General features: G+C 60.5%; 5 protein-coding genes and 2 long non-coding RNA genes across 17 annotated transcripts; 4 read left to right on the plus strand and 3 right to left on the minus strand.

Annotated features, from left to right (window-relative positions):
• Window positions 1-21,618: 21,618 nt before the first annotated feature.
• LOC131424483 (uncharacterized) lies at window positions 21,619-23,469 on the minus strand. Its single transcript, XR_009227589.1, has 2 exons — window positions 22,283-23,469; window positions 21,619-21,848 (listed from the first exon to the last, which is right to left on the minus strand). It is a non-coding gene; the product is annotated as an uncharacterized LOC131424483 (long non-coding RNA).
• An 85-nt stretch (window positions 23,470-23,554) lies between these two features.
• Window positions 23,555-49,159, plus strand: Inf2 (inverted formin 2). 8 transcript variants are annotated; one of them, XM_046453230.1, is made up of 23 exons: window positions 23,555-23,648; window positions 33,612-34,011; window positions 35,022-35,137; window positions 35,204-35,363; window positions 35,894-35,927; window positions 36,898-37,039; window positions 37,634-37,775; window positions 37,956-38,726; window positions 39,261-39,406; window positions 39,481-39,542; window positions 39,918-40,020; window positions 40,186-40,271; window positions 40,680-40,780; window positions 41,699-41,769; window positions 41,843-41,950; window positions 42,329-42,399; window positions 42,613-42,733; window positions 42,913-43,077; window positions 43,268-43,370; window positions 43,476-43,634; window positions 44,102-44,743; window positions 45,234-45,293; window positions 48,369-49,159. In XM_046453230.1, exons 2-22 carry the CDS (start codon window positions 33,621-33,623, stop codon window positions 45,290-45,292), a joined length of 3,753 nt encoding a protein of 1,250 aa, XP_046309186.1. In that variant the 5' UTR covers window positions 23,555-23,648; window positions 33,612-33,620; the 3' UTR covers window position 45,293; window positions 48,369-49,159. The 8 variants fall into 8 exon arrangements, with proteins under 8 accessions (XP_046309186.1, XP_058438260.1, XP_058438259.1 ...); XM_058582277.1 differs by lacking the exon at window positions 23,555-23,648 and adding an exon at window positions 25,074-25,411; XM_058582276.1 differs by lacking the exon at window positions 23,555-23,648 and adding an exon at window positions 27,732-28,168.
• On the minus strand, window positions 37,411-53,179 carry LOC124098362 (uncharacterized). 3 transcript variants are annotated; one of them, XR_009227587.1, is made up of 4 exons: window positions 52,835-53,179; window positions 39,880-39,999; window positions 38,670-38,909; window positions 37,411-37,814 (listed from the first exon to the last, which is right to left on the minus strand). It is a non-coding gene; the product is annotated as an uncharacterized LOC124098362 (long non-coding RNA). The 3 variants fall into 3 exon arrangements; XR_009227588.1 differs by lacking the exon at window positions 52,835-53,179 and adding an exon at window positions 46,819-46,945 and having other exon boundaries at window positions 39,910-39,999; XR_009227586.1 differs by lacking the exon at window positions 52,835-53,179 and having other exon boundaries at window positions 39,910-40,032.
• On the plus strand, window positions 53,055-71,300 carry Adss1 (adenylosuccinate synthase 1). The gene is made up of 13 exons (XM_046453231.2): window positions 53,055-53,295; window positions 61,539-61,641; window positions 64,449-64,511; window positions 64,952-65,002; window positions 65,306-65,372; window positions 65,970-66,077; window positions 66,193-66,274; window positions 66,367-66,493; window positions 66,958-67,112; window positions 68,086-68,210; window positions 68,982-69,079; window positions 70,315-70,464; window positions 70,939-71,300. Exons 1-13 carry the CDS (start codon window positions 53,104-53,106, stop codon window positions 70,989-70,991), a joined length of 1,374 nt encoding a protein of 457 aa, XP_046309187.1. The 5' UTR covers window positions 53,055-53,103; the 3' UTR covers window positions 70,992-71,300.
• Window positions 71,301-76,660: 5,360 nt separating this feature from the next.
• Window positions 76,661-81,943, plus strand: Siva1 (SIVA1 apoptosis inducing factor). The gene is made up of 4 exons (XM_046453109.2): window positions 76,661-76,831; window positions 78,763-78,957; window positions 79,592-79,748; window positions 81,779-81,943. Exons 1-4 carry the CDS (start codon window positions 76,714-76,716, stop codon window positions 81,834-81,836), a joined length of 528 nt encoding a protein of 175 aa, XP_046309065.1. The 5' UTR covers window positions 76,661-76,713; the 3' UTR covers window positions 81,837-81,943.
• A 5,600-nt stretch (window positions 81,944-87,543) lies between these two features.
• Window positions 87,544-108,586, minus strand: Akt1 (AKT serine/threonine kinase 1). Of its 2 annotated transcripts, XM_046453106.2 has the most exons (14): window positions 108,486-108,586; window positions 105,994-106,134; window positions 95,160-95,288; window positions 92,858-92,969; window positions 92,369-92,516; window positions 91,934-92,065; window positions 91,793-91,858; window positions 91,075-91,143; window positions 90,717-90,842; window positions 90,521-90,649; window positions 90,200-90,414; window positions 89,822-89,909; window positions 88,659-88,761; window positions 87,544-88,431 (listed from the first exon to the last, which is right to left on the minus strand). In XM_046453106.2, the coding sequence occupies exons 2-14, from the start codon at window positions 106,037-106,039 to the stop codon at window positions 88,352-88,354; spliced, it is 1,443 nt and encodes a 480-aa protein (XP_046309062.1). In that variant the 5' UTR covers window positions 106,040-106,134; window positions 108,486-108,586; the 3' UTR covers window positions 87,544-88,351. The 2 variants fall into 2 exon arrangements, with proteins under 2 accessions (XP_046309062.1, XP_046309063.1); XM_046453107.2 differs by lacking the exons at window positions 105,994-106,134; window positions 108,486-108,586 and adding an exon at window positions 95,901-96,045.
• Window positions 108,587-113,035: 4,449 nt separating this feature from the next.
• Zbtb42 (zinc finger and BTB domain containing 42) lies at window positions 113,036-117,095 on the plus strand. The gene has a single exon (XM_058582278.1). It carries the CDS (start codon window positions 113,653-113,655, stop codon window positions 114,907-114,909), a length of 1,257 nt encoding a protein of 418 aa, XP_058438261.1. The 5' UTR covers window positions 113,036-113,652; the 3' UTR covers window positions 114,910-117,095.
• Window positions 117,096-136,126: the final 19,031 nt, after the last annotated feature.

Consider the following 136,126-nt stretch of genomic DNA (forward strand, 5'->3'; position numbering starts at 1 on the left):
AGTCAGGCCTGCGGCAGACACGCCCGAGGCACCACCTGCCACGGCCTGGGAAGGGACTCGGGAAAGAAAACCGGAGGCGGTGTGCAGGTCGCCAGCACGAAACTCCGCATCAGTAACTTGAGGGCTCTGGGGCAAGATAGGTCCAGCTGCTGGCGAGCAGCGACCCACAGGACAGAGGGCATGGCCAGCCAGCTCCCCCGCCGGCATCAGACACTGGCTATCCTCAGATTCCAAACACAAGTGACCTTGCTAAGAAAGAGCACAGAACCAACCTCCACTTCACATTTTGAGGGGAAAAAAACACTCAGACTGGTTAGAGCCAAGAAAGCACACCCAGCAGAGAGCAGCCCTGCAAAGGCCCTGGGGCCAGAGAGGCACAGTGGGCTGATGTCAGCATCCTGGGGGCAAAGGAGACTGCAAGATGCAGCTCAGGCGGCTGGCCCAGAAGGCAGGGGCAGGCTCTGGGGGCCAAGGTCCAGCTCCCCACAACCAAGAGTAACTGCAGGCTTCACCTGCAGGGAGGGGAGACAGGACGGGACTGAAGTGGAGCTGGTGGGCCAGGTGAAGGAAGGAGAGCAGACCTTCAGGCCCTTGGCACAGGGCAGGGCAGGGGAGGGAAGGTTCAGGAAGGATCACCACCCCTGGGCGCGGGGGAGGCCAGGAGCAAGGCCCGGCCGGCTGAGCTGAGCGGCAGGGTCGTCAGCTGGGGTGGAAGCCCCCCGGGGCAGGGGGTGCCACTGTCCACTGGCCTCTCCAACTGTGTGCCTCTGGTCTGGTCTCCCTTGCTCCTGCAGAACCGACGGGAGGCGAGGGCCAGGCAGACGTCCTGGAGGACCTGTGTGAGGCTGAGCTGGGGTCTGCAGCAGGCAGTGCTGCGGCCAGGGCAGGAGGACACTGCAAAGGCGGGCAGAGGCGGCGGTGGGGCCTGGGAGCTGGGTGTGCTTCCAGGGAGGTGGGGGGCATCGTGTCCCCGAAATCCACATCTGGAAGCTGCTGGGGCCTCAGAAGCAAGGTTCCTCCTGCTCTGTTCCCCCTACTGTCGCTCACCTGCCACTTCCCCGAGGCAAGCCGTGGAAACTAGAATGACTCTCCCCAAGATGGGCCCTGGAAAGCAGAACCTGCTTCCCCCAAACCAGCCACAAAACACAAAATGACTGCTCCAACTTTCCCTGCCCTTCTGTGTAGGTCACAAGAGCTGTCTCCAGAAAGGAAGCCTCCTGCCCGCCACCCAAGGGAAGAGGGGCACAGAGGACCCTGAGCACACCAGCTGGTCAGGCCCGCTGAGCCTGAGGGTGAAGTGGCCAGCCCCTGGCCTTCAGGTCCTCAGGTCCCCAGTGCTCCTGGCCTTGGCTTTCAGTGAGCCGCCTTTCGTCACAGAGGTGTTGGCGTGACCCTGTATGATGGACAGCACAGGGCCAGCTCCCTTTCTGCCCCTACAGAGCTCAAGCCCCCATGTGGCCATATTTGGGGACAGGGTCTTCAAGAGGCAATGATAGTCACAGCAGGGCACGAGGGTGGGTCCCAATCCTGCAGTACAGTAGCCTTCTCAGGACCTGTGAGGCAATGCCTGTGGTTTAGCTGCCGCCTGTCCGTGGCGGTGTCACGGCAGCGGGGCTGACTGGCAAGGGGGAACCAAGAGTGTGGGGGCCGCGGCACCCCGAGGGCAGGAAGGAACAGAACTGCAGCCTGCAGAGAACTGCGAGACAAGGGCACGGCACAAACCCGTGTATCAGCAAACAAGCATTTTCCTAATGCACACATGCACCGCCCAGACAGCTGCCCCCGGGCCTCAGAGGTGCCCACCTGTGGCTGCCACACTGCCCCCACACTTCTCCTGGACCCAAGCAGGACTTTGCATGGAAGTGGGCTGAGCGACCTGCTAGGATGGATTCTTTTTTTTTTTCCCCCGTACAGGGGATTGAACTCAGGGACACTCAACCACTGAGCCACATCCCAGCCCTATTTTATATTTTATTTAGAGACAGGGTCTCACTGAGTTGCTTAGTGCCTCACAGTTGCTGAAGCTGGCTTTGAACTCACGATCCTCCTGTCTCAGCCTCCCAAGCCGCTGGGATTACAGGTGTGTGCCTCTGCGCCCAGCTGCTGGGCTGGATTCTGAGGATGCCACACTCATTCGTCTCACGCCTCTGGACACTCACTCTGGCACCCCAGCTGCCACACTGCAGGGAAGCCAAGCAGTCCCTGGAGCCTGCAGAGACAGGAGCAAGGCCCTAACCCCAGCACAAGTGAGTGAGCCTTGCAGAGAGGCCCCGCCAGCCCCCACCTGGCTCCTCCTCGGGACCCTTCCTCTTGCAGCACTCAGGCCTGCACTGGAAGCTTCAGGCTAGGAGCTGGGGCCTTCCCACCACGCCTGGCAGACGGGGCACCCCACATACACAGCAGGAGGTCAGCCCTGGAAGCCAGGGGTCCTGCCGAGGTGGTAGGGGCCCTTTTGCAGCACTCTGAGCCGCACCACAGGAACTCCACAGCCCCAAGCTGCCTCCCCTCCAAGTCCTCCTGGCCCAGCCCACCCCCAGCCCACCCTCAGCCTCCTCCAACCCCGCCTCCCAGTCTGTTCTGGGAACAGAATCCTCTGCTGACCAGTGGAGCAGGAAAGGAGGTGGTAGAGATGGGTAAACTGAGGCAGAGGTCGTGGGCATCCTCGCGGGTCCCCAGCCTCAGTCTCTCTCTCTTTGCACCGGGCTTTACAGGCTGCTGCGAAGCCACCACTGGCTCCGTCCCTGGGCCTCAGTTTCCCGGGCAGGAAGGGCTCGCCGGGATACCACCCAGACGCCAGCCAGTCTCGCGCGACGGAAAGGCCCGCCTCGCTGCCCTCCTTCGGGCAAGACTCTGCCCGGCCCACGGCGGGTGCTGGGACTTCCTAGGGGGCAGTGACCAGTCGCCTGTGGGCTGAGTCCAGCGGGTCCCCACAGCGACTGGCCGCGGGTTCGGTTCGCAGAGATCTGGGTTCAAACCCACCCCCGCGGCGCTTGGGGAGCAGCCGCCTGGCAGATCCTCTGCTGCCCTCACCAGGAGGAAGAAGGGCCCCAGCCAGGGTCACTGGAGCGGCGGGGTCGCCAGGGGAGCACCTAGGAGTGTCCGGCTGGCGCTGAGGGGACTCCCCTGGTGGGGGAGCTGGGGAGGCCAGCGGAGGCGGAGGCCCAGCCGCTCACCCTGGGCTTGCACTGGCTCCAGCCACCCGGGGTGGAGCGCAGACCCCGCTGGCCCTGACCCCGTTCCCGCCGGGGTCCTCGCCCCCACCCCAGGCCTGCCACACCTGTGCCCAGGTCTGTGCATCCTACTATGATGGGGGGCAGCAAGCCCCTCGCCTGGGTCATTTTCCAAGTCGTCTTACATGCTTTTTGACCTGTCTTCCTGGACGTAAAATCTAGATGACATTCCTCATTTTCTTTAAAAGTGGGGGGAAAAATAGGAGCCTGAATCACATTGAGTATTCTTCCTGTCCACTCCCCTGGAATTATAGAATGGGTGCAGGGGGCCACCCTCAAATGGCATGGCTCCTCGGGATGTGCCTCTCTCCTCAGCACTCCTAGGCCTCGGGGAAACTTCTCTCCCCATCAGGGGGCCCCCGCCAGAGACAGGCACTTCCTGCACACCCTTTATAAGGAGCCCTTTTTACACTTCCTGCTGGCTCCCTGTAGATCTAAGGGGTCTTCTGAGAGTTCAGCAAATCAGTCAAGGCACATCCCATATGGATAGATCACAGGACAAAAAGTATTGTTTTTTTCAAGTGATACATTTGTGACTTTTTAAAAATCTGGCAGATAGGGGCAGATGAAGCCTCCCTCACAGGTGAATTGTTCACCAAAAACCCACCACAAAAGTACATTTGGGGGCGGTAGGTGTAGAAGTGGTGCTTGTCTAACAGGTGTGAGGTCCTGGGTTCCATCCGAGCACTGCTAAAAAAATTAAAATAAAATGAAATGAAAACAAATTGGTGATAGCCAGGGGCTTGGGGGCAGAGAGGGAGTGGGTATTAAGACAGGTGGAGCACAGGGGACTTGGGGGACAGTGAAACTGTTCCACATGTCATTGGAATGGGGACAGTGACACTATGCCTGTCAACATAGCCTTATAGCAAAAGGCTGAGCCTTACTTACAGCAAGTTTAAAGACCTAGTAAGAGGTGGGGGTCCCAGGAAGAGGGCAGGCTGTGGCCAGAGAATCTCACAAGTGCAGGGAACAGACTCCCAGGGGCACCAGGGAGGAGCTGCCCCAAGTCTTTTCAGGAACGAGTAGAAATTGAAAACTGAAAGTGAGGCATGCGGGCTAGCACTGTTGCCTCCTGCAGGGTGGGCCACCGCTGCACTGAAACTCAGCAACAGGTGGATGGAGGGCTCGGGCCCCTCCATGGAGAGGGAGATGCAGATGACCAAGGTAGGGGCCAGCAGGGTCCACGTGGGATGGACTAGAGCCCGAGACATTGGCGCCAATTCATGTTTAGTCTAAATAGACAGATGGTCACACAGAACTACATATAGACATGTGTTTACGCAGAGCTTAGTATGAACACACTGTCTTACTCCGTTTTCTGTTGCTGTAACCAAATATTCAAAGCAGGGATCTTTATAAAGAAAAGAGACTTATTTAGCTCATGGTTTTGGAGTCTGAAAGTCCAAGATTGGGCCACCATGGTGAGCCACATCAAGCACATGGGGTGGCCTTGCTTTATGACCTCTTGCTCTCATGAGAACAAACAGGGGGTCTCTAAGAACCACATCAGCACCTTGCAAAGGTGTTGCCCCTGTGACCTACTCACCTCCCACTAGAACCCACCTCTGAGGGGTGCCAGCTCTGGCCACCACCACCTCTCAGGCTCCCAGTGTGTGAGCCTGTAGGGGACACACTCAAACCACATCTGAACCCAACACACACAATTCCTCACTCGGTCGGTCCCCTGAGGTCCCAGAAGGTGCAGCACCCCGGCAACAACAACCACACCTGCACCCAGATCTGGGTGTCTAACAAGGTCCTCCAGTGCCAGGAGCCAGGGCTCCCTGGGGGGACGGCTGGGGCCAGGGTTGGGCCAGGAAGTGCACAGGATGAGCCTGCAGCTTCTTCAGAGCCAGGAAGTAAGAGCAGCTCCAGCACCAAGGGAGGGGGTGTGTCAGAGGACGCGGGTGCCAGTGAGACAGAAGCTCCCAGCGGCCAGAGCTGGCACAGATGGTACCACAAAATAAATAACAGAGTACTAGATTTAGCTCCAGTGGAGAATGGATACCCACGAGTCCACGCTAACATAAATAGATGAGCACGTGGCAGGAGGCAAGTGTCCGGGTAGAACTCCAAGTGAATCTGTGCATGCCTCCAGGAAGGGCTCCCCGGCGCAGCCCGTGAGTGTGGGCTTCCACAGAGCAGTGTGGGGAGGGCAGGGCGTGGCTTCCCAGGGGAGACACCTCTGCCAGGCCCCCAGCAGATGGCAATTGTCCTGTTGGTAGGCTGCCCCCTTGACATGGTGTGGTGAACATACCACTCTGCCCATTGCCTTCCTCCAAAGACCTGTGCCCCCGGCTCACCAGGAGAGAAGCAGGCCCATCCCAGAGGAGGGGCATCTCACAGGCCCTGACGAGGACTCCCCGAACACATGTCAAGGGGGGAACATCTGAGAAACTGTCTTCTGGGTAATCCGGAGGAGACAGGGTGACTAAGTGTCACCAATAGAAGGCAGCCCAGAGTAGACAGTCCCATTCCACAAGAATAAGGGCTTGGAAAGACGGATGGGACCAAAGGGCCACGTGGACCTGCCTTCCCTGCTGCTCAATCCATATCCAAATTCTAATCCAAATCCATGACCAAACCGTAGCCCCCAGTTTGAGTGTTAATATTTTTCAAGGAATTTATCTATTTCATCTAGGTTTGGGGGTTTATTATTTTAAATAAACACATTATTCACAGTACACCTCTATAGTTTTTAATCTTTTCTTTGTCTGTATTCATGGTACTGTGGATGGAACCCAGAGCCTCACATATGCTAGGAAAGTGCTCTTCCTTGGAGTTACATCCCTGGCCCTTTCAATTTCCATGTATTTTGTGACAGAATCTCACAAAGTTGCCACGCTGGTCTCAAACCTGCAATCCCCCTGCCTTGTTCTCATGAGTCACTGGGATAGAGGCATGTCCTTCCACCCCTGGCTGAATCTGTTGCATGTTATAACTTTCTTTCTAGCACTACTCAAGCCGGGTCTTGCGTGTCTTAGTGTTGCAGAGGGTTCTTAAAATCTCGCAGGAAGGATTGCAGATAAGTTGCACGTGGCAGCAGGATTTTGGGAAAGTGAGCATAAGAGAAATCAGCATGTAGAACAGGTGCCGACTGGCCTGGACCATCTCTGAAGGGAACGGCCCTTGGAGATTTGGGGGCTTGAAGAGATTTGGGCTTCTTTGATCTTGTTCTGTTCTCTTGGACCCCGTAAGTGGCTGATGATCCCTTGGGGTAGCCTTGAGCAAGTTTCCTATGTGAGGGCCATGATGACCCAGTCACAAGGGGTAGTTGTTGCATGATGTTGGCAATAAGGGAGGTCCTGGTGATCTGGTCACAAGAGACTGTGGTGACATGGTCTGGAGCCTGTCATTCCCTTAGGGATTATAAGGTTCAGACGCACCAGCCTTGTGTTCCTGAAGCTTGTCCACGTCTACAAGGTCCCCCATGATTTTAATGATCATTCTCCCAAGTTGGGCTCCCACTGGCCAGGGTCTCACCTGTCCAGTAAGTCTCCCTCTGACCTCAGTCAAAGGCCCAAACAGAGGTTTATTTAGGAGGTGAATACGCATTCGAGGGAGAAGCAGGCCATCTCGAGGGTGTGAGATGCATCTGTGGAACTCCCAGATTTTATTTTCTTTCTTTCTTTTTTTTTAAGGAAACCTGGTGAGGGGTGGGCAGGGAGAGACGTGGAGGGAGGATCTCGGTCTGGTGATCTCAAGATGGGATCTGGTGCTCTCGTCCCTCCTAGCATGCTTAGGCTGGGTGGTCTTCGTCACTGCATCAGTAGAAAGCACTGCGCAGTCCCCTGATTTACAGGTGTCTTCAAATACCGTATCTCTTTAACAATAAAAATTTCAGGTGTTGGTTAACCGTGCGCAGGTAGACGCACGGATTCCAGGCATTCGGGAGGAGCGGCCTGCAGAACTGCTGGGGAGCGGCAGGCCTGGACAGCACGGGGACCCCTGGGCGGGGTCTTGTTGGGCCTTGGTCTCCCTCTGGCCTCTCTCACTTCTCCCTCACTGGCTTTGCTGCAGGTTCTGTCCTGCGACTGGTCCCTTCCTGACCACGCTCCTCCTCCTTCTCCTAGGCACACCTACCACTGGGCTTTATTTTTTCCGTGCGTATTTCAAGTTCCTGGTCCATCTTCTCCAGCAGCCATGCCTCATCCAGGGGAACTTTCAGCTCCTGTCTTTCGTGGCTTGAGACCACGGGGAGGGCAAGGGGGGGGTGTGCCCCAGGATGCTGACTCCAGCCAACCCCCTCAGCGCCTCCCCTTTAGCCAGGAAGGGCTCCCCATGTACTCCCCACGCCGGGGGCTTGGGGACAGAGGAGGGAGGAAGGAGGTGCCAAACTGTATCTGCAGGTACCTTCCTGCAGGAGCGGGAAGGGGAGTGGGCACCAAGGCCTGCTTAGTGGGCAGGGTGCTCTAGGAGACCCTCCTGGACAGTGCATGGGGTCATTGCCACCATCCCACAGGATACCGAGAAGGCATGGAGAGAGACACAGAGAAGGGCTCCTGGAAGGACCTGTTAGGGTTTGGAAACGAGGTGTTCCTCCCAATCTCCTGTGTTGATTCAGGAATATTCAGAGGTGAAGTTATTGGATGACGAGAGCTGTAACTTAGTTCATCCTAGTTTGAACGGACTGACTGTGATCCCTGCAGGCAGGTGGGCCACAGCTGAAAGAGGGGGTCACTGGAGGTTTGCCCTGGTGTACCCTCCCTGAAGCCCCTTCCCCTGTCTGTCTGGTCACCATGAGGTGAGCAGTACTCACCCTTCACTGTAGGTTCTGTCTCACCTGCAGCCCAGAGCAATAGAGTTGACCACTGTGGACTTAAACCTCTGAACCCCCACGCAAAAATACTTTTCATCCTCTCAATCGGTCTTGTTGTGTACTCTGATCACAATGGTGAGAAGCCAACTAACACAGAAATGGTTCTTGTCAGGTGTTTTGGTCATAGCAACAAGAAGCTGACTAAAACAGAAGTCAGTCCTGAGAAGTGGGGTCTTTGCTGTGACTAATCTGACCATGTGGTTCAGAGCCTTGGGAACGGATTTGCCAGAAGAGTTTGAAAAGCTTAGAAATGCAAGCTGGGGAAGCGTAGAGTGTTATAAGTGGAGTCGAATGGGTGATTCTGGTGGGAGCTCCGAAGACCAGACAGTGAAGACTGTGCTCGTGAGGTGGCACAGGGGAACAAGGATCGTATTTGGAACTGGAATAGAGACCACTCTTGTTCTATTCTGGAAAAAAAAAAAGAAAGAAACTCATCTACATTTCTACATTTTGCCCATGTCCTAAGACTTGTGAGGCTACATTTCAAAGTGAAGGACTAATTAATCGGGCAGAGGAAATTTCAAGGCAGCCCAGCATTCAGTCAGCGGCTGGCAGCTTTTAGCCAGGTTTACTATGAGAACTGGGAGCAGAAAGCAGAACTGAAGGATTTTTGACAACTTGCAATTTGATCAGAAAAGTATGTGTAAACATGGGGACAAGAGGGTGTAGTTGTTAAAGAGATATAGCCCCTAAGGAGATGCTGAGTACTTTGCCCAGAGACACTAGGAAAGATGGCTTGAGGACATCTCAGGAATTTATAAGACCATATCCATTGTAGGGCCAAGGATATAACAAGGAAAAGTCCTTTGAGAAGAGATCCTGGAGGCACCCTGTGCGAGCAGAATCCTCTCACTGTGCATGGCTGTCCAGACACTCAGAGGCCCTCTAGGCATGTGACAGGGAGCCCAGCTCTGCTCAAGCTGCAGCAGACCTTGGAGTCGTCTGCTTGATGCTGCTTCTTCAGGAATGCAAAATGCTGCAGTTAAGGGCTCTTGGGAGGCTCCTACCAGGTTGCAGTGGAAGGTCTGGGAGGTCGACCAAAATGTAGTGGGTGAGAGCCCCTGCAGGCTGCCCCCGAGAGGGTGACGTGGGAAGCTGTGGAGGTGAAGCTGAAGCTGGAAGGGAGGCCCAGGAATTGAGAATTACCAGTCATGTGCCTGTCTGCCAGGAGAAGCTGCCGGCCGTGGGGAAAGCCAGGCTACAGGAAAGCCCGAGTACGCTACGACCAGCGAGGCCAAGGGGCAGGGCTGCCAAGCCCTGGGAGGGCGCACATCTGCCCAGTGTCCAGGGGCTGTGCAGGCATCCCAGGACCTGTTTGCCCAGCTGGGCTTTGGTTTGCATTGGTCCCATCCCTTCACCCTATGCCTTATTCTCCCTTTGGGATGGTATCTTTTACCCTGTGCCACTGTGTATTGAGTGTAGGTGACTAGTTTTTGCATCTTTACAGGAGATCATAGCCACAGTTTGTGTTGAGTGTCCCAGGAGATTTAGGACTCAGTCTTCCGAGGAGTACTGGAAATATTAATAGAACTCCTGAAGATGGACTAAATGTATTTTGCACTGTGAGATGGTAATGGCTTTGGGGGGACCAGAGGTGGAATGTTATAATTTGGATATGAGGCATCCTCCAAAAAGCTTAAGTTAATGCAGGAATATTCAGAGGTGAAATGATTAGATTATGAGCTGTAACGTGGTCAGTCCATCCTAGTTTGAGTGGACTGACTGGGTGATACTACAGGCAGGTGGGGTGTGGCTGGAGGCGGCTGCCCCGGGGGTGAATCTCCCCTGGCCTCTTCCCTGCTCTCCCTCTGCCTCCCATCTGCCCTGAGCTGGGTAGCCTCCTTCCTCCACATCCTTCTGCCATGAAGTTCTGCCTCACCTGGGCCCAGAGCAATGGAGTCAGCCCATGGTGGACTGAACCTCTGAAACCATGAGCCAAAGTAAACTTTTCCTCCTCTTAGTTGATCATGTCAGGTGGTCACAGCCACAAAATCCTGACGAACACAGCACCAAACACCAATATGAGCACCAGGACCATTGTCCTCCCAAAGCACACACAAAAATGCACACACAAGCACACACATACACACAAGCACACACATGTGCAAGGCCTGCACAGCCTTCTCAGGCCTCCTGGTATTTTCCCTGATCCACTGCTCACAGCAAGACCTGAGAGAGAACCCGGGCAGTGGGGAGATGCTGTCTGTCCAGCTTAAGCAAGCCCGCGTACTCATTAACTAGGTAAATGTTCACAGCGAGCTAAAGTGACAATAACAAAAGGCATCTAAATTTTCACCCTGACCAGAAACTAATTCCCTCCTGGCAGGTCCGTTTGCTCGCAGGTTCTCCCGTGGCCCGTTGCCTGCTGCCCCAGCCCAGATGGATGTCCTCCCCTATTTCCTGCCTGTGAGGAGACGCCATGGCTGTTAATGCCTGAAATGTGAGCCCTGCAGAGCCAGAGGGAGCCTGCTGGACCTGGGGAGACCTGGGGAGGGAGGAGAGGGCCACAGTAGGGAGCCTGAGAAGTAAGGGAGCCCTCCCCGGGGTGTTGCTGACGCTCCGCAGGCCATGTGCACCCAAACCCAGGGCTGGGTCCCACCTAACTGCCCAGGTGGCTGAGTCCCGGCACCTCTACGGCCCCAGACTGATGCCCTCTCCAGCCCTGGAGCAGGACTGTGCCCCACCCCCACCTGGCCAGCTGCCACTGCTGGTTAGAGGTGCTGCCCAGCAGCTTAGAGGCCCAGCATGGTCCTGAGAACTGGCCAGCATTCAGCCAGCATCTCAGAAAGAAAGGCCTTGTGTCCTTGTGAGCCAACCTCTGAATGTGGCCCACTGCCCACTCCTTGTTACAGGGCAGAGGGTGTCCTTGGAACAAAGAGGCACAAAGGGCTTTTGTGACCCTGAGCCAGGTGGAGCTGCAGGAGGGGCAGTGTCCCCAGCTCACGGAGGCCTGCAGCAGGGCCTTTGCCATCTCCCCAGCATGTGCCTGGCTCAGAGCTTGTGCTTAGAGCCACCTGGAGGGCCGAGCTGCGAAGAGAAAGTGCCTCTGGGGCTTCGGTGAGCAGGCAGAGGCACTGGGGCCTCCGGCCAGGAACAATCCACATCCGGGTTACAGAGGTCCAGACGTGCTAACACTCACACGCCTGAGGCCTGCGGGCTTTAGTGCAGGGAAACAATACCTCAAAGACGCCTGGTCACAAAGATGCAGTCGTTGATAGAAAACACCAGAAAATATAGGCCAAGCAGCCAAACCCTGAATAACCACGAGGGCAGCTTCCCTAATAGGTACCCCACATTAGAGGGTGCATAAGCCCCCCTCTTTTTCATCCAACAAACTAGTTACAGTTGGAAATTTTCTTTCTAGGGTTTTTCTTCCAACTGTCCAAACAGCAGTGCCTTAACATTCTGCCGCCTTAACATTCGAGCACCTTCTCAGCTGTCTTGAGATTGAGGCCCAGGGCTCATTTGTGGGGTTGGTGATGCAGGCTTCGTGGTGTGGGGTTCATTGTGCGGTGCAGTCCCAGGTCCCACCCAGAGACTGGCAGTGTTGGGCTGCCGGAGCTTTTCCATTCTACCTGGGCAACAAGGTGCAACTCTTGGGTGCCGACCAGCAGGCAGGTGAATGAGCCTCTACCACTAAAACCAGTGCCCAGGCTTCGGCTTCATATGGGAAAGGGCGGCTCCCCGAGGCGGCTGCTCCCCCAGCCCCAACTGGAGGAGCCAGGCCCACGGCAGAAACCTTCCCACCAAGCTAGCTTCAGAAGTGGGGAGCCACAGGGCAGGTGGAGAACTGTCCCGGAGCTGGCGGCCCACTGCCCGTCTTTTGCGGGGACGTTTGCCTCTTGGGGTGCGGGCTGAGGACTGGACTTGGCGCAGACAGGAGCTGCAGCTCCAGGGAGAGGAGATCAGCCGTGCTTCCCAAGGCGTGGAGGCAAAGAGGCAAACGTGGAGACTCCAGGGGCCTCGGTGCTGAGCGGACCCCCATCCCCCTCCAAACCAGGGTGACATCTTGACACTGCATTTTGGGAAGGTGAAGGCTCCAGTCTGAACGCCTCGGGGCTGCCCAGCTCAGACCTGCCCGGCTTCCAGACGAGCTTCGAAGAGGCCAGTCCCTGAAGTAGGCAAGCCAGAGAAGGAAGACCCGTCTCACCAAACTCTGACCCAGTCCTGCCCCCAGGCCAGCTGGGATCCAGTCCTGCCCTGTCCACCCAGCTACTTCTGAGGTTTGGGTACAGAAATGACTCCCATGAGACCATCTCCTGTGCAAATCACAGCCACAGTTGCTGACCAAACACAGGAGACGCTCGCCAAGGGGCCTGGAGGGGGCCTGAAGCCAGACCCAGACTGTGGGGACAACACTCGGGAGGAAGGATACCAGGGGCAGCTCCCTTGGTGCCAACCCCTGACAACCCATGGGATTCCTGACTGGTAGAACCAGAGGGCAGAGTTTGGGTGACCACAGCAGCCTGGAAGTGAGGGGGACATCCATAAAAAAGGTGCAGTGGCACATGCCTGTAGTCCCAGCAGCTCAGGAGGCTGAGGCAGGAGGATCGCATGTTCAAAGCCAGCTTCAGCAAGAACGAGGTGCTAAGCAACTCAGTGAGACCCTGCCTCTAAATTAAAAATACAAAATAGGGCTGGGGATGTGGCTCAGTGGTTAAGTGTCCCTGAGTTCAATCTCTAGTACCTGTCCCCTCAAAAAAAGCCACGGGGAGGGATCTCCAAATCCTGCACTGCAAACCGCTGAAACCTCCGGCTGACCCTGGAGCTGAGCTGGCCTGGGACAGAGTCCAGGCCACCCGGGTCACTGGGCCGGGATCGCACCTGCCTGCCATGTGGGCAGTGTCTACAGCTGAAGTTCATGGGGTTGATTGCTGGGTAAAATAAAATAAAAATAATGTTAGGAGGCGGATAACAGGGTCCTGATGTTACCGTAAGGTCTGGTTTTGCTGCAGGGTGGCCAGGTATTCAGGAGACCCGAGTTGGTGAGGAGCAAATTAGGTCTCACTAGGATAAGCTTCCTGATCTCAAAACCAGAAAACAGCCTCACAAATCCTGATACATCTTGTTTTGTTAGTTTGTTTTTGTTTTGTTTTCCAAAATAGGAAAGCTATTTTTCTGTGCTGCTGATCTAGCTGCCACTGACTGCATATCGTTGGGCAAGTCTATTAGCCTCTCTGAGCCTTGATATCTACAAACGTAAAATGCAGATACTAATATCAAATTCACAGGATTTTCATGAGGATTAAATTCAATTATTAAATTTCAATTTAAATTATTAGTGGGCTGGGGTTGTGGCTCAGCGGTAGAGCGCTCGCCTAGCATGCATGAGGCACTGGGTTCGATCCTCAGCACCACATAAAAATAAATAAATAAAAATAAAGGTATTTAAAAAACAAACCTTTTAAAAATAAATAAAATGAAGATATTCTCTCCACCTAAAACTAAAAAAAAATGTTTAAATAAATAAATCATCATTAGAATTCTATTCTTAGTTTCTAAGTGCCTAGAGAGGGAAGAAGGCGTGAATAGGCAGAGCTGCGCTTCCTGTGGTGGGCCTAGGTAGCAGACTTGGCCCCAGAGGAGATCACAGACCCGCAGTCAGGCCGCTCCCTGACTGCCGCTCCCGGGGCTTCAGCCTGGGGCTCCAGGGACAAGAGGCTCTGCGGCCAGGAGGGCTCTCACGACAGGGGACACCTGGGCTGCACCCAGCGCTGTGGGGTGCAGGCTGGCATCCTGAGCTGTACTGACTCAGGGAGGCCCTGGGGGTTCTTGGGCTCCTGAAGTGAGCAGGAGGGAGGCCGGCCGGGGGCTTGTCCCTAGAAGAAGTGCCTTCCTTCCTGGTCCTGAGGAGCATGGGAGGCCCCTCCCATGGTCTCATGGGGCCAAACCCAGAGCTGCTTTGAAGAAAGCCACCCCCCAGGCCCCAGGGAACTGGCCTGAGTGGGCCCCCCCTTCCCCCTGTCTCCTCCTCCTTTCCCTCCTCCCCCTTCCTGCTTTCCCAAGGAGGCAGCGGGCGGCGGAACCTGCTTCCTCCGTCTTCCTTCTTCCGGAGCATGACTCAGTCCACAGCTGCTCACCCCCGCAGGCAGTATGTCCCCCAGCAGGGGCCTGCTGGCCAGAGTCTCCTAGCTTCTGCCCACACCAGGGTCTCTCCAGATCCCCCAGCAACTCCATCTGGGGAGTGCAGGGCCGCACAGCTGAGGGTCCCCACCAGGACCTCCCCAGGCCTGGGTGGAAAAGGGAGCCTGAGCACAGCCCCCAACCCTGGTGGCTGAGCTCCTGGGGGACCCCTTAGAGCCTGTTCCCCTCATGCCCTGGAGGGCAGTGCAGAGGAGAGTGCCTTCAGGGCAGGGAGGCTCTGGACTGGGCTGCAGCTTCTTCCAAGGGGCACAGTGGACCTGCTGCTTCCACGCTCCATAGTAGGGGGAAGAGGGCTGCAGAGGAAGCCCAGGGGACAGCACCAGACAACACGGGAGGCTGGGAAGCATGGAAGTTCCTAGAGCAGGCGGCCAGCCAGGGCGGAAGGCTGTGGGAACGGGGCAGGGCAGGGCAGGGCAGCCTCCACCCCGCCCTGGAATGCCCCTGGGGACGGACAGCAGTCTCTGAGCCAGGGACGGCTCCCCTCCTGCTCAGACCCTCCCCGGGGGCCCCCACCCCAGCTACTCTGTTCTGGGACCCACCTCAGTCACCTCCTCCTCTTTCTCTTTGCTCTGCCTCATGGGGGACGGGCACCCCAGGCTGCTACTAAGCACCTTTGTGAGCTTGGGCTGTGGTCAAGGCCCCACTTCCAGTCCTAGAAGATGAGACCCCTCTGTTGTCCCCACCTCCTGCCTCTGGACTCCAGCCCTCCCACATCCCCAGACAACAGCCACTGAAACAGAATCAAGGTCAAATTCCTTCACCCAGGGCCACAGCAGCTACGTGGTGAAGTTGGGAGTGACTAGGGTCTCTGAGGCTCTCTTTCCACTTGACAGCCCCCTAGAGTCAGGCCCGTGCAGGGGTCCAGGACCCTTGGCTGCTGGCCTCCTGCCAAGTAGGCTCCATGGTTGACTGAACAAGACACCATGCCTGCAGGCCCAGGTGGACCTCTGTGCCCCACAGAGGTCCCCCAAGAGCTATGCCAAGGGCTGATGTCCAGCCATGACCAGGCTCCTCCCTGGCCTCTGACAGCAACTGCTCCAACTGTCAGCTTGGGCTTCTGCATCTGTACATGGGGACGATGAGAACCCTGCCAATTGCCCCTGGAGACCTGCAGAGTTGTGGGGAAGGGGTGGGGTGTAGGGCACCCACCTCCTCTAGGGGTTGAATTGCCACTCCAAGGTGCTGCCTTGTGCCGGCCAAAGCCCAGACCAAGTCACAACTGAGGCGCCATCTCCAGGCCTTGAGTGAAATCTTTGCAGGGCCTGGCTCTCTGCTGTCTCTTGCCCAATGCAGTTCATGGGGCTGTGAGCAGCTGGCCCCGGCCACATGGGTGAGTGTGAAGGGCAAAGTGAGGGTCTGACTGCGCTCGTAGGACCAGAGGCAAAGCTCCCAGTGACCTGTGGCTCTGGTCATTTCTGGCCTTGGCCGCGAAAGGGCAACAGAAGAGCCAGCCATCCCTGGAGGGACCCCAGCAGCTGTGGCTATTCTCCAGGGGTCATGAGCTGAATGGGGGACTGAGGCCGCAGGGGAGGGCAACAAGTGGATAAGACTGACCCCCAGGGTGCCCAACTCTTTGGAAATTGCCATCTGACTCATCCTTGCCCAAACCAGCAGCTCAGCACGGCCAGTGTCCCTGGACGTCCACTAAGCAGACTCCCTGTGCAGAGATTCCTCCGAAGCCTCATCCTACCTCCTTAGCTCAGCCCCCACCACGGCCTCCCCACCTCCCCACCCTCATCCTCTCAGCCTCTGGCCACTGCCGGTGGGCAGAGCTCCCATAGCACAGGCAGAGCTGGGCAGTGGTCAGCACCCCTCCCCAGCCCCCACAGCCAGCTCTCCCGAACTCCAGCTGCAGCTCCAGGGAGAGGGGATGAGTCAGGCCCCAGTCAGAGCCTCACAGGGAGGCAGCCCCACAAGCGGCCCCAGGAAGGCCAGGCTCCGCCTGCAGGGCCATGGGAGCCCTGGCTGGAGCCCTGGACACTCAGGGAGGTGGGTGGGGCTGGACCGACACCAGCCAGGGGAAGAGAAGCTAGAGTCAGTGAAGCAGGGTCACCACGCAAAGAGTTCGCCCCGTGGGCCCCCCACATGGCAGGCCACCCACAAACCCCCACTGGAAACTCCAGGCAGGCCAAGGACACCCAGCAGCCACTGAGTCACTCTCAGCCACCACCCGCTCCAGGCAGGCCCTGGAGCTGGGCGGGGACAGGGGTGCGGGAGGAAAGAGCCCTGGGGATAAGCGTTCCTGCCCCTGCAGACCAAAGGGTCCTCTCCACACCCCACTGAAACATGGGCGGACAGATGCCTCTGTGTCCTGCAGATAAAGACGACATAAAATGTGCAAAAAGAAATAAAGAATGTTCCGGAGACAGCCAGCCACAGGAAGCCTGGCAGCCTTCTCCCTCACCTCCCAGACACTCCACGTGGGATGTGTGGGGATGCTGTATCCCATCTGGGCTCAGAGCTGGTGGGGGCATGCAGGGAGGACTCACTGTAGAGGCTCAGTTTGGCTCAGACCCCCTCGTCAAACCCACGGGCTATGCATGGGAATCCCCAGCCACCAACAGTGCAGAGATGCCCATGGCCAGTTACTGACCAAGAGCATCACGGCAGGCTGGCCAGGCCCCTCTCGGGCCTGACTGGCATTCCATTTTGCAAATGTAGCCAAGGCTGGGGCAGCGCTGGATGAGAGGAGGTGAATGCCAGCTGGGGGGCTGCAGAGGACATGGAGCGAATGCGGAGAGCCACACGTGTGCAGGGTCTGAGGAGAGGGGCCCCAGCCCTGGACACCAGGGTGGGATGGCACCATGCAGGGCATGGAGCTGGGCCTGGGGTGGGGGGGGGGAGAGAGCCACGCAGGCTGCTGCATGAGGAGACCCTCCACCTCCTGCCTCGCCTCTGCACATGGCCTCCCCTGAGAGCGCAGGTGCAAGGGCCTTCCGCGAAGGTGAAGGAGCACAGGTGGCTGAGCACAAAGCAGGGCTCACCCTGCTGGGTGAACAGGGCAGCTGGGGGCCCGAGCTGGGTCACCGGGGACGAGCAGGGGGCTGTGGGGCCTAGGAGCCTGAGCTGGGTCACCAGGGGTCAGCAGGGGGCTGTGGGGCCTGAGCTGGGTCACCCGAGGTGAGCAGGGGGCTTTGGGGCCTGGGGACCTGAGCTGGGTTACCCGGACCAAGTGAGGCCCACCAGCTGATGGGCAGCAACCCCTGGAGTCTCAGGGTGTCCTTGAGGGCTACAGGGCCTGCCTATCCAGGTAAGGGAAGAGTGCAGATCAGGACTCAGCCGTTAAAGGAGGAGGGTCCATGGGGCCGGGAGCAAGCTGGACGAGGGCAGTCTTATCTACCCCCAATCTAGCAGTAAAGCTGAGGTTGCGTAAGAACTGTAAGAAGCAGGTGTTACTCAACCTAATTCAGGCGCCCATTGTGCAACCACCTAGTTCCTAAGGGATGGCCTAGGTGGCAGATTGACCAGCCCCCAGCCCAGGACATGGGTAGCCATCACAGAACTCCCGCTTCCCTCCTGGACAGTCTAGTGCGGATGTGGAGAGAAAGACAGCTGAGCCCGGGATTAACTCGTCCTGCGTGAACTGAGGTCACCGCGCGCACTGGCAGGTGCCCAGATCATTGACGCCTTCTCAATGCTAGAGAAACACAGTGTGTCCATGAGTGGTTCGGTGTCCCACAGCCCAGTTGGAATGGCACTCAGGGCTGGGCCAGGAGGGCCCCTGCTGCCCATGGGTCCCAGGGTGCTCCATAGGGCGGGGTCTCGGGGCCCGCCTCATGGGCTGAGAGCAGACTTCAGGGTGTTCTCCTCGGTATCAGTGCTCCTGGTCCAGCTCAGTCACAGGTAACCGAGTAATAGATTTCGTGATTTTAAGTAAAAAGAATAAACTAATTTAGCCCTCTTTGTAGGTAATATTAAGATTCTTGAAAGAACTTGAGGATCGTCATATTTAAAGGTTTGTTCCATTAATTCCACTGTCTGAAGTGTTAATGACGCAAATCACATACCTCACCCTCATGAACACACTGGAAACGGAAGAGGAGCCACACTGAAAGTCTCTCTCGGAACTTACTGGATTCACAGCAGAACAGTAAGATGGTAAAACAGACGCCAGGGCCAGTGCTGGAAGGGTGGCGTGGAAAGCGTGGCCTTAACAGACTGAGGCTGGAAACCCAGGCCCTGGCTTCTCAGAGTGCCTGGGCGTGGCCGGGCAGAGAGGGCCAGGCAGGGAGGGGGACCAGCAGACCAGGGTGGCCTGTGGGAAGGGGCACTGAGGGGGCTGAGGAGAGCTGGAGTGGGGAAACCTGGGATGGGGGGTGCCGCAGGAAAGGCCAGGACCTGCCGGGCCGTCAGGAGCCCGCTGACAGCCGCGAGCAGCAGATGCAGGAGCGTCCCTTCCCCGTCAGCACTGCCACCGCCTCCCCAGAACCCTCCGAGGCCTGGTGCCTGGCCTTGGCTGCGTCGACAAAACAGTCCAGGGGCCAAGATCACCAGCAATGAAACCGGGTCCTCCACCCCTCGCGGGGGACCTCAGGCAGGTTCCAATGCCTCAGCCCAAATGCCCTGCGGTTGTCCTGCCCAAGCCCCTCTGCTCCTGCTTCCCAGCCGACCCTGCTGAATCACCTGGCAGGGCGGTTAGGAGCAGGTCTACCTTCCTGCAGAAACCGGGCCTTGGAGCTGGGGGACTCCGGCACCTCTCTCTGCTCAATGTCCCCAAGGAGCACACATTCCACCTATGCACCCGAGCCCCACCCCCAATTCCCAGCACAGGGTGCGGGCACAGCAGCTCCCCACTCCTCACTGGCAGAAGCCCTTAGGGCAAAAGATGACAGGGACTGGCCTGGACAGTCATAGCCAAGCAGATCCTCACCCCTTCCCACCAAGCCATCAATGCAGAACCAAGACTCTCAAGGAGCCAACTGAAGCCACCACAGAAAGGGAGGGGCACCCAGGGGTCATGAGAGGTGGGTTGGGGTCAGCAGGCTGCCTCCCTGGCCAGTCACTAACTGCCTTGGACAGAGGGCCCGGAGCTTGGGACACCGCCAGCTCTGCCAGCTCCCTGCTCTCTTTGCACCTCCTCAGCAGGGAGGCCTTGCTGCCTGTCCAGCCTGCAGACCTAGGAGCCATGGGCCTAACGTGGGGAAGCAGCTAGGAGATGGTGGCCCACACCTGGCCCTGCCCAGCCCTGGAGCCCTGTTGGTTGTTTCAGAGGGAGAACCAGAGTCTCCCTGCGGGACACATCCAGATGCACAGGCCCTACCGCTGGACTGCACCCACCCACACGGCCAGCAGCAGTCCAGTGTGCTCCATGGGCAGCAGCAGCCATGGGAAAGGATGAGCTGCACACAGCGCAGCAGGATGGCTCTCGGCCCCGCATGGAGCAGAGGTCAGCCACAGGCACGCTTCCACAGCCAGGAAGGGGCCGGGCGGTGCACAGGGGAGAGGAGAAGTGACCCTGGGGTGCCAACAGTGAGGAAAACACCCGGCAGCGTGCCATGGCTCCATCTGGGGCAGTGCCACGGGTGCACAAGGAGGGAAACCTCCTGTGCTGTGCACCCAGACTCAGTTGCCCATCAATAAACACATGCCCAGCGACTCTCGTCCTCACTGCAGTTGTGGTCCCTAGAGTCCCTGACTTGGCACCGATGGAGCCATTGCTCCCAGGGTAGGCTTCTGGGAGCCTCTGATTATGAGGTTCCTCCTCCAATCAAGCACAGTCCCCTTGTTTTATGTGTCCCAGCTGCAGACGCCTAACGCACATGTGTGTCATCACCATAAAAACCGAGCTCGTGCCCCGACCTAGCCCAGCACACGCGTGTTCTCCATGAGTCACAGCACAGCCTGTCTGTGCTTGGGAACGCCAGGCAGCACCTCCGCACTGTGCCTGGGGCCACTTGAAAAGCAAAGTCACCAAGAAAAAGCACAGATATATACATATATATGTATATATATATATATGTTTGTTTGTTTTTAAAGGCACTAACTAGACCAAGAGAGGGCCCTTCATACAGGGTGAGTGCAGGGCAGAGCAGAGAGTGGCCTGGCTGGGCCCCAGGAGCACCTGCGCAGCGGGGGCTCTAGCCTCCACAGATGATGGCAAAACTCAGGTACTTGATCTTAGGGTTACAGATAAACTAGGTAGGCAAATTCACAAATACAGAACTTGCAGGTATGAGATGCTGCTCTCTGTGTGGGTGACATTCAAACGAGGAGTACAGAGGCTCCTGACTGAGCCGAGCCTTGACTGACAGCTAAGGGACTGACTGTTCCTTCTAAGAGCAGCTGCGTGGTCCAGCTTCTGCCTCCCCTTCCCCAGACCATGGATGACCCTGAGCAAGGTCCACCTGAGATCAGCCTCCTGCAGCCGGACACTCAGCTGCTCTGTGGGTCAATGGAGTACAGGAGAAAGGGGGAGGTACTGAGAAGCTGCCTTGGCTGCTGAGCCCCTGGGCAGGACGCAGAGGGAGGTGGGGTGCAGAGGGAGGTGGGGTGCAGAGGGAGGTGGGGTGCAGAGGGGAAGTATACACATGCCTGTGTATATGTGCAGGGAAGCCCAGGCAGAGCCTGCAGTCACCTCTCTGGTCCTGTCCATGCCAGCAGGCCACCAAGGTGCCGTGGGTGGATGGGGGACAAGTAGATGGGGAGGTGGGCTTGGGTGATGAGGGGTGGGTGGAGGTGTTTTTAGTGACCTCGCTGTGTACCAAACCAGAGGTCATCTCAGGGCACCGGCGCCAGGCAGAATGAGAGATTTGAAAAGGGAGACTGAGGAAAGCATCAGGGAGCCAAGCTGACAAAGGAAGCGAAACCCCCGCCAGGCTGTTGCTGGGGTCCGAGTGGTCCCGGTGGCGCTCTGGCCTGTGGACAGCCACCTGCAGCACTCGGGTCTTCCAGCTTTACACAGGTGGCACTCGGGAGGAAGGTTCCTCTCGGGGAGTGCCCACACCTGCCTGCCTCTTTCTGGTGGCTCAATCTGCAGCCCTCGGGCCTCTCCCCCTCGTCCCTGTCTCAGATTCTGCTTCCCAGTAAGAGGCGGGGGAAGCTGCCTGCAGGCGCAGTGGCAGGACCACCCCATGTCCTCTGCGTGGGCAGGCATGTGGCCTTGCTGGGGTATGGGCAGCTCCTGGGTGTGGGGCTGTGTCTACCTGCACATCTTTGGGATCTGATGTCCAGAGCTGTGGGCAGGCATGTGTATACTTCCAGCTCTGAGGACGGCCCCAGGCCCCAGGTGGGGGAGCTGCTCATAGACATGGCTTTCAGAAGGAACTTCCTGAAGTCAGGTGGAGCCCAATATGCTGGGCAGTGGCTGCAGGAGCAAATGTCTCCCTCCCTCCTCCTCCCCTCTCTCTCTCTCTCTCTCTCCCTCTCTCTCTCTTTCCTGGGGATTGGACCCAGCGTGCTCTGACACCAAGTTATAGCCCCAGCCCTTTTTTGAATTGTTTTTATTTCCATACAGGGTCTTGTTAGGGTACACAGGCCTCAAACTTGGAATCCTCCTGCCTCAGCCTCCCAAGTAGCTGGGATTATAGGCGTGCACTACCTCACCCGGGTAAAACTTCTGAGTCCATACTGGTCCTCGTGTCAACCTCAGGGATAGGGAGCAGCTCAGGATGGGGCTGGGAGGTACCCAAGGTGCAGAGGTTACAGTTGAGCCCCTGGAAGAAATGGGAAGGCCCTTGAATGTCTCAGAAAATCAGTGATCAAGGTAGGTAGAGCCCCAGAAGCTGACTCCACAGCCCTGGACATGTCAGTCCAGGCCCAAAGTCCAAGAAAAAGGATCTTCTGGTTCCACAGTCCTTACCCACACTCTGCCAAGGTCTCTGACCCCTGACCCCAGCTGCCCACTACTCACAATATACAGATACCACTCAGGGACTTCCTGCTCAGCCAACCCTAGGAACTTCCTCAGTCTCCCCTGTTGACCCCAACTCACCCTGCCTTCTTCACCCTGCTCTGGCCTAGGGGGGCCTGGCCCAACCCTGGGTCCCTGGGCCTAGCCACCCGCAGGCAGGATCAGGGAAGCAAGCCCTTGGCAGAGCTGCCCTGGGGAAGTGGGCCCAATCCTTCCCCACCAGGGTAGGGTCCTCACATTGAGCGCGCTACAGAAGATCCTGGAAAGGTGGCCAGTTTCTCTCCTGCGCCTGGACTGTGGCTAAAGGCCACATTCCTCCTCCGGGTCAACAAACACACCCACTGACAGAGCACTGCAGCCTGGCGCCAGCACTGGACATGAGTCAACTAGCCTGCCCCTCCCCCCGCTGGTCCAAGGCCAGGCCACCGCCCAGGTCCTAGCCTCCCTGCCCCCAGGTGGGACCACACCGGGACACTGCTGGGGCCCAGGAGACATGGAGGCCAGAACCCTAGCTGGGGGTTGGTGGGCAGAAGCTAAGGCCTCCGCAAGGACTCATGCATTCCAAGAATGGCTGAGTCCCTGCACAGAGATGAGCCAGTCAGTGCTGGCCCTGGTGGCTCCCCTGGGCTCACGGGGCACTCAGGGCTCTCCTTGGGCAGTGGCCGGCAGACAGGCTGCTTCTGTACTGGGGCTGAGCCAGGGAGATTTTCAGGGCTGAGGCTGCTGGGACAGGGAGTGAATCTGCTCCAGGAGTAGACATTCAGAGACCAGGAAGGATGGGGGAGTATGGGGAGCACCCAGAGGGCATGCCATTGGCTGCAAGGTTGGGAAGCCAGCTGGACCCAAGTCTGAAGAGCCTTCTCTGCCCCTGGGCTTCGCAGTCGGTTCACAGTGGAGAGTCAAGGCCAGGTGAGGGGTAACCCTCAACCACGGTCCCCATCCACCCTCATGCTACTGTGGAGGTACCACTTTACAGCTGGGAAAACTGAGGCTCAGCAGAGTCACAGCCCAGTCTGAGGTCACCTGGAGTACCCGAGGAGGTTCTCACAGAACTGGGGGGGGGGGGGGTATGCTGTCCATTCCCAGAGGGGAGCTACCTCTGGACGCAGGTTTGACAAGGCTCTCCTTTACCCAGAGGGAGAGCGCCAAGGAATCCCGTCCCTCTGCCTCCGTGGGGTGGGCTCGCCAGAGTTAGGGCTATCCGTGGGAGTGGACCTTGAGGATCCTAGGAGGGCGGGGGGGTCGCGGGGGAAGGGGCAGGCAGCTGACAGTGAGCTCCGACAGGAGGGACGAATTCCCGCGGTCTCCTACCCCGGTCTGCGCCCACCCAGGCTAGGCTGCCAGGGTGGAAAAGGGGCCCCACTAGGGCGTTCTCTTGGGCGCGCGGGGAGACCCCTGCAAGCTCCCTCCTCGGTCGCAGCGGGCGGGGCCTCCCCGGCGACCCCACCCCAGCCCGCCCCCCACGTGGCCGCTGGCGGGCGGGGCGGCGCCTCCCTTTCCTCCGTCGGGCCCCGCCCGAGCCCTCGCTAGCCGGGTCTGACTGTGCGGAGCTCCGCAGTGGGGCCGACTGCCCGCCCCCGACCCGCCGGCGCCCCCCCACCCGGTAAGTCCGCAGCCCCCGGGCCGGCCAGGACCCCAGGGTAAACTGAGTCCGGGAGGAGGCGGGGGCGCTGCACGCTTGGAAGGGGACTCCGAGCCCCCGCGGGTGCCCCCCGAGTGATGGCGCGGGCCCGCGGGGCGGCGGGGGACCAGTTCCCGGGGTGGGGACTTGGCGCCCCTGGCCTCGCTCTTCCGCGCGCCCCGCCCTGGTCTGCGGCCGGCGCAGAAGTGCGGCCAGAGCGCAAACCACCGGCGGGTGGCGGGCCACGATCCGCTGGGCCTCCCTGGGGCAAGCAGTTCCCGCCTCGCGGCTGCCACATCCTGACCGTGAATCAGCCGCAGTTGAGAGAATAAACTTTAACTCCGGTCCCCTGCCCCGGTGGCACCCCAGGCGTGGGCGGGTCTGCGGCCGCGCCCTGACTGCTAGGTTTCTAGCTGCCGGTGCTTGCGCTGGTGGGTGCTGCCCGGCCCTAGCACACCAGGGCCTGGCCTTGGGGAGTGTGCCCCCTCACAGTTGAGATTGTTGGGGGTGGGAGTGTTTTTATGCTCCTCTTCCTAGGCAGGGACCCCAGGAGTGAATGACTTTGGGAGTGAGGCCTGTGCACTGCCCCAACCCAGCCCACAGCTGACCCTGGGGAGCACAGTCCCACAGCCAGGTCTTTCTGATCCTCCAGTCACCCAGGACTCCAGGCTGCACAGTGGCAGCACCACACCCCAGCTGGTCAAACCCAGAGTCGGAGTGGCACGGGTGCCTGCACCCAGGCTGGAGTGGGGAAGTTCCCTTCTGCCATCCTTGTCCCTGGCTCTGGCAATGCCATGGGTGGGACCCTGCCTCTCCGGGTCTCAGTTCCCATCTACACTGAAGAGTGGGATCGGTAGCTGAGGCACAGATGTCCTCCCTGCTGCCCTGCAAACCTCGCTCAGGGAGCTGCCCAGGGCAGGGCCTTCAGGAAGTGAACACTGTGGCCTTTGGTGGCAGGGATGGAGTCTGAGGCTTCACCCTGCCCTTGTCCCCTCAGGTCATCAGCAACTTTCTGTTAAAAAGTCAGTTTGGCCCCCAGAGCTGCAGACACCATTGCCTGGTCTGCCATCAGAGGCCCCCTGGCAAGCAAAGGGCGAGTCTCCAGGAGGACTGGGGGCAGGAGGGGATGCCCTCCCTCCGTGAACCGGCCCAGCAGGCTGCTGTGGAGGGCTCTGCTCTCCAGGACCTGGTAACTGGTAGGGCAAAGAGTTAACCCTCGTCACCCCCCCACTTTGTGGGGGTGCTGACGCCTGTCAGCTAATTGCACAGGCTGTGTGCTCTGGGACTGAGCCTCCTACCTGAAGTAGACTCCGCCTGCCATCAAAGTGCAGTTGTTTCCAGGCTGGGAAAGTTTCAGGGTCGTGAAGGCCACAGGAGGACATGGGATCCTCCGCAGCTTGGGCAAGGTGGAGCTCACCAGCCCTGGGTGGGCAGTGGGTGCTGTCTGAAGCAGGCTCAAGCCCCAGCTTTTTGAAGTGCCTTGTCAAGGACCCCATGGTGGGAGGGATAGGGCCTGACTCTGCTGCCTGACCCCTCCCCTGCTTTGGTCTTGCATACAGCAGGAGTCGAATAGGTGGACCCAGTGGACACAGTGGACATGGCCCAGTGGACACAGTGCATTGAGGAGGGCATGCCCACTTCTGTGGACAAGGCCAGGAGAGCTGGGTGGCAGAGGCCAGCACAGCTAGTCTCTGAGGGGCTGTCCCTCAGGAATACCCAGTGTCAAGGACAAGGAGGTATCCGGGGTGAGTGCCAGTCACTGTTGGTGTGAAAGCAGGCCCAAAACATGTGGCCTCCTGCTAGAGGCCTCTACCCTGCCGGCTCACTTTAGTGAGGAGACTCCTTCCCCCAGGGACTCAGACAGCCTGAGTCCCAACCCGCTCACAGCTTCGTCTGCCCAGCACCTGCGACCTCCAGCTGACCACCAGCTGTGCATGAGCCAGGCAAGGAAAGCAGGGGCAACTTGGCCTGTCCCCCACGGGGGCTGTTGCAAGAACTTTCTTACAGCCCCTTTCTCAAGTGATTAAGTAAAGAACAGGGCTGGGTGCTGCCCAGGTCTCCCCTCTGCCTCAGCCCTGAAGAGCTGGCCCAAGCCTGGCCTGTCTTCTGACCACTCATGGTTCCTGAGCGGTGTCTGTGAGCTGAGAGAGTGGAGGGAAGTGGACCGGCCTGCCATATTCCCACTGCTCCATCTGGCCCTCGTGCCTATCCCATGAGGTGCAAGTACTTCAAATGCTGCCCATTTCACGGGTGAGAACACTGAGGCGGAACCATTGGGTTACAGACTCGGGGTCATCCTTTCTGGCAGGAGACACTTACAAAGCCCTGTGGGCATCTGCCCTTGTGCCGGCTGCCCCAGGCCCTGGAGCTGCTGCTTTATCAGGCATTGGGGTCGTGGTCTGGTGGGAAGACTGAAGCCAAGGCCCCTCTCCAGCACTATCTGAGGACAGAATGGCCATGGCCTCTTTCCTGTTCTATCTTCCCAACCCCTGTGGCTTCTCCCAGCTGCACCCTGCTACAGGAAGCAGGGGTGGGCAGGATAGCAGAGCGGGTAGAATGGGACTCGGAGAGTCTGGAGTGGACAGCCAGGCAGGGCTCTGCCAGCCTCTATGCCCTTCTTCTTGCTCCCCTGGTGTGCTGGCACCCAGGAGGCCAGGCTGGGCCCTGGCCAGTAATAGAGGCCTCTGCAGAGTCCTGGGGCAGGTATCCTGAGCAGCAGGCCTCCTGCCAGCACGTGACCACAGCTCTCTCCACTGCCCCTTCCCTGAGCCGGAGCTGCTCTGAGTACTCCAGGTCCAGCACGAGAAGGGAGGGGACGGTGGCCTGGAGAGCTGCCCCCCTCCCCTGGGGATGTGCCCTGGCCAGCCTCACAGTGGAGGCAGACATCTCCCCAGGCAGGGTGTGTGGCCTGGGCTGCCAGGAGGCCAATCTGACCAGGGCCCAACAGGGAGCCCTTGATGGACGGAAGGCAGCCAGAAGACACTTGGGGAGCCGGAGGCAGGGTCTGCTTTCCATTTTGCAGTTGGTGCCACTGAGCCCCAACATCAGAGCTAGTGTGGAGACCGGTCCCAAGCACAGTGGGTCAGAGAGCTGGCAGGTGTCCTAGCTGGACATGCCTGGTGACAGCTTCCCCCAGACAGTCTGGCATGTGCAGCAGGGGCTTCTCCATGTTGAGCTTGATCTTGGTCCTTGTCCAGTGCTGGACATGGCCTGGAAGTCAGCCTCCGGCTGCATGAGAACATCTTCATGGCCTCAGTCTCCCCATCTGTGCCTGGCCCTGGGCTGTGGCCTCCGCGTGCAGCCTGCCTCCCCCACCTTCCACGTGCCTGTTGTCCCCGTTCTGCTCCAAGTACAGCTTGGCACTGCCGCCTGCGCCCAGCAGCAGGGGGCAGGCTGCTCTTCACTGGCCCAGGCGCTGCCTGTCCCCGCCTATCTGCCTCCTGTGTGCACAGATGTGAGTGGCTTGAGAGCAAGATTCCTGGGGGACCCCAAGCTCAAAGGGCCCAGGCAGGAGAGCAGGGGCTGCTGGGGCCCAGGAGGTTGCCTCTGAGGGGTGAGGGGTGGGCACTGCGGGCAGTGCTGGCCGAGCCAGCTGAGGACAGGAGCCACAGGCCCCTGGAGAACACCCTGCCCATTTTACAGACGAGAAAACTGAGTACAGAATCGGCTGGCTTTCCTGAAGGCCCTGGCACTGATACTTCCCCAGGATGCCAACAGGCATGCCACACCCATGCCAAGGATCTCACTCACCCAGTCAGTTCCCACAGGTCCCCTGGTGCTGGCTGTGGAGGGGCAGGAGCCTGGGGGACTAAAGCACTGTCCCAGCTGACTCCTGGTTGTCGAGCTGGCCAGGTCTTTGGGTGTGGGCAGTCGGAGCACAGCCCTTTGCTGCAGCTCCAGTCCAGAAGTGGCTTTGACATGCTCCTATGTGGAAGACGGGAACGGGAGTCCAGTGGGCCGTCCAAGGCACCTGTGCCCAGCTGTAGGCCCCTTTGCGCCTGGAATCGGAGCTGAGTGCCTTCCCTGGCAGCTGCCCTCATGCTGGGGGCTGTAGGCCGGGCCCCTCCCACTCCCAGGCTGCCTTTGTTCCCCCTGCTCCTGGGGGGTGGCCTGGTTCTGGGACATCTGTGGGGGCTTGTGGAGCACAGGCTCAGGACCGGACATTGCGAGGCGCAGAGGAGCACTCAGCAGTCAGAACCCGAGTCCTGAAGCCGGCCATCCCTCCCTGGGGAGCATCAGGGAGACCGGGAGGGACAAGTGACCAGTCTTGGGAGAGGACCCGGCAGGCATCCTGGGATGAGGCGGGGGCCTTCAGGCTGCCTGACCCATCACCCATTCAGCTCCTATAGGTGGACAGGCCTGCGGCACATCAGCCCAAGGTCATCCCAGCACTGCCGCCTGCAGGGCCTGGCAAGTCCCTTGGCTTCCTCATCTGAGCCCAAGAACCACACCCCTGCACTCCACATTGCTGATGGGGCCCAGCACAGAAGGCGCTGCTGAGGGTGAGGACCTTGGACTCCAAGAGTCCCTGACTGGTGGCCACAGTCTTTGTCATTACCCCACGCCTCTCTCTGGCCCCAGACTCTATACCAAAAGCCCCAGAATGTTGGAGGGGGCCAGGCCCTAAGCAAACACCCAGTGGCCCTACTCTGTGCAGCTGGGGAGACTGAGGCCCAGAGGGACCCCTCTGGTGTCAGTGCAGGTCTAGGGCACCCTAGCCCTGCTTTATGTCAGAGCAGGTGGAAATGGAAGCCCAGCTTCCTGGCGTGGAGGCCTCCGCCCTTCCTGTCCTCCTAGGGCGAGCTTAGTGAGCTGAGCTCAGGAGGAGGGGACTCTGAGACCACCCCAGCCCCTTAATAGAGTCCCAGACACACAGTGCTCAGCACAGGCAGCCCTGTGCCAGACCCTCCTGCCCGGGCCCAGGCCAGGCATCGCCCACTGAGCCCCAGCAAGCATTTCCTGTTTACTGTTTCTGTTGGCATTCAGCAGGTGTCCCAGGGACACGTCACAGGCATGTGGGTGAAATCCTACCCAAGGCTTCTTGCTCCTGTGATTCTAGCTTTGGATTCAACACTGCCAGGAGTGCCTTCTGCCCGCCCCCTCCTCGGACCCCCTTTTCTGGGCTGCGCACCTCAGTGCTCCGCAGGGCCCTACTGCCCCAGCCTGCTCCCTGGCCACCGCCACCTCCGGCCCTATATGATCCACGGCCGTGGACATGCAGACAGTGGTGGACACTCCTCCACCCTTTCCTGAGACCTGCTGTGCACAGGACTCCCACATGGGCTGAACCCACAAGGCAGGTGACCCCACAAGTCAGCCCTGTCCCCAAGGGCCTGCAGCCTGATGGGAAGGTGCTATACTTGCTGGGTCAGGCTCAAGGGAGCCCAGATTATGGTGAAGAGGGAAGTTGTCGGGGTCGTAGCAGGACAGACTCAGCTCTGGGGGCTGCCCCTGAACTCCAGGGAGCTGCCAGGAACACGAGCAGCTATGGAGAGCTGAGGGTTGCCAGGCAGTGGAAAAATTTGGGCTTTTGGAGGAGCTAAAAATACAGTGTGGCAGCCCCTGCTGCGGTTCCGGAATCCCGCTCCTGCCATGTTCTCCGCCCACCCCTGGAAGACAGGCTCCCTCCTTCACCCTCCCCATGCCTCTGCTGGGTCTAGGCCCAGAAGCATGCCAGCCCCCACGCTGGTGCCAGCAGGCCCCCTCAGGCCTGCCACCCCACCCCAGGCCCCCCTCCAGGCCTCACGTGACCCCCTGCATTGAGGTCCCCAGAGCCCCTTGGATTGGCAGTCCTTGCAGGGATGGGCCACAGATGGCAGCACCCACCTCCCCAGTGTCCAGGCTCAAGGGCCAGCCTGCTCATGGGGAGCCTGACCAGAACTTGTCACGGATCTTCAGGCCTGGTGGGGCTGGGGACCCAGGGACCCTGCCCTGTGCCGTATGCAGCAGCCTGTGGTTGACTCCTTGGAGGCCGGGGCTGCGGTTTTCCCTCCAGCATGGGTGAGGGAGCTGAGGCCCAGAGGCTAAAGGGCTCACCAGATCCCCCAGAGAGCCAAGATCCCCACGGTGGCCTGCTGGGGGCCAGGGTAATATGCAGGCCTCCCGGCCACTGTGCAAAGCTTGGTGCCCACCTGGGCAGCCACTCCTCTCTGGCCTGTTTCTCCATCCACTCAGCAGGGGCTGGGTAAGTGGTGTCTGACCTTGGGGGCAGCATTGGTCCTGCTCTGCATGCCCCAGCTCAGCCTGACAGGTGACTACCAGGCAGGGGCAGTGGCCGCCTGGCTTCTGTGAGTAGCACAGTGGCCGGGCATGAGGGAGGCAGGCAGGCGTCTCCATTCCGGACTGGCCAGGCCTAGGCAGAGGAGGCAGACAGGAGTCATACCCGGGAGGTGGCCCAGGGGCCTCTTGGACCTCTCCTCCAGAGGGCAGGGTGGGCCCTCAAATCTGGGATGGCCCTCACAGGGAGGGAGACCAGGCCTCTGGCATCCACAGTCTGTGCTGTGCCTGGCCTATCCCAGTGGAAACCCTTGTGGGTAGAAAAAACCACAGTGACCCCAGCAATGTGGAGCTGGAGTCCCCAGGGCTTCAAGCACTGCACCTGAGGCTCTGCCCACTGCGGTTTCACTGACTGGAGGGGGACTTTGGGGGCAGAGGGGACCTTTCTCAGTGCCCTGACCTTCAGCGTCCCAAGGGGCTGAGCCTAGGTGTTCAGGCCCGCAGAGCTGGGACCCTGCGGAAGCTGTGGGAATGCAGATTCCTATGCCCCGGGGGAGGCCACGCTGCCACCCCAGGGAGTCTGAGCTGAAGATAGTCCTGGGTTCTGGCTTGTGCCAGGCCCATCTGGGACCCTGACTCTCAGCCTGAGGACATGTAGGGGTGGAGGGGAAGGGCCAGGTGTGTGCGGACTGTGTCAACATCCGTGAGCAATCCCGAGCTCTCACTTTGCCCCCACCCCAGTTCCTCTGTGCGGACCCCACTGCGTCCCACTTTGCAGATGGAGAACAGAGGGGCAGAGTCACTTGCCCAGGGTAACGTGGAACATGGCTGGTAAGCCCAAGAGGAGCTCTGGAGGCTTCCCGAGTGTTCCACATGGCCTCGTGACATCTGTAAACTGGATTCCCCTGCCCCGGTGCCCACGCGCAGCCCGTGGGGGCCTGTGAAGGCTGCTTATTTGGAACCATCTGTGGGGGGTCAGCCGCCACCTCTTGTGCCTGGCAGGGACCTGAAGGCAGGCAGGGGAGGGAGAGAGCTTTATAGATTTGTCTGTAGAAAAGAGGGACGCCTCGGGGATGCGCTGGTGGAGGCCACCTGAAGAGGGGATTCTGCAGCTTAGGGGTCTGCCTTCCTCTGGTTGGTTCTAAGTTGGAAGCAGGTGCAAAAATTATGGAAACTGTCAATCATTAATCAAGTCCCAGCTGTTGGGGCCAATTGCTGTCAGGTTTTGTTTGACATTTGGGCTGGTTGCTACAAATCGTGGGTCGGAGTTCTGTCCATCAGTCACCATGGTCCCTTTGTGTACCCAGCTGCATCCTGCAGAGCTGGGATGTTTCCAGGAGGACATCCCTGGTCAGGGCCTGACCCTATGAATGGGCCCATCCCCCATGAGATTTGGCAGCTTGGCCAGTGTCAGAGGGAGGAGTGCCCTCACCTTGCCTCTGGGTGTCTGGCTGAGTTCCCTGTCCCAGCTGACCCACACCCAGCAGACCCCTGCCCCAACCTGCTGCCCCACACAGGGCCAAGTGGGGCAGCGTGCAGCTCAGCCCCAGGACAGGGCATGGGGCCAGGACATAACCTCCTGCCCAGGTGCTGCCCCACAGGCTGAGGGCTCCTGTCAGTTGGGGTCTATAGGGAGAGAGCCTGAGGGCTCCTGTCAGTTGGGGTCTATAGAGAGAGAGAGCCTGTAGTCCTGAGGATGGTGGGTGCCCAGGGCCAGGAGGATCCCGAGCACCCTGACCTTTGGTCTGACAGCCCGGAGCCTGGTGGGTCAGTTCTAGGTGACTGCTATCTCTGAAAGATCAAGTTCCCCTGCACCAAGGGCCCCTGGGGCTACTGGCTGGAGAAGGCACCCTGGATGTCAGAGGCCTGGCCTGGGAGGGTTCACACTCTGTCCCACCCAGTCTGTGCCAAGGGGACGGCAGCTCTGGCCAATGGAGTAGAGGATGGGTGGGAAGGGAGGGTCAGTTCTGGGAGCCTCCTCAGGGTGGAGGGAGATGTGCAGAGGCCGGCAGTCTTACTCCTCCTGGCTCTGGAGCCCTGGCAACCTCGCCACCCAGAGGGATCTGGGAACCTGAGGCTGCCCCAGAGGGCCGAGGGCCGAGGCCACCTGAAGAGGGGATCCTGCAGCTTAGGGGTCTACGGTGATGAGAAGCCTGAGACAGGAATGGGTGGGCAGAGGCAGCCGCAAGGTTTTGCGCATTTGGGTAAGTGGACAGACGGAGGGAGGACGGCCTGAGGGCCAGGCGAGGGGGAGGGCGCCGGCTCCCCACTCTGAGGCCCAGCATAGGACCTAGATTGAGGAGCCGTGGGGGCTGGTATCCACCCAGACGGCCCCCTCACTGCCTGTAGGCCAGGGGTGTCCACACCCACAGCCCCCTAGGATGCTCCAGCCAGCCGATGTCCAAGACACAGATGAGGAAACTGAGGCTTTGATAAGAATGACTGAGCGGAGGCCTGCTGATGGCCCGCGCTGGGTCCACATGCATAAGACAGCCCTCTTGTCCACACCAGGTTCCCGCCAGAGGGGGCCCATGGGCCCTGCAGGGCAGGTGGATAAGCAAGAGATAGGGACTAGGCAGGCTGAGTGCTCCAAGATGCTCACCAGGGCAAAGCCCAGCAGGGCCCCAGGGTGAGGGCAGGCACTGGGACCCAGAGCCTCCCTCGGCTTACTCCTCCAGTGTGGCCACGGTCTCCTGGGTGGTCCTTCTGGCCTGGGGTCTCCCCTCTAGTTTCCTGGGTGAGGGAGTACTTGATGCGAGGTTGCACTGGACATTTAGCAGACTCCAGGGTCACCAGGTGTGGGGCCGTGGGCATGTGACCCCGCCTCCCAGGGGCTTCCTTGTTTTCCCCACCCAAACCTGTCCAGTGTAAATGCCTGCCATGGGAGTGGGGACAGCTGGGCGCAGGTGGAGGTGCGGGGAGAGCCTGGGACTTTGGAGGGGTCTGAAGCCCTGGGGCCGTGTTCCACCAAACCCTGCCTCCCACTCCCTGCACCACACTCTGGTTCTCAGGGGCTAAATATAAGATCCAGCCATACATGGTTGCATGAGGGCCTGGGATGCCCCTGACCTTTGAGGCCAGTCTCTGGGGACTACGGTGGGGACGGCATCACAGCCAGCTGGACCCAGGCAGCGCCAGGGGTGGGTGGAGGTGAGAGCATGGTGTTCTGCTTTGGGGACAGGTCTGGGCTGCAGTCAGCGTGTCGCCCCTGACCAGGTGTACCCCATGTGCCCAGCGTCCGCTCCTCACTGGTGTGCCCTCCACCCACCAGAGGCAGCCAGGCCCGGGGAGACTGGCCTGGCGGGGCTGCTGCCCGCTGGGGGCAACTGGAGCCCCGTGACCCGCCCCTCCTCCCAGCCCTGCTGCCAAAGCTGTGGGCGGCCTGGGAAGCACCCAGAAAGAAGAGGGCGCTTTGTTGTGTCAATGCCACTGCCCAGTGCTGTTCCAGCCAGCGTGGCCACTGCAGCCCATCAGGATCCAAGTTCTGCAGGGACGGCAGGTCCTCTGACCCTGCTCTGAGCCTCAGGTCCTCGTGGGAACGGGGGACTCGCTGCCTGTGCAGGCCCAGGGGAGCCCTCACTGAGGCCTTCCCAGCTCCGCAGGGCTGGAGCTGGAAGCATGAGGGGAAACTGAGGCAGCGGAAAGTGGCATCCCCATGCCATGGTGACAGCTGGGCCCTGGCCTCCCCTCTGGCTGAGCTGACGGCCCTATCCCTCTTGGACCCTGCAGTTTGGCAAGATGTCGGTGAAGGAGGGAGCACAGCGCAAGTGGGCAGCGCTGAAGGAGAAGCTGGGGCCGCAGGACTCGGACCCCACGGAGGCCAACCTGGAGAGTGCCGACCCTGAGCTCTGCATCCGGCTGCTCCAGATGCCCTCCGTGGTCAACTACTCAGGCCTGCGCAAGCGCCTGGAGAGCAGCGATGGCGGCTGGATGGTGCAGTTCCTAGAGCAGAGCGGCCTGGACCTGCTGCTGGAGGCGCTGGCCCGGCTGTCGGGCCGTGGCGTGGCTCGCATCGCGGACGCCCTGCTGCAGCTCACCTGCGTCAGCTGCGTGCGTGCCGTCATGAACTCGCAGCAGGGCATCGAGTACATCCTCAGCAACCAGGGCTACGTGCGCCAGCTGTCCCAGGGTGAGCCAGTCCTGCCCAGGTGACGTGGGCGCAGCCCCTGGCTGCCAAGCACAGGGCAGGCCTGCAGGCCGCCTCTCTCCCTCCACCACTCGCGCGGGGTTGTCCCCGTTCTCCCTCCGCCCTGTGACTCCATCAGCCCTGTGCTGGCTCCACCCCTGGCTTCAGGCCCTGGTTCTCACAATGTCCACCTGAGTGGCCCCCACATATGCTCCACCTGGCTCCAAGCCCTTGGACCTTAGCCATCGCAGCCCCATGTCTGGCCCGCTCCTGCTATTGCTGACCACCGCTCAGCACCCTCCACAGCTCTCCACCCTGCTGTCCGCCCTCCTGCCCCTAGAGGGCTTGTCCTTCCTGGCAGGCAGACCCTGGCCTTGGCCTCTTGTGCCTACTGCTTCCTGCCTTGTGGCCCCAAGGGCTTTATGTTCTGGCCCCAGGGGGTCTCCGCAGGCTGTGGCCAGAGTTCATTGCGGCCTCTGTGAGACACATGGCAGTCTCTGTGTCCTCTGTCCCCCAGCTGTGCTGCTCCAGGGTGGCTCTCAGGCTCCAGGGACAGTGGGAACAGCAGGGGCCTGTGTGGTGAGGAAGCCAGAGGCCACCCATCGCTTGTCCAACGTAGGCCCACACCAACCTCAGCCCCTTCTAGGCTGGTCCCGGCTAGCCCCTGTCAAGCCCTGTGGCCTGTTCTCAGCAGGACGGAGGAGAGACCCCTCCGGAGCTTTCCCAGCTCGGGAGATGGGGTGGAAGGCAGAGGTTCAGGGCAAGAGACATCAGGCTGTCGGGAAAACAGCCCAGAGCCAGCGGCAGGGGCCATCCTAGTCCAGCCTCATCTGACCCTGGGAGTGCTGGGGTCACCTTCCCCTTCCTCCAGGTGGTCTGGGAGGCAGGCTCAGCTTGGCAGGCAGGGCCCTGTGCCAGCACCTACTGTGGGCATGGGTGAGCACACAGCGCCCCCTGGTGTCTATGTGCCAGGGAGGGTGGATCGGGGACCCATGAGACACCCCCATCTGCAGCCCTGGACACATCCAATGTGATGGTCAAGAAGCAGGTGTTTGAGCTGCTGGCCGCCCTGTGCATCTACTCGCCCGAGGGCCACGCACTGACCCTGGATGCCCTGGACCACTACAAGGTGAGTGCCGGGCTGTGGCTGGGCGCAGGACCGCCCCAGAGCACACTGACCCCACCCTCCCTGCAGACGGTGTGCAGCCAGCAGTACCGCTTCAGTGTCATCATGAACGAGCTCTCTGACAGTGACAATGTGCCCTACGTGGTCACCCTGCTCAGCGTGGTCAACGCTGTCATCCTTGGCCCCGAGGACCTCCGTACCCGTACCCAGCTGCGGAGCGAGTTCATCGGTAACTGCCACCCAGCCTGGTACCCTCTGCTGCCCAGGGCTCCTGACTGCCCTCCTCCTAGCCAGGCACCTGGCAGTTCTTCCCAAGAGTCCCCTGGGCCAGCCCAGCCCGGGCCACCCCTTGGGGAGGTGGGATTACAGCAAGACCTGCCCCAACCCCCAGGAGCTGGGCAAGGGCACTGTTCCAGGGTAGGGGAGTCTCCTGCCACCACTGTGCCTTTAGTGGCCACAGGCCTCAGAACTGGACATCCGTCTCCGTTTAGAGGCTGGTTGGGCAGCAGAAGGAGAAGGGTAGTCTGGTCCCTAATTGCAGTCCTGCCCACTCTGGCAGTGACCACTGAAGGAGTACCATGGTGTAGCCAACATGTTACCCACCTCTGGAGCCTCAGGACCCTGATGTCCTGTGAGCCGGGTGACGTGTGCAGTGGGGTGAATGGGCAGTGATGGTAAAAGACTCAGATACGAGGCAGGAGACCCGGGGGACAGAGGCAGCCTCTGAACCCTCTGCCCCCCCCCCCCATCCCTTTCCAGGGCTGCAGCTCCTGGACGTTCTGACCCGACTGCGGTGAGTCCCTGCTGTGGCTGGTCCTGCTGGCCACCCCTCTGCTCCCCAGACCGAGCCCACCTTCCCTGGTGTCCTAGCCTGGCCCTAACAGACCTTAGATGGCAGAGGTAGCTTCCAGGAGAAGCCCCAGTGGCCTGCCCCGAGGCCGGGTCTCAGGCTGGCACCCGGTGCTTGAGTAGCCAGACACAGTGCGAGACATTCGGGTGGTTCAGACCGAGCCCAGGGATCCCCAGGAGTCACGCTGGCAGCCTTTCATCCCTCCTCTGAATCAAGTGTGTTCTAGTTGCTGACTCGGAATCCTACCCTGCCAGACCCACCTGGCCAAGAACCCCCATCTCAACCTCAGGACTATACTTAGGGTGGACTCCCACCCGGGAAGCCAGCCTGAGGGACTCAGCAGGGCCTGGTTCTGTCAAGCTAGCCTTGGGCAAAGGTCTGCTGAGTGGATGGCAGGCCAATTTGGGGGTGGGGGTAGGGGCTGGCCTTGCCTGCTGAGGGCTTTGCTCATTGGCCAGGCTGAGCTGACTGGCAATGCCTGAGCCCAATGAACACTCAGGCCCTCCTGCTGGGGCCAGAAGCCCCGCCCCCTGCTCCCAGGTAGGCCTGGTGGACCTGCCTCAGGTGTGCTCTTGACCACACCCTCCCATCCTCCGGAGGAAGTCCTGGCTCTACCCTGCACTTAGCCCTCAGGAGAACGTGAGCTTCGTTTATGAGGGGTGTGGAGATGCCCAGGTGGGCAGCCCAGCAGGTGGCGAGGCTCAAACCTGAGCCCACCTCTCAACCTGCTACCCCTGGCTGCCGTGGCCACATGTCAGACACAGGGATGTCCAGGAGACTTGCTCAGTGTCCTCGGGTCAGCAGAGCAGGAACAGATGTGCAGCGGGGCCCTGGGCCACCCTGTCTCGCGTTCCTGGGGAAGCAGGGCTGATGGGAGCAGCAGGTCAGCTGGCCCCGGTCCCTCCTGCCCCAGAGACCTGGAGGACGCTGACCTGCTGATCCAGCTGGAGGCCTTTGAGGAGGCCAAGGCAGAGGACGAGGAGGAGCTGCAGCGTGTGTGCAATGGCCTCAACATGAACAGCCACCAAGAAGTCTTTGCATCCCTGTTCCACAAGGTGTGTTTGGGCTGCGCATGGGTCAGACCCTCCTGTGACCTGGGCAGCAGAACGAGGGTCACACTCCAGGGGGCAGCAAGGGATGAGGGCGCAGAGGTGAGGCAGAGCCCAGAGCAGGCAGCCTGGGAATAGGGTTGGGGCTGCAAGATCCAGAAGGATCGGTTCCAAGGGCCAGGGCTGCCCTGAGTTGACCATGCCATCCTGGGCCCCGGCTCGCTGGTCACTGTCAGAGGACTTTAGGGAACTACAGGGCCAGTTGAGAGTCTAGGAGACTGAGTTTGAGAGCACCCAGGCCCTCCCTCTAGCTCACTGACTCTGCACCACCCAGAAACATCGGAGACATTTTGGTTTGGTCACTACTAGGCAGGGCATGCTCCTGGCATCAAATGGGTGAAAACCATGGATGCCATTTAATATCCCATAATGCACCAAACAGTCCCCAGAGTCACCAGTAACACAAAGAACCCTGTCTCTGAGTTGCTCGTCACCAGGCCTTCAGCTATGTGAAGGGGTCAGTGGGGACGGACGCCCTTGGCAGACAGGCAGAGGAGGGCACTGCCACTGACCTGCCCTTTGTCGGCCTGCCCCGCTCAGGTGAGCTGCTCTCCGGTGTCAGCCCAGCTGCTGTCAGTGCTACAAGGCCTCCTGCACCTGGAGCCCACCAGCCGCTCAGGACAGCTGCTCTGGGAGGCCCTGGAGAGCCTGGTGAACCGGGCCGTGCTCCTGGCCAGTGATGGTGAGCAGCGGGGTGAGCCAGGCAGGCAGAGGGGTCAACCTGGTGGGAAGAAGCAGGTCTTAGACCATGTGGGGAGGCCCACCCTGACCCCTAACCCATCCTCTTGTCTGAGGGAGGTGGCCTCCTTCTGTCTCTGTCCCCAGCCCTCTCTCTTAACCCTGGACATCTCCCCTGCTGCAGCCCAGGAATGCACCCTGGAGGAGGTGGCTGAGCGCCTGCTGTTCAGCAGAGGGAGGCCCCGACCCACCTCCCTGGACAAGGCCCACAAGAGCATCCAGGCCAACCTAGGCCAGAGTCCAAGGGACAGGTCCCCCCCAAACACTACTGCTCCCATGGCTGGCATGGAGGGTCAGCAGCAGGCCGCAGCTCCTGCCCACCAGCACCCAGTTGGCCTCCAGAGTCCCAGTGGGGAGACAGCCCCCCAGCAGCCAGCACACCCCCCACCCCCACCCGCACCGCCCCTCCCCAGTTCCAGCCCTGGGCCCCTTTCACCCCCACCTTCCCTGCCAAGCCTGGAAGCTGTGTCTCCCCCAGTACCCCCTCCACCTCCATTGCCAGGCCTAGGATCCATGTCTCCTCCCCCAGCACCCCCTCCACCCCCACCTCCTTTGCCTGACCTGGGGACCACTCCTTCCCCAGTACCCCCTCCACCTCCCTTGCCAGACCTGGGGACCACGCCTCCCCCAGCACCCCCTCTGCCACCTCCCCTGCCTGGCTCCTGCGGGATCTTGCCCCCACCACCTCCTCCACTCCCCCCCCCACCGCCTGGAGGGGGCTGGGGCCCCCCTCCACCTCCAACCCTGCCTGCGGGTGGCGTGGAAGAGCTCATTGTGGCCCACGTGGACCACAGCCTGGGCTCGGCCTGGGTCCCCAGCCACCGCAGGGTGAACCCACCCACACTGCGCATGAAGAAACTGAACTGGCAGAAACTTCCGTCCAACGTGGCCCGAGGTGAGGCTGCGGAGCCCGAAGGCTGGTGCCACACGAGAGGTGCTGGGGAGGGGTGGTGCACCTGCATTTGCCCACTCTTGCATGGCCAGGGCAGCCTGGGTCCTGCTCGGGCTCAGTTTCATGTGGTTTGGTGTCGGGCAGGGCCGGAGCAAAGCAGAGGCTTCCTTTGAGGTCCCTCTGGTCCTGTGGGCAATGTGCATCTCTGATACTACAGCCCCTGCCCAACCCTGTGCCTGGCACCCTGGGTCCTGGGGTGCTGATGCTCAGAGAAAGCCAAGGCCAGACAGGGCAGGTCACCTACCATGTGGATACATGAGTGCATGTCCACATACATGCACAGAGTAGAATAGCAGCCAGGGGTCTTCCTTTGCCAGGCACTTATTAAACGCCTGCTGTATGCTTGGCCTAGGGCGGCGTCCAGGCAAGGTACCCTTGACAGCCCTCAGAGGCCTGGCCCACCTGGCCCTGGCCCCCCAGACCTGGGAGGGGGTGTGAGCTTGATGGTGGTGCCCCTCTCCTGCCCCTCGCCTGCAGAGCGCAACTCCATGTGGGCGACACTCAGCAGCCCTGGCACAGACGCGGTGGAGCCTGACTTCTCCAGCATTGAGCGGCTCTTCTCCTTCCCCGTGGCCAAGCCCAAGGAGCCCACAGCTGCCCCAGCCAGGAAGGAGCCCAAGGAGGTAGGCATGGGGCAAGGATCATCAGGGTCCCCCCATGTCACCCCCTGGGACCCATTCATGTGGCGGTTTTCCAGGTCACTTTTCTTGACTCCAAGAAGAGCCTGAACCTCAACATCTTCCTGAAGCAGTTTAAGTGGTGAGCCTCTCCGGCCAGCCCGGCCGGCAGCGCCCTCTGCGGGCTACTCTGGGGCAGTGCATGCTCCTTCCCCAGGGCAGGAGACCCTAGAGGCCGCCAGTCCTAGCTCTTGAGGAAAAAGGCCCAGAGCATCCAGGACTTCCCCCCAGGTTATGGACAAGCTGTGGCCAGTCAGTCACATGGTCCCCCTCCCAGCCCAGGTTCTGCCATGCTGCAGCTCAGGCACTGGCCCCTGCAGGAGCTCACTGGGTGACCCTGAGCTGTGTCCACCCACCCCGTCTCCTAAGCAGCCCTCTGGAAGGGGGATACTGACAGGGAGTGAGCCGTTGGACCCTACCCTCATCGTCACGTGACCCCCTCCCCTCACCACTTCAGCTCCAACGAGGAGGTCACCGCCATGATCCGGGCTGGGGACACCACCAAGTTTGACGTGGAGGTTCTCAAACAGCTCCTGAAACTACTTCCAGAGAAGCACGAGGTGAGCTGGGACCCTGGCCCCCGAGCAGGCAGCAGGGAGGGTCCCAGCACCTCTCCACCCCAGGCGGTACAGCTGCAGGTGGTGTAGGCTGGGAGCAGCCCCGGAGGCCTTCCTGAGGAGGAGGGCTGGCGTGCACACCGGCCCACACGTGGTCTCCTCTGGCAGATCGAAAACCTGAGGACATTCACAGAGGAGCGAGCCAAGCTGGCCAACGCCGACCAGTTCTACGTCCTCCTGCTGGACATTCCTTGGTGAGTAGCCTGCCCAGAACCCAGGGAGGGAGAGGGCAGAGGGGCCCTGGAGCAGAGGGGCCCTGGACAGCTGTCTGGCTGCCAACATCGCTCCTGCCCCACATCCCCCACCCATTCCCTCAAAGAGGGGGCTCTGGGGCTCCCAAGAAGACCAGGGTCTTCCTGAGAAGGCCTCTCCAGCCCAGGCTGCCCTGGCTCTAGGGGAATGGGGTCTTTCCCTAGGCCCCTGCCTGGGCCCACCTCATCCTGGGGCAGACCCTAAAGAGCATGTGGAAGGGTCCAGGCTGTGGGACCCCTCCTCTGCCCTGCCCACCAACTCTGTGCCCAGTGGACTCTTAGAGCCCCTACACTGCAGAGTCAGGCAGGCTTTGGGAGCCCCCAGCCCTGACCCCTGCTCTGCCCGGACAGCTACCAGCTGCGGTTGGAGTGCATGCTGCTGTGTGAGGGCACGGCCATTGTGCTGGACATGGTGCGACCCAAGGCCCAGCTGGTGCTCGCCGCCTGTGAGAGTGAGTGGGGCTGGGGAGCCTGGGGACGGGCCTACCAGCAGGAGGGGACGGGGGCTCCTGCTCTAGGCCGAGTTGTGGTAGCTGCAGAGGGCCCATGGGGTGCCCACCCCCACCTCACCAGAGACCACCTTGTCTCCACTGCTGCCCCCGCCAGAGACACAAATGCATCAGACACACATGCGCACGCAGTGTCCTGCACACACAGGCACAAGCGAGGGCAGACTAATGCGTGCACATACCTGTCAGACGCGCGCGCACACACACACACACACACACACACACACCTCAGACACATACACATACATGCACACACCTGTCAGACCCACACATACACACACACATGCACCTGTCAGACACACACATGCACACATATGTGAGACACACACGCACACCTCAGAAACATACACACACCTCACACACGCACACGCACATACACACACCTGTCAGACACACACGCAGACACAGGTGCACATGCAGACTGCCACCTGTGAGGAATGGGCAGGGGTCTGCCAAACCACAGAACAGGGACACAGGTGGGACCCGATGACCAAGGCGCAGTGGACGTCCCCTCCCATCTCAGCCACTGAGCCAGGAGGGCTCCCTGCTGCCCAGAGGGGTGCTTAGCTGAGAAAGAGGGCATTGAGGGTTCCAGAAGGTTCCTCCCAGTACCCTGGTGGCCCTAGTGGAAAAACAGGTGGTGGTCATCTGTCCCAGGGGTTGTGAGAAGACCTCCGCCCCAGAGCCTCTGAGCTTGGTGATGAAGGGCTCATGCCCACTGAACCCCTGCCCCGTGTTCTCTCCCATGTTGGGCTGAGTTGGGGCAAGGGGCTTGAGGGTGGGGAGGGAGGAACAGACCCCACGCCAGGGCACCTGGGCCCTGGGGCCTCTGTGCCCGCCTTCAGCCCTGCCCGCCCGCAGGCCTGCTCACCAGTCACCGGCTGCCTGTCTTCTGCCAACTGATCCTGAAAATCGGGAACTTCCTCAACTATGTAAGTCAGGGACCTGCCCCTCCGCCCTCTAGGCCCCGGAGTGACAGGGAGACTCACTCCTGGTCCCTCCCAGGGCAGCCACACCGGGGACGCTGATGGCTTCAAGATGAGCACCTTGCTGAAGCTCACAGAGACCAAGTCGCAGCAGAACCGGGTGACGCTGTTGCACCACGTGCTGGAGGTGGGCCCCAGCAGGATGGGCAGGCTGGAGTGTCCCCTCTGCCCAAGCCCCCACCCCAGCCTCCCCAGGACTCCCTGCAGCCTGCTGGAGCCACGCCACGGCCCCTCCCCAGCACGCCTCCCTCCTGCAGTCCCCGTGCCATGATGGTCCTCCATCCCGCCCCAGGACACCCACCCCTGTTGGGAGTGAGGCAGCCCCAAGGCAAATCACACCTCCTCAAGATCATAGCCAGGCCACAGGGAAGGGTCCAGAGGACCCAGGAGGGCCCCAGGGCTGAGGACTTCCTGGGCCTCATTGCTCCGAGTTTGAGCCGGGGCAGGGGCATCCCCAGGTACGTGGGGGGCCAAAGTAGGGTCTCATAGATGCATCCCATTGCAGGAAGTGCAAAAGAGCCACCCTGACCTCCTGCAGCTGCCCCAGGACCTGGCACAGCCCTCCCAGGCCGCAGGGTAGGCAGCTCTCCCCAGCCCACCCCTGCAGCCCAGGCCAGACCTCAGCCCTGAGCTCTGGTCCCCACCACGAGGCACCGGCGGGCTGGGTCTCTGGCACCTGGAGTGTACGAAGCCTAAGGCCCCAGTAGGGTGTGGGCAGGGCCCCACAGTCGCAGTGTGGCTGGATCTCAGCTACCCCCTGACCAGGCCCAACCCTTTGACGCCTTTCAGAATCAACCTGGAGGTTATCCGCTCCGAAGCCAGCACCAACCTGAAGAAGCTTCTGGGGACGGAGCGGAAGGTGTCCACCTCTGACCCTGAGGTGCAGGAGCAGTATGCCCAGCGCCTCCAGGCAAGCAGCAGGGGCCCTGGGGCTGGCAGCCAGGCTGCCGGGTGGGCTCCCCCACGTCGGTCCTGGGCTGACACCTGTGCCTGGAGGCTGTGGCTGCCACCTCCTGATGCAGGGGGGTCCCACCCTACCCTTGGGCCCAGCCTGGGAGCCCTGGGTGGTGACCAAGCCCCTGCCATCAGGACAGCATCGCGGCCTCCCAGGCTTTGGACGAGGTGTTTGACACCATCGAGCAGAAGAAGCTGGAGCTGGCCGACTACCTGTGTGAGGACCCCCAGCAGCTGTCCCTGGAGGACACCTTCAGCACCATGAAGACCTTCCGGGACCTCTTCACCCGTGCCCTGAAGGTGAGCCAGGAAAGGCCCCGGGCAGAGTTGCCCCTCAGTCTAGGGGGTGTGGGTGGGTCCAGCCACGTGAGCCAGCCTGGCCTCTCCCTTGTGCCCCTGCAGCCCAGGGAGGGGGACATGCCCACCGAAGGCTCACAGGGTGACTGGGGGCTGGAGAGCTGGGCAACGGGGCTCCTGTCTGCCTGCACAGGAGAACAAGGACAGGAAGGAGCAGGTGGCAAAGGCGGAGAGGAGGAAGCAGCAGCTGGCAGAGGAGGAGGCACGGAGGCCGCGGGGCGAGGATGGGAAGCCTGGTGAGGCCTGGGGGGGCAGAGCCAGGTGGGGTGCCTCCCCCCAGACACCGCCCCAAGCCTCTCCTGCGGCTGAGAGCAGCTCTCTGCCCGTCTCTGGCTCCTCAGTCAGGAAGGGCCCTGGGAGGCAGGAGGAGGTGTGTGTCATCGATGCCCTACTGGCCGACATCAGGAAGGGCTTCCAGCTGCGCAAGACGGCCCGAGGCCGGGGGGACAGCGAGGTGGGCAGCAAGGCCTCAGCAGAACTCCCGCGGGCCACAGTGCCAGGTGAGACCCTGGCCCTCCTCCTCTCTTTGGGTTCCCTGGGGGCACTGGAGGGAGGGGACAGCAGGGGGCAGCTCTGACCGTGCGGCAAAGGGGGCTGCCCCGGGGTGGGTGCGTCTGTCCAGCCTCTGAGCAGCCAGGAGACATGGGGGATGGTGCCCACTGCGTCCCTGGGGCTCGAGGACCTGAGGTGGTGGGACAGACAGGCCTCGGGGAGAGGCCCCCATTCCCAGGTGGCCACCTCAGGATCTGGGGACAGGGGTGGCTCATGTGGCCCCTTGGGTACCCTCTATTGTCCATGTTGTGGGCAGAGTGAGGATGCAGGACCCTGTCCAGCCTGAGGGAAGCCACACATGGGGACCCCTGAAACAGTGGAGTTTAAGGAGTCAGATGAGCCTGGGGGTCGGTCAGGAGGGCTGTCCAGGGAGGGGCTGGGCTGGCCCTTCACTGACACGTCCCTCCATCTACAGCAGCCGCCAGTGACCCTGCACAGAGCCCCCGTGAGGATGCCAGCCACCCCGCCCCTGAGCTGGGCCTTAATGCTGCTGCAGCTGGGAGGCCACAGGGCTGGGACCTTGTGGATGCTGTGACTCCCAGCCCAGGGCCCCCTGGGGAGGAGGGCAGTCCGCGGCCCTTGGAGAGGCGCTCCTCCTGGTACGTGGATGCCAGTGACTTCCTGGCCCCCGAGGACATGCTGAATCCCCAGCCTCCCGAGGGGGCCTGGCCAGTGACTCTGGGAGACACCCGGGCCCTGAAGCCCCTCCAGTTCTCTGGAGACAAGCCCCCCGGGGCCGAGAGTTCAAGCCAGGACCCGGAGGAACTTGGAGGCTTGCAGGGCGTCCACCAGGCCAAGGCACACGGCACAGGCCAAGGACCAGAGGACACAGCTATCCAGGGCCAAAGTGCTGGCCTCCCTGCCACAGGCCCTGGTGGGGACGAGGATGAGGAAGACACAGCCCCTGAGTCTGCACTGGACACATCCTTGGACAAGTCCTTCTCCGAGGACGCAGTGACAGACTCCTCGGGGTCTGGCACCCTCCCCAGGTCCCGAGGCCGGGCCTCAAAGGGGACAAGCAAGCGAAGGAAGAAGCGTCCCTCAAGGAGCCAGGAAGGTAACTTGGGGCCAGGCCAGCGCAGGTAGGGCTGCCGGCCTGTGGTCAAGCTCTGCGCCCCACACGGGCCCCGGCCTCTCCCTGCTGCCAGCGGCCCCTCTCCTGTCCTCTCCAGGGGTGCTGCAGGCGCAACCCCACCCTGGAGAGGGTTGAATAGTCTTGGGCGCGCCGCCCAGGGAAGCAAGCCACACACAGGCGGGCAGCTATGGGGGCCTCCGCTGACAGGTTGCTGCTCCCCTGACCCACTGTCCCTGCCCCACTCCCACTCCCACAGGGCCTGGGGGCAGGGCGGCTGCAGCCAGAGGCTGTGCAGGGTGGACTGGCATGAGATGCATTGGGCTCAGTGGCCAGAGAACTGGGGCACTGGACCCCAGTGGCACATCGTCCTGGGGACGTTGGTGAGGCTGGCCTGGTCCTGCGGCCCCCAGGTGCCTCATTCAGGGCTTCTCCCCTGTGACAAGTGCTGAGAGTAGTTTCTCTTATTTGAAAGCAGAAGTTGCCCCTGGTTCTGACGCTAATGTAACAAAAAGACTGTGTGCCGTCCAGTGAGGTATGTACACGCTGGCGCCTGTGGACTAACGGTGGCAGCGGGCGCTGGGCCTCAGCCTGCAGGATGCTAACCCTGGCCTCCCTCCAGCCTCCTGGGCGTAAATGCCCAGGCCTTGGTGGCGGGCTCCTTCCCGCCCTCCCTGCCGGGGAGGGCCAGGCTGCCTAGCCTCGCTTTCCTGCCGCCTCCTCTGCTAGCACAGGATGCAACCTCAGAGCTGGCCCAGGCACGCGGCCTCGAGAGGGCGGGTGCACAGCACCAAGCCGGGCTCCCTTCAGGACTCTGGGCCCCCGTGGACACAGTGCCAGGTCTTTGGGGGTGGCCTAATCTCCTGGCCAGCAGGACAGGCTGAGGTTGCTCCTACCCCACGTCTAAGCCCTAACTGCTGCCCGCTAACCTGCAGCTTTGCTGAGCCCACACCTTCACTCCAAGTCGGCACCCAAGGCTGGGCCTCCCAGGTCCACTGCAGTCCTGCTGTGGCCCAGGTGCTGGCCAAGCACACTCCCAGGGAGACTCTAAGGAGACCGGGATAGTGCCAGGGGCAGATGCTGTCCTTGCTAGGGACAAGGGTGGACAGGCCCCCTCTGCGCTGTGGCCAGGTCCCTGAGACTGCAGGCTGTTTAGGTGCAGTGTGTGTCAGCTGGTCTCCAGGGCTCGCATACGGACAGGACAGCCAGGGCAGTGGATGTGCCCAAGAGGCTGAGATGCAGCTAGAGCAGCCTGGCCCCGCCGGTGCCTGGCCCATGTCTGAGGGAGGGCAGAGAGCCCGGCTAGCCACGAACTCCGTGAGCTCAGCTGAGGGGCCCAGCACCCACAGCACCGCTCGGGTGGCCACATCTGGCCACGCTGCACATGGCCAGGCCTGATGCTCGGGATGTAGGCTCTGGGTGGGGTCTGCTGTGCGGTGGCCAGACCAGTGGAGACCAGAAGGTGTGCTTCTCTTTACAGTCAGTCGGCCCTCGCTGCGTGGCCCACCTACGCTTGGCCCGAGCCTTTGCTGCCTGGGGCTACTCTCTGAGCTGGGCTCTCAGGTCACCCAGTTCCCCTCAGAGGCTAGCTTGTGTCCTCACAGCTCTTCTCCCAGCCGCTGCCCTGGCCTAGGGGACAGTGGGAACATGTAGTCTGTGGGCTTGGAGGGCTGGCAGTGACACGTGGCCCCGGTCCAGTGCCACCCTGGCTCAGTCTGCACCTGCTGCACTTCTGTCGTCCCCAGAGAACCACCACCTGGGTGACTGGGGCCCCAGGAAGAAGTCCTGCCCTTCTAGTGTCCCAGCTCTCTGGGAAAATGTGGCCCCGGCAGGACATTGACAAGATCAGGACGACAGTGCCCAGAAGTGCAGAGACGGCAACGCCTAGCCTCGCCAGCCCTGTGCTGCCCCCCGCCAGGCTGGAGGGCCATGGGAGAGTGTGGGTGGCGTGAGGCTGCCCCTCGTCACCCAGGGTGTGTTAGTCAGCTTTTTTGCTGCTGTGACTAAAGGGACTCGACCAGCACAACTATAGAGGAGGAGAAGTTGATTTGGGGACTCACGGTTTCAGAGGCCTCAGACCAGAGACAGCAGGCCCCACTCCTCGGGGCTCAAGATGAGGCAGGACATCATGGCTGAAGAGTGTGGCCCAGGGAAGCAGCTGACACGTGACCAGGAGGCAGAGACTCCTCTCTCCAGACACAAAATAGAGACCCAAGGCCACGCCCAGGGCCACCTCCCAGCCACAGCCACCACTTAGTCACCACTCAGTTAACCCCACCAGGGGGTTGACTCTCTGGCTGAGGCTCCCGCAGCCTGGTCGTGTCTCCTCTGACCTTCCTGTGTTGTCTCACGTGGACCCTTGGGGGACACCTCACTCCAAACCCTAGCACAGTGACATCTGCCAAGCACGGAGGCCCACGGTGCACCCCAGACACCAGAGCAGCTAGGCAGACACGGCCCGTGTCCCACAGCACCTCCCAGAGGGGGTGCCTGGTGTCTCTGGAGGCGAGGTTCTGTCCGGAGCCAGGGTATTTGGAGTCACTACTCAGTGCCCTCCGCTCCGCAGGTCCTGCCTCTCGTCTCCTCTGATGTTTTGGGAGATCCCATGGCTCTGGTGTGTCTGGGTGGCCTCCCCCGGTGGGGACAGGAACCCTAGCAGAGGGCGCCGGGAGGGCCTGGGCTGTGTGCTGACGTGACGCTGACTTGTGGCTGAGGCGGTGGTGGCCACAGACCTCCCAGGATGCAAGGCTACAGCTGGGGTGCCACCAGAGCCACACACCCCTTGCCATCCTGCAGCAGGGTGCCCATCGTCTCTTCTAGGTCTCCTCCCCTTCCTTTGCTGCCTCTGTCTTCAGTGCAGGGTGCTCCACCAAGCCCAGCCCTTTCCTGTGCCTCTGGGTCAGCAGCCCCCCGTTCTCTGAGCACCCCTACTCTGGGCCCAGCCTGCAGTGCCCTCCTGTCTGGTTCCCTGGGGTGGGAGGGTCCTGAAGTCCCCCTGAGTGATTTTTACCTTTGCTCCTGCTCACTGTCTCTTTTGAACATTGGGTTTTCAAACCCAGGTCCCCCTGGGGAGGCCAGGATACCGCCTGTACCCTGTACCGGGTGGCAGTAAGGGACGGCTCTTGGGACAGCTGAGTAAAGGCCGTGGACAGGAGGCCAGGGTGCTGGGGACAGGGCACCTGTGGGGTCAGCAGGGAGGCGATCCAGCTGAGGGGACTGCGGGCACTGAGCCCTGGGGCTCTCAGCATGCAATGGAGAACAGGCAGGACAGAGTCCAGCAGAGGGGCCAGGAGGGGCAGGCATGGAGGGAGCTCCGGGTAGGATCAGTGAGTGTGTCCTATCTCAGCAGAGGGTACAGCTCAGGGCACCAAGCCTTGCGGAAATGGGCCTCCACAGGTGCCTCCTGCTCACATCATGTAGGTACCTTCCACCTGGATAAATCTTGCTGCCCCAGGGAAAGACCCTGGGGTCAGAGTGCACCTGGGATACATAACTCAGTCCTGCCAATGGTTGTAGAGGAGTGCAGGGGCCTAGGACCCTGAAGAGGGCACCCAGAGTCGTCCCCAGCAAGATAGTTTCTTATGATGTCATTTTCTCTTCCTTTCCACAGGCCTCAGACCCAAGCCCAAAGCCAAGTGAGAGAGGCCTGGGCACAGCAGTGGGCAGCTGGATGTAATGTTAGAAATGAATGAAGCTTTCCAGGGCCAGGCTGGGACTGAGCCCTGAGAACCAAACCTCCGTGCCTTGCCCAGCCAGGGCCTCCGGAAGCCTCCCTGGGTCGTCCTGGCTGGAACCCCGCAGGCACCCATGCCCTGGGCCCGCCCTCCCCCCCTGGGCCTCTTGCACGCCCACCTGGTGGTCTGCTCTTCAGCCACCACCCAGCCCTGCGCCTGCATGTGCCACAGTGGGCTCCTCCCATCTGCCTGCATCGCCTCCACGGCCCTCCACGGCCCTCGGGAGCTGGGCCCCTGTAGTGGGCACAGCGCCCCTGCCCAGCCTCCCACTGCTCAGCTGCTTTTTAACTGGAATGCTGTCCCCTGAGGCCTTACTGTTCCGAGGCAGCTGGCTTGGGGACGGTGAGGGGGCTCCAGGCCTAGGGTGAGGCGGGCCCTGCTGTGGGCAGGCCCAGGTCCCCTCCGTTTCTGGCCCCTGGAGGTAGGGAGGGGTCTGCCTCCGGACACAGCCAGGCCTGCCAACCCTGCGCTGGGCTGGCCCCAAGGGATGGAGAGGGTCCACCTGCGCAGCCACATGGTGGCTCTCAGCAGCTGCTGGGGTCTCCTCAGTATCTGCCCTGTGAGGGGCAGCCCGGCCCTGCCTCCTCCCACCCCCAGGTGTGTGCTGAGGAGGCTGGAGGCCAGCAGGGACTCTTGACCAATAAACACCAAGCCTGGTCAGCTGTGACCATGTGTTCCGAGCCGTGGGCTGGGTGGAGGGGTACTTACGGTGCCTTCCCAACAGCTGGGGGGATGGCGGAGGGAAGAGAGGGGCAGGGAGTGGGTGGGATAGCAGGCGGGGCAGGGGATGGTGAGCAAGGTCTCTGCCCTGTGGAAAGGGGAGCAGGAGGTGGAGCAGAGGGGGACAGGGCTCTCCCTGGTCCAGACTGGAGTCTGCTGCCTCTCCAGAGCCTCCCTCAGGTGCCTCGCCCACTTATACCAGAGGGAATTTGGGGCCGAGGGCAGGCACCCCCTCAGCACTCTTCCTGTGGAGAGTGGGCGGAGGGACAGAGGGAGGGGTGGCAGGTTGAGACAGTGCAGGGGTTTGAAGCAAACACCTTCTAGATGAAATTTTTTAAAAAATTAGGGGCCGGGCTGTTGGTCAGTGTCAGAGCACTTACCTGGCACATGTGAATAACTGTGGTGGGCAGTCCCCGAGCACAGCACTGAGGCCCTGGGTGCGATCCTCAGCACCACATAAAAATACATAAATAAAATACAGACATTGTGTCCATCTACAGCTTAAAAATATATCAGTGCCGCAGCCAGCCATGGTGGCCCACACCTACAATCCCAGTGACTCAAGAGGCTAAGGCAGGAGGACTGCATGTTTGAGACCAGCCTGAGCAACTCAGCAAGACCCTATCTCAAAATAAAAACTAAAAGGTGTTGGGGAGGTAGCTCAGTGGTAAAGTGCCTCTGGGTTCAATTCCCAAAAAATCCAAGCAGGCCTGGCTGTGAGCTGCTGCGGTTGTCAGGTTTGCTGGGCCGGGGCCTGCAGAGCCAGCTGCGCACTTGAGCAGCCATCGGGCCCGAGCACCTGCACCCAGGCCCCTCAGATCCCCTGGTGAAGGGAGGCAGGCGGGGTGCCCTGTTGCAAGGCTCCTTCAAGCTGGGCCGCGCCCACCCAGAAGGGAACAAGGCACGGTGCCTCCCAAGCCACTGCCCGGGCCCACACTTGGAAGCCTGCTGAGCCAGACTCAGCCCTCCCTGCCTCTCACAGCAGCTGTTGTCCATCCGCCCTTTGCCCAGCCACCTGGGTTTAGCCAGTTTCTCCCAGGACTTCCCTGGGCACTGTCCAGAGAGCCCGTCCAATACGGGCAGGCCACCACGACCTTGAGATTGGTGCTAGACCTCTGCTTTCCTTGAGGGCACATGGTGGTCCTCCTCGATGGCCAGCAGCAGCCCTCTCTGCTTCATGGAAACGTGCATTGACGTGTTCACTCCAGAGCAGCTGTGAGGGCCTGGGGGCCCTGGGGAAGTGGGAAAGCAGGCCTGCCTGCTCCCCCATGGCACAAGACAAGGCCCCCAGGTGGTGGGCACTCCCTGACCACAGCATGGGCCAGGCATGACTTGCATCCTGCAAACTGTGCCCACTGTGAGCCCTGGCTGCCTGCAGGACCATGAAGCCACCACCAGCAGGCCTGGGGTGCTTCCGGAGAGCCCAGTGTTCCCATGAGCAGGCCCCACCGGCTTCCTGTGCCCATGGGTTTGCCTCTGCTGGACATTCGTGTGAGGGAGGTTGGACACGACCTTCTGTGGCTGGCCTGTTGCCTGTTTCCGAGGTTCGCTCTGCCATGTTGCGGGCTCCAGACCGCGTGCCTGGTCTCCACCCATCCGTCACTTTTGTGAAGGACGCAGCTTGGACTGTGTGCCCTGTGGGGCCCCCACCCTCCTCCTTACAGGGGTGGGCAGGCGGCCCACAGTCAGGCGCCTCCAGGGCCCTGTCCTCACTGCCCTCCCCCCACATCAGCTGAGCAGGTTACAACCAGGGCGAACACCAACCCAGCGGGAGCTGGGTCCCTGCCACAGAGCCGGTTCATGGATGCTGCGTAGGTGCAAGCATCTGTGTGTGTCCTGGCCACCATCTGTGACATCGTTCCATGGTGGCCCTTGGGCCCACAATGTGGTGTTGAGGCCACTTGTCTGAGGTGCACAGCTTCAAGGCTGGGAGTCCCCGGCTTTGGGATTGCTGTGGTGCCCACTGTGGTGACAGGCCTGCTGCAGGGGGGGTGGGGGGGTGTTCTAATTTGGGAAGGGCCATGTGACTGTCTGGGCCTCAGCTGTGGGGCCTGGACAGGGCTGTTTTTAGAAAAGCCCTGCCCCCCCATTGGGGCCCATGGCTATTTATAGTCTCAGGCCTGGGGGAATCAGTGCCCCAGGCCAGCTTTTGGCCCTGAACTGCCTGTTTAAGCCCCCATGGTAGGGCCATCAAGGTGGCTCCTGGTTCCTCCAAACCTTGACTCACACCTACTGACCCTGAGCCCAGGGTCTCCCCAGTGAGGAGAGCTAGTGCCCAGTGGGACAAGGGCAAGCACCCTTTGTCTGATGTGCGTTTAAATTGGGCATTCACAGGCCCAATTCCTCTCTCCTGGACACGAAGCCCTGGCAAGCGACCCCGGTTTCCCCTGATAAGGCCCTGTCCTTGCTGTCTGCTGCACCCCCAGCTGCACCTCAGCCTGCTCTGCCTCCCTGGAGGGGCCCTCTGCCCTGCCTCACCACTGCCCTGCAGCAAGGCCAGGTCATGCGGTCTATGTGGAAAGGCTGCAGCTCGGTCTCCCAGTTCCAGGCCCCCCGGACTGCTGCAACCCCAGGAGGCATTCTCACACCACAGCAACCCAGGGACAGGGAGTGTCCAGAGGGACCTGCCCTGGCAGGAGCAGGGCAAGGGCAGCTGGTGCAGACTACGTGGCTGGAACAGGCTGAGGGGACGGGGCTAGGTCTCCGGGGGGGAGGGGGAAGAAGAGAGCGAAGAGGCCACAGGAGGGGGAGGGCAGGGGCTGCAGCACTCTCCTATTCTGGGACAAGCCAAGGGTCCACAGCCTTCCTCATGGACACTGTCCAGTCACCCTGCACTCCTTACCATGGACCTGAGAGCCACCTCAGGAGCCCAAGGGCCCTGGCAGCTCTGTGAGCCACATCCAGAAGTGAGCCAGTCAGCTTCGGGCCCTTTTGCACAGGGAGCCCCCAGGGAGAGAAGGAAGGCAGTGTCTCCCAGGCCTGGGCCCTTTCGAGGCCCCCTCTCCAGCTCGGGGCTAGCCTCCTCCAGGCCTACAGTCACAGGCTAGCCCTCCAAGCTAGGTCCACCTGAGGGGTGTGAGCAGTGCACCCAACCGGGCGCACAGGCGCCGGCAGAACGTGGCCAACGCTCTGGGCCCTCAGTCCCTCCTCTGGGAAAGGAGGGAGGTCTGGTCTGGAGGCTCTTGGAAACCTAGGCCCTACCTTGACGTGGTGCACATCAGGTGACCCTGACAGCGTGGTCCCTCTACCCCAAATTTGGCTACTGAGGGCTGGGTGCTGCAGCCCACCTGCACGCTACAGCCAGACCCAGCGCAACAGTGCCCGGGGCCGGTACAGTGCATAGAGGAGGACACTGACCTGAGAGGGCGCCATGCGCGTCTCTCCAGGACCGCTAGGGGGCGCGCGCCCGTCGGAGGACTCCGGGGTTTACGGCGGGCAAGTGAGGCAGGGAGAGAGGACCCTCCAGGTGCGCGCGAAGACGCAGCCCCGGTTGCAAACCACACTCGCGCCCAGTCGGGGAGAGCCACCACCGCAGTTTCGAACCCTGAAGTCCTGGGCCCGGCAAGTCCGGCGGGGCGGGGACGAAGCACAGCGATCCCGGTTGCAGGCAGGACAGGCTCACCTGCGGGGGTCGCGCGCGGGACACCGGCGTCCACTGCTGTGTGTCGGTGCGCCTCCGCCATACCCACCACCCGTCGCGCTCCCGGGCAGCGGCGACCAAGGGGCGGTAGTTGCAGCCGCAGGGCCGCAGGTCACCGAGGCGCGTCACCGCGAGCGCCCGGACCCGCCCCCGGCCCGCCCCCCGCCCCGGGCCGCGGCATTTAATGGCGCGGGCACGCGGGCCGCGGCGGGCTCCCGGGCAGCCCAGCGCAGCGGACGAGCCGAGCCAGCATGTCGGGGACCCGAGCCTCCAACGACCGGCCCCCCGGCGCGGGCGGCGTCAAGCGGGGGCGGATGCAGCAGGAGGCGGCGGCGACCGGCTCCCGCGTGACCGTGGTGCTGGGCGCGCAGTGGGGGGACGAGGGCAAAGGCAAGGTGGTGGACCTGCTGGCCACGGACGCCGACATCGTCAGCCGCTGCCAGGTGCGGGCCGGGCGCCGGGTCCCTCCCCATCGCGCCCAGCGAGCCCCTCCCCCTCCCCGGGACCCAGACGGACCCTGTCCTCCCGTGCTCTGGCTGGGTCAACTTCTTGGATTCCTTCCCTCCAGGAGCACCTGCTCCAGGAGCGGCCCCCACCCAGGCACGCACGCACACACGCACCCTTGCGCACACACTCAGCCCCCTCTTCCACCTGACACCCTGCCCACTCCCCCCCCCCCAGGTGGCCAGAGCCAGAGCTATAAATACAAGTCGCTGAGTTGGACACACCTGATCCTCAGGGGGTGGGGCATACCATAGGAGTGACGGTCCCTCCCTAGAGGGGACGACCCAGCTCAGGGTGATTCCAGGGCCCCACGAAATCCAGGGTCCCTCCCTAGGACACCCCTTTCCTCATTCTGGAAGGAGCCATCACCTGGAGCCCACTGACATCTGGGACAGAGCTGGCTGACCACACAGGGTCAGTGCATGGCTAGGAGAGAGAGCTGCCTGTCTGGCAGGGAGTGACCCTGGTGACTCAGCCAGGCAGAGGCAGGACACAGACTGAGCCACTGTCCTGTGGAGTGGCCACCAGTACTGATCTGAAGGAGAGTCCTGGAGGGTCCTGCTTGCCCTGGAGGGAGGGGCCACAGCCTTCTGGCCAGGGTGACCCAGTGGCTGGTGGTGCCACAGAGGCCAGACACAGGCTTTGTCCCCTGAGGGCCTGGGCGGGGCCTCAGCCAGCTGCGGCCTGCTCTGCCTGAGTCTGTTCTGACAGTTCTGGACGCAGGGAGTGCACTCTGGGGCCACCGCCCTGGTCTCTGTGGGTCCCTGCCTGGTGCTGTGCTGGGGCTTTGGAGCCATGTTGCCTGTGGGCTGTGTCCAGCACAGAGGGGTCAGCTGTGGTGCACATGAGGGTGCTGCTGACCAGGTGGGGAGGAGGGCAGCTGCTGGAGCTCCTCCCCCGTTCTGTTGACTCCTAGCTGAGCTCCAGGCAGGCCTGAGCTGGACGGCCTCCCCAGAGCCAGTGGGCCCAGAGCTCTCTGGCCATACCTGCCTGTCAGGGGATGGGAAGCTCCTGGGAAGTCCTTCCCAGGGTCGGGGAGACCTCTACCTCTCTGCCCCAGGCCATGCCAACCAAGCCCATCCCTTCCCCGTGCAGGCCTTAGGGGCAGAGCGGCCCTCAGATCCCCACTCCCTCTGCACTGCACATTCTGCCCCTGGGCGTGTGCCACAGACCCTTGTCCCCCTGCAGCCCGGGTATAAAGTAGTCCATGGCTCCGGGGGACCCCAGTCCCAGGGCCCCGCCTGTCTTTGCTCCAGTGGTACCCAGGGCCCCTCCATATAACTCGCCAGCCCTGGTCAGCCCTGCGTGCTGCAGTGGTGCGAAGACCCTGCCAATCTCAACATAGCGTCTGTCTGCCTGGCTGCAGGCTCTGCTCTTGGCTGTGGAGACAGTTCTGAGAGCAGGTCCCTCTGCCCTGCCACCTGGGTCAGCAGACCAGGTCCTGCCCACTCCCATCACTTGACAGGATGAGCAGAGTCCAGAGCAGGCTGGACCCTATCACCTGAATTTGGGGTCAGTAGGTGCCCTCTGCCCTAGCTGGGCCTCCCCCGCTGAGGAGTCCTGGACTCTAGCTGAGTGGGAGCAAACAGTGGAGCCAGGACCCTGTCTCTTCCGGCTCCTAACAGGCCGGTGAGACAGAGCCCTCGCTCTGAGCTCCTTTACAGGTGGGGAACCGAGGCCCAGAGAAGTGAAGAGTGACAGTGACGCCTCTTTGGAGCCTCGCAGCTCTTGCCACAGGCCCTCCTGGTAACAGGGCCTGCTCTCCTGCCTCACCCCCATGGAGGAGGTATTGGACCTGGGAGTTTCACTCCAGGCCCCTCCTCTAGGCAAGGCCCGGAACCCTTTCCCATGGGGTTCTGGCACCCAGCTCGTTGCAGGTGTGCAGTGACCTGGCTTCCTGCATTTGCCTCTCCCCTTAATGGGGCTCTTTGCCTTTACCAGGCTCCCCAACGTCTCCGTGTTTCTCTGCCCCGGAGGACCACCCCTGTGGGGTCACAGGCTGGCAGAGGCCACCCTGTGCTTAGAGTGTGCAAGAGCCAGAAGGGGATGCCTGAGGCCAGACCTTGCCATGGACCCCGGGGTTATGCAGGAAGGGGCCAAGGGAACTGGGCAGTGAACGCATATGTGGTGGGCAGAGGACCAGCCTGTGTCCCTGCAGTGAGTTGGCCAGGCTGCTGGTTCCTTAGGCTCCAGGGGGTCACCTGGCCTGAAGCCCAGTTCACCCTAGGTGGCTGCTTTGTCCCCAGGGCGGCCCTGGCCTCTGGAGGGTGCTGGTGCTGGCTCGGCCTCTGCCAACACTGCCCAACAGTCCGGTCTTCAGGTCCAGCTCCCACACATTACTGTGTGCCCACCTCACCCCGAGATCTGACTCTCCGCCTGCCCAGTGGTGGCCTGGGACTGCCCCAGGCCCCACAGCTGTCCTGCTTCCCTGCTCAGTTGTTTGGGGCCTGCAGTCAGAGTGTGTCCTGGTGGACCAGGGACACCCGTGGCACCCAGCGCCTCTGGCCTTAGGTCACACCCACCATGTATCTTTGCCTTGCAGGTCCTGCTCTCTGCTGGGCTGCTGGTCCCCAACCCACTCACAGCCCCCGCATTCACCATGAGCAGCCCCACCTCTGCTGCAGGGCTCTGGGCCTCTGGGGGCCGTGGCACCCTCTGCTCGCTGCCCCTCGCTCCCTCCAGGCCAGGTCTTTCTGAGCCAGCCTGTCCTGCTCTGTCACAGCCTGGGGCACCAGCTGCCTCTGGTGCTGGGGCTCCTGCTCTCTTCCCCGGGCAGGGACATGCAGGGCGTCCCAGGAGCCCCTCGGCACCTCCACCTGCCTCCCTCTTTCCATGTCCCTGCGTTTCCTTCTCCGTCGCTTGACCAGCCTCCCAGCCCAGCTGCCCCCTCGGGCGGGCTCACTGAGAGGTCTCCTGGCTGCTCCCCAGCGCTGGCCTGCCCTTGCTCTCTGGATCCTCCCTCCATCCCACAGAGCCTTCCTGTGGGTGCGGGGGCTCCCTGCCCAGGACTGCTGCACAACGTCCCTCCTGCAGTGAGCAAAGGCACTGGGACGCTGATTGTCTGGCTGTGGGGGACAAGGACGCTGTGGGGGCTTGGTCCTGGTTAGCACTGTGAACTCAGGCCGCTTTGCCCTGGCTCCTGCTGGGGTCACTCTCCAGGTAGGGCTGGCGGGCTGGGGCAGTGTGGAGAGCTGGCTGTGTGTGTGGGCCGTGGGACCCCAGGGTCTCCCCCGTGTGTCCTGAGGTGCAGCAGTGCTGGTCAGAGCAGACATCCCAGGCACTGTCCTGTGGTTTGAGGGAGGAGCTTTTCCCAAGGGGGTTATTGGAAACAGTTTGCTTTGGTCCCCAGGCTGCTCCTGGGTGTCCTGGGAGAACAAGGGCCACAGCCTTGAGCAGGGAACACCAGGGGTTACTTTCAGAAGCAGGTCTCTCCCACCACCTGTGGTCACTGAGCTGCGGCAGAGGCCCTGGGAGCTGGCACCCCACCTCAGCACTGCCCTCAGCACACACCCACACACGCCCACCCGTACCCACAGAGCCTCCCCTGCTGCCTCCAAGGAGGAGGTGCTGGCCACAGAGGGGTGTCAGTGCTCCCAGGGTCCGCAGACGTCGGAACAGAGCGGGGGTGACCCAGAGCTGGGAAGGTAAGAGCCGGGTGGCCTAGGAGAGGGGCCCCAGAGAGGTGCCACAGGTGGTGATACAGGTATGAAGGCGGGAGGGCTTCAGGGGAAGGTCAGCACCAGGAAAGGGGGCGGCAGGAGCAAAGCTGGGGAACTTGGGCCATGTCCAGCCCCAGGCTTCGCTGGTGTGGGGTGCTGCAGGTGGCAGCCCCACGCAGCAGGAGATCATGAGTGCATGGCCCAGAGAGCACCTGGAAGGGGAGAGCACGCAGGCGCCAGGGTTGGGTCTCGGGCTGACAGAGCCTTGGGCTCCAGGGCAGCTGGCAGGGGCCGTGCAGCCCTCGGCTACAGGATGGGTAGGGGCAGAGTTGGGTGTCCATGTTGCAGGGCCACAGCCTCCACACATAGGGCCTGCAGGGCCTGGACCTAACCTCTCCACACCTCCCCAGCCCGCCAGCCCTACCTGGAGAGTGACCCCTGGCACTGCAGGAGGAGCAGCAGTCAGCAAGGCCATTCTGAAGTGGGATCAGGCCTCAGTCCCTCTATCTGTCCAGGAGGGAGAGAATCCCGTCTTAAACTCCTGACCACTAGGGACCAAGACACTTTGAGTGACTGTCCAGCTGGGCAGGGGACAGTAGGTGGACATCAGTGTTCACAGGGGCTTCAGAACTGAGGCTCCACGATAGAGGGAGAAGGCCTTGGGAAGGGTCTAGAGGGACTGACCATTCTATGATGTCCAGTCGACTCCTCAACACCCCTGACCCTGGGCCCCTGGCCTGGTCTCGAGTGTAGATCACTACAGGCAGGTGCTCTGGGCCACCATCCGCATGCTCCTGAGAGCAGGGACTGCCTCCTCACCTGGCAGACGGTGGGAGGCACATGGGGTGCTGGAGACTGCCACAGCCATGTGACAGCACCCCTGCAGTTGTGCAGTGCGCATCATATGGGGCCCTCTCTGGCCACCCACAGCATGATCCAGCCCATTGGCCATGCAAATTGCTCCTCTCCCAGGGCCAGTGGGCCTGGGCTTCTGATCTGCCCGCAGGAGATGCAGGGAGTATCTTAGGTAAACAGAGGGCTCTCCAGAGCCTCCTGGAGGACCCTGCACCTGAGATTCAGGTACCTTGGTTCCAACAGGCCACAGCTGCCTCCTGCTCCCAGCAGCAGACGGAGCAGGGCAGCCACTGGGCATGTGCAGAAAGGGACCAGCTGGCTGCATGGCAACCCAGGCTGCAGGCAGTGTTCTGAGACGCTCGGCCTGGCTCTTGTGTCCATCAGTTACTCCTGAGTAGAAGGAGGGTCCGAATGAGGGCTTGCCCCTGGGGCCCAGCACTGGGAGGGGCTAGGAGTAGAGACACATGCTCCATGCAGATGGTGCCCACAACACCATGTCCAGGGGCCTGGTGTCCACCTGACGTCAAGATCCCAGTGGACCCCCAAGGAGGGGGACTGGGCAAGGGGCCCACCCAGGGCTGGCCCTAGTGTCTCAGTCCCTTCTCAATCCCACCAACTGCCCCAGCTCCCTGGGCAGGTCAAAGCCAAGTCAGGGCTGTGAGCCGCGTTCCCTGTCCTGCACACGAGGGCCCTGACTCTGCCCAGCCCCAGCCTGACTGAGGGAGGTGTCAGCAAGACAGTCCTGCCCATCTCTGACACCCAGAGCCACCCCCAGCCAGGCCCAGTCCTCCCCCAGGGCTGGAGCGTGGGCCCCTTGAGATGGCATTCGCTCCCCTGGAGTGGGAACGCTGAGCCCAGGGCAATGCCTGCTTGGCAGCTAGGCTCACCGGGGCCACCGTGCTCATTGTCCCACCTCCTCACAGCAAACCACATGGCTGCCAAACTGGGCTGCAGCCCGGAGTGGCCTGTGCAGGGCAGGCCTGGATGCCCCGACCCGCCTCGGGACTGGTGAGCCCACTGTGCTCCACCCTCCCTGGCCCCTTAGGCCCGGCTGTCCTGGGGTGCCTTTTGTTCTGGGAAGCCCAAGCCAGAGGTGGGTCCTCTTGTTCCCAACCCCACCAAGTGCCCCAGATGAGACCCTGCCTGGTGAGGGGAGGGGACACTGTCCCACTACACTGGGCTCCACATGCTGGGAGCCCCCATGTGCAGAGGCCTGGCACTTGGTGTACTGGGCTGGCTTGTGCCCCTCAGGAGTGCCTGGGCCTCACGCCTGGGCCCTGCAGTGCGCACTGCCCTGGGTCATCTGATGCCAGCTGGCCCATGACGCCTGTGCTATTCCTGGGAACCTGTGTTTACCCCCAACACAGGCGGGCACACGTCATCTCCATGTCCTCGGACCAGCTGAAGAAGGCCAGGGAGACAGGGCACCGCCCAGGGTGTCTGGGCTCCCTGGCCTCTAGCCCTGGTGGCCTGCAGCCCTTGGCCATCTCATGTCCCTGGAAGCCTGCCAGCCCTGGGGGGAGGCCATGTGTGGCAGAACTTGCCAGTCCTGACTGCGCCACAGACTTGCCTTCTCTGGGGACCTTGGCTTCCCCAGCTGTCACAGGGACCTCCCTGCCTGCCCCCAAGTGGCAAGCACCCAAGTGTGAAGGTGGGGGACACTGTGCATGCCATTGGGGGGCAGAGAAGGTAGGCTGGCCCCGTCCTGATGGACTCGCCCCACAGGCCTGGGACAGGACACGGGCCTCCTGAGGCCCACAGGCAGAGCTGAGGTCCCCAAGCTGCAGACTCCAACTGCCCCTTCCTCCCCACCCTGCCACCCGGCCTCTCATCCCCTGCCTGCAGGCAGCCCCTCTAGGTCCCTCCCTGTGTCCTCTCTGTGGAGGCCCACGCAGACCACCTCCAGCACCCATGCCTGAGTCCCTCTTTGTCCCTCCTGCCCTTTCCCCATGGGCACCCTGGGGCCATGGTCATCTGCTCACAGAGCCCTGGTCAGGTCAGACTGCCCCCCACACATCTCCCAGTGCTCTGCTGGCCAGGGACACTGGGGAGGGCAGGTATGGTCATGTGGCCAGAGCCAGCCCTGGACTGGGGTGCCAGCAGTGCCTTGGCCAGGTCGGACGTGGCTGGGAGGCTCCTGATGGTCCTGCCCTGTGGGCATGGGCGGCAGTGCCAATGTCTGTTCATGGGCATCGGGGCAGACCTGATGGAGCCTCACACATGCATCGGAAAACCTAACTGGTGTCAGGGGACCGTGTGGGGGACTGGCTTCTGGCAGGTGGGTGTCAGACAACTGCTGAAGGTTCTGGTCCAGGTGGGGCTTCGAGGAGGCCCTGGGATGGGGAGGTGGCTTAGGTGTGTAGCTCTCCCTCAGGACCAGCTCTCACCTGGGGCCTCGGGCATCTGTCCTCTCCCTGGCCTGGGCTGGAGCTGCGGATCCGCCCGGTGCATCAGGAGGAACCGTGGCCATGGTGCTCATGGGGAGAGGTGAGGGCCACTCTCCCTGCAGGTCTCGCCTGGGAGTCTGCTCAGCTGGGTTGTGAGGGTGGAGGACCTGATGCCCCTCAGTCCCATCAGCTGGTTGCCCCCTAGCAAGGCAGAGAAGATGGGGTGCAGCTGGGAGGCAATCAGGGTCCCGCTCCTCGGGGCTGCAGTGCCACTTGGTGGCAGGAAGCAGGACGAGCTCTCAAGAGGCACCAAAAGGTTCTCAAGTGCCTGTGCAGGGGACCGGATTTGGGGGCAGCACACCATCTCAGGAGAGTATTCTGCCTGTCGGCAAATATGTCCACGCAGGGTGGGCCTCCTGCCCGGGGTTCAGACATACCCCTGTTGGACAGGGCCCTGCCAAGCCACCCAGTGTGGGTGACAGTCTGCCCAGACATGGCAGAACTTTGATAGCACCCCATCCCAATGGGGCCTCTTTGCATCTGCAGCACCAGAGGCCTACCTCATGAGGACCTGGGACATGGGGTCAGGGGCGGAGCCTGTGCTGTGCTCCAGTGGCTGGTCAGTGGCAGGACAGGGGCTGGAACCTGCTGTCTGGTCCTGCCTCCCCCCACCTGGTGCCCACCCCAGCCCATCGGCCTGACACCAGGTACTTTCCAGGACAGGGCTGCTCTGAGTTGCTTCCCTTGTATTCTCAGGTGGGAGATGCCGGCCAGGGGGAGGGCCGCTGCTGAAGGGGACAGGTTGGGCCTGTTTTGAGAGGGCTGGGCCTTGGTCCTCACCAGAGGAGGCAGCACGTGGGGTGGCCTAGAAGCTGAGGCCTGTGCTGAGCCACCTCCTGGAGCCACTGGGGCCAGCCTGGGCCAGAGCCTCTCCCACCTGGGATGGCATGCTGCCCAGCCTCTGAGGACAGGCCGGGTGGTCACTGGGAACACCTGGAGAGCGGGCTCTGTGGTCAGTGCAGAGGAAGGACGGCCCCCTGCAGAGGCTCATCCCACGAGGGGCAGACGCAAAGGCCTGACTGTCCCAGGAACAGGGCCAACCAACCCAGCCCAGGCCCCTCCCCACATGTCAGAGTGGCTGCTGTGCTAGGCTGCCCCAGTCCCACCGCCCGGGAGTCTCCTCACCCCACGGGGATGGCGCTGGCCCTGGAGTGAGGTGGGGAGCTGAGCAGCCCCCAGGGTCAGTCCTCAACTCCTGCTCAGCCGTGTCTCTATTCCCAGGGGGGCAACAATGCTGGCCACACGGTGGTGGTGGACGGCAAGGAGTACGACTTCCACCTGCTGCCCAGCGGCATCATCAACACCAAGGCCGTGTCCTTCATTGGTGAGTGTCCCCAGGACCAGCCCACACCTGCCTTTCGGAGGAGGCTGTGAGCGTGGGGCCCAGGAGCTCAGCCTGCAGGGAGGGTGGAGGCCACCTGCCCCCAGCGCAAACTGAACTGGGAGGTAGTCAATGCGGGGGGGGGCCCTGAGAGGGGCCTGGCCTGGCCTGTCCCCAGGGCCCTGCGGCCAGAATCCTGGCACAGGCTGGGCCTGCCCTGGGGCGGGGCTGCAGGGGGTCGCTGAGCAGGGACCCCTGTGAGCTCCCGTCCCTGGCACACGCGGGGCAAGTGTGGGCGCTGCCTGTGTGTATGCGGGGGCCCGCTGTGTGAGGTGTGGGCTGTGTGGACGGCTGTGCTTCACTGGCCCTGCCCGAGGGGCTGCTGCTCCCGCCGCTGACTGACCTCAGCACTGCCTCCTCCTGTTGACCTTGCTGCAGCCACCCAGGACCTTGCAGTGCCACCTCAGTCTCCACGACTTTGTGGCTCTGCCTCTCTTCCTTCCTGCCCCCTGGCCAGTCAGAGGCGCCCAGCGGCCCTGTCCTCTGCTCTCAGCCCCTTATTCTCCCTTTCCTCCCGGCTCTGCCTGGCACACTGGGGACTCAACCGACCGCCAGCCAGGTCAGGAAGTGCTGTGTCTGTGCCCAGTTGGTGGCACAGGGGCCTGCCACTGTAGACCAGCTGGGGAAGGAAGACCTGGCCAAGGTGGCCGTGAACGGTCAGAGCCCCGCCAGAGCTCAGAGGCTCGGGGCCTCTCCCCCAGTGCAGCCCTCATCTCTGTCCCTTGCCGCAGTGACGATCCACATTTCACACCAAAGAACCCAGAGCCCAGTGAGGTGACCGCCTTTCTGTGTCCCAAGCTCCTGTCCCCCGCTCCCAGGCAGCTGTGACGTGGTACCAACCTGCTGCCTGGGCAGTAGTGCAGGGGACTGGCTGCCAGCCCTGCTCTGCTGGGCCCCGGGCCGTGCCGGGCAGGAAACGAGGCCAAGGAGCCACGGCCGGCCCGGGATGGCATGCTGCCCAGCCTCTGAGGACAGGCCGGGTGGTCACTGGGAACACCTGGAGAGCAGGCTCTGTGGTCAGTGCAGAGGAAGGACGGCCCCCTGCAGAGGCTCGTCCCACCAGGGGCAGACGCAAAGGCCTGCACAAAGCCCTTCACTGGTGACACTCCTGCCTCTCACATGGCTATTTTGAGATAGTGGCATTTAGGTGACCTTCTGTGCTCCCTGTGGCCAGTCACTCCCATCTGGACTGGGGTCAGTCAGCCTCCCTTGGCCAAACCCCGTGCCGCAGTCAGCCCCATATCACCAGCAGAGGGAGGGGAGCCCCCGGGAAGGCAGCCTCGGTCTCCACTGTGCCTCCTCCGGCCTTGGAGAAGAGGGCTCCAGTTCAGCACCCCCAGCCCACACTCTACCAGTGTGCTGTGTGGCCTTGGGCAAGTCACCCTCCCTCTCTGGGCCTCTGCTTGCCTATGTGGGACATCTCTGTTTTACACGTTGGGAAGAGCATGTCTCCGGGGGAGGTGCCGCTCTGCTCCTGGGGCACGCTGGGGCTGCGTCCCTCCCAGGCTGTGCTCCCCATTTTCATGCCATTTCAGTAAAATAACAGCCAGACTGAGGAGTGATTGGCACATCATAAAGCACAGCTGTGCCACACCCCCCACCTCAACGGCAGACCACCCTCATGCCCCAGGAGCCACGGGGACAGTGCCGCCCACCGCGCAGGCAGCCTGACTGCAGTGTGCTCACCTGGCCCGGGGGCTGCTTCCACTGCGCTCAGACACGGTGGTCACTATTAGTGGTTCTGAATGACTCTGTGTCTCCGAGCCGTTGGAGGGTCACAGCAGACTTGAGAGGCGGGGACGGGTTTCCTGATGCCCTGCGCTCGTGCAGACTGGCGTGTGCCTATTGCTGGGGGTCAGGGGGAGGGGGGCGCGCTGGCTGCCTGAGGACGGCTTCTGCTGGATTCTGTGGGCTAGGATGTGTGCAGGACTTACCAGCGCAGCACCAGACAGGGCCATGGACCAAGCCCCTGTGCCCTGCTCAGCACGCCTTCGCCCAACCCTGGCTCTGCCAGTGTGCACCTCATGCCTTTGCCTTTCCTGGTGACTGAAGATGGGGTTAGTTAAGTTGAGCTTTGGGGTGTAAGTGCCTTCACCTGCCCCGGGAGCAGCACCGGGCAGTGCGGCTGGGGCTCTGCTCCTGTGCAGTCTGCATTTCAGGGTCCCCGTGCCCTCTGTGGCTTCCTGGCTCCTTTCTTTGTGGTGCTGAGTGACGTCCCGTGGCCTGAATGTGCAGTTCGTCCTCCACTCGCCCACTGAAGGACACCGAGTAACCTCCAGGCTTTGGCAGCCTGAGCACAGCTGCCGTGAGCGCCCCAGGCAGGCTCTGTGTGGGTGGGTTTCAGGTCCCAAGGAGCACGACCCTGTGAGCACCATGTCATCCACCCGCAGGGCCTCCCATAGCCCCAAACTGAAGCTCTGAGACCTGAAACCTGCCCGCCCTTTCCCCCACCCCTGGGAGACGCCCTCTGCCTCTGTCCCTGCGCTGGTCAGTGCAGGGGCCTCCTGGAATGGGAGCCTCTGGTTTCCGCGCAACAGCATCCATCCAGCTGATTGCACTGAGCATCACACCCACGGCCACCGTGCGGTGAGAGGCTTCTTTTCAGGGCTGAATTACAGTCGGTGTGGGGCTGGACCATGTGGCTCATCTGCCCATCCCTGGACAGACACCTGGGCAGCTTCGGCCCTGCCTGCTGTGGGCAGCGTGTCTCAGGGTCTGCGACGCGACCCCACCCTGTCGGTGTGTTGCAGGCAATGGCGTGGTCATCCACTTGCCCGGCTTGTTTGAAGAGGCAGAGAAGAACGAGAAGAAAGGTAAGCTGGGTCCCTGAGGCCTGCCCGCCCGCGCGCACTGGGCCAGCCGGCGGGGCAGCCTCTCCAGCTGGGCCCCGTCTCTGCCCATGCAGAAGGCAGGGTCCTCGCCCAGTGGGCAGCAGCTGGGCAGCCTAGAGGCCTGCTTCAGGCCACTGCCTCAGCGTCACAGGCAGGTGGACGCTGGAGCCTCAGGCTCAGGAAGTCCAGGAAGGGCGGCTGGAGCAGGAAGAGCCCGGGGCCTGCAGGGTTGTCCTCCCAGAGCTCAGCAGGGGAGAGGCAGGGGTCAGAGTGGTCACCTGCTGCACGGTGTAGGGGACCCTCTTGGCCTCTTGGCCACGTGCTCATCCAAGGATGGCCGGTGTGCTGGCCGACTTTGGCACTTCTCACCCGAGTACGGTGCCCCTGTGAGCACAGCCAGCCTGTGTGCCCTGTCCCCACAGGACTGAAGGACTGGGAGAAGAGGCTCATCATCTCTGACCGGGCCCACCTGGGTGAGGTTCACACTGGGGGGCTGGGGGGGCTGGGGCCCCACCCCCTCACCCCGGGAGGCCCCCTCTCCCTCCCTCGCCCCTGCCTTTCTCAAAGAGCTTGAGTGGGAGCCGGGACCAACCCATCTGCAGACAGGGGACTAGGGCACAGGCAGCCTGGGACTCAGGGACTCTGGCGTCTACTCCTGGCCAGGGTGACAGTCACACCCAAGCCCTCCCACGCCCTCCCAGTGGCCACCTGCCGCAGGCGGGCCCCGCTGAGCTCTGTCCTCTGCTGTCCCTGCCCCCGGTGCCTGCGGCCCGCAGTGTTCGACTTCCACCAGGCCGTGGACGGGCTTCAGGAGGTGCAGCGCCAGGCGCAGGAGGGCAAGAAGTGAGTACCCAGGCGCAACTGCTGCGGCCCCCATCCCCCAGCTGGCGGCCTTGGGGGGCATCCAGTCCCAGGGGCAGGATGCCAACCGACTCAAAGCCACTACAGAACAGCACCCTCCAGAACATTAGGCCACCCACCTCTCGGGCCACACCCTGCCTCCCCTCGGTGGCCTGGCCACAGGGAGCTGAAAAGAGCCGGCCATCTGCCCAGCCAGCACCACTGTGACACCAGGACCCTGTCCCTGCACACCCAATGGCCACACACTCATCCACTCAGAGATGTCCATCAGAGCCGTGGACGCGCGGGGCGACCGGGGTGAAGCACCCGCATCCTGCCCTGGGAGATGATGGTCTCACTCGTGCGCTGGCTCCTGGGGCTCCGACTGGCCTGTGTGAGGCATGGACACAGGCGGCCCATGCAGTGCCCCCCATTCAGGAAGCCAAGGTGGGGTGCAGGTGGGGTGGCCAGGGCAGAGGGCACTGCTGGGGTGAGGGGGCGAGCCTGGGCTCAGCACACTGCCCACCAGCCCCAGCTGGCTCTGCAGGCGGCAGCGAGGGTCAGCGGGGGCCTCAGAAGCATGGGATCCCCGTCTTTCAGCATCGGCACCACCAAGAAGGGAATCGGACCAACCTACTCCTCCAAAGCCGCCCGGACGGGCCTCCGCATCTGTGACCTCCTGTCGGACTTCGAGGAGTTCTCCACCAGGTGCCTGCACGTCCACGCCCCGGGCCGGCAGGGAGGTTGGGGGGCACACGGATCCAGGCAGGGGTGCGGCTCCCCGTGTGGACCGTCAGGGGTCACAGCGAGGTCACTCGTGCAGATTCAAGAACCTGGCCCAGCAGCACCAGTCCATGTTCCCCACCTTGGAAGTAGACGTGGAAGGGCAGCTCAAGAGGCTCAAGGTGACCCTGGGGCCTGGGCAAGGCGCCTGGTGGGAGGCCCCGTCCCATGCCATTGCTGCCTGGGAGGCTGGCCTTACCCTCCGCACCCGCAGGGCTTTGCTGAGCGGATCAGACCCATGGTGCGCGACGGTGTGTACTTCATGTACGAGGCGCTCCACGGCCCCCCCAAGAGGATCCTGGTGGAAGGCGCCAATGCAGCCCTCCTGGACATTGACTTCGGTTCGTCCCCCTCCGAGCCGCCACCCAGGGGCCATGCTTCCTGACAGGCCTTGTGTGCAGAAGCAGGTGGGGGGTGAAGCAGTCACACCCTCAGGCTGCATGAGTGAGATCCCTCATCCCCCGTCCTCCTAATTTCAGCTGGGAGAGGAAAGAGGGAAGGGCTGAGCTAGAGATGAAGGAATTGGCAGCCAGAGAGGCCAGGACGGGGACCAGGGGCCCAGCAAGTCTGGGTGCTTTCTGTCCCTGCTCCACGAGGCACAGTCTGCCACACTGTCGGGCAGCCAGGCCGCCTCAGTCTCACCCAGACTCCTATGTGAGCCACAAGGCCCAGCACCCAGTGCCCATGCAGGGCACTGCCCCAGGACAGCCCCTCAGACCCCTGGCCCTGTTGACCCTCTTTGTGGAGAAGGTCTTGGGCCCCAGGCCCGCAGGGTGGAGGGCAGCCCCAGTCCTCTGTCTTACAGGGACCTACCCTTTTGTGACTTCTTCCAATTGCACGGTGGGCGGCGTGTGTACGGGCCTGGGCATCCCCCCGCAGAACATAGGCGACGTGTACGGAGTGGTGAAGGCCTACACCACCCGCGTGGGCATCGGAGCCTTCCCCACCGAGCAGATCAATGTGAGTGCCAGATCCAGCACCAGGCGGTGGAACTGTGTGGGAAGCCGCAGGGACCTTGCTTGGCCATGCCCGACCCCCCAGTGGGGCCCTCCTGTGGCACAGGCAGGGCTCCTGCACCATTTCAACGGCAACAGCACTGTGGCCAGAGTGTGTGTGTGTGTGTGTGTGCGTGTGTGCACACGTGTGCGCCCACCACTACCCCGGGAAACTCGTGAGGCCCACGGGCAAGTGGGGGCACCTCAAACCCCTCAGAGCACCCTCATGTTGGTTAGCCACCCAGCTCAGAGGGACACCCATGTCCTCTGGGCCTCTCCGGGGTTTGGGTTGTCTTTGTCCTTTTCTGGGCCTCATCCAACTAGGGTGTCTGTCCACCAAGCACAGGAATCAGGGCTGAACGCACAGCCCTCTCCCCACCTCAGAGCACTTCTGGAAGCCACGGTGGCTCCGAATCTGCAGGAGCCACTGGCCTTCCTTCCCCAGTCTCACCCACCTTGGCAGGGTGGGATGACCACGGGCCTCGTCCCAGAGCAGGGGGGAGGAGCAGGTGCCAGAGTTGGGGAGCTGTGGCTCACATGCAGAGGCAAGCAGCTCCCGGGTGGGCAGGGGCATGGAGGAGGAGATAAGCACACCCCCTGCCCGCAAAGTCCAGCTGCAGGACCAGGCCCCACGCATACCTGTCCTCGCCCAAGCAGGAGGGAAGATGGCCGGCTCCTGGCCTTCTGGGGACAAGGTTCTGCCAGCCCAGAACCACACTGGGCAGCAAGGCCCGGCCACTGCGCTCCCAGGTGGGGATGTGGCTGCCAGGAACGTGGAGGTGTGGGGCGCTTCGGCTGCCTCAGAGGCGCCTTCAAGGACTGCCGGGTCAGGAGGAGGAGGAGGGCAGAGGAGGAGCCGGCGGAGAGGAGAGGACACACCGCTCCTGTCACGGTTCCCATCGTGGCTCCCGTGGACCGTCTTCTCTGTCCTCGTGCAGGAAATCGGAGACCTGCTGCAGAACCGCGGCCACGAATGGGGGGTGACCACGGGCAGGAAGCGGCGCTGCGGCTGGCTGGACCTGATGATCCTCAGATACGCCCACATGGTCAACGGGTTCACGGCGTAAGCAGCCCCTCCTCAGCTCGCCAGAGCTGACTCCTAGGAAGGGCGCAAACCCCTGATCCATGGGAAGGCCACCTGGGAAGCGCCAGATACCTCTCCCCCACGTGGGTGGATCCCACAGAGGGGACCTGAGTGGGACCTGAGGTTAGGACCCAGAGCGCTGCAGCCCCAGCCGCACAGCCCTTGGGAAAAGCCTCTCTGGCCCTGGGGGAGAAGCCCGAGGGGCCCCTGCTGCCAGCTGGAACGGCTGCGGGCATTTTCCCAGGGGTGCAGCAGTCGGGGCAGGGCAGCCTCCAGTGGTTCTCTGTAAGGACCCTGAGGTCCAGTTGCTCAGGACCGTCTCCTGGGAACAGAGGCTTGCTGGACCAAGGGTTCACTGCTTCATCTCCAGTTTGGCAACACAGGCCAGGGTCGTGAGCTACCTCCAACCAGGTGGAAAGGTCCCTGTTGGGTTCAAGACTTAACCAGAGTCGTCCTGGGTGGGGACTGTGCTCACAGGGCTGGGACCCCACACAAGCCATGCTGCGGGCCCCACGGGGCAGGAGGCACAGGCAGAGGGAGCTCTGACAGCCAGAGAAAGCTGAGATGAGGGGAAAGGGGCTCCCCGTGGGGACACTCAAGGAAGGGGAGCATCCTTGAACGGTCAAGGCAGGGTACAGCCCTGAGGTGGGCTTCCTGCCCCCTGGCCTGTTCATCAATCACATTTCTTTGGGGATCACCCGTCTTTATTCTCAGTTGACAGTCTGCTGATGTCTCTTGGTTTTTGGACAGGCTAGCCTTGACCAAGCTGGACATCCTGGACGTCCTGGGTGAGATCAAAGTCGGCGTCTCGTACAAGCTCAATGGAAAGAGGATCCCCTACTTCCCAGGTACTGGAATGAGCCACTGTTTTTCTGTCCACTGGGACATCTGTTTGGCTTTGATGGAGGCGACCCGAGGTTCCTGAGACCGAGGGGTTTCCCGGCTCAGCGGGCAGAGGGCGGGCTGCTGCTCCCCAAAGACCCACGTCCTTCCTGGCTTTGGTCTTTCACGGGTTCTTGGGGAAGCCTGACCAGGTCTCAGAGCCAGGAAGGAGGTGGGTCTTGACTGCAGTGCCTTCTGGTGGCCTGAGAATAGCTCAGGGGACAGGACTGTTTCTGACTACCTACAGTCATTGCCTGGGGACCCTGGGGACCCTCAGTCACTTCGGCAGAGGAGGACCTCCTCCAGGAAGGGCAATGCCCCATGAGTTAGTGGACGTGAACTGCTCTGGAAAACTGGGACATGGAGCTGGCCCTCCCCTCAGCGAGCATGCCTTGTGGCTAGCTGTACTGACCTTGCATTTCGGTGCTGGGGGAACCCAGGCTGGGGGAACGCGCTCCACCACCAGGCCCCTGGTCCTGGCTGGAGTCTGAAGATCTCCTGGGCTCTGGCCACTGGGCATCCCTTCCTTTGGAAAGCATAAGGGGTGCTGCTTTCCTGGGTTCCAGTGCCCATGGTCTAGAAGGCTCCCCTCAGCCTCACACCCAGGGTCATGCTGACCTGCTCTTCCTTAGCCTCCTCTGCAGTGGCCGGGGTAACTGCCCCTGGCTTACAACCTCTGAGCAGACCTGGGTATGCATGGAAGTGCCCCTTGGTTACAGGAGCCACGTGTGTCCTCAGGGCCCTCCTGGCCATGTTGACCCCTGACCTTTGAGAGCATGTGGCTGGGAGGCTGAGTCTCCTCCTGGTGCTCAGGGCTCTGTGCACAGTGAGCACCAGGACCCAGGAACCCTTGGTGGGCACTCATTCCAGTATCTTCCCCGAGTCAGGGATGGCACCACCTTGGGCCATGGTGTCCCAGCACAGAGCAGGTGTCTCTGTGCCTGAGGCTTGATGCTCCTGGGCAGGGGCACATGTCCCTCAGGGTGCCTCCTGCCTCAGAATTCAGATTTCCAGGTGGGGCCTCATTGAAGAGCAGTGCTGTGTGCGTGTCCCCAGTGGGTGTGCCCTGGCCTGGAGGGCACAGCCAGTGTCTGCCCCCTGCTCTTCCCATGCTGGGAAAGCCACAGGGCCGCCTGCCCTCACTGACATTGCCCTGCAGTCGTCAGTGTCCGAGGGACCACTCTGCCCGTGTGTCCCCCAGCTAACCAGGAAATACTTCAGAAGGTTGAGGTGGAGTACGAAACACTGCCCGGCTGGAAAGCAGACACCACGGGTGCCAGGAAGTGGGAGGACCTGCCCCCCCAGGCCCAGAGCTACGTGCGGTTTGTGGAGAATCACGTGGGTGTGGCAGGTGGGTGCCTGAGCCCCCATGGCCACCCCTCCCTGCACCCTGGACCTCAGGTGCCCCAGGGGCCTGTGTCCCAGTGCAGGGCCTGGAGGCTATAAGACTCCTGCCAGGTGCAGTGACCAGGAGGGTGTATCAGATGGCAAGAGGGGAGGGGCCGGAGCTGGGGTGGCTCCTGGGACAGCTCACTTCAGCAGCAGTGGCCAGGGGCAGCCCTCGTGACCCTGCCAGGAACAGCTGCCCCAGATGCAGATGGCCACTAGGCATGTGTTACCCCTGTCCAGGGGGTTCTCGCCACGTGGCAAGCCCTGGGAACAGGCGCAGGCTGACCAAACCTCCCACTGTGTGCTACCATTGACGCTTTCAGTCAAACATTTCCACTTAAATTTCCAACTTTGGAATATCTCCATTTGGAGAAAAATCACCCCACTGTCAGATGACTGACATGTGTGTGTTGTGACCATTCTGCTGTCCTTCCAGTCAAATGGGTTGGCGTTGGCAAGTCCAGAGAGTCCATGATCCAGCTGTTTTAGATGAGCCGACCTGGGCAGGCCACAGCAGCCCCTGTCCCCGTGTGAGCCGCTGTAGGTGTCACAGCTACACCATCCACGGAAATAGGAAAATGGGTTTCTGCACTTTGATTTTTCTATTTAAGCCTTCAGCTCAACCCACTGAATTCTGCGATGGTCTTAATCATCTGCAAGTGAGCTCCATGGACAGTTTTTAAGATTCTGCTGTTTAAAATGAGCCTAAGTGCTTCAAACAGGGCCCCCGGCACACTGATGTCACATGGTGTGTCCAGCTGGAGCCGTGTTGCAATAAACACATCCCAGAGCCACTGAGCAGTGGTCACTGTGTGCTTGCCTTGACCTTGTCCTTGTTGCTTTTCAACACTGAAAGGCACCTACTCCCCATGACCAGCGTCCAGATGATGCAGCCTCCTAAGAGAAAGGCTCAGTCAGTAGCTGAGAATGGCTGCCACTACCAGCAGGCGCTCTGAGACCCCAGGAAGAGGCAAATGGGCCCAGGGTTACACAACACACAATTCACTGGGGACTTAGAGACTCTGGCAGCAAGTCAGGGAAATCCCACATCCTAAGGCAACAAGCTGGAGTTTACTTGCTAAGCTAGACCATGCCAGGCCATGGTCACCTGAAATGTAGCTTTTCTCAAAACCTGTTAACATGTCCAGCATCAGTTAACAGTGTGGATGTCAGGGGCCCACATGTCACACTGGGCTGGCTATCTGAAGGACGTCATCCCACAGGGTTTGGGGTGGGGCCAGGGTAACTGGTGGGCAAAATGGAACCCTGCAGTCGGGTATCAAAAAGCTAAGCCAGGTATATGCTCAGAAAACAAAATGGAGCAAGCTCATGTAGGATGGACCAAGTGTATTAAATATGTTTTTCAAAACTAACCAACTACGCTGGGGATGAAGTTCAGGGGTAGAGCATTTGCCCAGAGTGCACAAGGCCTAGGTTCCTTCCTCAGCACTGCAAAAAAAAAAAAAAAAAAAAAAAGACAAAATTTCAAAACTAAATACCTAAATGAATTACACTCTAGGGCTGCTACCCAGCTAGGACCCACTGGATAATCCAAGAAAGATAATCACACCCGCCCAAGAGGGCAGTGGAGCCCAGGGGCAGCCCCTCTCCATTCCAGCTGGGCAAGCTTGGGCACAGTTCTTCCAAGCTGCATCCAATGGCTCAAACACTTCTTGACTGGTCTGAGCCTTCCAGTGCTGACCATGGTCTCTACCCACAGGGGCACCAAGTGGCCTCCTTCGATAACGTTTCAGAGTTTGGGGTACATTTAGAAAAATAACTGCCCTCTGATATCCTTCCCGAGGCCAAGGATTACATGGAGGGACCCAGAGTCTCCCAGGTGACTCCAGACTAGTTGGCACCAAGTCAGATGGTCCCCCTGCTGAAGGCCACCTGGGTTTGCTTTCCAACAGACTTCAACGGTCCAAGAAGTCCTACAGGCTTGGCCTGTCTGGCTCACTCCCAGAAGATACCAACTCACATGACAGTGGGCTCAGGGCAAAACCCCCTATGACCCCAGGCTCACCAGCAAACTCCCAAATGGTACCAAGAAGGACCTTCAGGGTTTGAAAGGAAATGGGAAATGCCAGTGTGGCTACCTCCCCACCTCTTGGCCACTTGGTGGCCTTCCTGTGCCTTCCTGGTGCTCAGCACACAGCCACGGGAGAAGACAGAAGCAAACACAGTTCCTTGGGTTTTCTGGGAATTTTTTTCCTTCCACAATACAGCAGGAAAGGCAAAAGGAAAGAGTTTTCCAGCAGCAGATATTTGGAGGGTTTGGGATTTTTGAACTTTATATAGACAACACAGCCCTAGGGCAGACAGTGTAGGCTAGGTCTCTGTTCAACGCAGGGGTAAAAGAAAAATCAGTGACTCGATGGCCACGCGAAGCTTGCAATTTCCTGTTGCCTGGGCACCCACCTTGAGTGCAAGCTGCACCTCACACCAGAGGCAGGGCTCAGGCACCCTGAGTCTGTGGGTCCCTACCTCCTCCCAGGGTGGTCCTCAGGGTGTCCGTCCACAGAGCTTTCCCTGAAAATGCCTCCCTGACACCCCCCCGCCCTGGTGGAACAGTGGAGAAAAACAGCCTGGCCCACCCACTGACCCACACTGCTGTGGTGCCCACCTTCAGTCCCAGCAGGTGCCTGGGACCTGGCGCCTGCCAGTTCCTCTACTTAGAGCTCCCTGAGAGACCCTGCTTAGGTAACACCCTGGACCCCAGTAGACTCCCCCACAGGTCTTGCTCTCAGGCTCTTGCCCATGTGCTGCCTGGGCATGTGCTGGACAGCTCCCATGGGTGCTCGCCAGGCACCCTGCTCTCCTCTCTTGGATCTGGGAGGACTGAGCTCTTCTATCCTTCTCTCTGTTTTGTTGAGCTGCCTCCCCTGTGTTCCTCCCAAAGCTGACCTCCCGTCAGGGCTGTCCCAGAGAGGGCCACCTTGGCAAGCATAAACTGGACACAGGTCAGAGACAGAGCTACAAGGACACTGAACAAGTTTCCTGTGAGAGGGACACAGTCATGGGTTGGAGACTCTGGCATCTGGTGTCACCAGGACAAGGAAATACCCTATGAAAGGCTCCCAATAAATGTTCATGCCCAGGTCAGGAGCCTGGTCAAGGAAGGGCTAGAGATCATGGCCACTGTCCAGATGCCCCCTCAGAACCAAACCAGGGGAAACTCGTGACGGCCATGTTCTTTAATAAGCGCATTCCCTAGCACTTCTGAAAGCTGCCGGCTGGTTTAGAAGTTAAACTATATCTACCGACACCTGGGCATCCGTCCCTCATCCTGGTCCATGATAGGTGAATCTGGGTGTCCAGAAAAGGCCTTCCATGTACAGGCCGTCCAGAGCAGCTCAGCCATTACAGCCAAAGCCTGGCATCAGCCCAGGGCCCAGTGGGGTGGGCAAGCAAACCAAGGTTCTGCTAGACAGTGGGACACTTGGTGCCAAAAGGAACCAGCTGCCCACAGGTGCAAGAAGGTGGGGGCAAAGTTGGAGTGCTGAGAAGCAGCCGGACACAGAGCTTCAGAGCAGCAGTGCCACCCTTAGGGATGGGACACAGAGCAGAATCACTGCTCAGGGTGAGGAAGGAGGGTGCTGGCCACTCAGGCTCCACCTGCACACTTCCTTGCCACTTCTGTGCTGAATCCTATTCATGTTGAAGCCTTAACCCACAGGACTCAGATGGAACTACTTGAAGACAGTCTTTAAAGTGGTGATTAAGTTAAAATGGGTCCTTAGGGGAGACCCTAACCAACGTGATTGGTGTCCTTCTAAGAGGAGGACATCAGGAAACATAGGGATGACCCTGTGATGACACAAGGAGAAGATGTCCATTACAAACCAAGGAGAGGGACCTCAGGAGAAACCCATACTGCTGGCACCTTGGTTTTAGACTTCCAGCCTCAACCTGTGAGGGAATGAACATCTCTTATTTTAGCCACCCTGTGGTATTTGCTATTGAATAAGATAGGATAGTTACGGGATTCCAGTTCTTTTATTTTAATGTAAAGGCCACTCCATAAAGTTAACCTGTAGAAACATTCCAGCCAACTCCTTCATCCTGGGGAGATGGGAATAGGAGGCAGGTCAGACCTGAGTTAAGGCTACAGCCTCAAGAGCTAACCGACAGCCTTTTCCAATGTCTGTGTAGCATGGATTTTGACCATTGCCTCTACCCAGAAGCCATAGAAGCCCCTAGACTAGTACATGAAAGTGGCAATCTGCTGAGGTCCTCTCTCAGCTTGTGGGAATTCTGTGTCTTTTGTTCTCACTTAAATAAATCCTATTCTTTTATGCTCACTCCTCTTCATCTGTGAATTTCATTCTTTGAATTCAAAAGACAAGGACCAAGAAAGAAATTGGCAGTGAGCTTCTAGGGTTTGCCATTAAGAGCTGCAACATACCACTCCACAGTAGTGGAGAAGAATCTGGTTTTGCCAGCTGAGACCCTTGAAGCATCCCCTGCTGTATTAGCTCTAAGGCTAAAATGGACTTTCTCAACTGCAGAGGACTGCAGTTTATGCAGACCTCACCCCCCAGCAGAAGCAGAGAAGTGAGTTTTGTCCCAAACTCAGGTTGAGCAGATACATCCAACACTTAATGCACCCTCAATGAGTGGTTCTTGAATCCAGACTCGACTGAAATGGAAGAGCTAAGAAGATTCTCTGTCACTGCTTTGCGTGTATTTACTATGTTTAAAGATTCTATGGCAGTTTTGCAGTGGAGCATTCCTATAGCCCCAGAATCTGGAGGTTGAGGCAAGAAGATTGCAAGTTTGAGGCTAGCCTGGGAAACCGTCACATCCACAGCCCAGCTGTGCCAGTGAAAAGTTTTGGGAAAGCCGAATAAAGTACCCAGAGACGGCCCGGGAGCCGTGATCGCTGGGGAAAGCTGACAGGAGACCAGTCTGCTCCAGGGAGAGTCCATGGCCACAGGCTAGGTCAGCAGCTCCTCCACCCATCACTGCACCTTCTCCCCAGGGCATTTAGTCCAGTGGTGTCAGCCTGGATGAGGGACACGAGCTTTTCCCCAGTGCCCCCTTCTGCACCCATGGCCACTCAGAGAGGGTCTCACGTTCGGCTGCAGAAGCAGTGACATCATCAGCACGAGCTTGCTGAGCTTGCTAGGACGTCGAGGAGCAGCGCCCTGGCCTCCATGCAGGAAAGTGGCTTTCTACAGATAACCCCCTCTGCCCTGGCGCCCAGGGTGCAGGAGAGAAAGCCAGCGTCCTCCAGTGCATCTGAACTCACCAGCCCAGGTGTTTTACTGTCCCCCTTTGCTTTAGGGATGATAAAGAACAACTTAGCAAGATCCTATCTCAAAATAAAGAGGCTGGTTGTGGTGGCATATGCCTGTAACCCCAGTGGCTCAGGAGGCTGAGGCAGGAGGATCACGAGTTCAAAGCCAGCCTCTGCAAAAGCGAGACGCTAAGCAACTCAGTGACACCCTGTCTCTAAATAAAATACAAAATAGGACTGGGGATGTGGCTCAGTGGTCAGTGTCCCGAGTTCAATCCCAGGTACCCAAAATAAAATAAAATAAAGGGATGTTCCTTGGTGATGAAGACTTGCCTAGAACGAGCGAGGTCCTGGGTTCAACCCCGGACAACAATTTAAAAAAATTTTTTTCAAAGAAGAAAATAAATAAGTCCTAAGGCAGTTTCAAGCGCCCTTCCCGGCGGCCGGCCTGCGGAGCCTTTATCCTTCCGATGGAGAACTCGGAGCAGGCACTACGCCCTCACACTCGGGGCTGGAAACAGAACTGCCACCTGCCTCCCCAGGGCTTCCGGGGCCAGCTCGCCGCGCCCGCCGCTACCGCCCCCGACCTTCCCACGCAGCGCCACGCCGGAGCCACGCCCCCGAGCGAGTGTCGGCCTATCCGCGCCCTATCGCCCAGGAGCCCCGCCCTGCCTCGCCTCTGACTTAACACAACCCACGGGCCTCCCAAGTTCCGCCCCTGAGATCCCGGAGTACCCTCGGCCTCCACCTTGGCCTTTCCCGCGCCGCCGAGCTCCGCCCCCGGCTCGGCCCTCGACCTATCCCGCTCAGTGCCTCTCACGAGCCCCGCCCCCAATCCCTTACTAGCCTATCCCGCGCCGCGCCGTGCCCTAGCCACGCCACGCCCTCGCCCGGCGGTTGGCGCGCGGCTGTGACGTCGGGGTCAGCGCGTGGCGCGCGCGGCGGTCGGCGTCCTGTGGCCCCGCGGCCATGCCCAAGCGGGGCTGCCCCTTCGCGGACGCCGCCCCGCTGCAGCTCAAAGTCCGCGTGGGCCGAAAGGAGCTGAGCCACGGCGTGTGCGCCGAGCGCTACTCTCGGGAGATTTTCGGTGAGTGCGGGCGGCCGCGGCTTCCCATTGGCCTGGCCCGGGCAGCGGTCCCGGGACCCTCCCGCCCAGAGCAGAGGGAGCCGGAGCGGGCGGGCAGCGCCGGTAGGGGGCAGCGGACACGCGAGTGACCCAGTGCACGCCCTCCTTCCCCCAGCCTGCCCCCGCCCCGTTCAGCGCCAAGCCAAGCCGGGACATGTCTGTCCCTCGAGGACGCGAGGGCCGGGAGGGATGGAGGTGGCACCGATGCACGAGCACGGGCACGGGGAGCAGGGATGGTCTCGGGAGGCTCAGAGTCGAGGCCGAGTCCTGGAGGGTGAGCTAGCCAGGAGGGGAAGAGGCCAGGGCCCTGGAAACAGCGCGGCAGGCGTTCTGGGTATGTGAGGGCAGTGGAGGCGTGAGAGGCCGCCTCCTGCAGAATGCCAGGCAGGTTCGTGTTACTGAGCATCACTTTGGCGAGCCTGACTTCTGGGGCAGATGCAGAGTGGAATTTACTTTACCCTGGTGGTTGTAGACACAAAGTTTATACTCACATTGGCAGTCAGAAAACATCTTGGCGTGAGTTTGAGGGTTGCTGCTTGTGCCTTTAGGGTGTGCAGAAGAAGCCTGTGTTTGGAAAAAAAACAAAGATCCCTTTCAAGGCCCTGGTTCTCCTCCTATGTGTGCAGTTCTGTGCCCTCTCCCTGGTCAGGGCTGCCACCTGAAATGCTTTCGAGGCCACACAGGTGATGAAACCAGTGAAGCCAGAGACTGGCTGGACTTGAAGCATGTGCCCTTAACAACTAGAAACAGAAGAATTAAGTAGAATTGGAAGCCAAGTCATCTCCCTCTCTACATCCTCTCTTGAGATTCCTATTTTGGCCTGTTGGCAGGAGCTTGTTCCTCCTCGCTGGGTCAGGAGGGGTGCTGTGCTCTGTAGTGTGGGCAGGACTGACATGCAGATCGAAGTCACATGGGATGAGTTCCAGGCCACATCAAGCACCTTAACCTCCACTTCAGATGGACCAGGAACCCTGTCCTCAGCATGTGACCCCCCCCACCCCTTCCCACATTCTCACACAAATATAGGCGGAAGCACCCAGTTGGGCTGGCATTAGCCACTCCATTTGAGTTCCCACAGCCATTATTTGCATCTGGCATCTCCACCGGGGCCACGCTGGGCAAATTTTTCTGGGGACTGGCAGGTTGGCATTTGATTTGTAAGGCTGCCTGGATACCTTTGTGTAGCAGTGGAAAGCCACTGCCCTGTGCACTGAGAAGTCACTCCAGCTCTTAGGCGTGAGTAGGTATTCAAGACCTGTAGAAGGTTCTGGGGTCCCTTGATCAGGAGTTGTCTGCTGTCCTGTCTTTTTTAGTTGTAGATGGATATATATTTTTATTTATTTATTTTTATGTGGTGCTGCGGATCAAACCCATGGCCTTGACATGGGAGACAAGCACTCCACCACTGAGCCACAACCCCAGCCCATGGTGCCCTGTTTTGCTGGCCTCTCTGGAGGTGATGGGGATGTGCCCAGGCTTGCAGGCTCAGCTGAGCCTCTGGTTTCCCCCTACCTCCTTGGGGGCACCTTTTTGAAGAGTAGTGTTCAAGGGTGCAGAACTTCTGCATGAAACAGGCCACCTTGAGGATGGGAGTACAGGGGAGGAGAGAGGAAAGGGACACAAGCCCCATGAAGGAGGCCAGCTGTGGTTGCTGAGAATGAGCAGACCAATAGGAGGAGGACCTGTGTGGGACACAGGTGGGACTGTAGTGATGCTGGCTGCCGAGCCAGGGGAGACAGAGGAGGCCTTGCCTTTCCAGGGAGCAGCGTGAGCCAGGGTAACAGGGGACAGGCACAAAGAACTCCCTGTGCCATCCTGATAGGTCATAAGATGGCTGTTGAGGGCTTCATGGCTGCACAGTGTAAATTTGAGGAATGGTCTGTCTTCCCCAGAGAAGACCAAGCAACTCCTTTTCCACGGGGCCCAGGCCTGCAGGAACTATGTGTGGGGTGAAGGCTGTGCCATCGTCCACCTGCCAGAGTCCCCAAAGCCCGGCCCTACAGGTGCACCTCGAGCTGTAAGGGGGCAGATGCTGATTGGACCAGATGGCCGACTGATCAGGAGCCGAGCCCAGGCCCCTGAGGCTGGTGAGTGGCTGCCAGTGGCACTTCCTGTCTGTGGTGCTGCAGGTGGGCAGTGCAAGATAGTCAGCTCAGATGCTTTTCCTGCCTCACAAGCAGGAGTCCGACCCAGAGTCTGATACACAGGGCAAGTGGCAGAAGTTCGGAAGGATTCTGCAGGGAGATCTGATTATCAGGCCAGGAAAGGAGTAGGACTCACCTGGCCTCCTGCCTGCTTGGCAATGCCCTTCTCTGTTCTGTGGAGGTGGGAATGTCTGGGGTGCAGTGCTCAGACAGAGTCCCAGGCCCACCTGGAGTCTGTTCAGGGGGTCAGAGAGGGGTCCAGGACCCTTGGTTAAGTAGCGGGCCACACCTTGCAACACAGGAACACACCAGGTTCTGATAAAGCAGTCAGCAAGAAGTCCTGTGCTCAGTAGCAGGTGATGCAGCAGTAGGCGGACCTGCAGTCTCGTGCAGGGAGCACTGTGGATCTTTAGTAGAATGGGATCTGGGCACTGGGCTCAGCTGGAGGGTTTCTAAGGGATCCAGTGCCAGAGTGGGGCAGACTGGGTCAGTTGCAGGGAAGAGAGGTGAGCCCACAGCCCCTGCGCTCTTCCACTCCCCTTCCAGGCTGACAGCATGCTGTTTCTTTTCCTCACAGACCTGTCGGGGGCCACAGCCATCGCCTGTTCCTCATGTGTGCGAGCTGCTGATGGGAAGGTGGTCTGCAGCCAGTGCGAGCGGGCCCTGTGTGGGCAGTGTGTGCGCACTTGCTGGGGCTGTGGTGCAGTGGCCTGTGCCCTGTGTGGCCTTGTGGAGTAAGTGCTTTGGTCCATGGTGCTGCTAGAACCATGGTCACCATGCTCAGGGTGTGCCCACAGGGTAGTGGACAGGTCCTCTGTAGGTGCCATCTACCATCACCTAGCAGGACAGGACATGATGACAATAAATGCCTTGTATAGCTTTATTTTTTTTTTCTGAACACTTAGTAGTTCTTTCTCAAGGAAATCCAGATTCACCAGTGGTCAGTTCTCTCTGTGGCCTCCTTTCTTCAACAGCTTTGTGTCTTGGTCTTCTCAGCTCCACACTTCCTCATAGATTTGCTTCCTGCGTTGTGTGCTGATGTTTGAGGAACACCTGATGCATGGCAGCAGGTGCATGCTGCATGTGTGTTTGCCAGGTTATTAGCTCTTTAAGCAGGAAATGGGAAGTTGGCTTAGTCCGCTGTGTGTGAGTGCATGCTGCTGCAGCTGGCTGGCTCTGGTATCCACAAGGTGCCAGGAGGCTGTTCCCACCCCAGCAGCTATGCCTATCCACTTGTCCTGCCCCTTCAAAAGACAAGTTCCCCCAGACATGCAAGTAGCTCTGAAGATCCAAACAAGCTCAGGTCCAGCGGTTTAAGGCTGTGTAAAACTGAAAACCACATGTCAGAGGGCATCTTTCCCTTGAGGTGCTCTTCAGTTGGGGAGACCTGGATGGCCCTGGAGGGGTGCTCTAGGGAGAAGTCCCAGGCCCCATGGCCAGGTGGGAGTCCAGAGACATGCAGCATTCAGTTTGGGAACTAGTGTTAGGCTAGTCCTGAAGCGGGTGCTCCTCCTGTGGTTTCCCAGCCTGATTTGGGTCTTTTTCCTACTGACAGTAAACTGAAAGGGCAGTGTCTTTGTAGCCCTTCCCTGCGGGTCCGCAGGAGTCTCCACCCTGTTACCAGTGAATGACCTGCCCCAGGTCACTACCTGGAAGTCATGTCCCCAGGCTTGGATGCCAGGCCTACCCCACCCCTTGCTGCTTCTGCCAAACATGGCCCTGGATTCCCATTCAGGACAAGCAGCTGCAAGAGTGGCAGAAAACAAGGGCTTCTCTAATGTGGTTCTGATGTAACTGAAATGCAGCTCAGCTGGCCGTCACCCACCTACCCGGTGGCCCTGCTTGGCCCCTACCTGCTCCGTTGCCTCAGGCTTACAGGCTGGCTGCTGGCGCTGTGTTGACTGCTGGCCTCTGGCGCCACTGGCAGATGGTCTGAGCACCAGGTAGCCGTCAGCGCTGGCTTTGCTGACGCGTTTTAGACGGCATGTCCTTACTTGCATCTTGGTTAGCACATTGTTCCTGTGTGTCCTTTGCGTGTTCCTCCCAATCAGTGTCTCCTATGACTGACTGGCTCCCCTTAAAAGTCTCGTTCATTAGGAGAGAGCGCTGTTCCATGTGCTTCTGATGGGAGCCGTTGTGTTTTGTGAATTCTGACAGGATGTCGGCGGAGTTCTGGGGAGAGCGTGTCCTGTGTGAAACCCAGCTGGGCTTCTCAGCCTGTGTCACTCCAGCTGGCGCTGGGTTGTGGCTTAGGCAGACTTACCCTCATATTCTAGAGGCTGGAAGTCCAAGATCAGGGTGCCTGCAAGGTGGGCTCCTTCCGAGGCTGTCGGGAGAATCCATTGCAGGCCCCTTGGGGCATCTGGTGGCCGTGGCCGTGGCCGCACTGGGCTTTCCTTATGGATGCCTATCTCCATGTGCCTTGATGTCCTCCTCTTCTGTGTCTTTCTCCTTGTGTTACATTCTCTGAAGGCCCCCATTGCTCTCCTATGGGGGGACCTCATTTTGACTGATTGCATCTGCTCTGCAGCTGGGAACAGGGGAAGGATGTGAGCCAGTTCCTGAAGACAGTGTGCCTGCATGCTGGGCCACCCCTGGGTGGGGGGTGTCCCAAACAGGCGCTGCAATGTCACTGCCACATGAGCCTGTTCCAAAGGTCTTATGCTTCTGTCCTGGGTTAGGACGGCAGGGGACAGGGAGGCATAGCCCAGGCCCTAACACAGCTCTCCTCTCTCCCCTACCCCCCGCCCCGGTGGCGGTGCAGCTGCAGTGGCGTCTGGGAGAAGGCCCTGTGCACCAGCTGCGCCATGTTTGAAGCCTGAGGCTCCTGTGGACGGCACACACATCCGTGCTGAAGAGGGCAGGAGTGGCTTGTGTGTTGCATTTTGTACCCTGATGACAGAATCAAATAAACCCCTTTATATTTGCATGTGAGGACTCCTGTCATAGCCATCTGAGGGTGAAGCATGGGGTCTGCCCAGGCTGGGGGCATAACAGGTGGGCAGCAGCTGCCTCCTACAGCCTTGCATCAGAAGCTCCTACTCATCACCAACCTGGCGCAGGGACCCAGAGCCCAGAGTCTGATTGAGTGGTTTCCAGTGTACAGTGTCACCTCATGCTGGTGTCCCTCCCAAACTGGCCCCTGAAATACCTTGTCACATGCATGGCCAGGGCCCCAGGCGGTGTGACAGGCCCTGCCCTCCAGGAGCTCTCTCCAGCAGAGGAGGCATCCCTAGCAGTGCTGGGGGTGGCAGTCCTTGCCCCGTTTTGAGCAGGCATAGTTGCACAGGGCCAGGTGGGGCTGGGCGTGGAGGGTGGGGCTGGGCATGGAGGATGGAGCAGGGCTAGAGTCGTACAGGAAGGCCATGGGTGCTGGTCCTTGTGAATCCAAGGACCTGAGTTGGTAAGGTGGATCACAGTGACACTGTGAAGCCCTGGGCTGGGCTGAGGCAGGGTGGGACTGTGCTGGGAGACCCTTCACTTCTATGGGCACTGGGATGTGCTGGCCAGGGTTCAGGGGCAAGTGACACTGAGGAAGGCTGGTGGTGAGCAGGTGACAGCTAGAGCCTGGAATGGGACTTGGGGCTGGAGCAGCAAGCGGGCTGCTGTGGCAGTGCCAGGTGGCAGAGGGGCCCACAGAGGGTTGGCAGCCTCTCCCTGGACATGGAACACGCTGAGGCTGTTAGCCAGGTGCTGGCTGTCCGTGTTGAGGGTGACCTCCTGCCACAGAGGCCCAGGGCCTCGCTGCCATGGCTTCTGTTGCTGCCTCGCCCCACGGCCCAGCTCTTTGCAGGCCTTGTTGGTTCTCCCTTCTGCATCCTCCAGCCTGTCTACCCGGGCCCCAAGGCATGCCATGGCAGCCATTCTGCCTCCCTCTCCACTCAGGATGGCCGCACAGCCCCGCCACTGCAGGCCGTCCCAGGACTGCAGCTGGCCCATCGCTCCTCCGCCCAGCCCCTGGAGTGGGCCTCGGATGTTCCCCCTTGGAACCCTCACTTCCTCTGCTTGGGCTCTTCCTGTGGGCACCTGTAAGGCTTGCTCTCATTTCTCTCAGGTTTGGGCTCAGAGAAGCCTCCAGTGTCTAGTTCACAGCTCCCTTCCATCATTCCCTCAGCCCCCCAGCTCTCCCCGCTGGACATGACATGTGTACACCTATCAACTCTTCCTGCTGCAAGGGGTAGGACCTGCATGAAATGGCACCTGGCAGCTTGGTAGTGAGTGTCTGTCTGGTGTCCAGCTATGGTGGAGCCACAGGGATTGGCCTTCTGACAACTCACAGAGAAGACAAAATGCCAGATGTGGCACAGCAGCCAACACAGGAGAGTGACCCCAAAGAGCAGGGAACAAATGTACAGAGCCGGCCGCCACCTGGGATGGCACATGGAGAACTCAGCGGCCTGAATCGAGACAGCTGAGGGTCGGCCAGGGCCTCTGGAGTTTGCACACTTAAGTGGAGATCACCTGGAGCATCCTCTCAAGGCCCTTTTCATACATGAGAGAGTCAGGAAGAGAGAGAAGCCTCGTCCTCGTGGGGCACCAACTCAAGGTTGGAAGGCCATGTTCACCTGGAGCAACTGCCCTGTGGAACCCATCTCACCAGGCCAGACCTGGGTGATACTCCACTGCGTCCAGAACAGAACTCCAGAGTGAAGAGGCTTTGTTTCAGTCCAACTTCCAGTGGAATGAAGTCTAGTACCTGGTGTCCATGGAAGAAAACATGCCCAGAAGCAGGACAGCAGTACCCATAGGTCCATCGCCAGCCAGGGGGACACTGGACTCCACCCCAGACAAGGGTGCTGGCTGCTCATTGCGCCCTCCTATTCAGAAAGCAGAGGAAGTTGGGGCTCGCGGAGGCGGGTGAGGGCAGCGCAGCCCAGGTGCCTCACTAGGCGACAGGTGGGGAGCAGGGTGGACACCGCAGAAGAGACTGCGAGCCTGTAGGGCGCTGCAGAGCCTCAGAAGAGCAGGGTTTGGCTGAGTGGAGTCCTGGGGCAGCCTGGGGGCTGGAATTGGGGTGGGAGTGGACAGCTGCTAGAAGAAAAAGTGGCTATAAAATGTCCCCATTTGACAGAATCATAAACCCACTGATGCAAGAAGCCTGACGTGGCCCCGAGGAAAATGCTACACACGTCATGAGCCAATTCCCTGAAACCAACAGAAAAGGAAACTCTTCAGCAGCCAGAGAAAAAAGACACTCTATGCTGGGAGGATAAAGATGAGAACAGCAGCAGAGGATCGTCGGAGACCAAGCAGGCACAGTGGGACAACACAGTAGGATAGCACCGTGACCGCGCTTCAGGCAGCCTCAAGTCCCCTGTGCTGTGCCCCAGGAGCAGACCATGGGGACCTGGAGAGCCAGTCTGCACTGAAGACACCTTGGGTGGGTCGGTCCCAGGCTTCCCTGTGCCACCCCACAGAGCTGCCTGACGAGGACCAGAACCACCAGCCCAGTGAACCTCTTTCTTTTGTGACTTACCCATACTGTGGTTTTGTCCCTAGCAACAAAATGGACAAACTCATTGAAAATTTTTGACAAAAATGAAAGAGAAATGCTTTTCAGACAGGCAGGGGCTGTAGAAGAATGACAGGAATGTCAAAGAAGCTTTCAGACAGGAGGAAATTGTACCAGGGGGAAAGCAGGCCTATGTGAAGAGCCTGGCGGTCAGGGTGGTGGACACGGTAGGCTTCCAGGCTGTTTTAAGATCTCTGGGAAGGACAACCAGCCATGTGGCGAGAATGCCAAAGACCCAGCGCAAAGGCCACACGAGAACATGGGCAAAGGAGTTGAGTAGACCCTTCTCTGTAGAAGAGTCACCAGTGGCTGTCAGCAGAGGGTCCAGCCCTACTGACCCCAGGAAATGCCACACCTGTACTGCACACCTTCAGTATGGCCTTCATCCAGTGAGGAGCCCGTGCCCTGATGAGGGAGTTCTGATATCGCTGCCACACATGAACCTGAAAAATTCTGCTGCGTCTAGTAAAGCCAGCCAGACAGAAACTGCACGACCCGCCTTGAGGCCCTGAGCAGTGGGACTAGCAGCAGCAGAAAGCAGACGCCACGGACAGGGCAGTGGGAGGTGCTGCTTGAGGGCCCAGTGTCGATTGGTGGAGACAGAAGCTTCCAGAGGAGACAGCAGTTTCTGCTCAACAGCTTCCTGTACTTGATGCCATTAACTGCAGGTTATAATGTAAAATTTGTATCTTTAGCACAACAAAAATAATTTTTCAAAAAGCATTTGTTCAAACAAAAATGTATTTGGGATTTTATGGTAAATGCACACAACATTTATGATGACAATACTAAGGCACTAAGGCCAAGAAAGAAGTGGGAGTGCCCTGTTGGAGGTTCCCAGGGGCTGTGCGTGAGGGCCCAGGCACAGGCAGACACCTTGAACAGCAGGCCCGGCCTCGCCCACAGCCTGCAGCTGCGCTTTCTTGGTGTTGGGCAGACCCGTGTTCTACGGCAGCACGGTGTCCTGGAGTGAGATGCTGTTGCTGAGAAAGCCCAGAGAAGTAGGCCGGTAAAGACCAGAAAATGGGGTGATAAGGAAGTCATCCCAAAGGCAGAAAAGGAGAGAAGGGACCGAGAACAGACGGTGCAGGAGTAGCAGGGTGGCATGTTTGAGCTCACCATCACCCACGTTAAATGTGAAAGTCCAAATGAGAACCTCAGCTACACAGGGCAGAGGCCATTGGGCCTGTTTTTTGTTGTGTTGTTTTTTAACAAAAAAGAAAAACCTAAGCTGGGAGCAGTGGCACACACCTGTAATCCCAAATACTCAAGAGGCTGAGGGAGGAGGACCATGGTTGAGGCCAGCCTGGGTCTTTTAACAAAACCCTGTCTCAAAACTAAAAGGGCTGGGGATGTAGACAAGGGGTGGAGTGCTCTCCCCGCCTATGTGAGGCCTGGGCTCAACCCACAGAGCTGTCTTGATGGTCTAGAAGAAAACCGCTTGAGTGTCAAAGAACCAAGTTGGAAGCCAGAGGGTGGGATGAGCATCTGCCGTTGGGCAGATTTCATGGTGGTGGCATCCCAGGGAAGTACAGGCCCAGCCCTTAGCACACCCAGCACATCCTGTCACCAGGGCAGGCCCAGCCTTTAGCCACACCTGCTGACACATGGAAGTTCCAGGTGCTAAGACCACTCCTGTTATCTTCCTGTCCCTCTGAGCCTGCCTTGTGCTGGGCACAGGGAACCCAGCAAGGACAGCTGCTTCCTCCTGGCAGAATCTGAGTCTCCCTGGCTGGACCCTGCTGTGCAGCAGCCTCCTGTGTGGCCACATAACCCTGCCCCTCTCATCTGCCTTGCACTCTAGGTCTGCGCTGCCCCTTGTGAGGCCACCTGTGCCTTCTAGGAATTTCCCAAAACGTTCAGCTCCTTGCAACCCCCCCACACTGCTTCCCCCATTCCTCTGCCACAGACGGCAAGGAAGGTCAGGTGGGCTCTGGGCTCTATCCCTGCCTTTGTTCCTTTAGGGCTTTGCCTGCCTGTGACAGGGACACAAAACAGGCCTATTCTGAGTAGCAGTGTCCCCAGGGGCTCTTGTGGAAGGAGCAGCCCTGGCTGCAGCTGCCCCCTTTCCATATCACATGAGCCATGGTGGTTGGGTTTTGCACAGTGTGAGGGTGGCACGTGGCTGCTGTGCTTTGGTTTCATTGCTGCTCATGTGCAGATGTGCAACCCGGCCCTCCAGATGCAGTGTCCTCCCGCAGAGTAGCTGAGTTCTTACTGGTGTGGCTTGAAACTCAGCCTGGTGGAACCAGACCCTGGACCACCCAGAGAACTTGGGCTGCTCCAGACATGGCTCTGTTTGGCTACCAGAGGTCCGCACTGTCACCCCCATCCCACCCCCAGTGAAGGTGGAACAGCCAGCCCTTCTCAGAGAGGGGCCAGCTGCCATCCCTGCACACCCACCAGCCTTGGGCTCTGCTTGTGCACATCTGCAGGGAGTCCAGGCCATTAGCCATGAAAAAGCTGAGGCTGCAGGGCCCTGTGGGCCCCTGCCTGTCCCTAAGAGCCACTCCTGGCCTTGTTGAGGGTGCAGTTCTGCCAGGTGTCCACCAGGTGGCACCAACAGCATATCGGTCCAGCTGCTTGGACTCCATTGGTTCTTGGTGCTCTAGCTGTGCCCCTCCCCCTGCAGCCTTTCCTGGCTCTGTCCTCTATCAGGCTGCTCCTAGGGGCTTCCTGGAGCCTTCTCGCACTGTGGCCCAGGTCATCACTGCAACCTGCTCCATCCTCTCTGGGAGTCCTGCTCTTTCTAGCTGCTCTGCCTGACAAACAGCAGCAGGAGCTGGCAGGCAGCCTGGACAGCCTTTGGGGGAGAGGGTTGGGTACAGGGGAGCAGGAACAGTGCTGGTGCCCAGCAGCATCTTCCCTTGGAGTCTCAGGACAGTCGCTGGGCCTCTAGCCAAGTCCTTGCACCCCTGGACTCACTGGGCTGTGAGGAAAGGGCTCCTGCTGAGCCTGGAGTGCCAGCTTCCCTAGGCCACGAGCCCCACCCAGCCCCAGCAGAGCCAGCCACAAACTTGAAAAGCAATTTTTATTGAAGAGTTTGGAGGGAAAGTATCATAATAGTAAAAATGCTAAAGTTGACTGTTGTAAAAAACGGCGTGGTACAGCAGCGGGCGCCGTCTGGCCAGGGGCAGGAGGGCCAGGACACGGCCTGGAGTAAAGCATCTGGAAGGACAAGTGCTAAGAGACCATCTGAGTGGAGGCCATGACCCGAGGGGAGGGGGCTTTCCTGTCACTAAGATGAACCCCCGAGGGCCTCCACACAGCAGAATAGACAGCAACAATTGAAACTCGCTCCCCTGCCCTGTCAGGCCCACCCCCCAGCCCCATGTGGGGCCAGCTCCAAGGACCTCCTCAGAGGCACAGTCCTTGAGCTAGGGGCTGCCATGTGCCTTCCTGAGGGAATGAAGGTGCTCCTGGTGCCCCCAGACCGGGGCAGGGGCCTGGTCCTTAAAGGCAGGTGATAGCCGAGAGGGATGGCGGCAGACAGGGCAGTGGCCAGACCCACAGGCCCACACTGCAGGGGGCTGCAGAAGTCCTTAACGTTCTCCTAGGGAATTTAATGTTCTGAGGGCCAAGGCCATATCTGGAGAACAAATCGGATGAAATAAATTAAGAAAAACTGCAGAAGAGTTTTCCTTTTGACCTGGCGGGGAGGCAGGATGCCATCCACAGCAGGAATATCCTCCCACCCGTGGAGGCTGGCATAGCTCCTCCCCAATGCGTCTGAAAATGAGACCATCAGATACAGATCGTCCACATGAGGCTCCTGGGTCCAGGACATCTCGCAGCACAGGGCTGCCAAGGCCCTCCTGGCGGCCCTCAGGCTGTGCCGCTGGCCGAGTAGGAGAACTGGGGGAAGTGTGGCCTGCGCTCGCTGTCCACGCACTCCATGTTGTCATCTGCGGGGCCACAAAGATGGCTCAGATCCAATGCTACCCATCATGCAGCAGGGCCCCCACCCACAAGCCATGAGCCTGGCCCTCAGAATGCCAATTCCCTGCCCTGGTCACTACCAGCCTTCAAGAGGAACTGGATCTTAAAGCATCTGAAGCCAATAAAGCCAGACACTGCTGCCCCAGGCAGAGGCAGTGCCCAGTCTGCCCTGGAGAGAGCGGCTCTCCCTCACCTTGGTCAGGCGGTGTGATGGTGATCATCTGCGCCGTGAACTCCTCATCAAAATACCTGGTGTCCGTCTCTGATGTGACCTGGGGCTTGAAGGGTGGGCTGAGCTGCAGTGGGGGACAGGAAAGACAGGTTAGAGGCCTCCCTCCATTCCCCAGCAAACCCCACCTCAGGAGGAGCTGGGCCCTCCCAGCGCCTGAGCTCCCCCAGGCAGCACTGCCATCCTGAGAAGGGCACAGCTCTGGGAGGGGTGCTTCCGGGAACCCCGACAGTAAGGGGAGGGACACTCCTGTTCCCTCCCTGGCTGTCATTTACTCAGGTTTTCTTAAGAATGGGGACGGAAAGGGTCAAAAGCAGACTGGGCCAGGGCACCGGGTGAGCCTGCCTGCCTCTTTCTGCCCAGGGAGCACACAGCATTCAGCTGGGCAAGAACACAGCTGGGAGAGGACCTCCAGTGGCCCCAGGGTCACAGGCAGGCACTGTCCTTAGTCACCTTAGGACAGGACTACCCCTAGAGGACTCGTGTGGTTTTGGGTCAGGGCTGGGCAGAAGGTGTCCGGAAGCTGGGCCAGAGCAAGGGAGGACTGAGGCATGGGCCCAACCCATCAGCCACATGTGGACTGTGATGGGCGTTCAACAAGGGTGTGCTCAGTGACAGGACCCATGTAGTACAGCCCTTCTGCCTGCTGGTGGACTCCACACTGCTGCTAGAGCCGGTGCTGTTCCCCACACTCAAGGGGGCATAGCTCTCCTAGCAGCAGCAGGGCCTGAGGTCGAACCCTGGAGGAACCGGTAGCGAGCAGGGGGTGCCACCTCAGCCAGCCCCCACCCGTGCAGCGCTGGGGAGGGGCCCTGGTACTGGCACCAGACGCAGTGCAGGCGAGGCACAGGGTTGTGCAGCTCCTCTGGGGGAGGAGGAAGGGCTGGACCAGCTTCCAGGAGGGCGGCTGCTGTGTCAGACCCTCTGAGTGCAGGCCACAGAGGGGCATGGACAAAGCTCCTGGTCGCCGGGCCTCGGCAGGCCCAGTGGCGAGTGTGCCAATCAGCCACGCACTACCCTGTGCGTGAGGGAAGGGTGTGCGCCCAAGCGGCTGTGCGCATGTGCAGAAGTGAGCATGCTCGCAGCGGAGGAGCCAGTCGTGACTGGGTGCATGGGGAGCTTGGCACCTTCTTCTCATACACATCCTGCCACACGATGCTGGCAAAGAAGCGGTGCTGCATGATCTCCTTGGCATCCTCGGAGCCCCCGCCGAGCCTGCAGGGAGACAAGCAAGAGGCTCAGGCCACGCTCAGCTGGGCAGCACCTCTGTGGTGGGACCCAGCATGCCCCTCTGAACATCTGTAGGAAGCCCCGCAGTTAGAGCTGCAGCAGGTTGAGGACCGCCCCCCAACCCGGGCCTGCCCGGCCCCTCTGCCCGGGCCTGCCCCCCCTGAGGACGCTGAGCGCAGGCCACAGATGAGCACTGTCCCACACTGTTGGGCACAGCTCTAGGCACACCTGGGGCGGGGCCAGAAGCAAAGCTGTAGCCAGGCTGGCGCCCTCACCTCTGCTTGGGGTCCTTCTTCAGCAGTCCGGAGAGCAGGGACTTGGCCTCTGGGCCCAGCGTGCGAGGGAAGCGGATCTCCTCCATCAGTATGAGCTCAAACAACTTCTCGTGGTCCTGGTTGTAGAAGGGCAGGCGGCCGCACAGCATCTCGTACATGACCACACCCAGCCCCCACCAGTCCACGGCCCGGCCATAGTCATTGTCCTCCAGCACCTGAACAGGGGCTCAGTGTCACAGCGTGCCAGGACACCGGAGAGGAGGGGCAAGAGGGTGGGGTGCTCAGTGCCATAGTACACGCATGACGTGTGGGGACACCCACCTCAGGGGCCAGGTACTCGGGTGTCCCACAGAAGGTCTTCATGGTGGCGCCGTCCTTAATGCCCTCCTTGCACAGCCCGAAGTCCGTGATCTTAATGTGCCCGTCCTTGTCCAGCATGAGGTTCTCCAGCTGTGCAGGGAGGCCCTGGTCATTGACGCCAAGCCCCACCCCTGGCTCCCGCCAGCCCGTGGCGCACCTTGAGGTCGCGGTACACGACGTTCTTCTCGGAGTGCAGGTAGTCCAGGGCCGACACGATCTCTGCGCCGTAGAAACGAGCCCGGTCCTCGGAGAACACACGCTCGCGGGACAGGTGGAAGAAGAGCTGCGGGAGGGGAGCCTAAGGGGCGGCAGGAGGCTCCGCCCCACCCCGGCAGGGGAGGGGTCACCTCAGCAGGCAGCTACTACCCCCAAACACCACACCGCTGGAGCAGGATGTCTGAGGCCCCCAGAGGGGCAAGCGCCACCCACGAAGCTGTCCCACTGTGAAGCTGGCACCTCAGGCAGCAAAGCCATCCGTCCACCCACCCTTTGCCCAGCACTTCACCCAGCCCTACCTCTCCCCCATTGGCGTACTCCATGACGAAGCAGAGGCGGTCGTGGGTCTGGAAGGAATACTTCAAGGCCTGAAATGGAGCACAGCTAGAGCCAGGGCCTGACACCGGCCACCAGGCTGGGCCCAGGCAGCCAAGAGGCACAGGGCCTGTTTTAAAGACGAGCAATATGGGGTCTGGGTTCAAGTCCAAGGGAAAAGTAGGGTCTCAAGTGGATAGTGAGCCAGGCTCTGGGGCCATCAGAATCAGGTACGAAGCTGAGCGTTGGCTTGGGGCTTCTGGCCCTAGGCTCCCAGCTGCCAGGGCTGCCTTCCCATCTGTGCCCAGAGCAGCCTTGTCCAAAGGGAAGGCCCACTAATGACCAATGCTGAGCCTCCCTCAGAAACATTACAGGCCCCTGGTCATGTGCCACTCCTGGGCCAGCTCCCCAGGGCAGGGGTACACCCAGCCTGCACCTCAACAGAGGCCTGCAGAGAGGCAGGGTGTGGGGTGCTCGGGGCCCAGGGCCTTAGCAGGGTGCAAGACCAAAGTCACCTGCTTTGCCTTCCGTGGACACTGAGCCAGCAAGCAGTGCCCAGGCCCATACCAGGTGCCCTCTCACCCAACCTTCCGCTGGCCACATGTGAAGCCCTTGGGTGTGCCTGGAAGACAGGACAGCAGCCCCGTGCCAGTGTCTTCCTGCCCTGCCCCTCCCTGCCTAGGCAGGACGGCGCCCACTCACTGTGAGGAAGGGGTGCCTGGAGTTCTGCAGGACGCGGTTCTCAGTGAGTGTGTGGGCCACCTCGTCCTGAAAGGCAAGGCCAGGTGAGCACCCAGGCCACCCTGTCCCCTGTCCCTGCCCCATATGCTGCCCACCCCATACCTTGGCCACGATGACCTCCTTCTTCAGGATCTTCATAGCGTAGTAGCGGCCTGTGGCCTTCTCCTTCACCAGGATCACCTTCCCAAAGGTGCCCTTGCCCAGTAGCTTCAGGTACTCAAACTCATTCATGGTCTGTGGCAGTGGGCAGAGCCTGCTCAGCACCCTGCTCAGCACCACCAGCCCCGGGGGCAGAACCATCTGCTGGACAGTGTACAAGGTGGTGGGGTCTGTATCACCTCTGGCAGGCTAGGTGTGGATTGGGGCCCCACCCTCACACCTGTGGGCCTGTGGGACAAGTGGAAGGCCAGTGCTCACAGGAGAACTGGGCAACACCCCAGGCCCTCTGGCCACTGTCCTGACTTCACTTCCAACACAAGGGGGTGTCCAGGGAGGGAGCAAGGCCTCCTGTCAGCAGAGGCAGGAGCTGGGCCTCACCACGCGGTGCTTGGGCTTGACCAGGGACACCTCCATCTCCTCTGCTCCCGAGTTATCACTGGGTGAGCCCGAACGGAAGTCCATCATCTCTTCCTCTTGCCTCTTGAGTCCATCAGCCACGGTCTGGATGGCTGTTGTCCACTCCTCCCTGCAGGGGCTCAAGTGAGGCTCTGGGCACCAGCAGGGACTCCACCATGCATCACCCACAGCCAGCTGGCAGTTCCAGCTCAGGCGGCTGTCTGACCCCAGGCAGAGCCCTGAGGGGCCACCTGGCCTAGACTGCACACATTCCAGGACACTGAGGTCCAACCCCAGCAGGATAGCATCCCCTCCCACCCTGTGTTCATTTCCAGCCTCAGTTTCCCCACCCATATCCTACAGGCCTGGGCTAGTTTGCAAAATGGCCTCTGAGGAGGGCCAACCCAGGCATCCATCTCCAACCCTGGAGGCCACCTTCTGCAGCCAGGCCCTTGCCCTCACCCTACATACCGCTCCTCAGGCGTCTCCACATGGAAGGTGCGTTCGATGACCGTAGTCCACTGCAGGCAGCGGATGATGAAGGTGTTGGGCCTGGGCCGCTCTGTCTTCATCAACTGGCATTCTGGGTGGGCAGGGAGCATCTGTCTGCACTTGACCTCCCTACAGTGCTGCCACAGGAACTAGGGCCCTATTCCAGCTGGGACACTCTACTCTGGAGCTGCAAGGCACCCCGAGAGGGTGTCCGGGGCTATGAAGTCAGCCCCACACCATCGCCCCTCCCCAGTGCTTCCTGTGGTCTCTGAGCCCCAACTAGTGCCAGAGCCCTGAGGAGGGCAATGGAGGTGCATGGAGATGGGGGCCACAGCCGCCCTTCCTACCCGGTGCAGGGATCTCTTGCTGTTTTCCCAGCCACAGCTAGAGCACCTGCAGAATATGCTCATCTGCAGCACACACACCTGGAGCAGTTCACACCTGGTGCGCACACACCTGGAGCATGCACACCTGCCATGGCTGGATTGTGGGGGACACACCAGGCCCTGAGGGGTATGAGTGCTATGAGCAGAGAGGGCGTCTCAGCAGGACTCTGCAGGCAGGAGGGGCTGAGGGGCCAGCCCAGGGGCCTCCCGCATTCCATCGTCTGGGCCCTGGCAACACAAGGGGCTGGCTGGCTCCACTGAGTGAGCAAGGGGCCGCCTGCCAGGCCTGGGAGCCGGGAAGGGGCTTGGGGCCCAGCCTTGGGGAAGGACCTGATCAGCCCGGTGGGAAACCTGCCTGGGCCCTGTCATCTGGGCACATGGTCTCCCGCTCATTCCCAGAAAGCCTGTCAGTGGGAGGCAGTGCCCAGAGCTGGGGTCTCGCCCCATCACACCAGATCCCATCCTCAGAGAAGCTCCTGGACGGGGGCTACAGCACAGCTGCCCACTCCATGCTCTGCTGCTTAGCAGGCCCCAGAGGCTGGCACCGTCCTCTGTGTGCCACCTCCAGAGCCCCTCTCCTCTTCCCTGCCCTCAGCCAGGGCTGCCTCCCGACAGCAAGGCCCTGCTTTGGGTGCTTTGGGAACCCAGGGAATATGGCCTCCTCCCCACCGCACAGAGGGGAACCAGGGAGAGCTTGCGGGGACCCTACTAGGGGATGGGGGGTCTGCTTCCTGGGTCTCTTCCCATATGGATGTCCCCCACCACTGCAGGGCCAGCAGCTCGAGGAACCAGGAAAAAGGAAATCAGGGCTCAGAGAAATCTGATCCTGAAAAGGCCCCCACAGGAGGCCCCTCGACCAGGAACCCCATAGGGCAAGGCCTCTGCTCCCTGATAAGGAGCCTCATCTGATGGTTGGGCTGCTGACGTCCTCCCCCTCAGCCCAGCGCCAGGCACAAGGAGGGGCTGGTGAGGAGCAGGTGGGGGTCCTTCCCCATCCAGCCTGGGGATGGCAACCTGTACATCTCCTCCTCCAAGGCCCCAGAACCCCGGGGACAAGCAAGGTGGAGGGGTTAGAGGACCCAGGATCCCAGGAGGGTGAGCGGAGCCACCTGGTGTGAAGGGTGACATGAGCAAGGGACCAGGGGTAGAACCCAGGTCTGGGGCATCGCACTGCACATCCAGATGCAGCCCGAGACAGATCCCAGAGGCCTGCCTTGAGCCCACTGCTCCAGATGTCCCACAGCTGATCCCTCACCACCCACACAGTCACACCTGCATGCCTGGCCAGCACCCTGGGCCAGCCCCTGGGAAGACTGGGCCACAGGGTGGCCCCATGGGAAGCAGACCAGACCTGGAGGTACACCTGCCCCAGCATCTCAAATCACTCTGGCTCATGTGGGCTGGAACCTGCAGATGCCTTCAGCAGACAGCCTGGAACAGCCTTGCCACCTTCACCCATCAGGAGGGTGGGACACAAGCTAGGAAGGCACAACAGGCCCCACAGGCCAGAGCTCGGGGGGTAAGGGAGGTGGTGCTCTCTCTCTGTGCCCTCCCCACCAGGGGGTATCCCACTGGGTGCCCCTGGCTGCTCTGTTAAGCCCCAACCAGAGGAAGGCCCAGTCTCCCCAGAGGCCAGGCTCTGTCCACAGGTGAGACCCCTCGTCCTTCCAAGCAAGAGCACCAGGGCTGGGAAGTAGTTTGGATGGCCCGGGCCCAGTCAGCATTGGCCGTTCAGCAGTCCTACAGAGGTGACAGGAGCCAGCTCTGCTAGGCCGCTTCCCAGGGACGACACAGAGGCCAAAAGAGGGCCTTGGCAGAGAGTTTGGTGGGCACAGAAAGCTCTAGCCCTGCTCAGCCACCTCATTCCAACCCAAGGTGGCCAGGGGGACACTTACGTGCCACAGAGAAGTTATTGAGGGGGGACTCCCTCTGGTCAACATCCTGGGGCCGCTCCTTGTAGCCGATGAAGGTTCCGTCATTCTTGAGGAGGAAGTATCGTGGCCGCCAAGTCTTGATGTACTCCCCTGTGGGACAGGGCTGTGAGGGGCTATGTCAACCCCCTCCTGGCCCCACCCCACGGGACATGTGCATGGGCAGCAGGCTGGGGTGGGCTGCTGGTGACAGTGCTGGGTCCATGGGGAGGCAGGCTTGCTGGCGTTTCAGGGCCAGGGCACCCAGACTCGGGGAGTAGCACTGATGGGGAAATGGGGAGGGGCCAGAGGGCACGCAGGGTCTGGCAGATGGCAGCCACAGGTGACAATGGCATGTGTGGCTGCCTACCACAGCCAGAACCTGGTGTCTGGAGGGGAGAGGACCAGTACCACACTCCTGGCAGAAGTTGATCTCTGTGCCAGAGTCAGCCAGAGGGACAGAGCTGCCGACTGGGGGCATGGAGTGCACCTCGGCACCGTCCATTGAACCAGACCCAGGAGGCACCCAGAGCTGGACACCGTGGGCATCAGGACCCAGGCTGGGACTGCCCTGGGTCAACCAGGTGCACAGGAACATCCACCTCAAGTTTTGCAACATCAGCCGTAAGCAGGCGTTCACACGTAGGAACCAGAGCAGATGTCCTCTGTGAGCTCACAGTGACTGTCATTTTTCATACTGACACCCGGAAAAAATGTTTCATTTACATTTTGCCGAGCAAGGAGTCTGAAGAGCAACGGGGAGCTCACTAATGAGGCGACTTCTTCATCTGCAGGGACACTGGGCAGAGGGCAGAGGAGCCGGCCCATGGGGCAGGGTCCTCCTGCCACACTGAGCTCTGGACGAGGGCACCTGGAGGGACGTGGGGGACAAGCAATGGCTCTGTCACCAGGCCATCTACCACTGGGTCCAGCAGGGTGAGGCCTAGGTGCTTAGGCCCCCGATGCACGGCATAGTTGCTATGGCCAGGCACCCAGGGGACCAGGCTCCAGCCCATGGAGATCATCTCCTGGGGTGTATGGGTCACAGAGGGCCAGGCAAAGGTGCTGCCCCTCTCCCCACATCCCTGAGGGTCCTGGCCAGCCTGCCTTCTCTATCCAAGGCACACTGCATCCTGGTGTTCCAGGTGGGAGCACTGTCCTCCTGGTGCTGTAGGTTGGGACCCTCTGAGAGCCACTTCCTTCCTGCATAGAAGCCTGTACCCCCTTGAGGCCACCCACCTGCCAGGTGCAGGCTGAAGGAACTCTGGGTACAGTGCACCCCCTGGGCTCCCCCTCCCTCTGGCTCCCACTACCCAGACACTGCAGCCAGACGCTCCACAAGCAATGCAGAGGCCTGGCCTCATTCTGCATGGCCTGAAGTGGGAGTGCCTGTCATGGGAGTGGCCCCCCGCCAGCCCCGGAGTGGCCAGAGCCCACTCTCAGGCCACACCCCCAGCCCAAGGAACCTGTCCTCAGCACTTAGGAAGGGGCAGGGAGGAGCTCTCTGAGATGCTGTGCAGAGCTCACGTGTGGGAAGGTACCTCCAAGGGAAGGAAAGATGTCACCCGCTTTTTGCTGGCCTACAGCTCATGTGGCCGCAGGGCAACTGCCAACCCAGCTCCAACACCCCTGGCCCTGGATCCCGTGGCCACTTGGGGCCTTGCCTAATAGCCAATGCCAACGCTGGAGAATGGGGTCTGAAACCCCAGCAACTGGCCTCCCCCAGCACAAACCCCGGGCCAGCTCTGCCTAGGTCAGCGCACCCCACCTGCAGCTCCTCCAGGAGACCGTCCCTGTGGCCTCAGGGCCTAGGAGGTGCAGCAGGCAGCAGAGACTCCAGAGATCAGACAGAGCTGGCTGGGGGGCTGCATGCCCACCCCATCCTGCCCCCTCACCCCCCACGTGTGCCCACCCGCCAGCGCCAGTCTGGAGCTGTCGGCCCCTGATGGAGTGCCTTCCATCTCACCAGCTGCCGCTCCCCAGGACGCTAACTGAGCAGAGAGGCTGATGAGCACCGCACCCGCTCGCCCCGGAAATCCATCTTGATCCCACCACCACGGCCCCCCTGTGTGCCCCGCACGGCCCCCAGCACCACCCGGCACTCAGTGCGCCCGCCTGGCTCCCAGCCCTGACCCAGATCTGTCTCCTCCCAGCTCGTGCTCTACAGTCCCAGCCCCCCATGGCCCCTGAGCACCCTAGGACGGGAGGTTCTAGGAGCCAGAGATCTCAGGAGGGACTCGGTATCCTCCCCTTCCCAGCTTTCAAGGCCCTGGGCCCAGGAGACCCAGGTGAGCAGAGGGACTAGGACAGGACCTAAGCAGGCCTTTGCCTGCAGCAGACTGGCACGCAGGAAAACCCTCCGGAGGGGAGCAGGGCCCTGGGGCCAAGGCTCCAGGACACACACATCTCTTTCTTCACCCCACCTCATGTCCAGCCGGGCCGTCACTCAGGGTGTCCACCAAGCCAGCTGCAGCATGGGCCACGGCCTGCATGTTAATGTGTTCAGCCCAGACAGAAGGCTAGGCCAGCAGCCGGCTCAGACAACAGCACTCACTCCAGGGCTGAGTGACACAAGATGGACAGGTGGAGGACATGGCTGCCCTGTCCCTTGTGGTCACAGGATGCCTGTGGGGCAGCACTTGCCCACCCCTGGGTCTCTAGTGCCAGATCCAGGCCTCTCTCCACCAGTCTCACCAAGCTCCACACACCAACAGGAAGAGACTGACTCAAAGGGGCCACCCTTCCTCTTTAGTGTCACCAGAGGTACGGGCACTCACCCTGGCTGCCAGGCTCCATACCCCATCACAGCTGCTGAATGTCTTGCACTTGGGTGGGAGTCCAGCCTGGAGGGACTGTGCCAGCCAGTGTCCTCCTCTCCCTGAACAGCCCACAGGGCAGCAGAAGGACAAGGTCCCCCAGCGAGCCCATGTTCCAGACAGATGTAAGGCAGTGATAAGCTGCAAGGCCAAGACTGCCCCTCAGGCTGTCACCCCTAGACAGGGTCCCTACTGCTCTGCACAACCAGGGCCTTCTCCTGCTCTCCACATGGTGGACGGCAAATCACAGCAAACCCCCAGGCCCCGGGGCACCCCCAACAACACCCCGGAGCTCAGCTGGGACCCACAGTCCATGCTGGGTGCAGCCCAGCCTGGGCCTCAGCCCGGCACTGCAGCAGTTCCACTTCCCGTGGGCAGTCAGTCAGGACCCTATGCCTGCTGTGAGGACATGGTGGCCCATGCCCATCCCCGCTCCAATGCTAGGACTCCTGGGCAGGGCAGAGGCAAGACCTCAACCAGCCTCCAGGGTTCCCTAGAGCCTTCCCTGGAGGCAGAAGAGCCAAGGAGGGGAGGGGACCCCTGCTGTGCCCACCCCCAAGACCAGGTCCTGTCAGGCCCAGAGAAACAATACACATAGCCAGCAGAAGTCCATACCCGCCATGGCCCGTGTACAACTTGGGGATCCAGGCGCAAGGAGTTGGATACAGGGCAGGCAGTGTCCCCCATCCTCTTGCAGCCCCTAGATCCCTCAGTATCCCTAAGGGTCAGCCCCTTCTATGCTGAAGGCTGAGGTTCTGGCAGGCCAGCCTCTCCAGGAAGTCTCCTCACCCAACCTCCCACAACCCAAGTGCTACCATCAGGGCCACAAGGCCAGTGCTTGGGGAGAAGACAGGCCAAGGCCTGCCCTCTCCACGCTGGGCCACGGGTCCTGGGGCACCCACAGCCCAGGCCCCACCTGGGCCCTCCTGAGTTGCTGTGACTCTTGACCCTCCAAGCCACGCCACCAGGCCGCCAGGTCCTGAGCTCCATGAACATCCTCTGAAAGTCCCCAGTTCTCGGGAAACTGCTGGATAAACACTTTGCCACAGCGGCGGTGACAGGCGGCAGCTGGCAGGGGGCCAGGCGGCACCGAGCTGTTTCTCCACAGCAAAGTGAGCCCCAGCAGGCCTGGGGAGCAGGCGCCAGCTGACAGCGGGACCGCATGGTCCCCTGCCGCAGACACATCCATCGCCCACCGACAGCTGCCGGGCGCCCATTTACCTTCTCCAGCACACTGAGCAGACGGCCCTGCCGACAGCAGCCCACGGGCTATGTGTCCAGCCCTCGCTGCCTGCTGGGTGGGCAGTGGGCAGCACGGGTCATCTCCAAGGCCCAATGTACCAGGCCCCTGCCTGGGTCAGAGTCCCACTGCTCCTTATCCCAGCAGGGTCCACAGGCAGGTGGACCCTGTGACCACGAGCCAGAGAAGGAAGGGAAGAGGCCACGTGATCAAGGCCACAGACTCGGCCTGGTACAGCCCAGCCAAGGGCACACGAGCTGCTTCCTGGATGAGCCCTTCTAAAGACGGCACTTGGGGTCTGAATAGGGATGGGGCACAAGCATCCTTGGTCAAAGAGGTGTCCAGCCCCTGCCCAGCAGAGGCTGATGCTACACAGATCCTGGCTGCACCTTTCTCCAGCCGGAGATCCTGCCCCACTCTCCCAGAAAGCCCAGCTGGGTGGCAGGGGTCATTGTGTCCACTAGCTCTCTACAGAAACCAAGACTCAGAGGGACCTCAATGTCACAGACATGAGCCAGGTGCAGTGGTGCACGCCTGCAATCCCAGCAGCTCAGGAGGATGAGGCAGGAAGATCACGTGTTCAAAGCCAGTGCCAGCAACTTAGCAAGGCCCCAAGCAACTCAGGGAGTCCCCGTCTCCAAATAAAATATAAAACAAGAGCTGGGGATGGGGCTCAGTGGTTAAGTGCCTCTGGGTTCAATCCCTAGTACCAAAAAAAAAGGCAGATATAACCAAAGCCCCAGGTCCTGCTGGGACACACCCTGAGCTCCTCACAGGTCTCTGGTCTTCACGCAGGCTGGCAACAGTGCACACACAGGTGGGAGAGGGGAGGGCGGGTCTGGCACCATCACCCACTCTTGCCAAGGTATGGCTGAAGCACGGGGCCTCTCAGCTCCTCTGGCCACTCCAGGGCAGCACTGCTGGGCCTGTCCTCCAGGCCCTATCCCCCAAACTGCGGCCCCCAAACCTCCGGCTGAGCTGCAGCAGAGTGCACACCAGGTCCCACCCACCCAGCCCTTCTCCCACAGACCCCACATCCTCCAGGACACTGCACAACACCCACCCCTTGGCAGAAAGGGGCCATACTGGACCCCTATAGGACACAGCTGGTTCTCGTCCCCCAGATCATCCCACTCAGCAGTGTCCACGGCCTCTGCACTCAGCAGGCAGCCCTGCCCCATGCCCACCACCTGGCTTCAGGTCACCCCCACCTGGCAGCCCAACACCTGCCTGTCTCTGGCTACCCTACTTACTCAGCTGCAGCCCACTGACCAGGTGCCACCCACTCTGCTCTGGCCAAGCCATCCCTGCCTGCAGTCTGTGTCAGAACCCACACACTGGGGCCTCCTGCCACCCATTCTACCTGCCTCCCCACCTAAGGGTGGCACAGCAGGGGCAGTTCACTCAGCCCACGCGAAGGGGCCCGTGAAGGAATATGCTCTGGAGGGGCGGGGAGGACAGGGGACTGCTCCTGTCCTGCTCCAGGAGGGGGCTCCTGCCCCAGCCAGTCCCGGCCTGGACCCCCACACAGCACCAGGCCCAGGGGCTCCGGTCCAGGGCCTGCAGGCCCCGCACGTAGCCCAGATGGGCCCAAGCAAGAGAGGTAATGAGGTTCCCAGTAGGACAGAGGACAAGGAGCCAGGATGGGGTGAGCAAGCAGAGCCACCCTGTGGGGGACAGGGAGCTCAGGAGGAGGAGTACCCTGACAAAGCTATGGGAGGCCCGAGCAGGGGCTGAGCCTGCAGGGGAGGCAAGGGGAGGGGACGTGACCCTAGAGCTCTTCGCCAGCAGGTCACCCCCAAGCCCCACCCCCCTCAATGACAATGTCTCTAAGACACAGACTTATTATTACTTCCCAGGGTTAAAGTTCCCCAAGGCAGGGAGACAGAGGGGCCACACAAGCCTGAGTGGGGACAAGTGCTCCAGTAGGCAGGGTCATCCTGGCCGGGGCCTGGGGCCAGCTCTAGGCTGGGGGAGCCTCTGGGTGGGGTGTGCCAAGTGGGCACAGCAGTGGCCTTATGGCTGTGGGGCAGTCCTGGGCAGCGGGCAGCAGTCCCACTCCTGTTGCAGGAGGGCCCAAAGCTGGGCACTGGCCCTGGGCCTCGCCTGGTGTTCCGGGGAGGGGTGAGTGCCCTGCCAAGCCCCTCCCTGCGGCGTTTCTAAGAGCCCCCACTGAGGCCTTGATGAGAGGGGGTGGCCAGTCACCTGGGGGCTGTCCCACCACACTTCTGCCCCTGTGCAGGCCTAGTGTCCCTCCTGCCAGTGCTCTCCATGCCGCCCTACAGGGTGGACAGCAGAGCAGGTCAGGAGGTGGCCCCAGGGCCCTGCTCCTACTCACACCATCCTTCCCTGTGACCCCCACCATAGAGTCTGGCCCCCTACAGGACACCCATGCCCAAAGAGGACAGGCAACCGGGCAGCAGAAGCAAGAGCACTCCCCACTCAGAGCCACCAGGCTCATCGGCCCCAGGGCCAGGCTGGGCCATTGGTGAGTGACCCCACGCCCCCAGCGTGAGGCTGCCGAGCTTCCTCTTTTGTTGTTTGTGTTGAAGGGTGAGCGCAACACATTCACCAAGCAGGAAACGGCCCCCCACCAGCCAAGCCAAGGCTACCGCCATCGGCCAAGCACCAGGTCACCAGGCCCATCCCCTGGGCTCAAGGGCTGGCACACGTTGCCCGCCCTCTCCCTGCACACCTACACATCTCTCCCAGGCTGTCCCCATGGCCAGCACATGTCCTCCTTAAGGGGGACACTTGGTGCTCACTGGTCAGGCCAAGGGCATAGCAGGGCCCCCAGGGAGCACCTATGGCCAACCCATACCTGACCCCAGGGAAACGGAGGCCCAGGGAAGCTGGCAGCACTGCTCACAGGTTCAGGGGCCTCTGGGGGGCTCCCCTCAGTGGTTCTGCAGAGCAACTCCCACCTTTGCACTCAAGCAGTTGACCTGCAACCCTTGCTGTGCACGCTGACACGGGTCAACTGGCCCCACAGACTACCTTCCGCTCATGTCCGCTCAGCAAAGCTGCGGCCTCCCAGGAGAAAGAGAGCTGGGCTGTACCCTCAGGGTGCAGACCCCTGCCCACACAAGGACCCTGGAACTAGCTGACAGCATGGCCGGGGCCACAGCTGGGTATGCACGGGGGTCTGTGTCACTGAAGTGGACCACTCTGCACCCCAGAGCCCCCCACAGGGACAGCCTGTGCCAGGACCTCAAGACTGAACCAGAGTGGGTAGGAGGGAGACAATACCCAGGAGGCCCTCAGGGCCAGAGCCAGGCCTCAGTATCCCCACTATGCCTGAAGGGGTCTGGGTCAGGGGGAAGGTCCATTCCAGGATGGGGCAGCCTGGCCCCAGGCAGAGGCCCAGCTTCCAGGTGTTAAGTTAAACAGAGGCCAGGTACATGCCTGCAGTCCAGCTACGCAGGAGGCTGAGGCAGGAGGATGGCAAGTCCCAGGCCAGCCTGGGCAACTTAGCAGCAAGACCCTGTCTCAAAACAAAAATCAAAAAGGGTTGCGAGGGGCTGGGGATGTGGCTCAAGCGGTAGCGCACTCGGCTGGCAGGCGTGCGGCCCGGGTTCCATCCTCAGCACCACATACACACAAAGATGTTGTGTCTGCCGAAAACTAAAAAATAAATATTAAAAAAAATTCTCTCTCTCTCTCAAAAAAAAAAAAAAGGGTTGCGAACGTAGCTGAGCGGTAGGTGAAGCACTGCTGGGCTCAGGCTCAGGACCACACACACAAGAGGAAAACCCAGAAAGTCCAAATGAGGTCGCAACAGGCCTCCTGCACACACCCAGGCACACACACCTTGAGGACCCACTCAGGCGACCACGTCTGGGAGAGGGGACAGGCTGGTTCCCTCCACCTCCACTCCATGGCCTCAGGCTGCTTCCTCTACTGGGCCCTGCTGGCCCCTGGGAGACTGGGAGGTGCCCACTGGTCAGCACACACTTCTACTTCCAGAGTTCATCCTGACCCAGCCTCCTGGCCACCCTCCCCTCCCTCTCCTCATCCAGCCACCTGCCGTGAGTCAGGGACACTGAAGACAAGCATGGCCAGGAGGACGACACTGGGGTCTTTGGCTGGAGGCTTGACCAGAGCGGCTGTCCACAGGGCAGGGTGGAGTGGGACCTGTCAGCACTGGGGCAAGGGGACAAAGGTGGCCCAGGCCTTGAGGGGACCACACTCCAAAAGCAGTGGCGCAGCCGGCCTGTTGCACAGCACAGAGCTCTCCACTTGGAGGCTGAAAACTGGGTGCCCTGGGCCAAGCCCAGCCACCTGCAACCTGCCCCAGGGTGGCTCCTAAATGCCTGCTCCCAGGAGCTCACCTGAGGCAGACCTCTGGAAACGGGAAGCGGGCAGCACTGATCGGCCTGGCCACCCACAGGGTGGTACTGCAGCCTCCTCCACAACCCACCTGGGGCTGCCTGGTTGGGCCACCTCCCCACGAGCTCTGGCCCTCAGCAGCTTGCATCCATGATCCCGGGATGGCTCCCTGTTAGACACATGGGGACGTGGAGGCCCAGGGGTGCCTGGACAGCTACAAGCCTGTCAGCAGCTCTGGCTCTGGTGTGGGTGATTCCGGCAGGCATGTTCTGAAAGCCGCCTGGGGCCACTCCACAGAGAGAGGTGCCCACCACCCCAGTGGCAAGAGAAAGAGCCTGGGCCTGGTCTGCAGACATGGCCGTCTGGCCCCTCATTTGTGGTAGGACACGCATCCACTCTCATCCCCACACCTACACAGCCCCAGCAGGCACGGTCACCCCACATGGGGCCAGCCCAGGTGGCCATGGTGGGCTGTGCCTTGGGACTTGGGCTGAGAACCAGTGTATTCCAGGTCCCCGATGCAGGGGAGGCCAGCAGAGAGGCAGGCCCAGGCCCACCCTGGACAGGTCACTCCCAGGTGGCAAAGACAAGTGGCCAGGGCATCAGAGGCTGGAGGGCCTGGAGGACATCTGTGTCGCCCCCCCTCCCACTGGGAGGTCCAGGGCATTGCAGGGCAGTCCAAGCAAGGGCCCTGGGCCAGAGCAGAACTCAGAGGGACCATGCAGGAAGGTGTGCAGTCCACCTCCCATGCCCGGCCACCCTGCTAGAGCCCATGCCCCTGGGCTGGGGCTAGAGGAAGACGAGTGGGGCTGGGGACAGGACCCTCTCCCCTGGTGTGGCTGGCACCAGGCAGCAGGGCCTGGAGGCAACCCCCACTTAAAAGGTCCCCCCTCCATCCCACCAGGGCAGGGCGTCACAAGCAGGGGGACCCCCACAGACCACGAGCCCCCTGCACCAGGTCTCTACCCCACCCATTCCCACTGTGTAAATGGGGAAGCCAAGGCCCGAGGTGCTGGAAGTGCACAGAGCAGCCCCATGGGGTCTCTCAGATGCCCCCTGGGGCCCGCTTGCCCCCCCCCCAGGCCCCTTCCGAAGGTATAACCAGAGTGGTAACTTGGTCACCAGGAGCCCAGGCCTCAGAAGTGCTTCTACCCAAGTCTGACTGGCTGCCACAGGCCCTGTGTGACTGGGGCCAGGCACCTCCTGGGTTGGCCCTAAATCTAACAGTCACTCAACAAGCATTCACCAAGGAAGCAGACTGTTTGGGGCACAGAAAAGGGTCAGGGGTCAGGGCTATGAGATGAGACAAAGGGTGAGATGTGGCTGAAGGGCCTGGGAGAGTAGGCAATGGCTCCATGGACCCAGGCCCAGCAACACTGACCAACCGAGCTCCAGCACACAGCTGACCACACCCTCAATCCCCACCTCAAGCCCTGGGCCCTGGCACCTCCCAGCCACCCTGCAGCCTCCTCCAGTAGCTCCCAGACCTGCCCTGCTGGGGAGCTCCCGTACGTCCCCCAGAACCCTGCCTCACGATCCCCACTTCCACCACGACTCCCTGTCTGGGGGGCCTGGGGCTGCCTCCTCCCCTCAAGACACGGGGTTCATCTGCTGGAGGTGGAGTGTGAGGAGTGGTGAGCTGCTGGCACGGATCGCCAGAACTTCCCGGGGAGCAGGTTTGCAGGAAGAGGAAGTCAGAAGGGGGCAGGCTAATGCCCGCCCTGGTACAATAGGGAGTGGCTTGCCCAGGACCCCTGGATGTGAAGCCCACCCCCAGCAGGACAGAGGGGAGAACAGCGGGAAGGCGAGGGCTGCACTCAGGTCCTGTTCCCCTGCTCCTTGCTGGGCCCCTTGGGCAGCGCCCTTCCCCTGGGCTGCAGGGCCGCAGGAGTGGGAAGGCGGGGGGCGGCCAGCTCTGCAGCTCCAACACAAACAGGCCCCAGTCGGCCAGGGCCCTGGGTGGAGCAGAACCCCCTCCCCGGAGTCCAGGCCTCAGGTGGGCAACAGGCCAAGCCCAGCAGCCTGCCCTGCCCTGCCCTCAGGAGCCCTTGGGCAGTGCCTCAGGCTGCCAGCGTGCCAGGCCTGGAACTGCTGGGTCCTCGCTGCCTTCCAGGAAAGCCAGGAGGAAGGCTGGAGCGGCCTGGCGTGCCCCGCCCACCAGGCCCTGCCAGGCAGGGGCCCCGAACAGCAGGCCCTGCACAGGGCCTCCCCTCCCACTCAGGAGGCCCACAAGGCTGTGACCTCCACACTGTGGAGGGGTGCTGGGCCCAGGAGCCTCAGGAAAGCGGCCCCTCCTCCCAGCTGGCCTGGCACAAGCACCCACACCTGAAGGAAGCCCACAGGCCGGCGGCCCCACTGGCTCCAGGACCCCAGGTGGACCAGGGCTCACTCCCTGGCCCTGCCCCCCAGGGCCAGCCTGAGGGCAGGCACTGACCTCGTTTGTGTAGCCACCCCTCTTTCACGATGGCCACGTCGTTCATGGTGTCCGTGGCCCCCGCTGGCCGGGGCGGCCCAAGGGTGCAGACACGCTCCTCCAGCAGGCTCCCTCTGGGCTCTGGCGGCCTAGCTGCAGCCTCTGGAAGAAGCCAACAGAGAGTGTGTGAGGGCCGTCTGCTGGGGGCGCCCCCCAAGCTCTCAGAGAGCCCCGTGGCCACGCTCCTCGCCATCTCAGCCAGGGTCTGCCTTCCCTGTGGCCCCTCCCGGCTCCCAGCCCCCATCCTCACCCACCCTCCTCTGCCAGCCTGCCTAAACCCCACAACACCAGGCCAGGCAGAAGCCCACGCCACTGGACACTGCTCCCCAAACCCATGTGCTCAGAGCAGCTGCCACGCTCACCTCCCAGGTCTAGGTGCAAACCACTTCCACCCCAGAAAGCCCTCTGGGGTATCCCAGCCTCCTCCACCTGCTGCACCAGCTGAGAGAACACCTCCTCCAGGCAGCCCTCTGAGCCTTTCACCAACCCTGAAGAAAGGGTGACCCTCTCTGCTCTCCCTGTCCAGGTCATTTCCAGTCACAGGTTGAGATCCCCAGGGCAGGGCCCCGGGGCTCCTCCCTCCTGCTCCCACCACTGGGAAAGCAGAAATTCAAACAAGAAGGCAGGGCCAGGAGAGCAGCGGCCGAGCCCTCCAGGGTGAGACTGAAAACCTCCCCAGGCCCCTCCTAAACCACAGAGCCCCTGCCGCTCTGAATCTGGTTCATTCATTCAGCCAACATGTACCAGGCATCTCTGGTTTTGCCAGGCCCCGCACTGGGGCTTGGGGACAAAGAGATGTTCAGATGGTCCTGTTAGTAAGGAGCACCCAGAGCAGGGTGGTTTCAGACCCATAATTACAGCATTCAGGAGGCCAGGGACCGGGAGGAGGGGCATTGAACAAGCCCCTGCCCTGCAGTGGCCTACCAGCCAGCCATCACCAAAGTACACTTTGCCCATTGATCCCACAGGGCCCTCTCCACAGCTCCCAAGCTGGAAGAACTCCTAGGCATCCCTCAAAGCCCAGTTCCCACGTCACCAACTCTGGGCATCCTGGAAGAGTGCTCGGACACTCTGCCTGCCAGCAGCCTTCCAGGAGGGCACTCTAAAGACAGGCTCAGGAGAGACCCCTGAGGACCACTGTGCGATGGATCCCAACACAGCAGCCCAGACACTGCCACAGGCCACCTCTCTGGCCTCCTGAGGTACAGGATAGGCACCCCCTGAGAGTCACTTTGCCTTAATTGTCTTAAACTAACTTGACACAGCAGGAAGGCCCTGCTGCCTGTGTCAAATGTCCCAACAGGGAAGACCACGCCTGGCCCTGAGGAACTCTGAGGAACTCCAGGTGCTCAGCAGGTCCTGCGGGAGTGTCAGGAAGCAGGACTAGAGGGCTAGGCCCAGCAAGGGCCCACAGGGGGATCTCTGGGCGTGGCCTGCAGGCAGAGCTGGACTGGAAAACTCCCATGTCCCCCGCCCCATGCGCCAGGCCTGAGGCCTGCTACTGACAGTCAGACAGCTGTCCAGAGATGTATGTAAAAATATATCCATGCACACAGCAGTGTCCACACCAAATCAGAGGCACGGCCTCCGCAGGGACCCTGCCTCTGGGCTCTGTGGCACGCGCCTCACCATGAGGGCATATTGTTGCTATTATTACTGAAGTCACAGCATTTATAGAAACACAAGGCTCTGAAGAGCTCCCTCCCAGGACAGGTCTGTGAGTGGCATGTTAGGCTGGGGCCCCATCAACATGCCCCGCCCTTCACTTGGGTGAGGGGCTCTGCAGGCAAGACTGGCCCTCTGCAACCAGGCCATGGGGGCCCAGGAATGGACAGGGGGTGGGGATCTGGCCACAGAGCACAGGCCTTAGTCCACCCAGCTTACCATGGCCCAAATCAGGAATCAGTCCCACGGGACAAGTCCACCAGCTGGCCCAGGAGCCCAAATCCCCGGGGGCAAGCCCCAGTGGCTCCAGGCCTCCAGAACCCACCCGGGGCAGGAAGCAGTTCCGGGCCCAGAGGGCCAGCAGTCCTTTGTGGGCTAACCTGGGCACCCTGCCCCCACAGACAACTTTTTGTCCACGGGGAACGAGGTCTCCCTCCCAGGTCCTCCCCAGGCTTGCAGGCCGCCCGGGCGAGCCTTCTCCCGGCCCCCAACCACCCTTTCTGCCGCCGCCTCCTGGGCCCCCGCGCCCCGAAGCGCTCCTCTCCCGGCGCGGGCCCCTCGCGGCGGCGCGGCTGCCAAGGTCAAGGGGCGGCCTGGCGGGCGGACGGCACCCCGCGCCCCGCGCAGGCCTCCAGCGCGGCCGGCCTGCGCCCCGCGCCTCGCGCCCCACGCCCAGGCCGCCGCTCGGCCACTTCCTGCTCGGCCGCCGCGGCCCGCCCGCGCCGCGGCCCTGCCGGGAACAAAGCGGCCCCGCCGCGGGGCAGATGGGGCGCGGCGCGGGCACTCACCGGGCCGCCGCGTGCGGGCGAGCGGGGCCTAGCCGGGCCGCGGCCTCCGGCGCCCGCCGCTCCGCATCCCGCGGGCCGGCGCTGGGCGGGGCCGGCTGGGGCCGCGGCGGGGCGGGCGCTGCTGGCCGGGCCTCGCGAGGCGCCGCGGTGCCGCCGGTGCGCGCTGCTCGCTCGCGGCCGCCTGCTCCCGTTCTCCGGGCGCGCTGGCTGCGCTGGGCCGGCCGCCCGCCGCCTAGGTCCTGAGCCACCGCCGCCGCCGCCGCCGCCGCCGGCCCGCCCTCTCCCCGCCCCGCGCCCGCCCCGCGCCCGAGCCGCCGCCCACATCCGCCTCCGCCGCCCCGGGCGCCCCCAGCGCGCGGCCGTCGGCCAGGGCGGAGCGCGCCCGGCGAGCGCGGCGGGCGGACGGGCGCGGCCCTCGGGTGGCCTGCGGCCAAAGCTGGGCAGTAACCGAGGCCCGCCGCCGGAGTGGGCCGGCCACCGTCGGCCTGTCCTGGGGCCACATCCTTTTGGGCCTCAGTTTCCTCGTTTATAAAGTAACCCGGCTCTCCTCGGTCCAGCTCCCACGCGCCCCTATCCAGACCTGGGTGGGGTGGGGGAGGTTAATTTGACTTTCACAATGTGCCCCAAGTGTGCACGTCCCTATACTGGGGGCAGGGAGGGAGTGGCCACTAGTGTCCTAAAGGGAGGAAGGGGCGACTCAGTCATTTCTCTCTGCGCTGACAGCCACTAAAACAGATGGAGGACTTTGCAGGTGACAGAGGGAGAAGGGGGTCCACCTGGCCTGGGTCCCAAGCAAGCTGGAGTCAGATGCCTGGGTGAGGAGCTGTGTGCTGCCGGGTTGTGGGGCCAGAGACAGCCCCGGATCTTTCTCAGAAGGGCCCAGCACCCAGTCAGCAGAAGGGTTCCATCCGGTTTCCTGAGGGAGTTACAGAACCTACTCCTGGCCAGGGGGTCCACCACCCTGCTCCTGCCTGAGGCCCAAGGAGATAATGACCCTTGGCAGAGGACCCAGTGAGCTAGTCCTTGAGTGGTGTCTTTGGGGAGATGTCATTTTCACTTTTCATTCAAAGGTCAGAATTCAGCTGGAGGAGGCAGATTCAGCCCACTTTGCCACTAACACTCGTGGGTGCTGTCCCTGCCTCCTAGGGCTGCACAAGAGGACCCTCCCCAGGGAAGGACTCCCCCTGCACACCAGGGAGTGGCTCCTCCCTGAGGCTGTTCTGCTCCCTCTCCAATGCAGCTGACCCAGTGACTGCCTAACCCCAGACGTGGACTTGCCTGGAGGGAGCCTAGTGAGAGGCCCAGTCTGCTGCTCAGACTGGATGCCCCCAGAACCTGGGCCTTAGATATCTGTCCATTACTCAATATATGTTGACCCTGGCCACAAGGTCCCCCAGGGCTGATTGTCTAGGCTGACCTCCAAATGGCCACTAGGAGCCATCAGGGCGCCCTCTTGTGGAAGCCTGTGATTCCCTCTGCTCTCTGGGGCTGGTCTCCAGAAGGCCTCCCTGTCTTCTCTAGCCCCTTGGTCTGGCGTGGGCAGTTAGCCCATGCCTGCTGTGAGCTGTGCACCCATGCAGCAACCAATCCTACCTCTGTCTCTGAGTCCACCCTCCTCCCAATCCTGGATCTCCCGGTGGCAGGGCCACCCTTCTTCTCTGACCTCCCAGAAAGAAAGCAAAGCCCTCTCTTTGGAATATCCCTCTCTCCTCCATCAACACAAATGCTGAGGAGAGGACCCAGCCCCATGGCTCAGCCTGGCTGCTGCTCTGACTGAAGTGCACTACAGCCAGCTGTTTCCAACAAAAACTGTGCCACTGGCCCCTGGAGAGCGCAGCCACCTGCCACTCCTGGAGCACGGACCTCCAGTCCTGTCACCTTCTGCAGCTGCAGGCTGGGCTGGCCATTGGGCAGGACACAGGCTGCAAGGTCTCAGCAGCAGCTGCAGGGCGGGGCCCTGAGGCAGCTCCCAGACCAGATGGTTGGCCTGAGTCTGGAGAGGTACTGCCCACACCACTGTCACCCCAACTAGGGCTCTGTGGTGGCATCCTGTCATCTCTGTACCTGAGACCCAGCATGGTCCCCAGCACCAACTCAGTGCTGCCTAGACCAGCCTGTCTTTCAGCACAGGGAGAGCAGGGGGAACTTGAAGTTAGATCTTCTGACCTAAGGGGTGCAGGGCCTTCTTGCCACTGTCCCCTCCTCTTCTCTGGCCTATCCCTAGTTGGGCAGGCCATCCTGGTATTGCAAGCCTCCTTTTGACCATCTCTGCATTGCTATCTCTTGGTCCTGGAGGCAGAGCAGAGCAGTGTCCAGTCTGAGGAGATACTGCTAGATAGCGGCCATGGAGGAGCTGGGCACGGCTACTTGACACTGAACACCCCTCTGTGCCCATCCATGCACCCGGCAGTGGACACAGCAACCTGGGCTCTGACACGGGAAGGGATGCACCTGACCACACTGCCCAGGGAGCACACTGGAGAAGGCCAAGCAGGAGTGGAAAGTGGCCTCAGAGTCGGGAGGGTCAGGGAAGACCACGCTAAGGAGGTGATCTCTGAGCAGAGACAGGAATGAAGAGGAGCCAGTAAAGGGCTCTTTGGGGGAGAACATTCCAGAACCTGAGTGACCAGCACTGCAGAGGCTCCGAGACCTTGCTGTGGCCAGGATCTGCAGTTAGCTTTTGCGAAGTCCCCTGCATGTGTTCTGTTTCCTGCTTTGCAGATGAGGATCTTCAATGTCATGCAGTTAAGGCCTGTGCCAGGCTGGGGGAGCTTTGACTTAGGTGGTCCTGCAGAAGGTCAGACCTGGGCTCACCCCAAGCTCAGCTGCTCCTGCTGGGCAGGGTGGTGGTAGAAATACTCAAGCAAATGGAGGGAGAGAGTGGCTGTCTTCAGGAAGGGGTCTTCTGAGAGGGCAGGGCTCTCTTGCCCCTAAACTGGTCTTGGTGGCTTGGTGCAGTGTGATACCAGGGTTCCAAGCTGCAGTTGCAGATTTAGGAAATAAAAATGCAGGACATCTGGTCAAATTTGAAGTTCAAATAAACAAGGAATAATTTTCTAGTATAACAGTAGGACTTTCCTTCTCTTATGCTCTAGATCCTGGCTTCAGTGGACTCCAGCGCCTCTGGCATCCCCTCAAGCCCCCAATCTTCCAGATTTGAACAAGACTCTGGGGCTCCCGCCCACCCCCGCCGGCCAGGAGTTCTCCCATCTCACACTCCATCACTATGCCCTCCCCCCATGCCTGAGGAGAAAAGTTGGGGGCACCCCACTTCCCCTATCCCACAGATAGCCTCTGTCCATCCTGCTTGGATAACTGGCGGAGACCCTGACCTTTGTACTCCAGGCCCTCTCCCAGTGCCACCTCATCCCCACTGAAGGCACCCTTCCACATCCAACCTCCACCAGCCCTGGCTGTGCCCACTTTGCTCCATGCCCTCCACCCCTGGGCTGCCTGGGCATTACAGGCTGGGAATTCCAAATGAGTCTGCTTGGATTGGACTCTGGTTCAGCGGCAGCACCTGCTGTGTGTCCCTAGGCACAGCTCCTGCCCTCCCTCACCTAAAAGAAGGACAAATAAGAGCATCTGATTAATGGGGCCCTGAAGCTGAACTAGGCACTGCCCAGAGTCCCTTTAGACCATGTCCCGGAGAGAAACTGAACAGCCAGAAGTACAGCCCTCTGCAGGAGAGGGACTCAAGCCCCCCCCACACACACACACACACAACTCCATTGCTGCCGGCTGTACCTTCTCCAACAAGAACCAGGTGCCTCCTCTCACCCTCCCACTCTGCTTTCCCTAGAACACCCTCTCCAAGTCTCTCCTCTTTGAGCACTTTCCTGCCTACCCTGGCTCTGCTTGTCGTTGTGGCCTGTGTGTCCCACCCTGTCTCCCCAGAGGTACCCGGTTCTATGCATCCAACACATAGCTGAGCTCGCCCGGCCTCCAGTCTAGGGTAAGGGCAAGGAATCCCCTGAGCTGGGTTCCAGTGGGATCGAGATCCCGCTCAGCGCCTGGAAGTGGGGGAAATTAACTTAAAGGGAAGCTTCCAAGGAAGAAGGGGATGTCATCTTTTCAGGATTTATGATCTTCCTCCTGCACCCCTCGCCCGCTCCAAAGCCAGTGCCTCCTCTAGGTGGCCTGAGGCCCGGGTCCCGGCTGTGCCCTCAGTGCCCAAGCGCGGGCCAAGAGAAAAAGTGGGCACCCCGAAAGGGTCCCTTTGCAGAGTGGTGCAGTGGGGACCCCAGGGGGAACGCGGAGACCAAGGCTGCAAGTATCGCGAGAGAGCCCCCCATTCTCCCTCCCACACGCCCCGCGGTGTCCCGCACCCCCTCCCACAGCAGCGCCCTAGCTGGCTGCGCGCGGGACCCGCCCGGTGGGGCCGACAGGGAAGGGTGGCGAGGTGACCTCAGCGGTTCCTCCGCTCCGGGAAGTCGCCTCGGCCCGCCCCCTCCAGCCCCCGCCCAGAGTTTCGCTCTCGGGGCGGGGCGAGCGGCGGGCGGTGCCGGGCCGGCCAAGTTGGAGAGCGCCCCGCCCGGCGCCCTCCCGGTCCCCGCGCCCTCCCCGCCGAGGCACGCTGTCCGTAGCTCCTTGCGCGTCGGGCCGCACCGGGAGGGCGCGCAGCGCGGGCGGCGACCGGAGAGCAGCGCGGGCGGTGGAGGTGAGCTCGGGGACGGGCTCCCGGCTCCGCCTGCCCTGCCACCGGCCCGCTTCCCGCGGCCGCGCTGCCATAAATGGGGCCGGCGGCGGTGGCAGCAGCTGGAGGACTGGGCGGCAGCTGGAAGCTGCGCGGAGGCGCGGGACGGAGGGGGCGGCCCGGCGACTCCGGCGTCGAGGGACCCGGCGGACGGGCGGGCGCCCCAGAGTGAAGTTCAGGGCCGGGGACTAACGCCGGTTCGCGCCGGGGCCCCTCAGAGCGCGCCCTGGGCCCCGCCCCCGCGGCGGTGTGGCTTCTATTTACTTTCGATCGAGTTTTTCCTGCTCGAGGCAGGTGCCCAGAGACGCTCCGGGCTGGCGGTTGCGCGCGTCACTCCCGCGCGGCTCTTTCCGCGCCGCTTGCACCGGGAAAGAAGATCTTGACGGGCTGCCCGGGAGCGACCGGTGGCTGCGGTGTCGCCAGGCGCGCTGACAGGCGTCCCGTTTGTGCCCAGGTGATGACGGCTGCAGCATGGAGTTCCCAGAGCACGGCGGCCGGCTGCTGGGCCGCCTGAGGCAGCAGCGCGAACTGGGCTTCCTGTGCGACTGCACCGTGCTGGTGGGCGACGCGCGCTTCCCTGCCCACCGCGCGGTGCTGGCAGCTTGCAGCGTCTACTTCCATCTTTTCTACAGGGACCTGCCGGCAGGCAGCCGCGACACGGTGCGGCTCAACGGCGACATCGTGACGGCGCCCGCCTTTGGCCGTCTGCTGGACTTCATGTACGAAGGCCGCCTAGACCTGTGCAGCCTGCCTGTGGAAGACGTGCTGGCCGCAGCCAGCTACCTGCACATGTATGACATTGTAAAGGTCTGCAAGGGCAGGCTCAAGGGCAAGGACCGGGAGCTGGACCTGCAGACCCCTGCGCCTGGGGCAGAGCTTCCAGGCAGGCCACCATGTCCCCTGTCTGCATGGACCCCTGATGTCTGCCCAGCTGCCCAGAAGGCCAAGCTTCCTAGAGTAGGGATCAAAGCTGCAACTGGGCCTCCTCCTTGGCAGGCCCTAGGACAGTCAGAGGGGGCCCTGGACCTGTCCTTGAAGCCTGGCCCAAGACAGGAGCCAGTCCATCCACCCTGCATCCTACAGACACCCCTCCGCAGCCGGATGCAGCAAGGGGCCCAACCACTGGTGAAGGAGGAGCAGAATTCACTGCCTGAACAGGAAGATAGAAGTGTCCTTCAGAACCCCCGCATCCTGCCACAGCCAGCCAGCGTTCCTGCAGCCCGGGATCTGGCGGTGGACTTGGAGCCGCTGCCCATCCTTGGGGCAGGCAGCCAGGAGCTCGAGCAGGATGCTGAGCGGGTGGTGGGCATGGAGGAGCTGGGCCCTGGGGGGCATCTGTGCATCTGCCCACTGTGCTGCAAGCTGTTCCCCAGTGCCCATGCACTCCAGCTGCATCTCAGTGCTCACTTCCGTGAGCGGGATAGTGCCCGGGCCCGGTTCTCACCCGACAGCGCTGTGCCCACGTGCACGCTCTGCAGCAAGACCTTCTCATGCACGTACACCCTGAAGAGGCATGAGCGGACACACTCCGGGGAGAAGCCCTACACGTGTGTGCAGTGCGGCAAGAGCTTCCAGTACTCCCACAACCTGAGCCGGCATGCCGTGGTCCACACCCGCGAGAAGCCACACGCCTGCCGCTGGTGTGAGCGCCGTTTCACGCAGTCTGGGGACCTATACCGCCACGTCCGCAAGTTCCACTGTGGCCTTGTCAAGTCCCTGCTGGTGTGATGCATCCCCTGGGGCCCTGAGGTCAGTGGGAGAAAAGGGGCAGGGCCCTTCCAGGTGGGACGGGGATGGAGTCAGAGTCTGGACAGATGAGGCCCAAGGCTGCCGGCTCTGGATCAGGCGGGTGGCTCATAGCCTTCCTCCTTCCAGGCGCCCACCGCCTCCACTCCCCTGCCCCTGTGGTTGTTCCCTGCAGTTGTGCCCCCACCAGACCCCTCCAGCCACGTCCCAGAGGTGTCGACTGGCACATGCTTGGGCCTGGGCTCCTTGGTGTGAGGCGGCTCAGGGGTCCTGTGTCTTAGTACTTTGAGACATCCCTGTGGCATGCTCAGGGGTGTCCTCGTGAGCCTGGTGCCATGGTAGGGGAATAACTTGTGTATCAGAAAGGTCAGTGGGTCCACAGTAGGGCGTTCAGAGGACAGGTCACTCCTGGGGAGTGCCAGCAGGGACTGCCTGGGTAGAGCTGGTAACCCTGGTGGTGAGCCCCACAGGGACCCTGGGGCAGCCAGAGAGCCTACTAAAGCTGAGTGTTATTGTCAGTTATTGGAGTTATTGTCACAGAGTGAATTTCAGAGCGTGTGGCGCTGACCACACCGTGACTTTGGACAGAGAAAGTAGGAATTTTGAAATGGATCCTCTTTGGATCCAGAGAGAGCCTCCTACGGCTACCAGATGTCTGCCAGAGGCAAGGAGGCCTGAGAACCACACAGGGTGCCTCCTTGCAGCCCTAGGGTGACGAGGGAGCTGACAGTGGCAGTCACTACAGGAGCCAAGCTCTGTGTTGGAGGCGCTGCTGGGATAAGGCTGGCCTGACTGCAAGGGTCGCTTTCCTCCGAGGGAAGGGTCTCCCCGGAGCTGTGGTTACTGAGCACATGGTCGACGGCTGCGCTGCTTCAGCAGGAACAGTGTTTGCAGAGCCCCCTTTCCCCGTGGGGCATGGCAGGAACGGCCGACACATGGAAGGGGAGGCAGGCATCTTGTGGGCTGGAGCCGTAGCACCCCCCAAGGCTGCTGGCCTTGAATGTGAAGGGCCACCCCTGCCCTACTCCCTGCCCTACCCCTGCATTTGCAGTTGTTCAGGGTCGAGCTGCTTCACCCACCTACTCACCAAGCGAATCTTGTTGCCAGAACCTCAAGGGTTGCAACAAGTGGGTGGGGCAGTGCCACAGTGACTCTGGCCTCAGGCCAGCAGGTGGCAGAGCTGCCGGACATCTGGCTTTCCCCAGACCACTGGGCTGCTTCTGCTGGGATTGGAAGTGGCACGGAGTCTAGCTGAGTCTAAGTTATTGTTTCTTCTCCTGATAACACTTGATGTTGTATTTATTCGTCTGCCTGCTCTACAGTGAAATGACAGCTGGCCTTCTCAGAGGGTGGACAGATCATAGATCACCTCCCTGCAGGGTCTGGCCTCTCCTGGTGTGTCCGCTGCTGGCCTGGAGGCCAGTGCCTCTCAGTCATGCCATAGACTCCACACTGTGGGCTGGCTGCAGTCTGGAGAGAACTGGGGGACGAGGAACCAGCTTCTGATGATCTTGGCTCCCACCACCAACCTCTAGAAGGGCTGGGGGACTTTGTGCTGTGCTGTGCCCATGACCTGGAGTTGCTGTGTGCATGGGCATGTGTGTGCATGCACATGTGTGTGCATTTGGTAAGTCCAGTACCTGGCAGGGCTAGGTCTAGCCAGCAGCCCTGCCAATAACCAGCTGCTCCTCCACCAGAGCAGGGAAACGGCTGCCTTGCTGGTTTCCCTGAGAGCTCTCCTGGGGCAGGGAAGCCTGCCCCGAGTCACCGACACTGGAGCCCTTGTCCTCTGTGCAGTTACTGTGAAGCTGGTGTAAAGAGAAGGGGTGGGTTTGGTCTGCAGCCAGCAGTCAGGTGATGTGCACGTGTGCATACCCACATCTGAACCCTACTCATGTGCTACAGTGTGGACCAGGCACATGGAGCACTGGGTGAGGGGCCCGGGGCCAGCCCAGCCACCTGCCATGGGCTCCCTGCTGCTCTGCCCCAGAGGGATGGGAGGGCACCCCTGCAGGACGGCTCTTCCTGCTGGGCGCTTGGCTGGGAGGTTTTGTTTCCAGGTCCCTGCTGTGGCCAGCGTGTGTCTGTCGTGGAGATGAGTGCTGTTTTCCGTTTTCATGACATCATGGTGTCACAGTGACAGTGGAATAAAACCCAATGCAGGTGAACATGGCCATGATCATTTCTGGGGATGAGAAGGGCAGGAGGGATGGGCACTGGTGAGCTGGGCTGGGTGCCAATGGGTGGTGGGCACTCTGGGGGCTCTGTCCCAGATGCCACCGTGTGCTCCTATCTGGTGGGACATGGGTCCTGCTGTCTTTCCCCAGGTTTGCTCCCGACTGAGGACGGAAGGCGGAGCTGGGCAGGGAGGGACTGGGATGGTGGCATCAGGTGGGAAGCCAGCCCCCCCCCCCCCCGAGGAAACCTGCAAACGCTGGCAGGTGGCTACAGACAGGCCTCAGCCTTGGATCTGAGACCTCCTGCTTCTGGGCTCCAGGTCCTTCTCCCAACTCCCTGACCCCCTCTTTCCCCAACCAGCCTTTGCTCTCCTGCCTCCCGCCTCATGACTCATTTGCACCTCCTCAGGGTGGGACTGCCTCAGAGGACAGGCCCCCAGGGGTGGCTGGGCTGCTTGGCCCCTTGGGAGGCACCAAGCTATGTGGAGCCTCGAGCCAGGCTGGCTCTGGGCTGGTGACCCCGATAGGCAGTCCCAGCACCTCCCACCCCCCCAGGCGTTAAGCTGCCTACAAGAGTCCCTGAGTCTTCCCCATGGGCTTTGCCTCCCTTACTAAGCCCAGGGGGAGGTGGAGCAGGGCGGCCTCCATATGTACTAGCTGTGGCCTGGCCAGACACTGGCTCTGCAGAGCAGCCCACTCTGTTTGGGAAAAGCCAGAATGGAGCCCAAGCTCTGGGCGGGGTGGGGGTCATGGCTTGTTAAAGGATCCCCAGAGGGCCAGCTGAGCTGGCACGAGAAGGGCCCACCAGCTCTTGGGCCCACTCCCATGGCGTTCCCAGTTCTGACCCCAGATGCAAATCTTGCTCCTGGGAGGTGGCCTGCCCTGCTCTCTGCACCCCCCGACACCCCCCAGTCTGGACCCAAGCCACTGTCCTGCAGGGAGGCCCTCGTGTTCCCAGTTGGGCCGTGACTCAGCCCAGGCCTTCCCAGTGGGGGTGGAGGAGGCATTTGCCATGAAACTGGGCAGGGAGGAGGCAGCCTCTGTCCCCTGGGGTGGGGGCTTCCTAGGGCCCCTCTGGCCTGCTCAGCTCTGCTAAGCTGAGCTCACACCCAGCTCACCACTGGAGCCTCCTCCATAGCTGCTGTCCACTTCAGGGCAGTGCGGGCCTCCTAGCCCCTCCCTGGAGGCCATGCAGCCTGACCCGTTGGCTGGATGTAAACTGAGGCAATGAAAGGGCCTAGCAGTGACCTGGTGGCAAATTCAGGACTTCCCTTTCTTCCAGAAACGTCAGAATCCTGAGCCGTTTGTGGGGGGTACAGGGACACAAAGCTGTCAAAGGCCTGGGGCCTCCACTGAGACACTGGCTCTGCAGGGCAGCAGGAACAAGGCCAGAGGAATGCAGAGGTGGCCTGTCAGGAGCCTCTGTGGGGATCACATAGAGACAGGCACCAGGCTGGGGCCGGACCAGAGCCAAGGTGCATCAGAGTAAGGAGTCACTGAACAGACGCAGCTTTGGGGCGAACCAGGGTGGCACATGGCACAGCAATGGCTGCAGCCCTGGGAAGCCTGGCAGGTGTGAGGCAGGGAGCTCTGGGGGCCAACCCTTCCTTCTCCGCTTCCTCAGCCCCCGGCCCTGGGATGGAGCTAAAGGGTGCTCCAAGTACATCTGGTCTCTGCCTTTTCCAACTCGTAAACGGCACCAAATCCTTCCCTGGCACAGGGTGGTTCCACAGACACCCAAGGAGCCTAGAGCAAATACACAGGGTGCAGATATGGTTCCACACCTGACCCTCGGAAGCACTGTGCAGTGGACACCAAGCCCTCTGGACCTCTGCCCTGGTCTTCCATAGCGTCTCTCCTCCCCACTCAGTCCCACCTTCTCGTCACCAGTATGACCATCACCTCCACTTCCATGTCCTCTACCCCTGCCACCATCAGCTCCGCCAGCATCATCAATACCTTCATCACATCCATCACCACCACCACCACCTCCATCCTATCACCTCCACCCCCATCACCTCCGTCATGCATACCTTCACCTCCGTAACCACCACCACCACCTCTACCTTCACTTCCATCTTCACTACCACCATCACTTCCACCTTCTCCACTTCAACCTCCACCTCCATCGCCTTTACCACTACCACCATCATCTCCATCACTACCAATACCTCCATCACCTCCACCTCCACAACCCCAACCTCCATCATCTTCACTACCACCACCATCACTACCTTCACTCACATTTCTACCACCACCATCTCCACCACTACTTCCAACACCTCCACCACCACCACCACCTCAACCTTCACTTCCATAACTTTCACCACCATCACTTCTTCCTCCTCCATCACCTCCACCATCAATACCACCATCACCTCCACCCCGATCACCATCACTGTACCTTCACCACCACCACCTCCACCACTTCCATCACCTCTGCCAGCTCCATTACTACTTCCATCACTGCCAGTACATCTGCCGTCATCTCCACCCCCAGCACCACCCACCTCTTCATCACCGTACCTCCATCACCACCACCACCATGGCTGCCACCACCACCCATCATTACCACCACTGCCATCATCACCACCACGACCAACATTATCACCACCACTACCTCCACCTCAGGCCATAGCCCCCAGCTCTGTGGATGAGTCCCCGACTCTGGGCCAGCCTGCAGGCTAAGGAAGTTGTTTTGTGTATCTTCAAACTGGGGAGCGGCTGAAGAGAGGAGTGACCTCCACCCTCCTCACCTTGTGGGGCCAACAGGATTTGCACTCCCTCTGCCTTCAAGTTCCAGGAGTCTGTTCAGCAGCTCTGCACCTGCCCCTCGCACCCCACCACCCCGTACTGAGCAAAGAAGGTCCTCAGCCCCGTGAAGCAGGCCTGTGCCTCCCCTCGTGGATAGCCACTGTCACCTCCTGGCACACACCTGGCAGGGGCCTGCTGATTGTGGCAGCTCCCGTGGCATGCAGGGCCACCTGTGTGTCCAGCCACCATGCTACTTCCTGTTTCCCGCCTCAGTGTCCTCACCTATAAGCGGGGTCAAGTGGAGGGGGAATGCCTGTGAGCTCACAGGGCATGAAGGATGGCCCCTGCCCAGTGCCCTGCAGGCCCTCACAGGTCAGAGCGGGGCCCAGGCTGAGGAGATGAGCAGCAAGACCCTCCCAGGGCGGTGGTCTCCCGGGTCTGCTCCGCAGGGCTTGTGGAGGCTACTGTTGGAGGACTGTTGCTGCTGGCCTGCCTGGATAGACCCACCCCTTAGGGAGTCCGCTCGCTCACGTCTCCCACGCCCTCTCTCCTGCAGCTGTGGCAATGGGGGGTGGCCTGCGGCAGCAGCCGGCTGGGCAGCTGAGGCTGTCCCAGGCTCCAGGCTGGCAGTGGCAGAACGCACTCCTGTGGAGCTGCCAGGGGCTGCTGGCTGGGGTGAGAAGAGGTGGTCCAGGGGCCCAGGGCCACCTGCGACCCCAGGTCATGGTGACGGGGCATCAAGGCAGGCCCACGCACCCAGCTCTGGCCCAGGCCCCAAGTGACCCCTGAGAGACTCTGTGGACCTAGGCATCCAGGACTTGCCTTTCTGAACTAGACCCTAGAGCGAGGGAAATATGTGCCCACTTCTCACCTGACAAGGGGCCACAGGCAGGGTGACCTGGACAGCCCCATGGTCCTGGAGGCTGGAGTCCGTCCAAGTGTTGGCAGGAGGGCTCCCACCGAGGCCTTGCCCGGCTTGCCAGGCTTGTTCCTTGGCATCCTGGCCTCCTGTTCTGACAAGGACCCCCATGACATTGGATCAGTGCAGCCCATTTTACCTTGATCACCTCTCCAGGTCCCACCTCCAAACACAGCAGGGCGAGGTCGGCCACAGAAGGCCAGCTCCAGCTCCCAGCAAGAGCCAGGCAGGAGAGGGCTCTGCCCTGCCACGGGAGCAGGGCCAGTGGGGTGCAGGTGTGTGGCTCGGGTCCCACAGACACCTCCCGGAGGAATGTACAGGTGGCTGATGAGCACTCGGGGAACCAGTCACTGTCCCTGGTCACCAGGAAATGCAAATTAGGACCCCAAGGAGCGACCACTGCATGCAGCCCCCGGGGGGGGGGAAAGATGACAGCAGGGAACAGCGCAGTATAGAGCTGGGGCGCCCCCTGCTCTGGGGGTCTCCAGGTGGCTCAGCCACATTGGAAAGGGACCAGAAGTTGTTTCTAGGCGGGGGATTTGACCTCGAGCCTCACCCTTGCTAGGCAGGTGCTCCACCACTGAGCCACGGCCCAACCCTTTGTCTCCTGGCCCTGGCACCACCTCCACCCCCTCTGCGCCCCTGCCTTCAGGGGGGCACTGTGATTGGTTTTCTGTGGAGACTTTGATGTTTCTTTTCGCGAATAAAAGCAAATATCATCCCCCATCGTCACCCCTAAAAGGTAGTGTGCTGACGCGTCTCCAAACCTCGCCGGTCTCCCTTAGAGCAGCTGCGCCCCCGGCCCGCAGACCCTCCTCAGCCCTCCCTCTCTGTACCCCTGCACGGCGTGCTTCAGGGTGAGCGGTGCCATGTGTGCTTCCAGGTCACATGGTGACGGACACCCCACTGCCACCGTACTGTGCACAGCTGTGGAGAGCGGCCCTGCAGGTGCGCTGCATGGGGCGACTCCCGGAGCAGGACTGCCAGACCACAGGGCACTTCTAATTCCCCGGAGGGCACGGGCTGCCTCCGTCCAGGTCCCCCTCTCTCCACTCCCCCGGCACCTGCTCCCCTGCAACTTGCCAATGTTACCAAACTTACAGCTTTTTCAAAACCCGTTAGGCAAGAAACAGTAGCTGAGCGTCATTTTGATTGACACTTCTCTGATGATGAGACTCGATGTCTTCTCCTCAGTGACTCCGCAGGGCCCTCTGCCCACTCTCCTGCTGGGTTTTCCTCTCCGACTTTACAGATCCACCGACTTCTGTGACACTTTGTGGTTTTCCTTATTTGGCATGCTCATCTTTGATCCTTTGGTCAACAGCGGCAGAGGGTCCAGTGTGGCTCTGAGGTGGTGTCACTTGGATGAGCACGTCACCTCTACCGGCTGACCAGAGCCAGTCCCTCCACGCCCTCCATGCACTCCCGCAGCCAGGCCTGGCTGGGCGCGGAGCTGGGCCGGGCTGGCGGCTGGCGTGCTTGCCCTGCTTTCTCCGTTTTCTTGGCTCCTTTCTTGCTGGGTTCTTAGTGACTCTAGAACCAGCTCCCCTGATCTGAAGGGAGGCGGCTCTCCTCTGAACCCAGTCAGGGATCCAGCCACACCTGCAGCGGCTCCTGGTCTCACAGGAGCACGACGGGAAGTCTGGATGCTCCCCCCAGCTGGTTCCCTGCAAGTGAAGCCACAGGTGTGCTCGGCTTCTGGCTGAGCACCTGGACGACACCAAGGTTCTTGCTTAGCCCCCGACCCAGTGGCTCCTCCTTGGGTGAAGGATGTCCAGTCTCCTCCTTCCCGTGGGATCCAGTCCCTGCATACCCTCTGTCCTCATCTCCTGGCTCAGGAGCTTGCCTAAGCCATCCCTCTCAAAGACCCAGAACATGCCCAGCCCCAGGGCCTTTGCACCTACTCACCCTTGGTATCAGGAGTAAGGAAGTTCCCTCCCAGCTCTTTCTGCCAGGGCCTGGGGCCCTGGGGTTGGGGGTCTAGGGAACTAAGGGTTGTGGGACTGAGTGGGGCAGGAGTTTGGGGAGAAGGGGCCCTTGTCAGAGCTATGAGTTCCACTTTCTGTGCAGAGGCTCCAGATGGAAGGGCTTCTGCTCCTAGTACCAGGCGATTGTGCATAAGAACCCTTTCCTGGCAACCTCCTAGCTTGATTAACCTTCTTTTTTTTTTTAATATTTATTTTTTAGTTTTCGGCAGACACAACATCTTTGTTTGTATGTGGTGCTGAGGATCGAACCCGGGCCGCACGCATGTCAGGCGAGCGTGCTACCGCTTGAGCCACATCCCCAGCCCTTGATTAACCTTCTGGTAGGGCTGACACAAGTGACTCCCTTGGATTTGGACAATTTCCCTCCTTGTCCTTGAGTATCCCACATCCATCCCATGGGTGGGTTGGGGTGGGCTGGTCCTGGTTGCTGGTCTGATTGGATCCTGCACCAAAGGGGAAGTGACACTCACTTGAAGTCAATGTGAGAATGCTTTTTGCCACAGCAGCAAAGAGTCGGGGGGAGGGGGTCTCCGGCCACACTTACCTGGAGCCACTGTTAAGTGGCTCTGTAGATGACAGTGTCTCAGAACACCAAGCCAGACCATTCTGTCTGGAGCTGTACTTCTGCAGAGTTTCGACAGGAAGCAGTTACAGTTTTACAACAGCCAACAAGAATGAAGCAAGCTGGGTTGGCAAAGTAGATTTGAACCAAGAAACAGTTTCTAAACTTTATTATCAATTTTTACCAAAGAGCTTTAAAGAGAGGCCCATTTGTTTGCAAAATGAGTATAGTTTTATCAGAAAACTGTCTTAAGAGAGAGAGGGTAAAAAAAGACACCTGTGGGTGGCAGGAGATGTAAAGTAACCAAGTCAAAGCCCTGAGGGCTGTTCTCAGCTCCCAAGGAGCTGGGATCTTTGTAGCAGACAGTAATGAAATGTCAGAATTAGGGCTGGTAGCATGTGAAACAACGAATATCTAAGGACTTCAACTGTGGAACATATATTAATAATGTGCTTATGTAAATATAGATCTAATACACGTCTTTTGAATTTGAAATCTCAAAATTGAGTCTAGACCAAAAAGACTTCATTTTAGAGTTTATCAAGCATATCAAAGGACTGGGGGTGTGGCTCAGTGGTAGAGCACTTGCCTAGTGTGTGCAAGGCCCTGGGTATGACCACCATTGTGGGGGAAAATATATATGTATATTCTACATATCTCAAAGCTCTAAAACATTTAGCTAAATAGGATCATTATGAAATAAGAGCAAGGTGATAAAACAAGATATTTTAAGACAGATGATAGAATCTTTACTTTTTAGGCAAGTCACCCAAACAGTGAAACAGGGAAACCCACAGTCCCCTGCTAAAAGCAGATGGGCGTCCAGAGCCATCCTGACTAGTGGTGGGGCCGGTTCTCCCTGGCCTCTGTGGCTGTGTGCAGGCGCTGGCCTCAGGGCCCCTGCTGAGTGGCAGGGTCTGGCTTGCCTCTGGCACCCCAGCGGGGCCATGTGTCAGTGGTACCTGAGCTCCTCCAGCGTCTCCTTGCTCTGGACGGGGCTCCCTACCCAGGCTGGCTTCACCAACCCCCAGTCATACAGAGCTTTATAGGGAAGCACACTGCTGCTGTTTCAAACACGCCTCTCTGGTGTATTTGAAGCTAGCCTCGACCCTTCCCTCAATATGGCCTATTCAGGGGTCGAGGAGAACCAGGTTCTCAGGCGCTGCCTCCTGAGTCCATCTGAAGACGGACTCTTAGGTGGAGAAGAAAGTGTGCTCCCAGGAAACGTGGCCTGGCTTCTCCTGCACCCCCAGACAGCTCTGGTCGGGTGCAGCCAGCACCACCCAGCAACTTCTGATCAGGAGTAGGGGGGCCGAGAGCTCAGACCTTCCTTTCTTTGTGGAAAAGCTGGCAAAATGTCTCCGTGTTCCTAAACTGTCAACTCTTAAATCAGTCAGACTCTCCTGCCACCTGCCACCCTGTACACCCTGTAGCACATCCCCCATGTTTAACCTTTCCTCAGTTACTTTTATCCAGTTACAAAGCATTAAATGACACCAATACAGCCCTGACTGTGCTGTTTTTATGTCTTCCTGTCCCATCCTTTAAAAATCAAACAGTGCTGGCGTGGAGGACACGGGCTTGGTAAAGCACCTGCCCAGGCATCTGCATCTTAGAATACTTGGATACCTGGGGACACAAGCACACCTCCCGCAAAGAGTGGCAGGTTACAGCCAGCGGCACCTCAGCTGCATGGACATCCTTGGCTGCATCCACTTGGCTTCAACTTTTAAAACAAAACAGAATCCACAGCCCCGGACACCCCTGACCGTGCTGCTGTGCTTCTCAGCAGGTCTGCAAGGTCGAGGGCCCTGACCAAGACTGAAGCGTGCCTTCAGAGCCCTTCTGATTTGGGGAGAAGTGTCAGTGGCCACAGACACACGTCCTCTGACAGACAAGCCCAGCTTGGGCACACAGTAGCAAAGCACCTACTTCGTCAAAGCAAGCAGATGGGGGCGGAGATGCAATGGCAGTGCCACTCAAGTGGTAGGGTTTTCACCTCTATGGCACCAAATGCAAAGGGCAGAGCGGGCAGAGGTTTTGTTGGCCGTTTTATGTATTTAAGTCCAGATCCAAGGCGTCGGCTCGGGAGAGAGCGGTTGTTGGTCACCGGGCAGGAACCCGGCCGTGCCTCCAGCCCTCCACAGCCAGACAGCCCCCACAGCCTGAGTCACAGCCCTCGGGGGACTGCAGACGGCGCTGGATCACCTCCACACCGTGCTGTAACAACCTCTGCGCCAGGTTTGAGATTTGGTGACAAATGGGAATGAGAAAAACTAGAAATCTCATCTTACACGTTTTAAAATCTCTCTTTTTGTACTAAAGTTAAACGTTAGCTCAACATGAAAAGAGCTAGCATTCAGCAATATTGTAATGTTGGCCACTTTGTGAACACTTCTAATACCAACAAATTCAGATGTCTTAGCTCTTCAGTACGTATATAAACCTTTGTCCCATTTAGGTCTACCTTTTTTTCTTTTTCTTTCTTGTGTGTGTGCGTGTGTGTGTGCGTGTGTGTGTTTGGTATAGGGGATTGAACTCAGCCATATGCCCAGCCTTATTTGTTTATTTATTTATTTGCTTACTTACTTACTTACTTTTTAAAATTGAAATAGTCTTCATTATTTTTGGAAATTTTCTTTTTCTTTGTGAGACAGGCTCTCACTAAGCTGCTTAGGGTCTTGCTAAGTTGCTGAGGCTGGCCTTGAACTTGCCATCCTCCTGCCTCAGCCTCCTGAGTTGCTGAGAATGCAATACCACACCCAGCTGATGTTTACAATTTTGTTCTTGGACCTCAACCATCTAACAGAGATAAATGTAATCCCAACTGGCAAGCAACGGAGGCAAACACATATGCTCAAAATTCAGAAGACACCTTTATTTACATTTTACAAAAAAAAAAAAATAAATGCATTCATTTATCTGTAAGTCAGTTCAATTGGAATTCCTCAGGAGATGTATTCTATCACAGAGACACCAGTTGCTAAGAAGACAGTTGAGGGCAACCCCAGTTGAACCCCTGCAGGAGACTCTGTTTCTATTACAGTTGAAAAAACCCTGCTCCTTTCACTCTTGGGGGGAAAAAACAGTTGACCAGAACTTTTAAGTAAAGTGGTTTACATAAAAACCTGGGCTGGGGCTGGGGCTCAGTGGCAGAGGTGTGAGGCCCTGGGTTCCATCCTCAGCACCACATAACAGGAAGGAAGGAAGGAAGGAAGGAAGGAAGGAAGGAAGGAGGGAAGGAAGGAAGGAAGGAGGGAAGGAAGGAAGGAGGGAGGGAAGGAAGGAAGGAGGGAAGGAAGGAAGGAGGGAAGGAAGGAAGGAGGGAAGGAAGGAAGGAAGGAAGGAAGGAGGGAAGGAAGGAAGGAGGGAAGGAAGGAAGGAAGGAAGGAAGGAAGGAAGGAAGGAAGGAGGGAAGGAAGGAAGGAGGGAAGGAAGGAAGGAAGGAGGGAAGGAAGGAGGGAAGGAAGGAAGGAGGGACGGAAGGAAGGAAGGAAGGAAGGAGGGAAGGAAGGAGGGAAGGAAGGAGGGAAGGAGGGAAGGAAGGAAGGAAGGAAGGAGGGAGGGAAGGAGGGAAGGAAAGAGGGAAGGAAGGAGGGAAGGAAGGAAGGAAGGAAGGAAGGAAGGAGGGAAGGAGGGAAGGCGGGAAGGAAGGAAGGAAGGAAGGAAGGAAGGAAGGAAGGAGGGAAGGAGGGAAGGAAGGAAGGAAGGAAGGAAGGAAGGAAGGAAGGAGGGAAGGAAGGAAGGAAGGAGGGAGGGAAGGAAGGAAGGAGGGAAGGAGGGAAGGAAGGAGGGAAGGAAGGAAGGAAGGAAGGAAGGAAGGAAGGAAGGAAGGAGGGAAGGAAGGAAGGAAGGAGGGAGGGAAGGAAGGAAGGAGGGAAGGAGGGAAGGAAGGAGGGAAGGAAGGAAGGAAGGAAGGAAGGAGGGAAGGAAGGAAGGAAGGAAGGAAGGAGGGAAGGAAGGAAGGAGGGAAGGAAGGAAGGAAAGAAAGGTGCTGTGTCCAACTACAACTAAAAATAAATAAATAAATAAAAGCTTAGCCTTTGATAAAAGGTTCTTTCTGTTTCTTCCTCTAGTTTTGAACTGGGGACAGTCCTTTCACCAAGGTCCCCACCCCTGGCCGACACTCATGGCCCTGCCCCCGTTGGGCCCGATCCTGCCGTCTCTGCTTTCTGCAGCTGTGCTCCCCAGGCCCTGTGCTGCAGCTGGGCAGCCTTGTGCCTCCCGTCACTACCTGATGCACACTCGTGTTCACACCCAAAGGCCCCCTGAGTACCGGACTGGTTACGGGTCCAGCGACTGCTTCCTCTGCCCGGTGAAGGGCCCGAGTGGCACCCACGAGGGGAGGAAAGGGGGGTCCCCAGTTCCTCGCCATACTCCCCGCCCACACCCACAGGCATGCCCGCGGCAGCCCCCACCTCTGCGGAGGGCGCTGGGGCAGTGGGCGTGAGCGAGGAGCAGAGGGAGCCCCGGGGGCGCTGGAGGTAGTCAGAGGCTTCCCCCGGGGCAGGCTGGCTCAAGCAGCGATCCTGGCTGGCCAGACTGTTCCGGGCATCAGAGGTCAGGCAGCCCGTCCCACAGCAGCCACCAAGTCCAGAGCCACTGTGTGGAGCAAGGGCGACCATGGAAAGCCAGCTCCACAAGAAGAAAGGGGGCCCGTCACCAGCCCTTCTTGGGCTCGGGGCACAGGGCTGTCCCGGGAGGAAGGAGGTGCAGTGGGACAATGGGAAGGGACGGGTTTCCGTCCTTCAGGGTCTCCCCTTCTTTGCTTCTCCAGAGGGTTGCGATGGACGCAGCCTCGCCTCCCGGCCACACAGCGCTGTCTGCGAGTTAATTCACACGCCGTGTGACAGTTGGCGACACAGAACGCCCTACTTACCACAAGGCCGAAGCCTGGGGAGGGGGTTACAAAGGTCACCAGATATTCTGGTTCTGTGACTCGAAGGAGGGATTCAGCAGTGAACCTCTTTTCCCTCCAGCAAGGGATTAGAGGGAGGAGCAAGGGCCAGACGGACGGGCAGCCCTGCTGAGAGCCCTTGTCTCCTGTTGCCTTCCCGCCGAGCCTGGGACACCGGGCAGCCCAGCGCACACCGGGACAAACGCCGGCAGAGCGCGGCCGGCCTGGCAGTGAGGGTGCCGCTCAGTCGGTGGCTTTATTGGGCTCCGGCTTCACCTTGCACCACGGGTCCCCCCCCCCCCGACCACCAGTGACGCCTTCCGCCACGGGGCTGCCCCTCGGGGGCCTGGCACAGCTTACCTCCAGACCCGCGCCCAGCCCAGGTCTGGCTTTGCTCTTCTGATATCCAGCTGTGGGCGCCCCATGAGGCCGCGGGCACACCGAGGAGGCGCGGCTCAGCAGCAGGCCATGGCACCAGGAGAGGAGCCATCTGCTCCTGCGCAGAGCGGGTCCCGGCTCGTGCGTGGTGACGACGGGAGCGCTGCTGCGCGGGTTTGATTTCCTGTCTGTGCGGACGAGACGAGCTTCACCCAGCGCCGCACAGCAGCTCAGGGAGCTGCTTTCAGGCCTGTGACCAGGTCTCAGGGGCCCAGAGGCTAAGCCAGCGTCTTAACACAAATGGACAACGGTCATCAGCTGACGAGGGCGTGACCCCTGCACATGCCCAGGGTCTTGGTTGTGCTTTCCTGCCAGGGCACCATAGGGACCTACGGTCACTCTAGGCAGCACTAGCACCCCAGTCGGTGCCCCTGTGGCAGGACAAGACCCACAGGAGGGTTCGCCCTGGTTTGCAGCCCAAAGCCTTGTGTGCTGCTCAGTAGACAGATGGTGCCGGCCCCTCCCATGTGGTGCTCCAGGGTGGTGCCTCAGTTTCCACAGTAGGTGACATGCTTCATAGCCACTTGCCTTTCACTCTGGGGAGACGGACAACAGCCAGCCTCCGGATCACAGGACCCCTGGGGACATCACCTCCTGAAAGGCCTGGAGACTCCTCCCTGCTGGCACACATTTGTCTTACCAAGGCATTTAGCACCTCCAGGACCTCCAAGAACAAGACCCAGACCACACGCTACAACTGAATAAAGGCACACCATGTGACGCTCTGGGAGCCAGCCATGGAAACAGGATCCCGTGGACTATTCTAGGATGGAAGGCAGGACAGCCTACCTGGTCTCAAGAAGATCAGAGGTGGTGCAGGTGTCCCTCCAAGGGAAGGCATTCCCTGACTGCCTAAGCTAACTGGGAATGGGGGGGGGAAATGCTTGCCAGGTCGACAACTACAGGTGCCACGGGTGTCCTGACTTACCCCATAAAGACAGGAGCTGCAAATGTCACCACCAGATTAAATTTACAATCCACCACCACACTTCCAGTCCCACCTATATTGCACAGGCAAAATAAGGGAAATGAAGGAGGTTGCATATCAGTTTCCAACAGCTGCTATAACAAATTCTCACAGATGCAGTGGCTTAAAATAGCTTGACTTTATTCTCTGATAGTCCTGGAGGTTAAAAGTCTAAAGTCAATGTGCTGGCAGGGCTGGTTCTTCTAGGGGCTCCAGGGTAGAATCTTTTTCTTGCCTGTGTGGTTTCTAGAGGTTTCTGCACACCTTGGCTTGTGGCCCCTTCCTCCATTCTCAAAGCAGATCCCTCTAACATCTGGTTCTGCTTGACATCCTCTTTCTGACTCTGCCTCCCTCTCACAGAGACCCTCCAGATGACATTGGGTGCCCTGGATAATCCAAGGTCACTCTGTCCCTCAAGATCCTATTTGATAATCCCAGCATCTCAGAAGGCTGAGACAGGAGGATTGGGAGTTCAAAGCCAGCCTCAGCAATGGTGAGGCACTGTGAGGCCCTGTCTCTAAATAAAATACAAAACAGGGCTGGGGGTGAGGCTCAGTGGTTAAGTGCCCCTGAGTTCAATCCCCAGTAGCCCCCCCACACACACACAAAATACCCTATTTGATGAATCCCTCTTGCCAAGTAAGGTGATGTGCTCACAGTTTCTAGGGAGGAGGATGATGCAGACCTCTTTGGGGCCATTATTGAGCCACCCCAGGATGCAGTGAGAATCACCAGTTCTGTGTCTTCGGGGTCTTCAGCTCAGCTCCCTTCCTGCCCTCTCTGGTCTCACTCCCTGGATGATGGAACCCTGTGGACCCCATACCAGTTGCCATGCTTGTCTAGGCTCAGTATGTTCAGGAGTCGGAGGGACAACCACAGGACAGGTCCAGGGCCATGGATCCACGGGGGATGGATATGGGCCAAAGCGCTCCCTGTCACCTGACCCCCGCAATCCTCCACTCTGCCCACGGCAGCCCACTGAGTCCCCAGGGATTAGTGTCTGTTCAGGGTCAGCACGTAACAACCCTAGGGAACCTGCAGCTCTTCCCCAGTTCACAGTCACCCTGGCCAGCGGCTGCTGGTCCCTGCAGGCTTGGAGAGAGCTTCACAGTGGACACGTGAAACCCTCTGCAGCTCCCCTTCTCCAGGGCCCAGCCTCCCCGCCCGTGAGGCTCTGGGTCTCTGAACTGACTGGGGGGAACTGGGTGAGGGTATTTCATTACCTACGTAGGGTCAAAGGTCGAGCTTCGGCTCCACCCACCAGCCAAGCTAACTCTTCACTCCTTGATGCCCCGGGGCAAGGTTAAATCCACGTCTGCATGAGTGCTCCCCTGAGCACGCGGGACCTGACCCCATCTCCCACCGCCTTTCCTGGGGTAACCCTCCTAGCAGCAGCCAGTCTGCATGACAGCTCGGCACAGGTGAGGCCCAGAGCAGAGGGCAGCAGCGGAGGGGAGGAGGGGTCTGAGAAGTCAGGCGGGCCTCTACTGGGCAACCAAGAGGGAGGTCCAGTGTGGATGTCCCCATCCTTCCCGAGCAGTCCTGTCCGCAGCCTGAGGGCTTGCTGTGGCCACACAGGTAGCCAGCTCTGCAGTTCTTCAGCCTGCCCAGTTAGATCCAGTGCCTGGACCTTATTCACCTCCTTCCCTTGGACAGGAGATAAGGGCTTGTTAAGGCCACCACAGAGTAGTGGGAAGCAGTGACCTTGTTGCCTTGACATTAGTCCACGGATTCTCAAACCTTGCCTTCCACCATGCTCTGGCACCTCAGGAGAGGTCCACGCACCTGCAATGGCACCACACGGTGGGCTATCCACGTGCCACTGCCCCTTCAGGGAGGTCCTCAGGCTTCTACCAGACAGGCACGACCTGGGCCCTAAGCCCCACTCAGAAGGCCACTCCTGCACCCTGGGGCTCACAGTCAGGTGCTGTTGGGAAGCAGGGTCCCTCCCAGACAATTCAAATACAGAATGTCATTAAAGGTGCACTTTGTGGAGGTGTGAGCACACCTGGGGTGCAAATGAGTGGCAGTGAGGTGTTGAGGCCCTCAAAACCAGAAGACCACTACAGGCTTACAGCCGAAAGACAAGGGGAGCAGGGTGCTTCCAGAGCCCATGAGGAGCCGGGCTAGGAAGGCACGCTGCCCCGGGGTGCTGCCCGGAGTGGGCAGGGACGGCACCTAAAGAAAGGCCCTAAGTCACCTGCAAACTCCCCAGCCGCTTGCTGACCTCTCCTGCTGCAGGTGGATCTGGAGAGTCCCTCAAAGGCCCAGGACTGAAGGCCACGTCTCCAAACTGTGGTGCTGTGGGGAGGTGATGGAGCCACAGGAGGTGGTGCTTGGGGGAGGTCTGGGTCCCTGGGGTGTGCCCAAGGTTGTGCCTGGTGGGAGGTCTGGGGTCCCTGGGGTGTGACCAGGGTGGTGCCTGGGGGAGGTCTGGGGTCCCTGGGGTGTGGCCAGTGTGGTGCCTGGGGGAGGCCTGGGTCCATGGGTGTGCCTGGGGTGGTGCCTGGGGGAGGTCTGGGTCCCTGAGCCCTGGAGGGCACATGGATGCTGCCTTCCCGTCCTTTGTGTCCCAGGTAAGGCATTGTGTTCCTCCTGCCACACTGTGCCACGCTGTGCTGCTTCTCCACAGGTTCAGGAGCAAGGAAGGCGGGTGACCATGATGGAAATGTATGAAATGGTGAGCCAAAGTGAACTGTGCCTTTTCTGTTTTATTTAATTATCTAGGTATGGGAGCTTGAACCCAGGGGAGCTTTACTACTGAGCCAAGTGGCTGGCTCTTTTTTGTTTGTTGGTTTGTTTAATAATTTTTTAGTTGTAGATGGGCACAACATCTTTATTTTATTTATTTATTTTCATGTAGTGCTGAGGAGAGATCCCTGAGCCACAACCCCAGCAACCCCCCAGCTCTTTTTACCTTTCATTTGGAGACAGGGTCTCACTAAGTTGCTCAGGGCCTTGCTAACTTACTGAGACTGGCCTGGAACTTGCAATCCATCTGCCTCAGCCTCCCAAGCTATGGGTTTACAGGTATGTGCCACCATACCCAGCTAGCTGTTCCTTTTAAAAGTTGGCTAACAGGGCTGGGGTTGTGGGTCAGTGGTATGGTGCTTGCCTGGCATGTGTGAGGCACTGAGTTCAATTCTCAGCACCACGTAAATAAAGAAATAAAATAAAGGTCCATTGACAACAACCACAAAATTATTTTTTAAAAATGTTAACTTTTGGGCCAGAAGTCAGCTGGCCCAGGAGCCCATGTGGGGCCATCCACAGCAGCCAGTCTTCCAGGGCTCAGAGTGGCCAGAGGCTCCAGGAGGAGCAGCAAGGGGGTAGGGGATGGCCGGGAACTAAGCACCCCCACCCGCAGGCAGTGGCTAGGCCAGCTGGAGGACGATGATCGTGAAGAAGGGCCCAGAGCCAGGAGCTGCTGGTGGGGCCCAAGGGACATGCAGCTGCCCTCTGGGAGTCTCAGGGAGGGGCCTTCCAACTGAGGCCGACTTCTGTGCTAAGAAGAACATGACCTCCACTTTGTGGAGACTGCTGAGTTGTAGGGAGGGAGAGCGGGTCACAGCAGAAGGGGCCATGTCACCCTCTCTCCCTCCTGTCACCCCCAACTAGGAAGGACCTGACTTCAGAGAAGGGAGGGAGGGTGGGTCCCTGGTTCTCAATCCAAGGAACTGGCATAGAAGAGCAGAGCACCTCCCTGCCTAGGAAGGTCCCCTAGGTCACATACAGCCAGCCACAGGGGATTGGTGGGGAATCGGTGGGAACAGGGACATTAAATTGGATGTGAGGTTTTTATTTTATTTTATTTTTTAATTTTTTGGTACTGGGGCTTGAACTCAGGGGCACTCACCACCTAGCCACATCCCCAGCCCTATTTTGGATTTTATTTGGAGACAGGGTCTCACTGAGTTGCTTAGCATCTCGCTTTTGCAGAGGCTGGCTTTGAACTCGCAATCCTCCTGCCTCCGCCTCCCAAGCTGCTGGTATTACAAGCATGCGCCACAGCGCCAGCAATGAAAGAATATCAGTTTTGGCTGGGGCAGTGGGGCACGCCTGTAATCCAAGCGGCTCAGGAGGCGAAGGCAGGAGGATTTCGAGTTCAAAGCCAGCCTCAGCAATTTCTTGAGGTGCTAAGCAACTCAGTGAGACCCTATCTCTAATAAAATACAAAATAGGGCTAGGGATGTGGCTTGGCGCCCTGAGTTTAATCCCTGGTACCCCAAAACAAAAATTTTAAAAAGAAAAAAGAAAAAATTTTTAAAAAGCGTAACGGGGCTGAGGATGTGGCTCAAGTGGTAGCGTGCTCGCCTAGCATGCGTGAGGCACTGGGTTCGATTCTCAGCACCACATAAAAATAAAAAAATAAAAATATTGTGTCCACCTAAAACTAAAAAATAAATATTAAAAAAAGCATATCAGTTTTATTTTTGTTTATGTCCATTTTTGGTATTCTTATGTATTTCTATATTTAAAATAAAAATTGTCACAAATGGCCATTTGCTCACCGAGGAGTTGTATTTCCACTGGTCAAATCCTGAGCCATGGAGCAACTAGGAATGCAGGCTTCCTCTAACCTGCCATCTTGAATCCCCCTGTCCATTTGTTTTTTACTGATACAAATTAATGATACAGAATTGTGAGTTTCGTTGTGGCATATTTGTGCATTAAAAACATAATTGGACTAATTTCACTCTCCATCTCCCTCATCCTTGGCTCCTCCATCACCCTGATCCCTGAGAGGGAGGTATTTTAAACTAACTGGACCATTTGAATATTTGAACAGGGTGGACCCTGGCTAAGAAGTCATTAGAGGATGGGAGGGAGGAGTTGGTCAGATAATAAGTTCACACCCCTAGGATTTGAGATGCCTTAAAAAGCAGGTACAGAGAGATGACTAGTTGGATCAGGAGTAGATAGGGGGAAGGAGGGAAGGACGTAGGTGGAAGAGTGAATCAGGAATGGATGGATGGGTGGGGGTTAGGATGAATCAGGTGGGGGATGGGGATAAGGACCCGTGCATAGATGGAAGGACAGAGACTGTTTGGGGCAGGCGGGTAGGAAGTTGATCAGTCACATGGCAAACGGGCCAGGGATGTTGCCTGAGCGCTCACTCTGGGAGGCTTGGAAACCCTGATCACAGGGGCCTGACAGACTTGCAGGACTTGCACGGATGAGCCACTGAGGTTTTGTCCTGGCTGGGTTAGGGGCAGTGGTTGCTGTGGGGACAGAGACAGAGGCCCAGGTAGGGAAGGGATGCAGGTGCTCTTCCAGGGGTTTCCTGGGGTCTGCTGCAGAAGCTCACCTGAGGGCTCTGGATGATTCTAAAAGGCTCTGGGTCCTCCAGTGCAGACTCTTGAAGGAAGGTGCAGTCTCCCTTGGCCCAGCAGGCAAAGGACATCTTGGCAAAGGACATCTTGGCAAAGGACAGGTGTGATGGCAGGACAACCTGGCTCACCTGGCGATCTTTGGGCACAGCGGGAAAGATTCCAGCAGAGGGACCACAGGAAGAGAAGCCTGAGGGGGACTCAGCAAGGAGGCCAGGGTGTCCGGTGGGGGCGGGGCACAGTGGCACAGGCCTGAGGGGCTGTGGTAGGGATTTGGAAGACAGGATCGCCTCTGCGTTCTGACCACAGCCTGGCTGTTGGATGGAAGGCGCTCTGCCAGGAGGCGGGCGCAGGGCCGCGTCCTGGCTACCACTGCCACACTGCAGGACCGTGGGGCAGGGGCAGATGCGGGTGGGTGCTCTGTCCAGGCTCTGCCCAGGCTGCAGAACCCCTCAGGCCGGAGTGGCACCGCCCTAGGCAGACGTGGCCAAGGTTTGCCCCTTTCGGCCCTGCAGGGTAAATGAGGGTCCAGGAGCAAAAGATTCGCTCTATCCGAGGAGCTCTGCCCTGGGGACATCTGGGGTAGGGGTTCCCAGGTCATCCTCAGGCCACACAGTGGCCAGCCCCGAACTGTCGCTCGGTGGCGAGCGGCGCCAGCCGGGGACCGGCGTACTGACCCAAGAGCCCCTCTCCTCGCCCTCAGCATCTGATAAACGCGGCCTGGGAGAGGCCAGCCCCGGGTCCCCGGGACCAGCGCGCCCCCTGGCGGCAACGCGGCGCAACGGCGCCTCGCCGGAGGATTCCCTCTTTCCGCATCAGGAGTGGACGCTGGGGCTCTCACCCAGAGGCTTCCTAGCGCGGAACCCCAGGGCTAGTGCTGCCCTTCTACCCAGCGGGCGCTGGTACAATTGCAGCGTCCCTGGATTGCTGAGTTCCCGCCTTGTCCTGGGCAGGGCAGAGCGCAGAGACCCCGGGCGCCCCGGCTCCGTCTGCGCTGAGCTGGAGGGGTCCCAGCTGCCTGCGAGGCTCTGTAGGGCTCCGGAAGGTGAGGGTCCTCCGGGAAAGGGGAAGGTGCCCCAGGGGAGGTGACAGTCGTGCCAAGATCTGACTAGCAGCCAGAGATCAGAGGAAGGGGCCTAAGGAGGGGCTGAACGGGGTGGGGTGGGT

This window comes from Marmota monax, unplaced genomic scaffold, assembly GCF_021218885.2.
Source record: "Marmota monax isolate L192 unplaced genomic scaffold, Marmota_monax_Labrador192_F-V1.1 WCK01_AAM20220418_F8-fsc00190, whole genome shotgun sequence".
NCBI lineage: Eukaryota > Metazoa > Chordata > Mammalia > Rodentia > Sciuridae > Marmota > Marmota monax.

Excerpts from the sequence above, each read along its gene's own strand:
- Inf2 (XM_046453224.2), top strand. The coding sequence starts at position 32,027 with ATGAGAAGCCTGAGACAGGAATGGGTGGGCAGAGGCAGCCGCAAGGTT. Across the intron at positions 39,407-39,480 it reads CCAGGAAGGAGCCCAAGGAG|GTCACTTTTCTTGACTCCAA; the intron begins GTAGGCATGGGG and ends GCGGTTTTCCAG. Across the intron at positions 40,272-40,679 it reads CTCCTGCTGGACATTCCTTG|CTACCAGCTGCGGTTGGAGT; the intron begins GTGAGTAGCCTG and ends CTGCCCGGACAG.
- Adss1 (XM_046453231.2), top strand. The coding sequence starts at position 53,104 with ATGTCGGGGACCCGAGCCTCCAACGACCGGCCCCCCGGCGCGGGCGGC. Across the intron at positions 65,003-65,305 it reads CTCTGACCGGGCCCACCTGG|TGTTCGACTTCCACCAGGCC; the intron begins GTGAGGTTCACA and ends TGCGGCCCGCAG. Across the intron at positions 66,494-66,957 it reads CCTCCTGGACATTGACTTCG|GGACCTACCCTTTTGTGACT; the intron begins GTTCGTCCCCCT and ends TCTGTCTTACAG.
- Siva1 (XM_046453109.2), top strand. The coding sequence starts at position 76,714 with ATGCCCAAGCGGGGCTGCCCCTTCGCGGACGCCGCCCCGCTGCAGCTC. Across the intron at positions 76,832-78,762 it reads CTACTCTCGGGAGATTTTCG|AGAAGACCAAGCAACTCCTT; the intron begins GTGAGTGCGGGC and ends TGTCTTCCCCAG. Across the intron at positions 78,958-79,591 it reads AGCCCAGGCCCCTGAGGCTG|ACCTGTCGGGGGCCACAGCC; the intron begins GTGAGTGGCTGC and ends TTTTCCTCACAG.
- Akt1 (XM_046453106.2), bottom strand. The coding sequence starts at position 106,039 with ATGAACGACGTGGCCATCGTGAAAGAGGGGTGGCTACACAAACGAG. Across the intron at positions 91,859-91,933 it reads AGGAGGTCATCGTGGCCAAG|GACGAGGTGGCCCACACACT; the intron begins GTATGGGGTGGG and ends CTTGCCTTTCAG. Across the intron at positions 89,910-90,199 it reads AAGAAGGACCCCAAGCAGAG|GCTCGGCGGGGGCTCCGAGG; the intron begins GTGAGGGCGCCA and ends GTCTCCCTGCAG.
- Zbtb42 (XM_058582278.1), top strand. The coding sequence starts at position 113,653 with ATGGAGTTCCCAGAGCACGGCGGCCGGCTGCTGGGCCGCCTGAGGCAG.